This window comes from Panthera tigris, chromosome A1 (assembly GCF_018350195.1).
Source record: "Panthera tigris isolate Pti1 chromosome A1, P.tigris_Pti1_mat1.1, whole genome shotgun sequence".
Classification (NCBI taxonomy): domain Eukaryota; kingdom Metazoa; phylum Chordata; class Mammalia; order Carnivora; family Felidae; genus Panthera; species Panthera tigris.
Genome location: NC_056660.1, coordinates 121,047,288 through 121,191,466, shown reverse-complemented (window position 1 = coordinate 121,191,466; position 144,179 = coordinate 121,047,288). Strand labels below are relative to the sequence as shown.

Sequence of the window (144,179 nt, the reverse complement as noted above, 5' to 3'; positions counted from 1 at the left end):
AATTTTGCCATTTGCAACTATGTGGATGGACCTGGAGGGTATTATGCTAAGTGAAATTAGTCAGAGGAAGACAAAAATCGTATGGCTTCACTCATATGAGGACTTTAAGAGACAAACAAATGAACATAAGGGAAGGGAAACAAAAATAATATAAAAACAGGGAGGGGGACAAAACAGAAGAGACTCATAAATATGGAAAACAAACTGAGGGTTACAGGAGGGGCTGTGGGAGGGGGGACGGGCTAAAGGGGTAAGGGGCACTAAGGGATCTACTCCTGAAATCATTGTTGCACTATATGCTAACTAATTTGGATGTAAATTTAAAAAAAATTTTAATTAAATTAAAATTTAAAAAAATGGGGATGAGAGTGCTTATCTCAAAGGAGATCCTACATTTAAGAGAAGGTGACTGGTTCATGGTAAGGAATCAATCAATAAAAATGTCTTCAGGTTAAGTCTTATTCCCACATTTTACCCCAAGTAACTTGATACATCAAACCGTAGCAGTTACTGTCAGTCATACTCTTCTGTCTCCATGAGGGCAGGCACCTCACCTGTCTTTGCCCAGAACCCGGTAGGGTACCTTGCTGGCACATCGTGGATGCTCAATAAATGTAAGTTGCTAGTACCATCATTCTCGTTTTCCAGACAGGGGCCGAAGGGCCAAGTCATGGGACCTGCCCAAGTCAAGTTCAAGTTAATGGTTGGCAAAACAAGAAACTGGCAAGGTGTCTCCTGCAATGCCGCTTCCTCTATCCAGCCCACTGCCTGTTGTTGCTTTTTTTTCTTAAATATTTATTTACTTTGGTGAGAGCACAAGCAGGGGAGGGGCAAAGAGAGGGTAACAGAGGATCTGAAGTGGGCTGACAGGCTGACAGCAGCGAGCCTGAGGTGGGGCTCGAACTCATGAACCATGAGATCATGACCTGAGCCAAAGTCAGAGGCTCAATCAACTGAGCCACCCAGGTGCCCCTGGCTGCCTTTTTTTATAAACAAAGGGGTCTAAGAACACAGCCATGCTCATTTGTTTATGTATTATCTAGGGCTGCCACTGCCCTATAATGGCAGAGTTAAATAGGTGCAACAGAGACAGTATGACCACAAAACCTAAATTATTTACTTTCTGACCCATGGAGAAAAACTATGCCACATCATTTCCAAACTAGGTTCTAAGGAACACTAGCATCCCTTAAAACATGGAGGCCTGTGAGAAAAAAAAAAATGGACAGCCGACATTCCCTGGTCAATTATGTGTGAGAAATGCTACATTCTGGATTTCTGTCTTGGAGATTCACGTTCATTCCAACTTATAATAGACTCTGAAAAGTTCTGCAGCTCAGCAGCAATAACAATAACAACAAAACTCTTTGAAAATTGCCCGCATTTATTTAACTTGTCCATGGGATACTTCTGACGGTGACACGATGTGAGTGACCAGTGGTGTGTAGTCCACAATTCAGTAAATATCTATAAATCTCATTGATTGCCAAATTTCAGTCATTTGTATGACCTTTATAACTGCCATATATACTTTGTAAATGCTATTTATTAGATATGTTTACTAAAAATGACTCCTAAACATTTTTCTTAAATTCGCTCCCTTTTTAAACTCTGTCTCAGTCAGGTAACAGTAGCAATGAAATCATGGGCTGAATGTGTGTTTGTGTGTGTGTGTGTGTGTGTGTGTGTGTGTGTGTAGGGGGTGGGTGTAGCTACAAAGACATGGTTTTCTGTCTTAATTATTCACATGCAACCCATGAAGGAAGACATAACGCATGGTGGGATATAATGATCCAACTGGCACTGCCCCGTTCAGTAGCCAGGAGCCCTTTTAGATTTAAATTAAATGAAGAATTCACTTCTTCGGTTGCATTAGCCTCATTTCAAGTGCTTAGCAGCCACGTGTGGCTACTGGCTACCATATTGGACAGTGCAGATATAGAAAATATTTTCATAATTATAAAAAGTTTTATTGGACAGCATTGGACATTTCTAAAATATCTTAAAAGTACTCAGCAGTGTTGCCTACCCAACCCTCATTTCCCCCCAATTTTGTACAACTTTTTAATCAATCAAACCCTGAGAAGTATAGCTATTGGAGCCTAAGCCAACACTGTCCCTTCATCTTATCTCTTCACCAGAGTCTTCCCTTCCTTCCTCATATACTCTGCCTCCCTTTCTCTCTCTCTCTCTCTCTCTCTCATATGCACTCCAATGCCACCAATTTCCACCCTTTTATACAGGAAGGACTCACAGCCGCCCTGTGAGATCCAAAACCCAATCTCTTGGGCCCTTCTCTTGGGCAACACTGACATGGAAGCATCCTCATTCTGGGCCACGGGCTCCAAGAATGCAGAAGAAGACTGGAGCAAATGAGGTATCACAAATTGGTGGTCTGTGAGTTCAATCTGGCCTGCATATGTGTGTAGTTTAGCCTACTTGGTTGTTGTTGTTGTTTTAACTTTTATTTTAAGGAAGGAAAGGCAAGTAGGTATCATATGGTAGAAATTTAGATTTCCAGGGTCTCTTGAAAAAAAATCACAAGATTTGCTTACCTTGGTTTCATTTCCCCACACAGCAGTCACGGGTTGATGCTGGGTAACTTCTGCCCCTTTTAGGGCGACAACAGGCCCTCCGGTTCCCCGCAATTCTGCACCACTCTGCCACCGACATGTGGCTCACTGTTCTCATCTACTTGCCCTTCTGACATTTGGATCTGTTGGTCTGCAAGGATCGTCTCAAAGGTTTCATCACTTACTTTCCACCTGTAATTTCAAACACGTGAGTGCTCTCTCCTCAGGCCTGCTGCATGGTTCTTGGGCCCCAGACAAGAAAGATGTGGCACAATGAATAGGAATGAACTGGTCTTCAAGGGCTGTTCAGTCCCAGTGATTGAACCTTCATCTATTAGCAGGGCTGGAAAGTTTGGGCTGGTCTGCTATTTCCCAAATTTGAGGATCTTTAAGCTTATGCCACTTTCTTCACAATGTAACATAAACTTGGCCTCTGGAGAGACAATACTGAGATTTTGAGGACAGATCACTTTGACAATTTGATAAAACCTATAGACTTAATAATGGTGGGAATATACATAGAAAGACACTTAATTTTGCATAAAGTTTCAGGGGGGTTATACAAAGACGCCCTTCAAAGTACATCCATGACTCTTCCAGGAATTCCTCAGGCGTTCGTTCAGAATCCCCGCTCTGGAGACTTCCAATTAGAGTAGGAGACCGAACACATACATCAGCTCCCTTTCTCCCAGAACCTAATTGTAAAATGATAATTAAAGGATATTTAAAGCCTAAGCCTACAGGGACAAAGAGAATTTAAAAAAAAAAAGACAATTACCAAAAAATGTTTTTTGGAAACTGGACAGCAAGTAAGAGGTAAATGATAGTAGACACACGAAAGCTGAATCCTAAGTCAGCAGGGGGGAATGCTGAGAAGCAACCCCAAAGGCATAGCAAATTCCTGAGACTTGCAAAGTGGCAGTACCTCCTATCTCTGGAGGTTGGAGTTAAGAGGCGGCTGCAAACAGGTGACTTGGCCGAGAGCGTGTTTACAAAGTGGTTAGACCTTCAGATGAGGACTCAGACCTACCTCAACCACTTGGTGCAGGTGGGCAACTGTCTGACCCAAACTTGGCAGAACGCTGGCAGTTTATTCACTAGAAAAGTGTACGTGGGGTTTTGGGGGACACCGACCACAGTTAAGGGTGGGAAACTACATTGAAAACAGAGGAATTATATACAGTTTTACATTCTAAATGTTGAAAATCACATTCCTTTTCTGTCACTCAGAACCGTGAATGTGAACAGCCAGACATACATGCTTAAAACAGGAAACGGAGATTTTTCTCTGGGAATTAACCAATCCAAAGAGGAAAAGCAAGAAACTAGCATTAGAGAATCTTCAAGGAAGCCGCCCCTTCAATTTAGCCACCTTGCTAAATTATTTGAACTTTGAAATTATGGACACATACAGCTTTTTTTTAAAGTTTACTTATTTATTTTGAGACACGGTGAGCAAGCAAGGGAGGGGCAGAGAGAGAGAGAGGGAGACGGAGAATCCCAACCAGCCTCCACACTGTCAGCGAAGAGCCCAGTGCAGGGCTGGATCCCACGAACCGTGACAACAGCACTGCGCCAAAGTCAAGAGTCTGATGCTCAACCAACTGAGCCACGCAGGTGCCCCACATACAACTTTCATTTTAAAAAGAAGTTTGAAAGAAAAGGAATCTTGCTCTGATTCCTGGGAGTAACACAAGCATTACCTAATTTCTAACCAACCTAGTTTCTGACTATCCTAGAATGTAATCAGTGTTGCCTTGTTGCCATCAAACCTCTCCTCTCTCAGAAAAAAAAAAAAAAAAAAAGCAGCTCTTCTTATGCTCCCCCCACCCTGTGTAATCATTTTAACTGGGCTTAAACTCTGAAGAGTCCAGCTGCATAGAAATCGTTAGTTGGTCTGTTCTGGAGAAGATGTGTCCATCTCAGTGCATCACGGACATAGAGGAAGGCTATATGAAATGTGAATCCATGCAATCAGTGGCCCAGAGGGAGACAAAGGAAGCGGCTCCAACAGTGTAGTGGCCAACTGTGATTGCCAGGAACACACACCATCCTCTCCAGCCGATTGTTACTTCCTCTTGTCATTTTTTGAAAAAAAAAAATCATGGTTGAGTTCCATAATTTGGTGCCAACTGATGTTAAGTCACTAGGCTTTGGGGGTTATTGTTTATCTCTTCGTTTCAATTTCTGTGACTTTTCTCTCCAGACAGGGGTGAGAAAGGAGGAGAACAGTATTCATATATTATATACTATGTGAACGGAGATACTCAGAAAGGTTGGGACCGGCTCCCAAACACTACAGACAGGTAAAGGTCGGGTTAACTTGGTTAATACTTAACGGTTTGGTCCGGAGTCCCAGGAATGAGATATCGCTAGTCTCCAATTTGCGTGTAAGCTCCTTGAGCACAGGGAGAGAGTCCCAAGTTCCCTGCTCAGTCCCCGGCACCTTAAGCAGGACCTGTCACATAGTAATAACATAACACATATCTGTTCAATGAATCCATTATATTTCTAGACCTCAGCTATTTCTCATGAAGCCAGGCATACACACAGAAATTAGAAGACACTCTACATTTCTTCAGTTTTTTGGTCAAACTGTGCTAGGGAATGAAAAAAAAAGTCACAGTTCAGGGTATTCATAATTAGTCTTATAATTGTATTTATTTTATGTTGGGTCAAAGGAAGATCTTGAGAAGCTTTTAAACACTTAATGCTTTGTTATCCTTTCCCTGTATGAAGTTAAAATCACTACCTCAGGAAGTCTAACACAATTCTGAACTTGACCGTAAGGATGCTTTTTTAAAATATCAAAAGTTGAAGTCTTCCAAAACATTCTTTCTTATTTTGGTATGTCTTCCCTTCACATGTTCTTTTAAAATTTTTAAATGTTTACTTATTTTTGAGAGAGAGGGAGAGACAGAGACAGAACATGAGAGGTGGAGGGGCAGAGAGAGAAGGAGACACAGAATCAAAAGCAGGCTCCAGGCTCTAAGCTGTCAGCACAGAGCCTGACATAGGGCTCAAACTCACAGAACGCAAGATCATGAACTGAGCCAAAGTCAGAGGCTTAACTGACTGAGCCACCCAGGCGCCCCTTCCCTTCACATGTTTAGTCTGCCTTTTGGCAATTGAGCCCTGGCTTGGGGCATATTTAGCCTCATAGCCTGCTGCCTCTGGAACACTCAAGGGTCCAAATGAGAAACTTAAAAACAGTAACCAGTCCTCCCAAGCACTTTGACACTGTGATAGGGAAAAGAAAAGGAGACAGGGAAAGAACTGAAGGAACAAAAGAAGCTTTTTTTTTTTTAAGAAGGAAAATACGTGGGGCACCTGGGTGCCTCACTCAGTTAAGCATCCAACTCTAGACTTCAGCTCAGGTCATGATCTCATGGTTCATGAGTTCAAGCCCCTCATCAGGCTCCATGCAGGCAGTGTGAAGCCTACTTGGGATTCTCTCTCTTTTTCTCTCTCTCTCTCTGCCTCTCCCCAGCTTGTTCTCTCTCTCTCTCTGTCTCTCTCTCCTTCTCTCTCTCTGTCTCAAAGCAAATTAAAAAAAAAAAGAAGGAAAAGATGAGAGAGAAGATAAAGCGATGGCAGTGGAAAAAGGCACTCAAGGCCCCCAATCTACTCCCTACTCTACAAAAACATTTTTCAGTGACAGCTCCCATTTTCCTCAAAGACTTTAGTGAGCCTCAATAACCTGAGTTCTTCTTTTTTTTAAGTTTATTTATTTATTTTGAGAGAGAGAGCACACATGAAGAAGGGGCAGAGAGAGAGATTACAAAAAGAGAATCCCAAGCCGAGCTTGAACTCACAAACCATGAGATCATGAGATCATGACCTGAGCTGAAATCAAAAGTCGAATGCTTAAGCAACTGAGTCACCCAGGCGCCCAGACCCTAAGTTCTTCTAATATGGTAAGTTGGTCAAGGAGCCAAGTGTAATGTTTTTATTATTATTGGCTTCAAGTATATATTTTAGTATTCTAAAAGGCAAATTCAAGAATAAAAATATTAAGATAATATTTATTTTCCAAGCCTCTTTAAGGAAGTTGTACATTTTTTTAGAGGAGATAGTCCTTTATATTTTTCACCGGAGGTATCTAAGACTTAACAAACATCCAGAGCAACAGTAGCTCTCAGCTTGGAAGGGGACATGACCTCATTCAACCGAACAGCTGATGCTGAAACCCACCATCTACACCACTCCCCAGCATCACTCACTAACATCTCTGCTTGAATGCTCCAGAGCAGGGACTCACAGCACAGCCCACTCCTTCGACCATATTGACTACCAGAGCCCTCTTCTTACAAGAAACTAAATTTTTCTTACCGTGATTTTCATTTCTTATCTAATTACACCCCTTCGGGGCCCATAGAACAAGCTTCTTTCACATAAAAGTCCCTCAGATATCATCTCGAAAAATGTAAGTCCACAGGAGCAAGCATGGCATAGTGGGAAGAGTACAGCCCTAGAGGCAGACAACTCTGGATTGAACTCCTAGGTTCTATGATTTATAGTTGTATGACTTTGGACAAGTTGTTTTACCTTTCAGACACCTCATTTTTAAAATATGGGTTATGATATATGTACTTCACCTAGGTTTGTAAAACATCTTAGAGCAGTACTTTTAAGATAGGAACACTCTGTACCTTTAAATTTCCTGCTTTCCTCCCTTCACCTTTGGGGGAGGGGTATGGTTGGGAGGATAATAATAAAGAATAGCTCATTCATAGACTTAATTTCAAAATGTGTTAAATGTTGCTGTTCTAAAGTGATCATCGAAGCTGTTGCTTGTTTTACTGTTATTTTACTATATACCTACTGCTTTGCTTTTAGGTCTCGTTTTTGCCCTATAATAAAAGAGGTTGCACTAGAATTTACTGGCAATCTAAGCTCCTTGTTCTTATGAACCACCTGTAACTGTGCAGGGTGTGGTTGTACCAAAGGTTCTGGCGCTGCCCCAACTTATTCCTTAAGTAAAGTAACATTGCGATGGTGGGGAGGGCAAAACAGTCACAGATGTGTTGTGAAATGGATGGTAAATTTTATACTGTCTGTAACGAAAAATGTATTGAAAGCAATTTTGTGTTTAAGGCTATATACCCGAACTCCAGGGGTGGGGCACTTTGGCAGGGAGAAAAAGGTGTATGAAACATCTTCCTATCTGTGTAAGTAGGCAGAGGCAGAGTCCCACGGAGAGATTGTGAAAAATATAGATTCAAGAGCCCCTAGAAATACAGCATGATGTTCTCCAGCCAGAGGATCTCTATGAACTCTCTTTGCTTCACATTCTAGGATTTCATGTGTCTAACATAGATAATACAAAGCATTTAAATAGATAGTTAAAACTCTTCTCGTGATGGAAAAACCCTACTGTGACAGTCAAGAAATACAGACCCTCCCCCTGAATGACCTAATAGCACTAGAAATCATAGGGCCATCCTATCCAAAGCCATGACCAATATTACAGTACCATCAGAGATAAACTCAGGAACTAAAAACTATAGAATGTAGGAATTAGGCAAAGGTTGTCAAAAGTTTCAAAGTTCCAGTTATAAAATAAATAAGTGTTGAGAACGTAATCTCCAACTTGATGACTATAGTTAACAAAACTATATTATATATTGAAAGTAGATTAGAGTGTAGACCTTAAAAGTTCTCACCATGAGGGAAAAAATGGCAACTATGTAAAGTGATGGGTGCTAACTAATCTTACTACCGTGATCATTTTCAGTATCTACATATAAGAAATCACTTAGTTGCACACCTTAAGGTTATGCAATGTTATTTGTCAATTATTTCTCAATAAAACTGGGGCAAAACAAACTATAGGACAGGAGACACCTCATGAAGCTGGAGACAGAAGAGTGGAAGGTGGCCAATGCTCTAATCATTTTACCTGAACCATGTTACCAGTAAAACAGACCCTCAAAGGCTGAGCGAGCTCACAGCAGCAAGCATTGACCCAAGTCACGGGGGTGGGAAGAGAAAAATGAAGAGCTGAGAGCTGAGAACAGGAGCTCTAGTCAGCATTCTCTTATCTGTGGATTCCAGCCAGAGCTGGAATGGGCTTGGGGAACAGGTACTACCCTGCCCAGCCCATAACAACCCCTAGTCCTTCTACAATCTCCTGGGCTGGAGCTCCCCAGACCTGCTGTTGAACTGGCTTGGCTGAGCCAGGACTCTTTAGTCTAACAAAATGTTTTCATTTCATTCTGCCTCCTACAACCCCCCCAATCTGCCTTTAATTTTTAAACTTACAAACTGTTGGTGTTTTTATTTTTTCATTAGGAGGTGGGGTTGTGTTTCTGCCACACGGTTTTAGAAGCCTCAATGCTGGGAACCCAGCAAACATCACACTTGGTAGCCTCTCCTTCCAGTTTTACTTTGATTGTACAACTATCATTTTGAAAACAAATTAGAAAATTAAAATAAGCCAAAACAAATGTTAAATGTAAGACACACCCACGCAAGGGACACCTGGGTGGCTCAGTCATTTAAGCCTCCGACTTCGGCTCAGGTCATGATCTCACAGTTCATGAGTTCGAGCCCCATGTCGGGCTCTGTGCTGACAGCTCAGAGCTTGGAGCCTGCTTCTGACTCTGTCCCTCTCTCTCTCTCTGTCCCTCCCCTGCTCACATTCTCTCTCTCTCTCTCTCTCTCAAAAATAAATAAACATTAAAAAAAATTTTTAATGTAAGACATGCCAATGTCTACACACATAGAAGCTCATATAACGTCACAACTGGAAGCTTCAGAAATTATCTGGCCAGACTCTCTCATTTCACCCGTAAGAAAAGAGGGGGTCAGGGGCGCCTGGGTGGCGCAGTCGGTTGAGCGTCCGACTTCAGCCAGGTCACGATCTCGCAGTCCGTGAGCCCCGCGTCAGGCTCTGGGCTGATGGCTCGGAGCCTGGAGCCTGTTTCCGATTCTGTGTCTCCCTCTCTCTCTGCCCCTCCCCCGTTCATGCTCTGTCTCTCTCTGTCCCAAAAATAAATAAAAAACGTTGAAAAAAAAAATTAAAAAAAAAAAAAAAAGAAAAGAGGGGGTCAGAGCAGGGAAGTCCCCAGCTCAAAATCTCAATTCTATGTGTTGGCAAACTGATTTAAAAAAACAACAACACTAGATTTTGACCCCTAATGTGGTGCTTTTTTTTTTTTTTCACTCCACTACATTGTCTCTTGGGAGACTGATTATTGATCTGAAAAATAATTTTGCCGAAGCCATTTGGAGTCTTTATTGACAATTGGCTCATACTCTAATTGACACTTTATTTTTACCTTCAGTAAAATTCTTCCCAGTTTGATAAGCTGGTTTCAGTGCCTATGGGTATTTGAGCATACACTCAGATGGTCATATGAAGAGGAGTCTTTAGATGACCTCCTCTAGGGGGTCTTAACCTGGAACTCATAAACTCATGGGTGCTAGCAGATACATGGTTAATATTCAAGAAGTTAGCCAAAATTTTGAGTGTACAGATGTACCTTTTTCTGAGTTAAGGAAATAGACTTCCTCAGCTTCTTAAAGGAGTCCATGAATCCTCTCCAGAATTGAACTATTATCTAATTCAATTCTCTACATTAGAGTTGGAGAAACTGAGGCACTGAAAAGTGAATAGAGTTGCCAAGATCACAAAGAACAGAGTAAGGCCTGGAACTCAGACCTTTGGAAATAGACTTCCTCAGCTTCTTAAAGGAGTCCATGAATCCTCTCCAGAATTGAACTATTATCTAATTCAATTCTCTACATTAGAGTTGGAGAAACTGAGGCACTGGAAAGTGAATAGAGTTGCCAAGATCACAAAGAACAGAGTAAGGCCTGGAACTCAGACCTTTCTGTGTACATTTCAGGTTCTTTCCCACTGCACCATGTGGCCTGTATGCTGACAGAGGTGACTCTGGTTCTCCTAGTTAACTCTTTCAACCCATGGTTTTCACTACAAGAGGAATTTATTGAGAGAGTATGCAGGACTCAGTACAAATCAATCCCGCCCCCAGAACAATGTCTCCTGTATATCATCCATCAATCAGGATCATCACCTTGAATTTCTGTCAGAGACAGAATTTATGCTTTGAGGTTTGCAATTTCCTCACATACAGGGGCTCAGCTGCAATTTCTCCAGTCTGGTGTTCAATTCCCAACCCTAGGCAGATTATTCAATGATGTCACCAAGGTCTTTCCCAGTTCCATCATTGCTGTGTCCACCAAAGAAAAATTCTTCTTGATGCAAAAATGAGCTCTGATTCCATAGAAATGCCAAAAATTACTACTGATTCCATAGTAATTACAGATAGGCTGCTTTAAATTCTATTTGGAAGGAGGTGTGGTAGAATGTAAACCAATCTATAAACACTCTTTATGTTTGCAAGTAGACAGTTTTTATACATGATGGAGTCTGCATCTCCAAATTAATTTTTGGTCAAAAAAAATCAGAATTTTCAACTGCCCACTCAGTTCATATTTTTTAAATATTGATTTTGTATATTTCCTAGGTTTCTTGGTATGAAAAGATTATTCAAGATTATTATCATTTCTAGTTCTCTGATACCATAGCAAGAAATTAATGCACCATGATCAAAAACGACAAGCCAAAATATGACAGCTAATAAAACGTCTCTAGAGTGTACACAAGAAATTGATAGTTATTTGACAACAAAGGAAATTGGGTAACTTGTGTCAAGGATGGGAGAAAGACTTTTCACTGCAAATCTTCTAGTCCTTTTGAATTTGAATTGTGTATTCTTTAATCAAAACATGAAGACATAAACTCTGAATTTTAAAAAGAGAAAAATAGTATCAAAATCATACTATTTAGTCACGTAATTGGCTTCCAAAAGAAATCTCTAAACACGGCTGAGGTTGGGGATTGGTCAAATTGTCATACTGTGTTCAATTTTAAACTAAATGCATGAATTACTCTGACAAAATATAAAAATAATTTTAAAAAGAATCACCCCAACCTACTCATTGTACAGGTAAAGAAACTAAGGCCCTAAGGGTGGAAAAGACTAGTTTCTGGGGAGTGGGGGGCGGGGGGGTTGCAGAGCATAGATATATACTCAGGTTACTGTGTCTCAGACCAGACCTTTCCTTAACATGGACAGAGACTCTTGGAGTGGCTGGTGTCTAAATGCCTTCAATTGTTGTTGTTGTTGTTGTTGTTGTTGTTGTTGTTAGATTAAGACATTTTTAGAATATTTCAATAAAATTGACGTCTCCTTATTCTGATCCTCTGTGCTAATAATTGTACCCTTTTTTATTCATTCAATTACAAGCAAATTGACAGGAGACATTTATATGAGGCAGCTTAAACCCCAGCTAATGGAGTGCCTAATGACTAATTGATCAGATCCCAACCCAGAGAGCAGCCCTGAGTGGCCTAAAGGAATTTATGCAATTAGTTTAGGTTTGGTAGAAATTGAGTGCATATGAAAGTAAGCTTTTTATGGTCTTGATTTATGAGGGCTGGACATTAACTATATCTGCCAAGAGGTGAGCTGCCTAGCAAGGCCCCAGGCACTGGGAGGCTCTGTCACAGGAAGGAATGGTGAGGTTTTGGAGCTGGGCTGGTGTGTGTGTGTGTGTGTGTGTGTGTGTGTGCGCGCGCGCGCGCGCTCAGGATGGGTAGAGGGCCTGTGAGTGGAGGAAAAAGAGATATGGTAATGGAGGTGGGATTCGTCCAGAGACCTCTTGAAACTACCGTGATGCTCCCTCCCTAGATAATTCACAGTAAAAACAGTATCAATCCTAAAAATGTATAAAGAAGTCCAGCAAAATTTGATTATCCCAAGATGAACACTAGGATTTTGTGTGTGTGTGAAATCCTAAAACTCAAACTCAGAGAGAGACAGTGCTGTTTCGGTGCCAGTTTGCCTCCAGTGCCAGGCTGGGCAGTGCTGGGCTGAATGAAAAGGCAGAGAACCGACGTCTCACGGAGACAAGTCCTCCACGCGCTGGAGACAGAAAACAACGGGTGGGGAGGACTCCCCAGGAGGAGCCTGGGCCTGGCCGCCCTCCCGTCTCTTTGCAACGCCCCTCTCGCACGCCGGGGGGCTCCCCAGGCCGGAAAGCCGCGTAGAGGAAGCCCCCTCCGGAGGCGAGGGGAGGAGCGGGGCGAACCCTGACCCCGCCTGGGAGTCCTGGGAGCTGAGCGAGTGCGGAAGCGCCGTCGGGGGGTGGAGGGAAACCTGACCTGCTCGGAAAAGAGCGATCGAAGAGGCGAGGCTAAATCGTCTGCCGGGGTCCTCTCTGGCTCCTTCCGCCCGCCGGGACGGGGTTACCGCAGGAGGCTCCCGCAGCTCGGCGGAAGAGACGAAAGAGGGGAAAGGGGCTTTCTGCGCGCCGAGAGGACGCAGCCAAGTCGCTCCCGCGCTTTGGGGTCAGGCTTTGGCGCCCGCGAGGGTGAAGGGAAGCTAAGAGCGGGTTGCGGGGGAGACAGGCAAACACACGGACACCGATAGTGACCGAGACATGGGAGGCGGCGCAAAATCGCGAGGGAGAGACCCGCAGATGGAGCGCGAGTGGAGGGCTCCAAAACCCGGCGAGGACGGCGGGCTTCGTCGGCTTATGCCACGGCCCCCTCTGCTCCCTCCGCACCTTCCGCCAAACCTGACGCGCCTGCTCCACTTCTAATCCAGGCGGCCGCTCCTTCCCTGCCCCCTGACGCGGCTGGGTCTCACTAGGGGACCAGTGAAGCTAAGAAGCAGGTGTTTGGCCAGATCTCTCCACCGAATTGCCATATAACGACTTGTCCCGGGCAGGTTACATAAACACTCTGTGCCTCCAAGTTCTCATCTGTAAAATGGGGTTTAAAATGGTACCTACTTGTGTTGTTTAAGGATTAATACGTTAATGCTCATTACGAGCTTGGAACACTACCTGACATACAGGAAGCCCTTAATACATGTTAGATATTATTATTCACTTTTCCAACAAACGTTAGTGAAGCGCGCACTCTCTGGGAGGCTCTGCGCAGGGTTCCAGGAGGCGGGTTATGGAGGTGGTACTTGCCCCAAAGCTCATTTACTGTTAAATAAATAAACAGGGTGCTAACAGAGAATGATAAGGACTAAGAAAAAAATAAAACAGGGTAGTAAGATAGGGTGTCTGGGGAAAAGAACAAACTAAGGTAGAAGGAGCCTCCGCCCCAGTCTGGGCCTCAGTCTCTCCTTCGGTAAAAAAAGAGGGCGCCCTAAGGCTGACGCACTCTGACGCCTAGCCCAGAGGTGGGAGCTGGGCCCGGGAGAACGAGTCAGAGACCCCACCATCCCCCGACCCCCGCCTCCTCTGCCTACTGGAGCCCGCCCCTTGGGAGGGAGGGCTGTGCTGAGTTTCCCAACAATCAAAAGGTTGATGCATGCCAGGATTCTGCAAAGGAGTTCAAGGATTCTGCTCGAGTTCAAGCAGCCGAAGTTGGGCGTTCAAGCAGCCGAAATTGGGGTCAAGTTTCTCAGTGGGAACTCGGATTCTCAGGGTGGACTCCAGGAGAGCGAATTACATCGTGCCTTCTGTGCCTGGGACACACCGTTTGCAAAGACATTACTTCTACCCTTTCTGGTTTACCACTAACAACCACATCGGGAGCTGGTAGTCCCTGTTACTGCTCTCGTGGTATAGAGCAGTGGAGGGAAGAGCGTGGTATAGAGCAGTTTCCCTCTGTGGCGCAGAGAGGGAAAAGGTTTATCCCGGCCGATGCCAAGCCCCTATTTTGTCCCTGGAACGCCAACTCTCACTTGTCTGAGTATAAGTTATGTTTGAAAAAGATTAAATATCCCGTTAATGCCTATTATGTGTCGGGCCCTGGCCTTGTGTGATACTCATCACAGCAATCTGAAAGATAGCCTTTTTTCCTATTTTATGTATGAGGGCACTGGGGCTCAGGAAGTTAAAGGGTCTAAGAGATGGAGTAGGTATCCCACCCCAAGTCTGTCCACCCCAGCGCCACAGTTGTTACCATCTCAGCAGGAAAGTAAAATAAACCAGGCTGAAGGGCCAAGAAAGTGTCAGGCACATTCAGCAGGGCAGAGGTCACCTCCTGATCCTCCTCCCTGATTCCCCCTCTAGGTTCTGAGGGCCCATGTCACAGAGGACCCCTTCTGTACCCATGATAAACACAGAGTGAGGCAAGGCTTCTTCTAATTTAAGTATGAAGGAAACTGGCCACCTTTGAATGGACTCTGGAGATGCAGATCACCACCTTGACCCTGACCTCACTCCCTTGTCTCTACTTGATGGTCTCTGTTTTCCTCTACAGTCCCCAGAATCTAGAAAGGATTGGGCTGGAAAGGATCCTTTCAGTTTACAAAACCAAAGCCTCATTCATTCATTCATTCATCCATTCATTTGACAGATACCTATCGTCTGCCACTCTGGGCCAGATCCTGAGCTGGGCAGTGGGTATAAAACAGTGAATAAAACTGGTAAATATTAGGCACAGAGAAAGGAAGCTCCTGGCCAGAGATGACACAGCCCAGACCCAGGAGCCCAGGATTCCCACATGCATGATCTGCCCATCAAGGCTTCACCCATGTGGGCCTTTGTATGCATGGTTCATTCAGGGGTCACATCCTAATTCCAGACAGCCATGTGCCTAGAAGCCTTTCCCTAGTCCTCAGATGACTCTCAAAATCCCACCTTGAAAGACCCAGTGCACCTTTCCATACAAACAGCCCTGAACGTTGGCCTTCCTTTCTCTTGGCCTGGTGTAAAGAAACTCCCAGCTGGGCGGGCACAGTGAATGTTGCAAATTGGCAGTATTTTGCAAAGGAAAATCTGCTCCGGAGTGTTTTTCAGTTACTCTTTAAAAATTATGTTTGTGGTTTTGCAGCCATGGAGAGAGGCTTCCAGGGGTGATGTGACTTGCCCAAGGTCACACGGTTAGGAAATGGCACACCAGGATGCAAACCAGGCCTATGTGAACCCCAAACCGGCTGGTACCTACCCACCCTCCACTCTTGAGAGCACTGTGCCTCCGCCCCAGAGGAGGGGCAGAGGCGACTGCACAATTCCGGAGAAACCACAGCTCCCGTTGCTTCCTGAGAGAGCCCAAGGAGAGAGGCAGCGGCGCCGACCCGGCGCACTCAGTGGGTGGGAGAGGGTGGGGCGCGTCGTGGACCGGGCCGCAGCTCCCGCCCGCAGGTGCAAATTGGTCGAAATACCGGTACGCTTGGACAGTCCCGGCGCCTGAAGCGGACCAGGCGCAGAGGTGAGCGTGCGACTCACAACCCAGCCAGTCCAGTAATAGCGCAGATCTTATTTTCGGGCTGCTCATTCCGCCCTCTCCAAAAAAAAAAGTCTTCCAAACTTTTGAGGTTAATATATATATATATATAATCTCAGCAGGGAACTTTTCAGAAAGGAGATGGAGGCGGCGGATATCGGGTTCTTTCCCGGACCAGAAAAGCTGAAGGCTCTTACCTGCAGGAAATCTCGCAGCCCGCAAAGGCGCGTCTGTCTGGAGCGCTTCACTTCGGCACGGGACGCTCACGGCCGCCTCCTCTGCAGCCCGGCTGGGCTCCGGCCCTGTGTTTTATACCACTATAGGCAATTAATATTGCATCAGCCGTATTTTAAATTTTCAAAACCCACAATATAATGTAATGGCATAAGGGCATTTATTATTAAAGGACACCCGATGGAGAAGGAGGTGGAGGCATCGCTGGGGTTGTTGCGCTTGGTGGGGGCGAGGGACTGAGGTCCAGGGGCTGGGGGCGATCCCTAGGTTTGTTTTTGCCGCAGAGGGAGTGCACCGCGCGGAGGGGAGACCCGCTCTGCTCCGAATTTCGGCCGGGAGTCGATGACCCAGACCTCTTTGAAGACACAGAGGGGAAATGTGCAGACGACTCCCTGACTTGGAACATTAATTTTTAAATCATGAAGGTGTTCCTGTGGCTCACAAATAAAAAGGTTTCTTCCCCCTTTTAGAGGGGGTGAAAGAAAAGGGAATGGCCATCTTTTGAGCACCTACTGTGCGCAGGGCACTAGGCTAGGATCTTGACAGCAGATGTACCATTTAGCACCTCCTTCCTCATAGAGAAGATGAGATAGACCATGAATTGAGTAAGCTCTTGGGTGACAATTTTAAATGAATTTCTGAAATGACCCCGAAGGGGCCCCAACGGACTCTGTCCCAGGAAAGAGCACTTTCCTCCCTCTTTGCTTCTATCCACCCACTTCCTGCCAGGCCACTTGAATCTTTTAAAATAATGTTTCATCTTGAGCACCAAGCGCTACCAAATGCCTCAAATAAACAATCTTATTTAATCTTGACAATAACTTTGTGAGGTAAATATTAACATCTTAATCCTGCAGGCGAGCAGAGCAGTCCGAGCCTTAGAGCAGGTAAGAAACTGGCTTCAGGATCATTCAGCCAATGAGTGCAAGTACTAGGCACTCCTACTCTCATCAGTCAGGCTTCAAAGTTTGCGGTGGATCTGAGTCTAGTTGACCGAACAGAGGCTGATAGATTCACATGCAGGGAAGTGTGGAGGGAAGTGCCTTGTAACCCTGAGGTCCAGAGAAGAACGGCCAGCTCTCCCTAGAGGAGATCTGAGTGACAAGGTGCAGCTGTGTGGAAGAGGGGAGAGATGGCCAGACACTGGCCTGCCAGAAGCGAGAACCCAGCCCTTATGGGTCCTCACTTTTAAATCCTTTCCAAGACTAGTACTCCTTAGCCTCTGAGAAAGAAAAGCACTGTGATTCGGGTTGAAAAATAAAGCATTTATTTTAGGAGTTAATTCAAGGGGTAAATAGAGAAGAAAACTTAATATTTTATTTGTATCTATTTGGAGAACAAAACCAAGGTCACACAGCAACACGCGAATTACATGAAGCAACGAAAGATAAAATGTGGTGGGGCCAGAGGGATGGCGGTGAGAAGGGTCCAGGCCAGCAGTCTGGCTCCTCTTTCCGCTCCAAATCACAAGTGAACCTCCACCAGGAGACACCCATGTAAGGGGGATGGAAAGAAGCAGAGTTAAATAAATAATAGCCAATAACAATGCTAACAACAACAACAATAATAAAATCGCAATGAGGTTAGATGTGTTGGAAAGACTTGCATATGATTCAGAGAAGTTACAATTACTTTCGAAAAGCCGCCTCTATGCTGCGCTGGAAATCTGGCTGCAGGAGCGAGCTGGGGGCAGAGAGTCCTCAGTCCGACCGGAACACTACCAATCCCACCCCTCCAGCAGGCAGTAATCACCCCCTCAAACACCATCAGATCTTGGAGGATGCGCTAGAGCAGTTGCCGGCTGTTGCTTGCAACCAGCTTTGAGATCCCGGCATTTTCAGTCGCCAAAATTGAGCCCATCTTTTAGGGAGCCCGACTTACCGCAGAGAACAGCTGGGACCTCGCAACTTCACGCACACTTTCCCTGAACCTAGTCCGTGCTACCTTAGAGAACTTACAGCAAACCAAAGGATGAGATGGATAGAATTTAGGAGAGGAAAGGAGTATAAGGCTATCCTTTGGAAACATACAGTATTTTATATACTCTAAATAAATCTCCAGTACATGTTTGTGCCCCAGTTAGACTTTGTATTAGTGTTTATCACTGCCTTCCCATCCCTTCACCTTTGTCTAATCACGCTTAGCAAAGTGGCGCCTTCACCCCGGAGTAGTGTGGTCGGGGCCAGTTCACTGTCCCCTGCATTGGGGCTCCTGCCCTGTGGTTTCGCAGTCCAGCGCGCGAGGGAGATTTTTCAGCACCACGGACAGCGCCTGCCACTCGGGGCCTGCCCTTCAGGAATTTTTTTCTTAGCGCCATAACTTTTCAGGTGGGAATGGAAAGGAAAGAAGAGAAAGAGAAGTCCGGGAGGCAACCAGGTAGGATAAAGGGGAAAGTCTGTGGCTTCGGGGGAGACAGCCTGACCTGCCAGGAAACGTCTTGGAGTTCCCCATAACCGTTCCCCCCACACACACACTCTGGGGGGTGGCATACACTCCGCTCTCCCGGCCCTGGCCCCGGCCCCGGACGCCGCGCCCCGCCGAAGTCAGTGGACCGCCGAGTACTTCATTCGTTTCTGTTTCTGTCTCTGGTTGCAAAACCAGACCCTCACCACGTTCTTTTTAAGGTCCAGTTTCTCAGCAATGGCCGCGATCTTCTCGGATGAGGGCCGCGGCTGGATAGCGAAGTAGGCCTCGAGCGAGCGCTTCTCCGGCGCTGCGATGGACGTGCGTTTGCGCTTCCGCTCACTGCCGTTGAAGAGCTCTGGCTTGCTGTTTTTTTCTCGATAGGCGGCCTCGGCTTCCTCCAGCCAGGCCTGGAGCACCGGCTTGAGCGCGATCATGTTGTTGTGGGAGAGAGTGAGAGACTCGAACCTGCAAATGGTGCTCTGGCTGAGCGAGCCTACGCCGGGGATCTTGAGGTTGGCTAGAGCCGCACCCACGTCCGCCTGGGTCACTCCCAGCTTGATGCGCCGTTGCTTGAAGCGCTCGGCGAAGGCCTCGAGCTCTCGCGGGTCCGACTCCACGTCGCTGAGGCACGCGGGCATGGCGGTGTGAGGCGCCACGGCGTGTGGGTGACTCATGCCCATGGCCTGGTGCAGGTGGCCCATGGCGCCCAGGTGATGCGGGTGGATCTGCGCCGGCATCACCGAGTGCTCGGGGGCGCCCAAACCGCTCACGCTCAGCGTGGGAGAGATGTGCTCTAGCAGGTCGCCCTCGAGGCCCTGGTGCACGGCGTGGTGTGGGTGTGAGGTGAGCGCGGCCGGGTGGGATATGGGCACGGTGGACGAAGTGGACGTGCAGGGCACGCTGCTCATGGTATGATAGGTGGCGTCGGGCTTGAACGGATGGTTCTTGCCGTGGGAGACGATATCCACCGCCGCCAGAGCTTCGGCGCGTGCCAGCAGGCTCTCATCAAAGCTTCCAAATATATTACCCTGCAGCTGCAAGCGAGAAGGCGCACAGCACGGTCAGTGGGGAATACTGTCAACTCAGGATTAAAACACATTTTCAAGCAACCGAGATGCCTCTCCTCAAAGCCCAGGTCATAAAAATTAATACGGAGACAGAGGCTTTGCTGGAACAGACGTGTGGATCAGAGAGACATGAATGAGAGAGAGAGCGCGCCGGGAGAGAGCGCGGGGGAGACAAGGAGAGGGGTTCAGACAGCGGCGATTGTTCTGGGCGACATGAAAAAAACATGAAGCTAGTGCCTGTCAAAAAATGTGCCTTAGAGCGGTAATTATGCTCCAGTACGTACCTGCGGGGCTGGGAGACAGACTCGGCGCATGGCCTCGGAACCGGAGTGCAGGCTGGAGAATTTGGGTTCTTGAAGCACCGGATGCATGCCGAAAGGCTGCTTGGCGTTCATGGCCATCATCTTCGCGCGCCTGGCAGGGAGGCAGCGAGGGACATGGATCAGGCTCGTCTCGCTCGCTCGCCGCGCTCCAAGTGAGCGCCGCTCAGCGCCCGCGCTCCCCTCGCCCTCTCGCTCGCTGCCTCCCCTCTCCCCCACCTGCTTCTTCACTCATCTTACAAGCAGCCTGCCAGGAAGGGCCCGGGCGCGCGCAGGCGTGCTCACGCGCCCGGGACTCGCAGGGGCGGCCCGGGAGGCGAGGCCAGGCAGCAGCTCTAGGCGCGCGTCTGTGCGCCCGCCACAGCCGCCCCCGCCACAGCATTTATACCCCGGTCGGGCCTGGCCTCTCCGGGCCTGCCCCGCCCCGCCTGGCTCCAGGCCGGCAGACCTTCCGGACTGTTTCTTCTTGGTGGACTAGTTTCCCCCAAAGTCTCAAACCTCTCCGTCCTGTCCCAACTCGCACTGTCCAGATCGAAGGGCAGCCACGGCCTGAGTGGGTCCAGGAAACTGACCCTTCTATACACACACACACACACACACACACACACACACACACTCCTTGTCGGCCTCGCTGCCGCCAAACTGCCCATTTCCAGGGCGCTCCTGGCCCCACGCCCGAGCCGTCCACCAGAGTCCGGCCCCGCGGCTCAGCAAAGAGGCGCCTCCAAGCGCCCAGACGGGCTCCAGGGAGGGTGAGGGGCTGCCAGAATGAGCCCCAGGTGACCCCAATCGCCCGGCGGGGTGGAAATGGGGGAAATAAATGTCTGCCGGGTCTTGGAGACCAGCGGCTTCCTCCCAACGCTGGCAGTTCTGGTCTTCGCTAGAGAAAGACAACTTGGCCCCCTCTCCCTTTGCCCAACCCGTCAGTGGAAGGAAGCTTAATGAGTTCTGTTTAGAATAGTAACAGTTCAGAACTGCCCACCGGCCTTGGGAGTCAGTCAGTGCACTTCCACTGGGCTGCCAAACCTCACAAGCCCCATTCGCCAGAACAATAGCTACCATTTTTGAGCTCCTAATAGGTGGTAGGCTATTTAGAGACTTAGTTCATGGTATCCGCACACTCTGCGGAGTAGATACTGTTATTCTGCTTTCCAGGTGAGGAAAACGAGGGGGTTAAGTGACTTGCCCGAGACAACAGAGCTAGTTGGGAACAGAGCCCTTGGCTCACTCGTTCCGTTATCCATTCCACGAATATTTACGGATGGCCTACTGTGTGCCGAGCGCCACATCTGACTTCCCAGCTCTTCATCATTTCGCACTTTTCCTCCCGAAGTTTTGGGACCCGAAGTGCCCCAGGGTTAGTATTGCTCCGCCCCCGCCTCGCTCTGATCCCCTCTCCTTCCCCCTGGTGTCCTCTCCTTTGCGCGCGCTAGTAAACATCGTGAATAATGGATAGGGAATCCTGGGACCGCGCCGCAGCGCCGCCCTCCGGGCTTCGGAGCCGAGACCTGCGCGCCCAGCTGAGCCCACCTCACCTCGGACGCCGCCACCGCCGGGGAGCGACCTTCGAGTTTCAGAAGTCTCCCCAGCCAGAGGGCTGGGCCTTGCGCGCCCGCGTATGCGGGCCGGGTCTCTCAGAATGTGAACACGGCGGTTGGGTGTGGAGGGGTCACCTTTGGCCTAAGAGCAAATCCTGCCTAGATCTGGGCTCCCCACCTTCGGATCCTGCCAATCCCTCTTCTCCGCATTACAGCCAGCCCCCTTGCATGGGTCCTGTGCGTCCTGTAACCGTTCTGTAACCTGTAACCGGGGAGGAGGACTGAGCCCAGGGGCCTGAGGCCAAGGGCTGCCCTCCCACTAAACCTCTCTTGAGCCTTGGTTTCCTTGTCTGTAAAACGGCAACTGCACTCCTGTTTGCCTTCTTGGGTTCTGGTGAAGGTGTTTTCAAACTAGAATAGAAAGGAAAGCATTGAGCACCATATCTAGTGCTAGGCAAACCTCACAACCTAATGTTTGGGCGCAGCCTTGCCCTCAGATTCAACATGCATCTCTGCCTCTTGCTGACTTAGAGGCCATGAGCCACCTCAAACATTGTTGGACTGAACTTTCATCATATATGAAATAGTTTCCCCTCCACTAACTGTTGCGAGCAGTGCACTGAGATAAGCTTTCAGCATGCTGCTTGGCACAGTGAAATCATGAAATAAATGTTTGTTGCTCTCTTCTTCTTCCCTCAACACTTAAAGCTAAAGCATTTGGGAGCCGGGGTGGCTTAAATAATCTCCCTGGAGAATGACTGATCTAAAGGTGCAATCTGGTTCCCTGCTGTCCTTCCTTCGTTCAACACCTGCTTTGTGCCAGACTCCACACAGAGGGCTGGGCCACAGGTGTGAATCAGACTCCATCCCTGCCCTCACAGAGTCACCAGTCTAAAATCCACTGCAGGAAATTGACTATAAACTTGCACTGCAGTGGAGAAGATGTAGATTCACGCACAAGACACAGAGCAAGTCTGGTGGAATTCTTGAAATACGGAATACACACCAGAACTGTGGGCCTTAAGACAGCTGGCTCTTAGACAGCATTCTAATATTGGGCTTTGTGTGACCCTGGCCAGGCCTCAGTTTACCCACAAGAAGAGGGCTGGACTAGATGGTAGGAACTTCCAGCTCCAGCCAAACAGTACCATTCTGGTTAACTTAAATGAAACACATTTTAAATGAGTCAAGAGCTTCTTTCCTAGGACCTTAACTTCCCAGAAGCTGAACGCAGCATTATTTCATCACTTCACCAACGTTTAGGACCACTTATTCTCATTTTCTGCCCAATGCAGGAAGGCAAATGGAAAGCAGGGAAGGAAAAGAAGGGAGGCTGAATCCTCTAGGGAGAAGATTTTGGAACTTGCCTGACCCCATGGTGCCCTGAGACCCACAATCACCTAATCATACCCTAATTGTCTAAGAAGCTGAACCCCTAGAAACAGAAGGAAAGGCCTATCCACATCCATCCTTCTCTGCTTTGTCCCCTCAGGGGCTGGGAGACACTTGCCAGGGTCGGTCGAGGTCAGGCAAGGGTCAGAGCCAGAGCAATAGTAACTGACCTCCTTAGGCCTCCGTGCTGGCCTTCAGTTCACCAGCCTCTGTCCTAGCATCCCCAGGCATTAGGACCACAAATCAAAAGCCACTCTTGCATCAGGCAACCTGTGTTCTTTGGATTTTTCTCATCCTTCCCTTCAGTGAAGGTCCACTGACAGGTCTATGCAGCCAGCAGTAAGGTGACACCCATCCTTAGGGAGCAGTCTTTCTGAGAAGGCCCTGGAGAGAGAGGAGATGAGGTAAAGACCACAGAGAAAAGAACGAGAAGAACTATGAACACTGTATACTTTATAGGATTTTCAAGCTTCAGTTCTGTCAGGAGCAAGTCCAGTAAAGCAGATCAGTTGGGTATATAACAGGGAAGACTGGGACTGACGTAAAGCGGAGACCAAATGCCCCATCCTCACCCCTGTGGCATTAAATTACAATTAAAAAGCACATGCACATCCCTCCCCCCTCTCCATGCACACACCCCACATAAAGGCCACACGAAATCTGTCTGAGTGTCCAAGTAGGGACCACATGGGCATTTATGTGAGTGACACTAATGGGGACACTTTCTTCATTCCATGGTCATTTCAGGATACCTACTGATGGCTGGATCTTGTGATACGTTCTGTAGGCATAGAGCACACTGCTTGGAGAGCTCAGACTCTAGTGGGGACATAAAATTGCCACATGTAACTCTAAATCAGAACACAAAGCACTCTGTCCCTCCGGAAGGACTAGCCCTGTAGGGAAGCTAGGGCAGAGGGGCAGGGGCATTTTCCTATGGGCCAGTGGTTTTCAACTTTAGCATCAGCAGGAATCATGCAGGAATCTGCAGCCTCTTAAAACAAAACATCCTAAGATGACGACATGCAGAGATGCTACCCATGGGAGTGAAGTGCCTCTTTTTTTTTGGGGGGGGGAGGGGCAGAGGAAGAAAGAGAGAAGGAAAATCCCAAGCAGGTTCCCTGTACTATCAGTGCAGAGTCCCTCGGTGGGGGGGGGGGGGCGCGAGGGAGGGGGACAGGAGACTGCAGGGGAGCGGGGAGAGCAGGGCGCAGTTTCGAACCCACAAAACATAATATCATGATAAAATCAAGTCAGACACTTAGCTGACTGAGCCATCCAGGCACACCTGAGGTGCTTCTTAATAGACATTTATGATTTGCCAGCGGGTGACCTGGGACTCTCAACTTGAAAACCTTGATGTGAAAACTTGTTACTTGACATTATTTTTTTCAGACCCTAAAATAATTATTTAAGTTTAAGTTTCACTAAGACTCCAAGAGATAAATTTTCCTTCTTTGAGTCTTTTGTGTCCTCCTCTATTATGTCTTGGTAAGAACACAATGTTTCATTGCCTCAGCTCCTTGAAGGACCCTGGGACTTCTTTGAGGATGGGTCTTATTGTCCCTGTGTCTCCACTGCCTATGTCTACAGGGCAGGTACCATATAGGAGCTTAATATAACAATGTGCATTGAATGAATGAATGCAGGAATAATATCTCCCCTACGATTTTGGCAGTAGGATGATGGTAATAACAAGAAAAACCAGTTATGGACTGCCAGGCTCTGGGTTATGTGCTTTAGAAAAGAATTATAACTGAATCTCCACATCAAGACTTTGACATTATATTATTATCTCCATTTCCCAGATGAGAAAACTGAGGCACAGCGAGACTGATTTTTTTCCCCCAAGCCACACATTGAAGCATGGTAGGGTGGGCATTAGAGCCCAGGTTTTTCTAACTTCTGAACCTGCGTTTAATGAAGGTCTTGGGCTGGCACCAGAATCTCCACCCCACCCCATCCCTCAAGCCCAGAGGCTGAGACTGGGAGGAAGAGCAGGCTTTACTTCTCTCCCAGAAGGCGAGGTGGCCTCTATTCCACAGGCTCAGAGGCTGGCCCCGCTCCAGGCTTGCTTCCGGCAGAGGCCGCTTCCAGAAGCCAGTGGCTACCAGTTCCCACCTCCATCCCTGGCCAAGCTCCACTTCGGAGAGAAGGGGAGGACAGGGAGGAGGGGTGGAATGGGAGATAGCCCGATAGGACTGCCCGAACTCGAGATGCCATCGCGGGCAGGCAGCTGGCGGGGCTGCCCGGCCAGGTGTTCGCAGCCTCCCGCCTTCCTCTCCCTTTCTCTCAGCTCCTCTCACAAACTTCTCACATGTACCTGCCGCCTGCACAGCTGCTGCGGCCGCTCACCTCACATTGTCTACGTGGGGCTCTGAAGATCTGAGATGCCCAGAGGGACTCAGGAGCCCCAGGCCCACCACCCCTGAGGGGTTGTCGCCACGCGCCAGCCCTCCCCTGCCCTGGCGTCCCCTGCCGACTGAGTTCTGACTCTCCGGCAGTACGGCTGGCAGGTCTCTGACTCCTTATGGCCTCAGTTTCCTCATCTGAAAAATGAGGGGACCAAGCGAGGGATGTCCTAGAGCCCTTGTCCATCATGCATTCTTTCACCGAATACATTTATTGAGCATCTACTCTGTGGCCCTCATGATGTTAGCAGATAGGAATTCAGCTACAAACAAGGCAGACCCCACCCTCCCCAGGGCCCCTCCCCCCATGGAGCTGATACTTCAGCAGCAAGTGAGCATCAAACAAGACAGCCTGGAGTCCGGATAACTGCTGCAGAGAAGATAAACCAGAGAAAATACAGGAATAGAGACTGCCTGGACAGAAAGCAAAAGAGTCACCTTTGAGTGAAGGCTTGAAGCATGAAACGGAAGACAAGAGAAACAGCAAGTGTGAACACCTGATGTGGGAGTAAGAATGGCGTGTTCAGGAACAAGCAGACGTCGAGGGTAGTTGGAGTGTAGTAAGGAGATCGCAAAAGTGGGAAAGGACAGAGTCAAAGGCAGGCACCAGATGGTGCAGGGGAATTGGGTTTTGAACCATGGCGGGGGGGGGGGGGGGGCACTGGAGCTTTTAAGCAGGGTGGTGATAGGATTGGAGGTCTACTTCCTGCAGCCGTATAGGAATGGGGTTGCAGTGGTCCAGAATGGATGAGAGAGACCCCACATTTTCTGGGTTTAGTCTACTGCTTCAAGGAAAATCAGTCAGTAGTTTGGATTTGACACGCCATTCTCCAGGAGACTCTTCCTAACAACTTCCTACGTCAGTGCGTGACTTTTTCATACTCTACCCCCCCCCACCACCACTGCCACCAAATAGGTCCTGCTGTGTCATCATCTTTGAGCTCAAGACTTTAGAATATCTATGCCATCAGTAGCATGGCCATCTCTCTGCTTGTTGTCAAGAATCTGGACTCAATCATCACGTGGTCCTATTCCTGGCCCACAAAGACTGGTTTTGACTTTCTCTTCCCCAGTTCATAGGCATCCTAGAGTTCAAAGTCATAAAGTCAATCCCCATGTCACTCAGTTGGTTGTTAGCTCTTCTGTGGCCAAAGGATTAGGCCATTTCTCTTACCCAGTCAGCTTGATTGTGAAGAAGCAGCAAGGGGAAAGGTCTGGATTCAAACATGGATACATAGCTAACTTGCTGTGTCACCCCAGACAAGTTACTCATGGGCTCTGGGCCTCTGGTTACTCAAGACTAGATCCACAGGCCCTTTCAATGTGGATAAGTCAAGGTTCTAAGCAGGAATCTTGGAAAGAGGGTAGAGGTCAAATCCATCACCATAAATGGAAACCAAGTTCAAAGCAGAAAACACTGTTGTTTTGTGTAGCCATCACATGCTTGCCAAGCGCTTCTTCTGAGCTGGACACTTGCTAGGTCTAGGGATGCAATGATAAACAAGGTTTATGTGGTCACTGGCTCAAGAAGCTTAGAATCTGGCTGTTGTCTTTTTCATTCCTTATAATAACTCCCTCAAAGTGAATTATCTTTCCACCTTTTCTTTATAGATGAGGAAACTGAGGTTCAGAAAGGTGAAGTAACTTGTCTGCCAATGTACAGCTCATTGTCTTCCTGAGCTCCTACTCTGTCCACCTGGCTGTGTGCATCATGTCAGTTCATCCTAACATCTACCCTGTCTATGATGTAGGTGCTATTGTTACCTATGTTTTGCCTACAGGACTGCTGAGGCTCAGAGAAGTTGTGTTCCTGGTAGCACCACCGGGAGCAAGTGGCAGGGATAGGATCTGAACTCAGGTCTGCTGAGCTTTCCCACAGACACCAGGCAGCCTCCATCCAGGAAAGGGGGTGAAACTTCCTGCAACTTGTTCCCTCCCCCCACCCCGCACCCCACACAGCAAAGAAAAGCAGAGCCACTAACCAACCTCTGTAAATTAAAAGGAAGAAGAAGGGGAAGGAGGAGGAGGAGGAGAAGGAGAAGAAAAGTAGCAAAGAAAAAGAAAAAGGGAAAACAAGCAAAGGCTCTGCTCCCATCAGGGGGGAAATTGGCGTCTTGTCGCCTAGCTCCATGCCCTGATTTATGATAAAAAATTTAGAGGAAATCATTTATATTTTAAAGGATCTAAATAGCTGCATGAAAGTTTTATCTAAAGTGCCACTGTATTTATAGGCAGTTCTTCCAGGCTGGAGGTAATTAATAGATGTATAAATCGCAGGGCTCCGGGCTCCCCTGCCCGCCAGGCTGGATGGCGGCGCGGGCCTGGGCACGTGGGGCGGGCACGGGGAAGTGGGCCGCAGAGAGACTGCTCCAGACCCTCCCCACCCTCGCCCCCCACTGTCTGTGAAGCTTCTGCTGGGTCCCGAGCTCATTCATTTTGGACTAGGGTATGCAGCCCTGAAGTCTGCAGACTGCACTTCCCTACTGCCCCACTTCCAGTCCCCTACAAGAGTTGTCAAAGGGAGCTCAAGAGGCGACCCTCTTTCCCTTTTCCGGTCCCAGGTCCCAAGGCCAGCACCAGGGAATTTACTCCAGTGTCCTGGCGGGTTTATAACTCCGGGAAGTCTTGGTCTGTGAAATCCCGGGCTCCCTCCCTCCCTCACCCAGCTCTAGCCAAAGTCCCCTTTCTGCTGCGGCCCCTGTTCAAGATGCCAGGCGGTTGTTTTGTTTTGGAAAAGGAAGCCAGTTGCAAGAGGCTGACAGCTCTCGGCTTACTTTAATTAAGGCTGTGAAATATTGATGGTTTTGGCACTCTCTGTGGCCGCCACACCTTACAAGCTGGGAGAGAAGCCCAGGGATGAACAAGCTAAGGTAGGCCAGATGGTTTCCCTTCAGAAACGCCATTCAGACCTACAGAGGTGTCACTGCCTGAGATCATCACGGAGCCCTACATAATTGATGGGTCTCCTGAATTCGAAAAAGAAAAAATCCACCAAACTGGAAATAACAGTGATGACTCGTTCAGAGCTGAGGAGAGGGTGTGTCTACCTCCTGGGCTGAGGCTGGACAGGCTGAAGGACAAAGGGCAACCACCTTGGCCCTTTTCTTTCATTGGGTTCCTTCCTGCAGGGCCATATTTCTGTCGGGATGTGGGACAGACAGAACCTTCCCTACCTGAACACGCTCCTTTTTCTTCCTTGGAGGACTGACAGCAGGCACTCCTCGGTGAGGAGAAACTATCCATCTCCCTTTTTAAAATCCTGTAGTTCCCTGTGCTGTGATAAAGTACCACCAAAAGTGGGTTTAAAAGAAAAGGACACAAGTCACCTATTTACTCTACCATTAAGTTTGAGCTGGATGATAAATGCGTGTCTGTGGTTTTTTGCTGGCCAGTGATTCCAAACGGCTCTACAAGAGAGCTGCCATCTTGAGACATCAAGATATTTTGACCCAGTAGATTCTTTCATTTATGGGTTTTGAAAGGGGAGTGTATTGGTGTTGTTTGTGGTGTGGAGACGCCATCTTCCAAGACCCACTTCATCTGTGTGAACAGGGGTAAAACATTATTTTTGACATGAGATGACCTTGTCACTGACATATTTCTTTTTAATGTTTATTTATTTATTTTTGAGAGAAAGAGAACAGGAGAGGGGCAGAGGCAGACAGAGAGAGAGAGACAGAGGATCTGAAGCAGGCTGTGAAATGCCAGCACAGAGCCCAACGCGGGGCTCGAACTCACCAACCATGAGATCATGATCTGAGCCAAAGTCGGACGCTTAACCGACTAATCCACCCAGGCGCCCCAGCCATTGACATATTTTAATACGTCAGTCCAGAAAGGTTTTATAGACAGTTGCCTTCTCTTTACTAAAATTCATCACTTTGTAAACAAAACACTATAAATATATGCTATCCCATTCCATTTCTTCCCATGAATATCCATAATTTATTATCTTTCTCAAACAATTTTTTTAGTATAACAAAAAAGACAATGAAAGCCTGGCTCCATCACTGGGTTCAGCATCCAAGTTCTAGTGGGTTAGAAATATAGAGAAGCTGGAAGCTCTTGTCTCCTGTATCCCCAGACATTTTACTTTCTGTGAAAATGGCAGTTCATCCATTTCTTTTGCTCTTGCGTTCTCTTTCCTGAACAGGGGAGAAATTTTTGCATCCATTTGTAACTGAAGCTTTCAGAATTTGAAGGAAATCCGGTCTGGCGGTAAATAGAAGGTTGTGGAAGTGAATGTCATATTCCCAAGGGCTGTAAGCATCACAGTATGGTCGCTGGTACTCTGTTACATTTCACTTCACATTTATAACCTCCTTTTTCTCCAAAGAGCATATTACACACGAAGGGCCAGTTTTGGGGCAGTAGGAAATGACCACATCCTTTGTGAATAAGTGGTAAGCCTTTGATAAATTCTATCATTGTGAGGAGTGGCTGGTCAGAGGATTAGGACAGTCAGGGAAGCTTTCTCTAAGTTGCTAAGACCTGAATGAGGAGAAGGAACCAGTCATATGACAATCTCTGAGAAGAGGTTGTAGGCAAAGGACAAGGACGTCCCGAATTCCAAACTGGGAAAGGGTTTGCATGTTTATAGACCAGGAAGAAGGATGCTCTGCTGGGGCCAATGAACAAGGGAGAAGAAAGAGAGATGAGTTTGGAGGGGTGAAGGATTAAATAGGACCTTATAAGCCATGGTAAGAAACTCGTGCTTTGTTCCAAGGGCAGTGGAAAGTTTTAAGCAGGAGAGTGATAAGCATTTTGATAGAAGTCTCCTAAGAGGGAACACAGCCCAGGCCAGAGGCAGGCATGTGGAAGGGAGGTCTTCTGGAAAAAAGTGGTAGTCTTGCTGTTCCCTCTGTCTGGAAGGCTCTTCCTGCAGACAGTCACACGGCGCACTTTCACACCACCTTCAAGCATCAGCTCAAATGTCATCTTCTCAGTGAAGCCTTCCCAGATGACTCCATTTCCAATTTCAACTATCTCATCCCTCCTACTTTTATGCCCTTCTCTGCTTTGTCTCCATAGCACTCAGTATCTTATACACTTTATAGCTGTATTTGACTTTTTTTTATTAGTTTATTGCCTATTTTGCTAATACAGTGTAAGTTTGACAAAGGCAGGGACTTGGCTTTAGTCACTTCTATATTCCTAGTGTCACAAACACTGCCTAGAGCTCAATACATTTGTGTGGAATAAATAAATTAACCTGAGCTGAGTTTTGACAACATCTGGTTTTTTAAATTTTTATACAAAGAATGACACTACCTGTGCCATTGGTGAGGCCTATATTTGGGCCCCTTCCTTCAGGCCCCCATGGCTAAGGGGAGGCTACACAGTTTTTTTTGTCATCTTGGATGGTATGCAAGGTGAGCTGCCTATGTGGGCATCCACCTTCCCTCATACTGTGCTGCCCGTCAATCTGCTCATCATGCTAAGCCCATTCCCATCTCAGAACTTTTGTCTTCATGTGCCTCTATCTTATCCCCACATTTCTTCACCTGGCCAGCTCCTCTACGTCTGTCATTCAGTTCACATGTCACCTCATCAAAGACAACTTCCCTGGCCTTCCCAGACCACCCAATCAAAATTATCTCCATATACCTCCTCCCCCCTTGGTCACTCTCTGCCCCATTATTCTGTTTTTGTTTTTCAACCTGGCACTTAGCACGATCTGAAAATTACTTGTCCTTTTCCTTGTTTATGTGCTTATCACCCGTGTGTTTTCACTAGAACATAAGCTCCATGAAAGCAGACAAAGCCAACCTTGTTTTTCACAGAATCTCCAGTGCCTGGCATGCAGGAGGGGCTCCAAACGTGTGTTGAAGGAATGCATAAATGAATACATAAGTCAGACGAGCTAAGGTTGGCCTGGAGCTGCAGAGTGACTGATTGGCATTGCCCAGGAAACCCAATTCTCAGTTCCCTCCTCCCCTTCAGACCACATTGCCTTCCCGATGTATGTGGGAAAAGATAGCTGCAAAGATACACAAGCAGAGCTGAAAACTTTTCTAAGCCCAGACTGAAGGGGAAATGCTGAGCTCTTGTGGAGGAAAGAGGAAGCATGTCCCAGCTTTGGGAGGATCATTGCTTCCATTGTTCATTTGAGCCTTTGGGTCAATAAAGCAGATTTCTGACATCATAAAACCAATTAATACGAAAAAAAAAAAAAAAACCAAAAACGCACACACAAAACTCAACACTGGCTATGACATGACTGTTCCATTGTACAATCTGATCGAGGAAATGTATCTAGGATTACCCAGACAGTCAATTATTCATGAGCTAAACGTCCAGGCATCAATTACCTGGCTTGATGCTCTTATTCATTAAGGAGATTGAACAGCCCAACTTAACAAAGCAGGAGAAGGTTGCTAAGTAACAGAAGTTACCTGACCAGCCCGCAACATGGCAACTTCCACAATATGAGGCTTTTCATGGCAAGAGAGGCCCAAGGATCACCAGCACCAAAGATCAAGTTGTAAACCCCCATGGGGCTACTTTCAGCCTCGACAAAGGGATGGGGGCTAAGAGGAGATGGGTTTGATTTAGACCTCGGAAGGAATGTACAAGATACAAGCTAAGTTCCCTTTATCAAACGAAGTGGATATTTACCAGGAGAATAAGAATATTTCACAACACATTACTTAACATTTTAGGGGAAAGCCAAAGATGCCTATCTCGCATATAATCGAACAAAAGTAGACTACAAGTATAACAAAAATTCCCCCGGGTGCTACAGATTCTTAGAATATCTCTCCAGGCATCCATCTGAGAGTGAGTCTAAAAAAATCATCCTAAGGATAAAAATATTTATATATAAGATACAAAAGTTTATATAGAGGACACAGAGCTTTATATACTCAACATAATTAACCTTCTTCTTATAAAAAGTTATTCCACTACAGATAAAACTGTAGTTCCCTTGACTACTACTTCTAGTATTTGTCTGTATTACTTTTATAACCAGAAAGAAACACTCACGTATTTTCAGATTTGAACATACAGATCTTGAGGGAAGAAGCCTCCGTTTGGGGCTTCAGTGCATATAGAAGTCTCTGTTTAGGGCTTCAGGGACAAAGAGGTTTCCTAAAACTGGGGTGCGTATCACATCTAATGTATTGTTATGAGAGATAGTGTGGTGTCGGCAAGACAAATTACATAGTTTGCAGGGCCCAGTGCAAAATGAAAATGTGGATCCCCTTGTTCAAAAACGTATTAAGAATTTCAAGGTGGCAACAACACACCATTAAGCCAAGCACGGGGCCCTTCTAAGCGTAGATCCCTGTGCCACTGAACCGGTTCCACACCCATGAAACTGGCCCTGGGTTGCAGAGTTAAGAGCCCAGGCTTCCAAGTGAGACAGACTCCAGCATGAACCCTGACTTCACCTTTACTAGCTGTAAGGTCTTTTATTTTTTTTTAAGTTTATTTATTTTGAGAGAGAGACCACAAGTGGGGAAGGGGCAGAGAGAGAGAGAGAGAGAAAGAGAGAGAGAGAGAGAGAATCCCAAGCAGGCTCCACACCACCAGTACAGAGCCTGAGGCGGAGCAGGGCTCGAACTCACAAACTGTGAGATCACAACCTGAGCCAAAGTCAGACGCTTAACCAACTGAGCCACCCAGGTGCCCCTACCAGCTACAAGGTCTTGATGAGTCTCCATCCTCTGAGAGATAATAATAGGAGCAAAATGAAGACGACGTGAGACCATGCCTGGTGCATGCTGACCTCCCCGTAGGGAATAATTATCTTTAATGCCGTAGAAATATTAATGACAAGTTAGTGACAATGAGTAGGGCTGCTCCTGGCCCTGGTGGTATGTGTCTGCATGGGCTGACTTTACTCAAGCATGCAAACTCTAAAACAGGGCAAACCCTGACTGACTGACATTCTGTCTGCACTTGGGTATCACCAGCTCGGGTTCAGTGGAATTCTTTTCTTCCCACAGCTCTTAGCACCTGAGGAGGGCCTGATTTGGGTTGATGTGAATATTTCATGTGAGGTGAGGCTGTTGCAAGTTTGATAACTGAGGTTCATTCTGAGCCAACATAATCTAGCTCATTCATTCATTCATGAAATACTTTGATGGTCATTTGCTGGCACTGGGGAATCAGTTCCTATTCTGGAAAATACTGCCATAGCCTTTTGTGTGACTGACTTGCTTTCCTCTTTTTAGGCCTCAGCTCAAACATCAGCTCCTCAGACAGGCCTTCCTCCCTACCCTCCCTAAAGAAGACTGCCAGTGACTGTCTTGTCACCCCATTTAGTGCCTTCATAGATCCTGTTGACCTAGTTGTAAACAACAGAGACCCTATCTTGTCTATTCTGTATTTCTAGAACACAGAGAAATCCTGGTTTGTAGTAGGAACACAGTAAATATTTTTCTTTTTTTAAGCTTTGTTTATTTATTCTGAGACAGAGAGAGGCAAAGAAAGAGAGGGAGAGAGAGAGGGATCCTGACAGTGCAGAGCCCGATGTGGGGCTCGATCCCATGAACCGTGAGATCATGACCCGAGCTGAAATCAAGAGTCAGATGCCTAACTGACTGAGCCCCCAGGTGCCCCAGTAAATATTTTTCAATAAATTAACGAATAAAGGAGTAGAGAAATTTGATGGTGCTGTGGAAACACAGAGGAGAAGCCCTGCATTCTGCCTGAAATTGTTGCTGACAGCTTCCCAGAGGAGGTGTCGTTTCAGATGAGTCTTAAGGGATGAAAAGGAGTTTGACAGGCAAACAAAGGTGGGTAGATGTTCTAGACTGACAGGACAGCATGTGCAAAAGCAAGCAGTCCAAGAGAACTCAGGACTGCAAAGGTTTTAGGGGAGAAAAAGTAGGGTGTAGGTCATACAAGGGCAGTAATGAGGCTCAGAAGTTGAGGTGGAAACCAGATCACTAAAAATATCACACAGAATTCTAAGGAAGCTGGGTTTTATACTGGAGGCAGTCAAGCAAACTCCATTTATCTGCCTGCTCAGTGGCTGGCCCCAAGCTAAGTGTAACGGGCACAACAGTGAATAAGATATACATAGTCCCTGACCTTAGGGAGCTTACCTTCTGGAAGGGAAGACAGACATGACATAAATACGTAGTATTTATCATTTCATCATTAAACAAAACTATGAGAAGCACTATGATTAAATATTACAGAGAAGAGCAGGGTGTGATGAGAGTCCATAACAAGGATATCTAACCTTGGTTAGGGATTGGAGAAGCCTCTCCTTTTTGACTCTCAAACCAGTCCCGGAAAAATCCATTGCTTGATGTTAAAAGTTAACTTAAACTACATGTACTAATAGAAAAAAAAAACAAAAAACCTCACATACATACTGAGGAATTCAGTAAGTACATTCCCAGAAATAGACATTTGGTTTGATGCCATTTGCATATTTCTTAAAAGTTTATTTATTTTGGGGAGGGAGAGAAAAGGGGAAGGGGGAGGGGAAGGCAGGGGGCAGGGTGGGGACAGAGGATCCAAAGCACGCCCTGTGCTGACAGCAGCAACCCCAGTGCTCGAACTCATGAACCACAAGATCATGACCTGAGCCAAAGTCAGACACTCAACTGACTGAGCCACCCAAGTGACCCTATATAATATTCTGAAGCATGTGAAATATTATTATCTATCACTACAAACAAACAGCATGAAGACAGGCCTGGGAATGAGAGACACCAGAAGCAGTGTAATGGCTCCCTTGGGAGTAGGGGTAAAGGTTGGAGTAAAATATGTCGCTGGAGAGGTTGAAATGCATTTTTAATGGTGTATATCTCAGCTGGGTTTATTTTATTCTCTTTTCATATTTTTGAATTATTCCACTTAGAAAAAATAAAGTCAGGGGTGCTTAGTTGGCTCAGTCACTTTTGTCCGATTCTTGATTTTGGCTTAGGTCATGATCTCACAGTCTGGTTTGGTTCGTGAGATCGAGCTCCAGGTCAGGCTCGGTGCTGACTGTGGAGAGACTGCTTGGGATTCTCTGTCTCTCTCCTTCTCTCTCTGCCCCTTCCCCCTCAAAATAAATAAACCAACTTAAAAAAATAAAGTCAACTGAAATCTATACTATTTTTTATTAGTCATCATTGCCATAAAAAGGATTGTAACATCCATTCTCTAAGACAGTACAGGAAATGGAAGTGCATAAGGCAGCACCAATTCTACCCCATATTGCAAAGTAAATAAACAAAGACCACAAAAGTTTTTATTAGGTCAAAAACCTTCCTCAGTCCTGTAATTTCTTCCCAGAGATTCTGTACATAAAACAAGAAGTAAGTAAAGGAAAGAACTGCCTTTTTTCTTTTTACACCTGTCCTTGTAAAAGCAGCTTTTCTTACAAGCTAAGACTCTTTAGTGACTGGCTGGACTTCTTGCAAATTCAGTTGATCTTTATTTGGGAAAGAGGCAACTAAAATGAAAAGCAATCCAGAGAAGGCAGAAGGATCTGGAACCTCAAATTCTCACCAACAGTGCCAAAGTCCAGGCGCCAGTGGAACAGCATCCTGATCGATGGCTAAGTGCACGGGAATGGCTGGTCGCCTGTCCCACCGCAGATGGTTTTCTGTGATACTCTCTGAAAGGACTCCTGGACTTGCATGCATCTCTGGGCTCTGTGACCAAGGTCAAAGTTGGTATAGGGAGGAAGAGTGGGCTTCCTTGTTTCAGAATATTTTTTCATGAGTCCATGGTGGGTCTCTGCTGGCAGTTCTTAAAATAGCCAGTGAGGAGTAACGGGACTGGCAGCCAGTTATTGATCATTCAGCAGAGTGCTAGCAGCTGTCATCAGGCCAGAGTAATAGAGAGACCATGTACCTTCCCTCCCCTGGCAGAACACATTTCCCCAAATCCTTATCACCGACGCAGAACAAAAAGCTCTACCTAATGTGCTACCTCAGCAGCACAGTGTCTGATAATATCCTCTGATAAATGGAGATAGATAGTGTTTGGAAGCTGGACAGTGCTTTCTAGATTGACGGCCCACTGCTAGGAGACACGAAGGCGTGAAGTCATCATCCGAAGTGAAAGTCTATAAAACCATCGGTAGCGGAGGCTCTTTTCTACCCTAGACATGTTTCTATGGGCCTATTCAATCGCTAAGTCCATTCATCCATCCATCAAAACGTGGTTCAATGTTTCTCTCTGTCAGGCTCCATTTCAGGTTATGGGATATGACCAAGGATCTAGACTGGAGGAGCACGCAATCAATGTTGACCACATACCTGCTCAAAATAGGGCCTGGCAACAGATTTCTAAGGAAAAAATTCTCCCTCCAGCTTTGATATGCCAAGTGAATTAGTTGATGAGATCAGTGGTGAAGGCCACTGTCCAGGAATGGCCAATATGTTTGTTATATTCTCGTGTCATTTATACTCAACTGGTGATGGCTATCTGGAACACCGTGGTAAGAATGGCTCTGAGTCTAAGTTCAGGTGGTGGGAAAGAATACTGTGGTTGATTAGCAATGTCTGTTGCAAGTGATGAATGGGGGAGTGGCTGCACATATTTGCTTTCTCTGGAGCAGTGGAAAGATAATGGGCTAGAAGCCTATACACAGACACCCGGATTTTATTTCTACCAACAGCTGTGTAGCTCAGGCAAGTTCGCTGCTTTCTCTCTGTTCCCTTATCTATAGAGCAAGGATGATAATGTATTCTTTGCTCTATTTTCCTCCCAAGTTGTCAAGTAATAAGTGAATGCGATAAAATATGAGAAGGTCTCATCACCATGTAATTATATTACAAGTTAATATTGTACTGAAAGAATTGTGCTTTAATCTGGGTGGGGTGGGTATAGGGTAGAATCAACCAGTTTGTTTCCCTTCTTTGTGAATTTGATTTTGTTTTTCTATGTGCTCCATACTTGGGTAAGGTTGGTCTTTTTGATGTTAAAGAACATTCAAGATAGGAGAAAGGTAACATAAGAATTCCATTAAAATGAGGAAAAGAGTTTTCACAAGAACTCAGGATAGTGGGAGCTCACTGGTTCCCAGTTCAAGATAAGGAGGATGACTTATGGCCAAAAGTAGCCCTATGGACTTATCACTGTCCCAGCACCTGCAGTCTGATGCCTCACATCATGCTTACTCCTCTATGTGATGTTGGTGATGATAATCATGATGAAAAAGATAGTCATTAAGGATGCTGTGTCAGGCATTCAACCCAAGGCTTTGCTAAGGTATCCTCATTTAATCCTTCCAACAATCTCATGACGTATTCTTATTTTAGAGATGAGATGGATGACCTCTTAAGAGGCTAAGCAACATCAAGGTCACAGAGCTCACGAAGACCATCTGAAAGCAAAATCTGGGAAGAGTTAAGATGGCAGAGTAGTAGGGGGACCCTAATCTTGCCTTGTCTCCCAGACACAGCTTGATAAATATGAAAGCAAAAACTGTTGATGTCTTACCCACTGCACTCCACTACCACCCATCCCACAAGTCTCTGACTGAGATGATTTGGCCAGCCAACAAAGAGTAATTCATGCCCCACGCTGGGAGTTGGATTAGAATCCTGAGTTCCTCAACAGCTTGGAGTTCTGGGATTCTAGCCCCATGAACAGCGGTGGAAAGGACTATTGTTTTAAGTACAAGGGTTATTTTTCAGCAACAGGCAGCCTGATAGAGTCAAAGTGAGCATAATTAACCCAGGGATGTTGTAGTTCTACTATTCATTTTTTTTCAGTACTTTAGATTAAGTTCTAGCAAAGCAGCAAAAATTAGAATTTTCTCCCATTTCACTCCCATCAACTGTCTCTGTTCCCAGAACTCGTAAAATTTCCATTTTCTAATATCACATTTTACAAAGCCCTTGTCCATAATGTAGACCACATCCTTTTAGCATTTACATCCTAGCAGGTAAATAACATTAATTTTAAGAAGTTCCCATCACATGCTTCTTAAGAACTAGCTAAAGTCTATATATAGTGCAAGTACTTGGGCCTGTCTAGACCACCAAAAGGAACTATTCCTCCATAGAACATCGGCTAACGTTTGTTCAGTCAACAGCCTCCTTATACTCACTGGTTTCACAATATCTTGCTGAAACATCACATCTTACATTGGGTCCATTTTGCCCACGAAATGATTCCAGGAACTTATGGATGGACAGTGTAGCCAGATGGAGCTTGGCTGTTTAGTCCCAAATTCAGTTCAAGCTTATGGGCCAGAAAGTCCCACGCTTAGGCAGAAAATGTACAAAGAGCAATTTATCTGCATTCAGAGTGTAATATTTGGTATCTAATCATAAGGTTGTTTTGAGAGGAAAAAATAAATTAATGTGTCCAAAGCGTTGAGTGCCTGAAACATTTACACTCTCATTCATGGTAGCTCTAGCCATTGTTGTGGTGATGGCTGTGGTTATGACACTCATCTTGCCACATCCAAACATAAAGCTCTAGCCTTTTCATGATCACATAGCATTCCATTACGAGGACATTTCATTATTTACTAATTCGTCTGTATTTTCTGAATTTCTTAGAATGATTAAAATGTATCACATAATTAATACAAAATTTTAAAGACTGGTACTTGTAGTCACTTGTTCTTGCCACTAGGTAGATGATCATCAGGTATTGAAAGAGCTCATTAAAGACACACATTTGTGGGTGCCTGAGTGGCTCAGTAAGTTAAGTGTCTGACTCTTGGTTTCAGTTCAAGTCATGATCTCACGGTTCATGATTTTTAGCCCCACATCGGGTTCTGCACTGACAGTGTGGAGCCTGCTTGGGATTATCTTTCTTTCTGCCCCTCCTGTGTACATTCTCTCCCTCTTTCTCTTTCTCTCTCTGTCTCTCTCAAAATAAATAAATAAACTTAAAAAAAAGACACACATTTGGGTGCCTGGGTGGCTCAGTCAGTTGAGTGTCTGACTCTTGATTTTGGCTCAGGTCATGATTCCAGGGTCATGGGATCCAGCCCCATGTCAGGCTCTGCACTAAGTGTGCAGCCTCCTTAAGTTTCTTTTTCTCTCACTCTCCCTTTGCCTCTCTCTCCCACTCATGCTCTCTGGCTCTCTTTAAAATAAAATTTAAACATTTAAAGACACACTTGTGGGACGGTTAGAAAGTCTCCCCTGGCTGATCTTTAAATAACAGAGAGTTTCCCTGTATTATTACTAATGAAGCATCCCGCAGAGACCTAGCACAAGTAACAAATCTCTAAACTGAGAAAATTACATCTCTTCCGCTTATTCTTTGCAATGTTAAGTCGTATTCAGACTGCAGACTGTTATGTTTGGCTATTAACCAATGTCATTAAGAGCTTGAGTATGAATTTTAGTTCCAACCCTTGTATAAGAGTGATGTCGTCAACAGTCCTTTTACAGTGGAGTGTGCATGTGGGCTGTGTTAAAATCCACACATAGGAAGGATAACTGTGTGCCATCTTGATTTTGGGAGTTGTGGGGCACTGAAGGGAAGTTCCTTATGAAAAGGCAAACTTTTTAAAAATTTTTTTCAAGTTTATTTATTTTTGAGAGACAGAGTGTGAGTGGGGGAGGGGCAGAGAGAGAGAGGGAGACACAGAATCCAAAGTAGGCTCCAGGCTCTGAGCTGTCAGCACAGAGCCCAACGCAGGGCTCGAACTCACAACCTGTGAGACCATGACCTGAACCAAAGTCAGATGTTTAACTGACTGAGCCACCCAGGCGCCCCTGAAAATACAAACATTTAAAATACCACATAAACTTTTTTAAGGTGTATAAGAATTTCAAACCTATTATAATAGGTCTCTTCTCTCTCTCAATCATTTATACGTAATAGATAGATTGTCTTGCATAGCTGGTTCTGAAATGAAGCAGAAACCTTTATTTTTCCCTGGAGCATTTAAGGCTTTCTCCAAAATCACTGCAATGGGAGCAAGGATGCCTGTGTTTCCCTTCCAACCATGTGAATAAGTTACAGCTTTGCCCTACATTTTCTCCTGTCTTCCCCATACTTACGGTGTGATGTTTGTGTTGTTCTAATGACGTGGTTACCCCGTGGTTACCCCAAGGCTTCTGGAAGGCAGGAGTGTGGGAGAAAGGAGATTTTTCAGGAAGCCTAAGCAACTCTTTGCAAAACAGCGTTTCAGTCTGCTGAAGAGACCACGGGGCCAGGGGAAGTGCTTGTGCACGCCATTCCCCAGGGATCCCTCCCACTCTTGCGGATGAAAACCTAAGTGTTGTCCACTTCACCTGTGGCATTCTGACTTGCGAACGTGTGAGCGTGTCACGAAGCAGCAGTTACGGGTACTCGCAGTACAACGATGGCCTCCAGTGTGTTCCTTGAAGCAGAGCGGCATGAGAGAGGACTGATGTCTCCAACTTCCGGAAAAGGACTTGTAATATGATAACAACCTCCAAAAAGGCTTTAAATTCTCAGGTTTGGAACACAGAATGTTTGGATGAAACCCTCTCAGCAGTTACAGAGCTGGTCCCCCAGGGCCCCACCCCTGCTTAGCCCACAGTAGTGGCCGGTGCTGAAAACTGGAGGCGCATAGGAGACGGTGAACCTTCCGTCACACTGGCTAACAGTCTCGCGGCTGGGTGTGTTTGCAACGATCCGAGTGGCAGGTGGGTAACAGGGAACATGCTGTCCTAAACAGGGGCCCGTGGGTATACAGAACCGCACAGAGTGAAGACGAGGCACTGCACCAGCTCCCTGGAGAGAATAACTGAAGAGTGTCCGTTGTAGTATTGGACACACAGGAGTTGGAATCCAAGCTTCGCCTCTTCCCAGCTGTGTGACTTGGGGCAAATTAATTAACCACTCTGAGCTTCAGTTTCCATGTTAAAAAGTTCTATTCGCACCTACCTCCCAGGGTTAGGTGTGGGCATTCATTACGATTGGTGCAGACAAAAAAGTGAGTCCTTACACGTGGAGGATCTTCTGTCACTAGTCGTGCTCCCCCAAATCACAGATGATAAAGCCAACATTGGCACTACTAGTAACCAGCATCTACCAAGCATGTACTCTGGACAGGTATCGAACTGAGCGTTTATGGGCACTGCCGACTTTGGTCCCCACGACGGCGGGTGCCAGGTACTATTCGGATCCCTCTGTACTAGCGTGACAACAAAGTCGTAGATTGTCAAGTAACTACGGTAACGGAGACCAGGAGTGTCACAATGTGGACTTCCACCCGTGTCTGAGTGAGTGACTTCAGAGACATAACGTTGTTGTAACAGGAAGAAAAAAAATATGCATAGTTGGTAGGCTCAAATATGCGCTATGCTTAAGCAATGTGTACTTAAAAGTTCACCTTTGCCCTTCCCCTCAAAAACTATTCCTGTACCTAACATTTTCTCCCTTCCATTTCTTCTTTATTAAGCTATAGTGATCACTCCCTAGGGCTACCTCAGAGAGAATGTGTGCATTTTCAAAGGTTGCCGCACTGGTGAGGGCTGCCGGAGAACTTTGCTGGGCTTCCACAATCCCCAAGTTGTAAATGGAAAACACAACTTATCTCTGTAAAAAAAAATATATTATTGTGTGTTTAGTATAAAAACATTAGATAGTATAAAGAAGCACAAAGAAGGCAATAAAATCTCCAACATTTTAGTATATTATCCTCCTACTCTTTCTTTCCCCCAGAGCGCTCAGAGGCATTCATACAACTGTTGATTTCTCCCACATTCACCCCAGGTCTCAGTCATCTCATATCACAAAGAATAGTTCCTCTTTCACAATACTTTCCATCTTACATCAGTGGGGACGGGAGGTGGTCCCTGCCCCGGTCGCCCTCACTCGGCAAAGATGACGGACTGAATCTCTACCCCCGGACAGTTGCAAGACCAATGCAGGGAGGAAAGATTAGAGCATATTAGACTGTTCCATGCAGGCTTCTACAGGGAATTGATACATGTCGTTTCTGTGTCCTTTTCATGAACCAAAGCTAGTCAGGTGGCTACACTTAACTCCATGGAGATGACCAATGATGTGCCCAGACAGAGGGGGACCACAGTACAGGGCGTCCACAAAGTATGAAAACATAAGAGAATACATAGTGAATAGTTTGTTGATATGATAATTCATGAAGGAATTATATTTTGTCTCCAGACTTTTGGATACTCTGTATTTGGTCAACAGCACTGATGACTCCCACAGTGCTATGCAGAAAATGTCTTTCTCATCTCTGGGGATCCTGAGAACTTATACTGGGGATCTGACCCCTATTTGTGGAAACCAATGTTTGCTGAAGGATGAGTTGCTCCCAGGGAGAAGGAAGATCTTGCAGGGAAAGCGAACTTCTTGGGCGATGTGTGTGGTAGGGGGGAGTCACTGAAAGACTCAAGGGGGAGAATAGCTCGCAATGGACAAAGAGAGGCTGGCAGGACCAGGACTCTGTGTGCGTTTGTATGAGGGTAAGGGTATGTATGTATGTAGTGTTTTTACAAAATGGACATCAAACTCATTGTTTCATCGCCTGTTGTTTGTAACTTAACATTATATCATAAACAACTTCCCTTGTCATTTATAAGCATTAATACAGCTTATTTTTAATGACAGCACAGAGCCATTATATAACCAAATCATCATTCATCTAACCAATCTCCTATTCAGTTTTAAAATGGCTTCAATTTTTTCACCACTGTAAACGATGCTACAGAGAAGATCCTTGTAATTTAGACTTTGTCTCTTCCACTATTATTCACTTTGGATGAATTACGCAAAGCACAATTGCTGGGTAAATGAGCACACACATTTTTTAAGTTTTTCTTAAAAAAATTGTTTAAATGTTTTTATTTTAGTTTTTGAGAGACAAAGGGAGACAAAGCATGAGCAGGAGAGGGGCAGAGAGAGAGGGAGACACAGAACCTGAAGCCGGCTCCAGGCTCCAAGCCATCAGCACAGAGCCCAACATGGGGCTCGAGCCCACAGACGCAGGATCATGACCTGATTCAAGTTGGATGCTCAACCGACTGAGCCACCCAGGCACCGCTAAGCTTTTCTTAATAAACTGAAAAATTCATCCTCTGGACAGCTTCTGCCCCTCTCTACTCACACAAGTGCGACTTTCCTTTAAATGTTAAGACATTTGTAAATTATCTTATTTCACTTTTTCTAGCCCCACAGGTTACACCAGAGCTGAAGGAAGGAGTAGTGAGGAGGGAGATCTCCAAGTGTGCAGGGATACTTCATTGAGACAAAACAGCAAAACTCATATATCAGGCAATAGTTTCCAGTAAGTACCATCATCTCATCCACGGTATAGATCTCTCCGGCAGCAAACATTTAGGGGCCCTATTATTCAGGAGTCGTTGTTGAAACAGATCAATGGGTCCTGCACATGATAACAAGCTTTCACCCGCAATTGAGAGCTGGGGAGTTTGCATCTCTCCTGACAGAGCAACCTGGCCTGTGAATGGCAAATCACCATTCAGCCCTCCCAGGGAGACAGCCCTTTCCTTTCCAAGCCCAGCCCTGAAGCAGCGGAAAGGGAAGCAGTGTGGCTTTGTGGTTTGATTACAGGGCTGGGCCATTAGAACTTCTCTTTTGGGCTCTGCCACTGACTTCTCCCGTGGCCTCAAAACTGTCTCCTTTTTCCTAGTGGTAAAATAGACAGCAGTGCTCGCCAGCTTCTTCCACATGAAGACTATATCCAAGCGCTTAAGGACTTTTAACACCTCTGCACGTCCATAAGGAAACTTGGTCGCCCAGGGCAATTAATTTTTTTTTAACCACCATGGTGTCAACAGATTGTGTTGTAGCACTTCAGAAAAATATAGGTTTCAGGGCACCTGGGTGGCTCAGTGGGTTGAGCGTCCAACTTCAGCTCAGGTCATGATTTCACACTCTGTGAGTTCGAACCCCATGTTGGGCCCTGTGCTGGCAGCTCAGAGCCTGGAGCCTGCTTTGGATTCCCTCTCTCTGCCCACCCCCACACCCCGCTTGCACTCTGTTTCTCTCTCTCTCTCTCAAAAATAAATAAACATAAAAAAAAGAAAAATCTAGGTTTCATAGTCTCATAAAGAGGGCAAATCAAAATGAAGGCACCAATGAGAAGTAAGAAACGTGGCAAATTGTCTTGTCCTTGTCTCTGCAATGAACCAGTAAAATAACATGATACTAATATATGAAGCTTGTTGGAAATATGAAAACAATGTAGAGGAAATACTTTTATAATTATGAAAAGGTAGTAACTTATTATTGAATGAAAAAGATCATGAAAGCAATGTAATCAACATGATTCCATGTTTTGAAAATTGTGAGCCTTGAGTGAAAGAAGTCAGTGAGAGGAAGACAGGTATCATGTGTTTTCACTCATATGTGGATCTTGAGAAACTAAACAGAAGACCATGGGGGAAGGGAAGGGGAAAAAATAGTTACAAACACAGAGGGAGGGAGGCAAACCATAAGAGACTTTAAACACAGAGAAAAAACTGAGAGTTGATGTGGGGTTGGGGAGAGGGGAAAATGGGTGATGGGCATTGAGGAGGGCACTTGTTTGGATGAGCACTGGGTGTTGTATGGAAGCAATGAATCATGGGAAGCTACTCCCCAAACCAAGAGCACACTGTATACACTGTATGTTAGCCAATTTGACAATAAATTATATTAAAAAATAATAATAAAATAAAAGCTTTATAAATTTTTTGTGAGCATAAATATATGTAAATACATCATCACAGACAAAAAAGTCTAGGGGTATACACACAAAAATGTATCTAGTGGTTGTCTGTGGGTTTTCATTTTTATTCCTTTGGCCAGTCTCTATTTTCTGATTTTTCTACAATGAACATAAATTACTTGAGCTCTAAAAATTACTTTAAAGTAAGTAATGAATATTTTAGAGGACAATGATCTTTGTGAATCTAAATAGAGAATAAACCGGGAAGCTTTCATATCATATATATGGACATGATCCAAAACTGAGTAATATGAAATATTTGTTTTCAGTGGAAAGAAGTAAGTAAATCAAGGGGAGAGAGCATTTTCTGAATTGAAGTAAACATATTTGGGGACCTGATTAGGAATACTTATTGACTTTTGTGTCACCATTTAGAAAATTCTGTCTCTGAATGTTGTTACAGATCAGATTCTCCTTCTCTGCACATGATGTAGATTTTAGTTCCATAGAACCTATTATCTCTTCAAATTACACTAACAGTCACCAGCCTAACACCCAGCACCGTGCAGTCTCATGTAAGTCTGGAGGGATCTCATGGCACATCACCCGTGTCCAGATGTACCAAGTAACAGAGCTAAGTGGGGTCTATCCATGACTATGATGATAACAAGCCTATCTATATATGGCAGCTCTTCTTAGAGACTCCTTGCTCATATCACCCCACCCTTGGGGAGGGATCAGATGAACTGTTGAAAGTATCTAATGTTACTCTGACCATCATCCCTTCCCCCTTCTACTAGTATACACTCCAATTTTGCCTTGGGGAACGAGCCCTTCTTGAATGGATACCATCTTGGTGGGACTGGCAATCAACAGTCCTACCCTCCTGTGGCTGATGGTTTGGTATATGACTCAGGGTTGGCCAGGCAAGTGTTCTCATCAGGGACACTGAATGCTGAGTGGGCTGACAAGGGTTGTGGGAGCTCATGCAACACCTGAAAGTTGGGTCCTTTCAGTTCTACTGCCTCAGAACTGCCTGGCTCCAGCCATTCCCTGAGCTCTTCAGTCTTTTCTTCAATTCTGTGTGTTACTCTATATTTTCAGTAAATTTCTTTTTTACATGAGCTAGATTATTTTTTGTTGCTCACAACCAAGGAACTCAAAAAGAGACAAAGACCCTTTATCATGGAAGAGCCCTCCGCAAAGTCACAGGATGATGCTGGATAATTATACATGTGTGCCTGGAGTCTGGTGACAAGAGGTCAGAAAATTTCTATTATTCCCTGGAAATGAAATGAAATGAAATTAGACACACACACACACACATATACATATATACATATATGTGTATGTATATGACATAAATATATCATAGAATGTATAATATTCATATATATAAATATATAAAAAATATATATTTAGTAATACGAGACTCTGAAAATAGCACACTTTTGAGATTAAATGAATCCCCACCACCACTGCCATAAGAAGAAAAATATTCTGAAGTATAACTAGTGCAAAATAAACTAAACTTCTGGAAAACATAACCCAAAGTGGTGATGATGTAGCGGCAGAAGTTTTAACAGTCTCTGTGTACAGAGTTCTGAGAAGGGAGAGCAGAATAAAAGAAGCAATGTTGGGACAACGTAACACAGACTGCTCTAGGCTGGGACTCAAAAAGGCTGGTCTTTAGGATGTAATTAGGAAGCTGATGACTCCAGGCATTTCTTTCTTTTTTTTTTTTTTTAATGTGTATTCATTTTTGAGAAAGAAATACAGAGACAGAGCGTGAGAGGGGGAGGGGCAGAGAGAGGGAGACACAGAATCCGAAGCAGGCTCCAGGCTCTGAGCTGTCAGCACAGAACCGAATGTGGGGCTCGACCTCAGGAACCACGAGATCATGACCGGAGCCGAAGTCAGATGCTTAACCCACTGAGCCACCCAGGCACCCCGACTCCAGGCATTTCTAAACAACATCACTCAGATCTAGGAAGGAGACAGCATTATTTCTCAACCCTCTCTTTCTTTGCCCAAATTCCCAGGGGACAGTCTGGCTGATTCTGTCCACCAATGACTGCTTTCCCCTAGGTCAGGTGTCCATCTAAACTCAGGAGAGTTTAATCTCCTGAGGTCACAGAAGGGCAAGGTCATGTCATAGAAAAAAAGAATGCGGGAGCCCAGCCCTGGGGGAGTTCAGGACAGTTATAAAAGTCAGGGGCAAGAGCTGGCAAAGGCGTGTCTGGTAGAGCAGGACAATTTTAGAATAAGATGGGGGATTAGAAAACAGGTCCCCAGTGCCCAGACTGATGTTCCAGCTACCAGACCACATTATTACCTGGAATACAAGCTTTCTGAGAGAGAGGGTCACATTAGATAATTTCCAAAGCCCTGCCAGCAACAGAGCCCTGTGGTAAAGTTTCAGTAGTTTGAGGATGGCTCTGTGAGTAAATAAAGAACATTTCTTTGCATATTTGTGTCAGTAGGGGTAGGTATACTGCATGGCGATCCAGTGGAAGTTTTGGAGTCAGACTCCCTGGGCTCAGTCCTGGCTGTCCAGTGTACCTCCCACTTCACACAAGCTCTCCAAGCCACCTCGTGTGTTTTTTTATGACAGACACACACAACAGCCGACGCAGACAACTCATTGCGATTCCTGGCCTTTTCCTTTTATGAGATATACAAATACCACTGTTGTTATAGCAGAAAAGGATGGATGAAGAAAAGCTTTTCTCTTTCCAAGCCTGATGCCAGTTTTTTGTCCATAACACATTTATAATCTGGTATCAACGTTTTGTGATATCCACCTGATCTCAGAAATAATTCTTTATCAGGATGACCTTTTAGGATACAGTCAGACGAATAAAACACAAATCACTATTTCATCATATGAACATTGATAATTGATTTTTTTAAGTGGTGAGGGAAAAGGCACTTCTCAGTAAACCCCAGTTCACGCAGCGAATATTAACATAGCCTCCCCCCTCCCCCCTCCCCCCAGCCTTCCCCCACCCCAACTTTCTCCCTTCATCCTTCCTGTGAGCATCTCCCTCACATTGTCCTAGCTCCTGTGATGTACCCTCCCAGGACTATCTTCAATAGCAGGAAAAAATACACTTTTTATTGATTTCATTTCATATACATTTATGCTGTTGGTTGCCTGCTTTTATGTTACATCCAACCTTCAGAATTCAGGTTGAATATGTCATGCCATGATGTGCAGGAGACCTGCAGAGAGAGCGCCCCTGGACTTTAATGGGAGCCGAGTACATTCAAAGGAAGAATTTTGCTTTCAGTGTATTTAACACTGTTTGCCTAGAGTTCTATCTCCACAGGGGCTAACATCTGTGTAAAACAGCACGGAGGAGAGCTCCTGGCCTAGGCCCTGCTGAGAACAAAGCCAGGACACCTGAGAATTAAAAGGCTCCCATCCTTCAAAGCTTTCCAGAGACTTCTCATCCCCCTGCACATCTTGACACTTTCACTACCTACGTGTGCACCGCGAAACAATGAGTACACAGCATCTCTGTGCAAGTTAATAAACTTGAGGTAAATGGCATCCCATCGTATTCATCCTATTGCCACTCACTCTTGTGGACCAGAATTATGTTTCTGAGATTTAACCACCTCGCTCTAGTTCATTCATTTTAATAGCTGTATTGCATTTTATTGTTCAGAATGTTTTATCTCTTAAGCTGAGCAGTGGGTACTCTTGGTGTTTGTCATATTCTTTTCTAAACTTTGCAGGAAGGCTGAAATATTTCATGATTTAAAAAATGAAGTGAGCGTTGCCTTTCAGGTCTCCTGAAAGGAGAATTCTGACACGGAATGCTTCTTGTGGCAACGTGTGGGTGTCCCGCTAGGTTGCAGACTGCAGCTCCCCATTCGTCTGCGTGCCTGGTTCTGTAGACTTGAGCCCAGCATCTAATAGTCTTACAGTGATGCTAGTTGTGTTTCCTGAACATCGATGCTGTGCCCGGCACTGTGCCACGTGGTTTGAGAGGGTGATCCCATCGAGTCCTCGTAACAATACTACAGGGTGGGGGTGTCATGATTATCCTGCATTTATAGCTGAGAGAGATGACGCTCAGAAGTTTGGTGTCATGGCCAAGGCCGGATGGCTAGGAAGGTGAGAGCCAGTGTTTGCAAGCAGGCCTCTCTGACTGCCAGATTCATGTTGATCCATAGTCTCGCCACCCTACCATATTTCTCCATAGTTGGGGAGGGAGGGATGCCTTTGGCTCCGTCTGGATGCTGTCGGTTTGCCTGTCCCCTCCTCAGAACACGTTCATCCAGATATCCATGGTAGGATGGAAAGACGAAAGCAGCATTAGGATTGGGACCTCCACTCAACTCCTTCTTCACACATTCAGATGGTTTCACCTGCAGGCTAAAATGGTTCAAAGGACTAGACACTACCCCACACCCACTGCCACACTCCACACAGGCATTTGCCCAGTGGTTGTCTTCCCACACTAAGGCTTGGATTTACCCCACGGGTTGGCCAAGGGGCTCTTTTGGGAAAGGCCTTATTCAGACCTTTGAAATTTTTCTCCAAACGAGGGTATGCTTGAAGTCTGTAATTTTTCTTCTCTATTTTTTTATCCTTTCTGCCCTTTCCTTCTTCCTCTTCCTTGAATACGAAAAGCATTTACATTATTTAATGTGGAGGATTTTAAACATGCCAATTTCATATTCTCATTTAAGTACAACAGGAACCTTTAAAACATGGCAGTGGCTGGACTGCCGAGAAGCTCTCTGGGGCTCTGTTGGGGGGGACCGGGGGGGTCAGGGTCTTGCAGATCAAACCCCCCACCCCACCCCGTGTGCCGGGAATGCCCTCTGCTACCCTGGAGAACTCTCGGAGTTGCAACAGCCGTGCAAAATGAAGCCTCTTATATGGATCTGCATTCACTCTCTGGAGAAGACCTAAAATAAAGTAACATGAAAGATATCAGGAGTTGTTTTTTGCTTGTTTTTACCATATTTTCAATCCAAATTGGCACCGGCTGTGGATGAATAACTTTTGAAGATGAGGGGTGGCAGGACCGTGCTGACAGGTGGTAGCTCTCGACCACAAACTTCCCCCAAGCCTTCTCCAACAGCCCCCCAGCAGCGGTGAATTCTATTCTGCGGCTGTGCCACCAAAATCCAAACCAACAGGTGAAAAACAAGAAATCAACTGCGTGCCTCTGAAAGAATCAGCACTTTATTCATCAATGCTAGCCAGGAAGCTGCTCCACTGTTTTAATAATTCCAACAGCTTCCAAGGGGGACAGCTGCTCCCAGGAAAAGACTGCCATAACTTCAGGCACTTGTGACAAAACCTAGGTGAATTACTAGACAACTTCATGCTGGTTCGCAGAGTGATGAAAACAAGTGGCCTTGAATGATAGCACATGTTATAAAGAAATGGAGCCTTTCAGTTATAAAAGATGTATCAATCGGGGGAAAGCAAATACAAATTAAAGTTTGATGAGCAATTGGATATTAATTGGTACTAACTCTGCTTTTTATGTCACTTTGATGTGGAGTGGATCATAAACATGGTGAGCGATACTAATAATGTACATTCACTTCAATACAACTTTATGGTGCCATTTATTAAAGAAACCAATATTGAGATTGAGTGGTTCGTTCACTGGCGTGCACTTTTCCTACTGTGTACCTTCACCTCACTCTTGTCACGCAGGCTCTCAGCCCCAGCCTGCGGGGGGCACCGTGCAGTTGCTTAGACACGGAAGAACCATTGCCTGGTGTTTGCTTTATGCACCGATTCTAAATTATAGTGGAAACAGATTTAACAGCAACCTAGGGCCTTATCCTTTTTTCCTGCTCTTTTCTGAATTTAGACAGCAAGTTCAAGAAAAGGAATGTCATCTTATGTTTATTAAGTAAACACTAAATAGACATCGTAGCGTACTTCTGTAAATAGCCATCATGTTTTACGTCAAGTATAATTCAACATACTTTATTTCAAATATAAAAGAAATTTTTCCAAGTCACAAAATGCAAAAGTGATGCATGATTACTAAGAAAAGAAGAAAATAAAAATTGTCTTCTTAAAAATTAAAATGGGAGAATAGTGGATAAGTTTCATCATGTCCTTTGTCCCTTTAATAATCAATTTGCACAATGTTTTAATTTTATTTTACCTGGATTCATAGCCCAGTTCTGCCATGTCTTCACTGTATGACCCAGGGCAAGTAACTTAATCTCTCTGTGCTTTCTCATCTGAAAAATGGAAATAATCATATACACCTTAAGCAGTATTGTAAAGGTGCAGGGCGCCTGGGTGGTTCAGTCAGTGAAGCATCCGACTTCAGCTCAGGTCATGATCTCGCAGTTTGTGAGTTTGAGTCCCGTGTCAGGCTCTGTGCTGACAGCTCGGAGCCTGGAGCCTGCCTCAGATTCTGTGTCTCCCTCTCTCTCTAAAAAATAAAGATTTTTTAAAAAATAAAAAAAAGTAAAGGTGAATGAGACATTTTTAAACACATCCTTTAAAACTATTATTTAGCACTTAGCACTATGCCTAGCATGTTTCAAAAGTTAGCTATTTTGGGGGCACCTGGGTGGCTTGGCTGAGCTTCTGACTTCAGCTCAGGTCATGATCTCGCGGTTTGTGAGTTCGAGCCCCTCGTAGGGCTGTCTGCTGTCAGCACAGAGCCTGCTTCGGATCCTCTATCCTCCACTCCCTCCCCCACTCCCCTGCTCACACTCTCCGTCTCAAAAATAAATAAAACATTTTTTAAAAAGTTAGCTATTTTTATTATGGCAATATTGCTTATAACGGATGGGGTCTAATCAGCAGCATTGCCAAATGCAATCAACGAATAATGCTGGTCTTCAGGCTGACACCAACATTTCATTAATGCCTGGAATTATTACCTTGGAATAAATATTCAGGAGCCCACATGGCTAAGAAAACAGCTAAGAAATATGTCCTCCCTTTGCTGCAGTGGTTGCCATTACTTAGAATTTTAGCACAGCATATAGGCACAGCATGATATTTTATGATTACTTTTGAGGCACTTCTGTATTACAAAGTTACTCTACTAATTCTGTTGGGTTTTTTTTTTTAGTTTATTTATTTATTTTGAGAGGGGTGAGGGGTAGAGAGGCTCCACGTCAGTTTAGAGCCCCATGCGGGGCTTGAACCCATGAACCCTGGGATCATGACCTGAGCCGAAATCAAGAGTCTGACACTGGGGGTGCCTGGGTGGCTCAGTTGGTTGAGCGTTGACTTCAGCTCAGGTCATGATCTCACGGTTTGTGAGTTCAAGCCCTGCATTGGGCTCTGTGCTGACAGCTCCGAGCCTGAAGCCTGCTTCAAATTCTGTGTCTCCCTCTCTCTCTGCTCCTCCCCCTCTCACACTCTGTCTCACAAAAAAATGAGTAAATGTTAAAAAAAAAAACTGACACTGAACCAACTGAGCGATCCAGGGACCCCTGTTGTTTTGTTTTTAAATCAACCACAATTTCCCTTTGGTTGGGTGAAGGGCAGGCCAACTTAGAACTAGGCTGAATAATTGTTTGAGATCCTTAGGAAGTCTAGGAAGTTATTTTGTTGATACTTGGGGTGATAAGCTTTGCCTACTCTGGGGGTCAGAAGCAGGCAAACACTGATGTGCATTTGATTTTTTCATAGGAGGAAATCTAACTTTTAATTAGGCTAACGCTCTGAGGGAAGTGTTTTACTGAGCTATATTTTTATTTTCTGCCTATTAATTTGAACAGATTATTCAAAGGCTGTGTATTAATAGATAGCAAGGGAGGGAATTAAAGCTAATGTGGGGCAAGGCTTCCACCGTGTGTACATGAACTTAGAGAAATCCCCAGCAAGTAGTGAAATGGGCTGTTGTACAAAGAAAAAGAGTAAGGGAGGCAAGGGCAGACATAGAAGGGATCCTTCTGTTTTACATTTGCTTGATTAAAAGGCAGGTTGACTGTCATATTTTGTAAATATGTCAATACAATAATTACCACTTGCACTAAATGGGGAGAAAAGGCAGCTTTGTGTGAAAACTAGAGAAACAGATCACAGAACGGGCACCTTGTAATAGAAGGCTCTCAGCAAACAAAAGACATGTGTTACACCTCATTAAAAGAGGATTTCCTTTCGTTGCCATTGAGAGACTGAGATGCCATATTTTCCCTCAAAAGTAAATGGTCTATTTTCGAAATAGAGAGTCCCTACTCCTTGTATGTGCTCTTAATTCAAGAAATATATCTAACAGTCGTCTAACAAGAGTCAGTTTCAGAAGAAATTAATGAGGAACATCCATTAATTATTTATGCTCTGAAACAGTAGGTCTGCTAATGTTTCTGCTAATCACCAAAGCTAAACAGATGTATCTTCATAAAGACAACCTTGAAGAATAGAATGAGTATAAAGAGGTGCAAATAGGAAAAATATGTCTATGTATAGCGATGACAGGAAACAATAATAGTGATGCATCAGTGCCCCCGAGACAGTATTTGTTTAAACAGCAAGGCACAGTGAAATCATCAGAACACGTTGTTGTCACATTGCCCAATGTGTAAGTATTGTATTAAGCAGGAATAATAGAAGTTGAAGGTATGGGTAGAGGACAAAAAATGAGACCACTACTCTTTGAAACAGCCTCGAAAGCTGCCCCCTTTGCATAAGGATTCCGGAAGCAGCTTCTTCCACGGCTGCTAAGGAGTGGTAAGGCTGTGAATTTTGAAATCATCGCATAAATCTCAATGATTCAAACCTTCATTTTTGCTTTCACACGGACCAGGTCAGAATATACCCGGTCGGTTCCTTTCCTGGGTTGTAAAAGTCGTGTCAGAAGAGCCCCCCTGCAGAATGGAGAAGCAGTTACAGTAGGGCCATATCTGAGGGCTGGGCCATCTGGATGTAAACCCTGGCTTTCCCACATACCAACTTCATAATTTGGGCAAATTAACCTCTCAGTACTTCACTGAGTTTCCTCAGTTTCCTCACTGGCAACATCCACCTCAAAAAGCTGTAAAATGAGGGGCACCTGGGTGGTTCCATTGGTTTGAGCATTTGACTCTTGGCTTAGACTCAGGTCATGATCTCACATTTTGAGTTCGAACTCTGTGTCAAGCTCTGTGCTGACAGCAGGGAGCCTGCTTGGGATTCTCTCTCCCTCTCTCCCTGCTCATGTGCTCTCTTTCTCTCTCTCTCAGAATAAATAAACATTTTTAAAAAATTGTTGTAAAGTGAGTTCTTAGGACACCCAAATATATGTACTCAGTTTTTGTGAGTTATTATTATTATATATTATTGAATATTATTATCATTATCATTATTTTCAACACAGCTTTCTTGAGTTCAGTTTATGAGTATGACAATGGTGGGGATCTCACAGACACCTGACATTCTGTAGAGCTACCGCTTTCAAGATGGAATGATAGTGACAGATTCCACCTCGCCTCCTAACTCACATTCTCTGTCGTGATGATTTCTCAGGATCCTTTGAGGAGAGCCCAGTTCCCTCCATGTTCCAAGAAAGATGTGCAGGATAGTTGGTATCAACTAAGGGACAAAAATGGCGGCCACAGGAGACTGGTGTTCTAAGCCCATGCTTTCTCCAGCACTCCTCTTACCACCTCCGCTGGAGACTGAGGAGGAAGGAGTTCCCTTCAAAGGCACTGGTAGTCCTCAGAACTTGTATCCAAAGGGTCACAGGGAATGACCCCTCTTTGGGAAGGTCATCTCTGTCCTGCCTGTTGAATCATGTGTCATCAACGTATGGAGTGAGACTAGGAAGCATTTCTCACACCGCACACAGAATCACTCGGGAAAGTTTAAAAAACATATATGTATATTTATGTATGTATTTATTCATATTGAGTGTGTGGTGTGTGACTGCGTGTGTGTACGTTGTATGAGTGCACATGAGTGTGTGTGTGGTGTGTGCATGTGGGGCGGTGTGAGGTGAGTGTGTGTGTGTGTCTGTCTACTATAAAGCCTTTCTCTAGAACTACAGACTTAGAATCTTCCCTGCTGGGGCCTAATAACCTGTACTTTCTAAACTATTTTTAAAATTTATTTATTTTGAGAGTGGGGGAGGGGCAGAGAGAGAGACAGAGAGGGAGAATCCCTAGCAGGCCCCATGCGAAAGGAGGCTCTATCTCACAAACCATGAGACCATGATATGAGTTGAAATCAAGAGCTGGAGGCCAACTGACTGAGCCACCCAAGCGCCCCAATAATATGTACTTTCTAAAGTTCACTAGGAACTGTCTGGTGTGCTGTCGGATTTTGGAGTTACTATTCAAAGGCAGGGATACTCTATGTCCAGTGTTACAGTGCATTTGCGTGCCTTATATACCTTGCTATGATGTAAAGAGTATCAACATTTGGTGCAGTCGCTTCAACTCATGTCATGATCTCGTGGTTTGTGAGTTCAAGCCCTGTGTCAAGCTCTGTGCTGATAGCTTAGAACCTGGAGCCTGCTTCAGATTCTGTGTCTCCCTCTCTCTCTGCCCCTCCTCCGCTCTCACTTTGTCTCTCTTTCTCTCTCTGTCTCTCTGTCAACATTAAAAAAGAATTTTTTTTAAAGCGTATCAACCTTTATGAAAGACCCACTGTCATAAATCAGGGTGGATTTGAGCTTAACGCGGTCACTATTCCTCCCCTCTGTGCTCACTTTCTGCACAGAAAGAAGAGGAAGTTAAGCCATGAGTGCAGAAACCAGCTTCCTGTTTCCTCTCTGCAGGAGTCTGTAGTGAGCGAGGGCCACTGATGGGCCGTTAGTACATGCGGTTGAAATAATGCTTTACTTATCAGGAAAAGCTGGGGGGTGAGGGAAGAACTATTTTCAGTAGCTAGCACAATACAGTCCTGGGAGTGCATTGCTCAGGGGATTATGCATTGCCCACCAAACTGCTCTACAACAGACCAACAGTGTGCTCTCGCCTGGCAGAAGGACTCTCACCTCTCCAACAAGAACCTGCCCCTGGCATGGGTCCACTCTCCTTCCACAGGCAACCTCTTGTATTGCCTGTGAACATTTTCTGCTCTGTCCCTACTCAGCTGGGATGGCTTCGGCCAAGGACCCACAAGAGACTCTCTAGATGAGAGAGTCATGAACCAAGACAAAAACAATAGATTCCTTTAGTATCCATCCTCCCCCTGCTTCCCACCATCCCCTGTGCATATTCCCTTAGCATCAAGAATCCCTGGACCAGTCATTAGGTTGTGAAATTAAAACAGAAAAGCCACAAAGAGAGGAGAGCCTATTACCTAAAACCAAGCTCTCCGGAAGTGGCACATTAGCTCATTTCCCCAAATGTGGGGGACGTGTGCAGGGGCTGGGCAAAGTGTGCGCGTCATTAGCCGCTCTAACAAAATCAGACCCAACGTGCAGCCAAAGCTCTCCATGTCACTTCTGTGTTTTATTAAACAACACAACCTGTCAGGTCATGTAAATGGCACTGCTTCCTATACACAGACCAAATGAATTAGAAGAGGCATTCAGGTGTATGGCAATATTATATTCCACACTGGTCACATTTCTTCTTCTCTTTCTCTGTTTTTAATGTTTATTTAATCTTTTTTTTTTTTTTTTTTTTTTTTTTTTTTTTTTTTTTTTTTTTACAGATGGCAAGTGAGGGAGGGGCAGAGAGAAAGGGAGAATCCCAAGCAGGCTCCACACTGTCAGTGCAAAGCCCGACGCGGGGCTTGAACTCACGAATCATGAGATCATGACCTGAGGCGAAATCAAGGAGTCAAGACATTTAACCGACTGAGCCACCCAGGCACCCCCACCACTCACATTTCTATTTCCTCTCCACATATTTCTAACCCGAAGGACATGCTTATTTGCTACATGACCTGTAAAAACACATAAACTCTCACAGAGCAGAATGGAATTAATCTGAAGTAGAATCACAAACACCTTATAAACCATAAAATGAAAAAAGGTGTGTGTGGCGCGGGGTGGGGAGCGAGGAGGAGTGAAGAGATGAATAGGTTGATTACCAGACTGACAATTCTCACGTGTTTTGTGCCACATTTCAACAAACAAATTTAATTTGCCTACGAAGGTATCGACAATTACAATTTCCAGACCAATCTTTTGTTTAGCTGCCCTACACACACTTCTGCTCAGATATTTTTACTTTAGGACAGGTGCCACTACCTTTAAAAAGAAACACCTGAATTAGTACCCAGTACTAAAATACCTGCAGAGTGCATTGTAATCACAATTAAACCAAAGGAAAGGAAAGGAAGATAATTGGTCATTCCAGAATTTCTCTTCTTCCCAGTGTCACCAGCCTCTTACTGCTCAGGAGGAAATAATCCTTAGAAAGATCTGAGCTAATAAGGCTATACAAAACCAACTTGTATGGGGGGAAAGGGCAAGGATGTTTCCTCTGTGTTTATTATATAATTTAATATACTTCTGAGACAAAAGGGGGGTGACACTCATTTGTTTCCAATGCAATGCAGTAAATGAGTTCTTCAAAAACTCCCCCGGTCGCTTTTCCACATTACTACCAATGCAGAGAGTGACAATAGCAAATGATCTTTTCCTACAGGAAAGCTCAAAACTCTCCTGTAATCTGTGATTCCCACGGTGTAACGTACTATAACATTGTAAAGGTTTGAATAATTACATAATCCTTAAGTTTGCTGCCTGAAGAAAGCACCTTGTTGGTTATAAGACAGGTTCATTTTTTTCCCTGCAGGTGCTTATTCTTTTGGATTACAGCCTAGCGTTGGGACGGAATCCACAAGTTATATTCATTACTAGTGGAAAAGCCCCCTGCACCTATAATGTTCCAGATCTAGTCCACATAAAGCCGTTATCAAAAATTTTGCACCTGCTGTCTATCCTCTGTTTTGGTTTTAAATTTGAAGTGCAGCTTCGCCTCTGGCTTCTGGGTAGTCACATTAAGTTAATAATCCCAACAATAAGAGAGAATAAGGCAGAAAAGAATGAAGGCCAAGGCAAGCATACTACCCCTCGCGATCCCTGAGGGAATTCGGTTGTCAAGACCTCCTTTCTTCCTAAAGTAAAATCCTTTGCTACAGGAAACGGGTTTAAAAAAAAAATCTTGCCATTTTATGAATAAAGAGATGATGTCCTGAGGAAGTATAAAATAGAGATATAAAAGTCTCAAAGAAGACAAAGTCTCCCACTGGTTAATAGTGTGGTTAAGTTAGACATGAGGAGGGGACGCCAGCAAGGGGAAGATTCCATCCTTTCCAGACAAAACGTGTCTGTGTATTTTCAACTTGAGTGTTTAAAACATTTTTTATCTTCCAGAATGTTCAATAATTCAATACATTTGCTTAAATGGTTACAAGAGAACCCACTAAAAACAGAAATGTTCCATAGTTTTAATAACATGATTCCTTTCAGTGTGTACCATCGCAATGATCATTTTATGAAAAGATGAAGAAACTGACAGCTGCTTTTAAATATCTTTCTGCCTTTCATCAAGAAACACAAAGGGAACAACCGGGAAGTTACCACGAGGTACTTCTTCAAAAGCTGATTCTTGTGTCCCCAAAGGATTCCATATGCAACATAATGTAAACAATTTTCTATTTTAATTGTTTTCCTTTGGTCACACCCTGAAGCATAATTCACTCACCACCTTGTCACACGTGGGTATGTGCAGTATACACACATGGGAAAGCAAAGAAAAGTCTCATTTTCCACAACTAAGAAATTCACGCGAAAGGATTTACTGGGGCCCGAGCAAAGTCACGTGGCAAATACCACAGCAGCCAGGGAGCACCCTCGCTGGAGTACGCCTGTTAAATCAATTCCCAGATCAAAGGACTTGAGACTTTGGGGTGATACGTGTGCTCTTCTGTGACAGATTCTGTAAGCATACAAAAAATACCTAATTTCTGCAGGGGAGGCTGCTAGGGGGTCCTCGTCTGGAAAGTGAGCCCCTTCAATCTGAAGTAAGTGACTTGCACAAAGCCAAAACCTACCGTATCTGACGCACCTCACAGCTACATGTAATGTGCATTTACAACTGCTCAGACACCAGGAAACATCCTGACCTCGAGTCTAGTTGTCGCTATCGAGGTGATGAGCGTGGCCTATTAAAGAAATACACAAGTGCCAACTCGGGTATGAAGTTTTCCCTTGTCTCCAACGTGGCAGGACACATTTACTTAGGTGATGCCAGAAGATTTAATGTCCAAAGTAGGAAATTCCATTGTAGTTGAAAATAACTCTGTTCAGACAATGTGATGAAGCTCGGAAGATGTGTTAATAATAGCGGCTCACATTTCGCAGAGGCTTTCGGAAATTTTATCCAGTTAATGCTTATTGCAAGCGTGTGAACACTAAATCAGTGCTGATAGTGAAAGGCCCATTCTATAGGAATGAGTTGAGCATTTAAGACTAATTAATCTTAGCCTGCACAGGTAGCAGGCATTGGGACATGAATACCGCATCAAGCGATGTTTGAAAGTCTTACTGTGAAGTCAGTTATAACGTGACTTTAAATCTTAACTTTGCTTTGAGACTCTGGGTGACACAGCCCGTCTGTGGCTCACTTTTCCCTTGCACACACAGAGAAAAATCATAGTATATTTTCCCGTGTTATTGAAAGGACTAAATGAGAATGTTTGAAAACATGCCGCATAGCAAGTCATGTTAGGAGCCTTGAAACGACAGCCAGTATTATTTTGACCTAAGGCTGGGGCTCTCTTGCCCACCCTATGGCAAGGAATGCTCCAGTTGTGGGAGAGGACCTGTGGGTCCTCAGAGCTCTGCTTGTCGTGTCTCTTCACACAGGGAACACTGACATTAAAAGCACTATATGAGGGGCAAATCGCCGGCTCAGTTTATGGGGCGTGCAACTCCTGATCTTGGGGCTGTACGTTTGAGCCCCATATTGGGTGTAGATATAACTTAAAAATGAAATCTTTAAAAATTTAAAAATCTTTTAAAAAATGGTACCATGCTTAAAGAAACCAGTATTTAAATTAAAAAAAAATAATTCACAGGAAATATGCTGGGAGGTAACAATAGTCTTCACAATTCCTTTTCCAAGTTTATAATCAGTTCTTAACACCATTAAAATTGTGGTGAAGCGAAATGAAAATGAACCAAATAAAGAGCACAGATAGATCGTTATTATCTCTTCTAGTTCTCCTAATTTTTTACTCAACAGTTACTATAGGGCTTCTGTGTGCAGAATATTCACCCTGTCTGATCAAACATGTTTTCTGAATTCCTTATTTATGGCACACACACAAAACTGCATCATGTTTCTGGGCCAGAATGATCAAGGAGCCCCAATTGACATGTTGAAGAGAATCAGGGTGCCAGGGTGGCTGTCTGTGAAGTGCCCAACTGTTGATTTCAGCTCAGGTCACGATATCACTGCTCCTGAGCCCAAGCCCCGTGTCGGGCTCTGCACCGACAGTGCAGAGGCTGCTTGGGATTCTGTCTCTCCCTCCCTCTCTCAAAATAAATAAATAAATAAAACTAAATGTCAACGAGAATCGAACTTGTACATCTCTCCTTTTATTTTAGAGAGAGGGAGTGAGCAGGGTAGGGAGAGAGAGAGAGAGAGAGAGAGAGAGAGAGTCTTAAGCAGACTCCACACTCAGTGTGGAGCCCGACTCAGGGCTCAATCCCATGACCCTGGAATCATGACCTAAGCTGAAATTAAGAATTGGACGCTCAAGTGGCTGAGCCACCCAGGCACCCCACTCTTCTCCTACTTTAAGTGTGCAAATTTTCTTGGGAGTCTGACTCATGAAGTCCACAAAGAAAGAAGAAAACAAATGAAACCATCTACTGTAACCAGTTCTGCCACCCAAAGTCTATGAAGTAGAAAACCCCTGCCAGTGACGATCACTGAAACCAAAATGAATGAAAACACAATCCTCCTGGGCTGCAAGACAGGAGATGCAAAATATGCTCTGTGCTTTGTTTGCAGACAACGTTCAGAGTCTTCTGAATGTGTCATAATGTACCTGTTAGGGTTTTTTTCTAGATATGGCCATTTCTGAAAAATTGATAGGTGTCCACAACTCAGGTAGCTTTGAAAAATATTAAGAGCTCAGCACAGAAGCTTGCCATAAAGAGTCCTTACATACGGGAATGCAAGCTGGTGCAGCCACTCTGGGAAACAGTATGGAGGTTCCTCAAAAAAACTAAAAATAGAACTACCCTACGACCCAGCAATTGCACTACTAGGCATTTATCCATGGGATACAGGTGTGCTGTTTCGAAGGGACACATTCACACCCATGTTTAAAGCAGCACTATCCACAATAGCCAAAGTATGGAAAGAGCCCAAATGTCCATTGATGAATGAATGGATAAAGAAGATGTGGTATATGTATATATACAACGGAGTATGACTCGGCAATGAAAAAGAATGAAATCTTGCCATTTGCAACTACATGGATGGACCTGGAGGGTATTATGCTAAGTGAAATTAGTCAGAGAAAGACAAAAATCATATGACTTCACTCATATGAGGACTTTAAGAGACAAAACAGATGAACATAAGGGAAGGGAAACAAAAATAATATAAAAACAGGGAGGGGGACAAAACAGAAGAGACTCATAAATATGGAGAACAAACTGAGGGTTTACTGGAGGGGTTGTGGGAGGGGGGATGGGCTAAATGGGTAAGGGGCACTAAGGAATCTAATTAAAAAGAGTCCTTGCTTAAGCAAGTCCTTGCTTCTAGTAGATTTTAATCATATACTTCAATCTTTAAAGCCTTCTCTTTAGCTTTATCTCATTTATCAATGATAGTCACCAAAAATATAAAACTAAGAGTGGATCAAACTTCTCTGACATATTTGGGGCCTCAGGAGACCACACAGCACCATTCTATTAAGAGTACTCCAAATAATTCTCACATGAGTGGCTGAAGTGCAGAAATGTATAATTTATTAGGATTTAAATAAATCACAGGGAAAGAAGTGCTTTAAAGTTATTGGTAGAAAATTTTCAATAAGTAAAAAAATCATAGTTCTAAGAAATTAGGTTCTGTGTATAAAATTTTTGCCCATCTTTATATATTTCAAAGCAAAATATGCTGATGAAAACAGCACATATGCATTGTGTGACCATGGAATATTTGTCAAGAATGAAAAACTTTTTCTGTTATATCTATGAGAACGTGCCTAGTTTTCTCATGGGCTGCCAAAGGGAAAAAAAATTCCCTTTTCTCCCAACGGTGCTTACATCTGGGGTGTGTGTGTGTGTGCGCGTGCGCGCGTATTTGTGTTTTCCTGCAGGTGACAATTAATCACCATGCCATTAGTAGTCAATAAACATTTCATAGTTGCCAAAAGAGCTAAAATCAGAAATTCCCCAAGGATCTAGAAAGACATTACTAAAATAAGAAATCCAAACATGTAAAAAATCAAATAATTCTATGAACAATAGAACAAAGACATGAACATCAGTTTTATTCACTGAGAATATATTCTTTAAAAAAAAAACTATGGCATAAACATAACTGTAAACGAACACTGCTATTCTCAGCACTTTTTGCCTAGAAAATTCAGTATACTATATGAAAACATCATTAAATTAAAGCATGTAAACTTATTTATGTACAACATGATTTTTTTAATGCCAAGGTTAAAAGGAAGAAGGCACCAGAAATATTGAAAAACACAAAGAGGCAAGGTAGAAATACTGCAAGATTATCATAATTCAGTTTGCCATGGGGAAAATATTTAAGATAAAATTGAAAATAAAATAAACATAGGTTATGAAATAGCCAAATTAGTGTGAAATGTATCAAATTGGCTGGCTGTACATCATGGAGGTCACAGAAAATTACTTTAAAATGTTTCCCCACAAATTAGCATATATAAACACTGTTCTCCATGGTTTCCAATATGCTACCTAAAAACACAGTGTTGCTCCCCAAGGGAGCTTGGTTCCAATCCAAGGCAGATGAGCTAGATGGAGCCAGAATGGCAGTGTTTGACAGACACTGATAAAAAAGGCCAGTGACATTCTACAGACTTGCAATATTCCATTTTATTAGAAGCAGCAGAGCACAGAGGTTAAGGATGTCAGCTCTGGAGGCCGACCCGTGTTCAAATCCTGATCCCACCACTAAAGGCTGTGTGACCTCCAGGAAGCCACTTGACCACTCCAAAACTCAGTTCTCACAGGTGAAGAGAGGAGGTTAGAGCACTCTCTTCAAAGGGCAGCCACAAGCACAGAATGCAGGCAAACTTCCTGTTACCCGGTACACAGCCTGCATTCAATATTTGCCGGATATTATGTTTAAAAAGTGAACAGTTTGAAATGATCAACCAGTTTAACTGAAAATATTTACTTGGGACTATTGGTATCACAGGAAACCACACTTTATTGCTTAAGGACTCCCACAAGGAATGTACAGAGAGACGAGAGAATAAGAATACTGAAATGTACCAATAGCTTATACTTGCATGATTAGTACCCTTTTACTTTGCAGACTTAATGGGTTTTCTTCTGGGGCTTTCTGAAAATATGGCAAGTCTCATCCACATGCTTCCAGTCTTTCTCTTTACATTTTAGGAAATGAAAAATCTCAGGCATGTAAAGATATAAATGACACACTTGCCCAGAATTAAGAAAAGTGGCAAGGATTCGGTAGTAACATTTTTTACAGGGGTTTATCAACATCTGTTACAAACCTGGAGGGCAATGTGTTTGAAAGGGTAAAATTCAATGGCGCAATGTCAGACTTCATACAGTGTTCTCACAGAGATAGCATACTCGATTGTTTTGAATGCTTAATAGCTAAGGCAAACTCTAAATGCAAAACAAAATTCGAAGTCAAATAATTTTTATTGATTCACAGACACTAAGTAGTTGCAGTTGTATGGACTTCACAGGCAGGGCCTACCCCACCCCACTTTTTAAAAAATAAATGTCTGCAAAGTGACTTGAATTTTGTAAAAAGTAGCACCAGTATAACAGTATTCCACTCCCTTCCCAGGAGAAATAATAACAAAAATATAAAACACTGCAGGTATGTTTAAAAAGTTGCTCACAGTTGTCTATTTTAAAAAATTGAAAATTATAAAACACCTTCATGTTCAAGAGCATTCACTCATCAATAAAGATGTTGATGCATACATTCCTTCCACCTTTATTTTTAGGCTAATGGTCAACTTCACATTCCAGACTACTTACTTTTCCAAGCAAAACACAGAAAATTGATACCATTTAATACTCAAAATAGTAGTGATGATGTGATAGCAAGGGAGAGAGTGGTTTAAAAATGCAATTCTCCCTGCAATTCAAAAGGCTTGTTTTCCAAACTGCAGTTCTGAAAGCAAATACTGGGTCCTGACAAGAATTTGTAATAAAAAGTATCAGGTCATACTGGGTAGTAAAGGTACATATTGTTGGTAACCTTTTTTCTAATATGTGCGTGTGTGTGTGTGTGTGTGTGTGTGCGCGCGCGTGCGTGCGTGTGTGCACGCGCGTTCTGGGTCACAACGCAAAATGTGTTTTTCACTGTGAGTTGCTGTGAAAGATTTAGTCACTGCTCTAAGGCCAACTAAATTTTGCCTTCTGGAGCCCCCTACAGGCTCTACATGTTTAAAACTTCAACCCTACAGTAAATAAATCATCTTTCTGTTGCAGGGTGGTTCAGAAACTACAACTCAATAGCTTGCACAGGAACACATAGTTGGGCAGTGTTTGATCCAAAAGACGTAAAAACTGAACATGTGCACAGCCTCATCCTTGAAGCCAAATCCTCAAGAAACCAAATGAATTTAGCAAGGTCTGTATTAGCTCTTAGCATCTAATTTAAAATTGGAAGGGCACCTAAGTGGCTCAGTCAGTTAGGCGTCTGGCTCTTGATTTCAGCTCAGGTCATGATCTCACGGTTTGAGATTGAGTCCGGCATAGGGTTACACGCTGAGAGGGCAGAGCCTGCTTGGGATTCTCTCCCCCACTTCCCCTGTTTACAGTCTCTCAAAATAAATTTTAAAAAATGAACTTTAAAAAAATATTTAAAATTAGAGGAGACATTATCCATATTTCACAATAACAGCTGTCTGAGGGCAAACTAAGAGATGAAATCACAAGGAATGTTCACCATTCACTTTTATGAAGTTTTTCCAAAGCAATGTTAAGAAAATCAACAGGAAGATGGCTAGGGTCCCTGAAAGGCTTTTCACAACTCCATTCCCCAACAAAGGATTGAGTAAAGAACAATTCTGAAATATCAAGTACTAGTAACTCTTAAGAATAGATCTGTATACCAAAGTAGAACTTTATGAAGGGGTTAGAAACCTGAGGTGATGTGGGAAACCCAGGCTGATTTTCATTGGAAATTAGCTAATAGGCTATTAGATTAGGGCCTTCTTCCCTTGCTCCTCTATCATAAAAGGAAAGATAACAAAAGTTACAGCAATGTTTTCTCATGCTTAATCACCACTACCAAAAAAACAAAAACAAAAACAAAAAAAACAAGTTTGCAGAAGCCCAAGGAAAGAGTAGACTCAAACTACAAATACCTTGGCAAACAATCATCCAACACTATTCTGACCTTAATTTCAACTGTATCAAGTTGCCTGTATCAGAATGCTGGGATGGTTTAGTTAACCTAAGGTCGAATGCAGAACCAGGTTAAGAGGCCAAATGGTAGATGATCTGGTAGAAATGAGATCACTTGGCAATAAGATCAATTTATAAAGTATAAAGGATGATTTGAAATACAAGCAATAGCAGTGTAGTCTTTTTTTTTTTTTTTTAACTCTTTGTTAGTCCCTCAAATAGATCTTTGAGACCACAATTGAAAAAAAGTGCCCTGCCCAAGGTTGGCTCACGTGTCTACGGCAATCCTGACTCATCTAAAGTGATCCCACACGCTGACATACGCACTCACAACGTGTGTTTACAGTAACACTATTAGATCCAGACTAGATAGTACACTGGACTCATGATTCAAAAATGTATCCTTGGCTTTAGGAAATTTACATCAAAATCAGTAAAAACATCACATGAAACCAGTAATTTCTGTTGAGAGTTCCACTTGAGCACAATATTTGATTTGCCACCATTAAGCAGAACTATGTTTAGAAGTATGCTGGCTATTCCAAACGTCCCAGAACTAATGTTTAATATAAACATAATGTAGGTTACATGAAACAAATGGTCACACAGACCTCACTTTACCTAATTCATAAAATACAGATAAAGTATATTTGAAGAGAATGAAAACAAAATGTTCCCATTCTTTAGTATTTTCCTGTACAAGTTGAGAACTAAAGAATGACTCTTCTTAGACAATGCCTAATCATTTGAAGGGGAATTTAGAAGAAAAGCGATTTTTAAAATGAGAAAATAAGCCCAAGTGATACACCTCTCTTTCTCGTCACCATCCAGGACGTGGTGTGTAATGTCACTTCCTTCTCCTGTTATTCCTTACAAGCATTCATCACAGTTAGAGCTGACCGATCTTTAGGTCACCTCTTCAAGGTGTTCTTTCCCTTCTCTGTACTCCACTTAAAGAAAATGTCCTTCCTCATCACTGGCAGGCATACTCAATCATCTCAAGCTAACATTAAAATAATTGTTTTCATAACATTGTTTGTGCTTTGTTATCTGAAATACCAAGACCCATCCATGAACAAAGGAATAGGGCTTTCCAAGGTTATTCACGACTAACACTTCAATACCCTTCTCATTCATTTTTAAGACCACCCTGTTCATGAAATATTCTCCTGAATATTTAATACCCAGTGACTTCAGTACCCAAATTCATATTGAGTGCATTCTCTCATGTACATGAACCCAACATGAAACACATGCATATCCACTGCCCACTCATTCTCACATACAAGCAAACATACACACACATTTTCTTTCTTTCCAGAACAAGCCAGAATTACAGCTCTTTTGGTGATTGTTAGAATTTTTGGAATGGTTCATAAATTTTCCAAATTATTTTGAATTTGTAATACTTTTATCTTTTTTCTTTTTTTTTCCAATTGTGAACCATTCCATATTGCATCTTTATTGCAAAAGTCAACATGCTTCTTAGAAATTCAGATTGTAATTGATAAAACAAACATTACATATATGAATTTAAATGTATAAACAGTTAGAAATTCAACAATATCTCCTATTATACTATTACACAAGTTCACAATTTTGTAAAAACTATAATACAGGCATACTATACATCAAGAGGAACCACTATTCCTTTTCACATGATTTTTTTCTTTTTCAAATAATGATCCATCACCATGGACCTACCTATAGCAAGAATGTTGCCCAATTTATCATCTTAGCTGCTGACAGTGTTTTCCCAATGTTACAACATGAAGAAATTGAGGGAAATTCTGCCTTCCCTAGGGTCACCTTTTTAAGCCTGGGCAGCAATCCACTAGTAAACCAGGCTAACCCAGCCAGACTGGTGGCTGTTACCGCTCTTCGGCTACTTAGATGGCATCCACATTAAACAGGACAAAATTCGCCTCAGATGCTGTATGTTGTTTCTGTAAGTGAAGATGCCAAGAAAACAAGTCATGGTAGTAACTTACTTTTTAGGGCAATTCTAATGCTTGGGGATTTGAAGGTGGAGGTAAAAACTCCTAAAGGAAAAAAATACACTCAACTATTTTATGCTGACCTTAACTAAATTTCCCAATATTATATTTTACCCATATTTTGAATTCATTTTGGAGAGTCAGACATGTTTTAGAATTCGTAGGACATTTAAAAAGTATATCAGTCCTATTTTAAGGTGTATCTGAAAACTACCTTTTATAGAAGGGCCTCCAATCTCCCTGGGACAAGGGTCTGCCTATTCTTTACTTGAATGCCCTTCTCTTCCATCCCCTCTCCCCCAGTAACTAAAAAAAGTCAAATCAATCTCCAACTCTCTCTACACCGAGAGTATAATACGATGTCAATTCTGAAGTTTAAAAATCATATGAAAAGGAATCTCATTCTGCTGAACTGTCAGTCTACTGAAAATTTTCTTACAGCTCCATTAATTTACTGTAATTTTCAGTTTCCAAATACAAAAATACAACAATTCTTATTGAAATCTATACGCTGGTAGTTTTAGTACACAAAAAAACCAAACAAATTATTTACAAAATTATACAGTTTAAGAAAAAACTTTGTACAAAAAATATATAAATCCTTTGTTCCCTCTATCACGTTTAAACTGTCAGGACTCAAAATATTCACCACAATGAATCTTTCAAAATATATACCGACTGAGCCACAGACATCAAAATTTCATTAGAGATGATGGAGGAGGAAGGAGCAAGATTGCTTATTCTAAGTACCCCATTGTAAGGTTTTCCTTCTTTTATAAGCTTATTTTTTAGCTTCAGTGTTATCAGAAAATATAATAATAACCTAGAAAAAGGAGGTCCTTATTATAGTGAAGGGAAAATTACATGAACTTAAAAATGATCCTGGTTTGATACATCATTCCAGGAAAATACGGAGAAGAGAAAAGGTAATCAGAACATGGGATTTAACTTCTTAGAGCTAAGTAAATCTAGAATCCTGATGGTTTTAGGTTTCTTAGTGAATAGTTTCTATTTTGAGAAACAGCCTTTACCTCAGGATACAATATCCTTGATATAGTGATCACCAAGAACCTTCTGAAGCCAACAGGAAGTTTCAAATTTTCACACCACACATATATAAAAACATAGATGTGCATATCCTTGAAAAAGTGACATCCTATGTACATTAATCACTTTATTTTCCCAGGGGTCAATACAGTGTAGTGTTGCTCCTCTGCTTTTCCATCTAACATTCAGAACACAAGGACATAAATTTACATATATATTTTACTTAACAGATACTCTACTCTATACAGTGTACAGTAAAAATGCACACAGTGAAGGAAACTGTCTATTGAAGGATGCATATGTTCATGGATAGCAACAAGCTACAAAATTATGAAAATATAAAGTCATCTGATCAAAGTCAAGTTATGACTCCCATTTATTACTAGCATACCCATCACCCTACCCCACCCCACCCCCACCCTATCCCCAGTCACCTCACCATCATAGTTTAAATTTAGGAAAAGAATTTCAGACACTTTGTAACCCTCTTTTGTAACTACTAACTAAACTGAAGCTTCAAAAAAGAAAAAGGAAAAGCTGGTGACTCTCCCCCCACCCCCCCACCCCCCACCAATCCTTCCATTATTCTCATCAAAACATCACTTATTTATCAAGGTGCTGGTTCAAACTTTTTATTGGGGACTGACTTTTTGGTGGCCCAAAAGAATCACTTATCTCAACAGTGGGTAAGTCAGGCCTATTAATAAGAAGGCAAGAAAAAGAAAATGGGGACAAGAAATGGGCAACAGATTAAAGACTTTTACACTCTGGGAATATTTTTAAAAAGGACCAACTGAACCCATTCTCACTAATTTCAAAGCAAACTAAGGATCAGTAGCACGAGTCCAGGAGAATTAATGATGACAGAATGAAAATACCATGAAACTAGCTACCGTTGCCTTACAGCATTTAAGAATACAGAGTTTGTTATGATTTACGCTAAAATAGTACTTGTACTGCACATCAACACCCCCCACCCCCAAAATTTAGAATGAATACAAACTGGGCTCCTCCATAGTAAAAAAATTAAAATAAATCTACTTTTCTTCCAAGACAACTCTTGAAAGCAAAAGGGTATTTTCATTACAAATATCTCCTTCTGTCTGACGACCCATCCATAATAGCTGAGAGTTATGAGATTCCAGGCGATTTTGACATTTAATGAAATTTTATCAGCAGATTATAATCCAAAATAAAATTTCTGAACACCCTGTCATTTACATCATAATCCAACACCAATAGCAACAAAACAGGTGGTGTGGAAAATAAGGCTCTAGAGATTATCCATATCATCCCTGTGGATCTTCACAACTGTGTAAAAGTCACTAGGCCTTTGGTGCTTTAATATCATGAACAGTTATGAGATGTGTTTAAATAGCAAACTTGCTGTCCTTAAACCTACTGTGTTGAAAAGAAAAATAAAAAAAATTTTTGGCTCATTGACTTCTTTAAATAATTTTAAAAAGTTGTTCTTTTCTAAACAATATTCCTAAAAATTATACAGCTCGAATCAGATTTCATCTTCGCCATGAACGAGACTCATATTCATCTTCATCCTCATCATCATCATCATGCAAAAACAAATCTGAGGTTTCCGTTTCCTGAGGAGAGAGAGAGTAAAATCTGCTTAGTGGTATAAGAAAGTTAAGTAAAATACTTAAAAAAATTTTTTTTCAATGTTTTATTTATTTTTAAGACACAGAGACAGAGCACGAGTGAGGAGGGGCAGAGAGCGAGGGAGACACAGAATCTGAAGCAGGCTCCAGGCTCTGAGCTGTCAGCACAGAGCCCGACATGGGGCTCGAACTCACAAGCCACGAGATCAGGACTTGAGCCGAAGTTGGACCCTTAACCAACTGAGCCACCCAGGCGCCCCTAAGTAAAGTACTTTTTAGGCCAAAGGACACAAAGACTAGTATACAAAACCTAGGACAGATTTACAAGTGACACACTCAGAGAGTAGCCGGCAGGGCAAAAACACCCACAACGGTCTTTCAATGTATACATATTTTCCTCCCCTGCTAATTTTGCGTTTTAACAGACTTCCATTCTAATATCATCAGGAAAATAAAATGTGACTGCTAAGTAGGAGGAGTAGAAGAAAAAATATCTATAAAATGTTTCTGATAAAATTAATCTATTCATAAAAATAAATAAGTTTTATTTTATGCCATTAACTTAAAATGAAAATATATGACCAAACTCCTAAACCTTTCTTTTAATATCAAATAATCTGTGATGGAGAGTATACTAACTTCCCCATGACACCAACATTCCCAACCTTATACAAAAATCTAAAATCTTACATAAAATACAGATTTCTACAAACATTCTCAAAATATCAAGATTTTTTTTTTTAACATGGGAAATGTTTCTGCTTTTGTTTTATAAAATTATCCACATGATCACAAAACTGTTGATCAATCATGAATGCTAACATCTATAAAACCAAAATTATGGTGAATCAGGAATAACTTGCAATGTTGGCTAAAGGTCCCTTTTAATAAACAAATTAGAAATAGGAGTTAAAGAGTGAAATTATTTTTCATATATTTTAAGAGTTTCCTTGGTTTAAATCCTTGTTTCCTATTTCTTCCCTTTTATGTCCCACTTCCGTAACTCTCATTTTAACCAACTGTACACAGAAGGAAAATAAGAAACTTAAATCTATTACCTATGGAACGTGAATAAATGAAAAGCTACAACAACCAGCTAAAATGTATTTTGTCCATGTAATCCATGTCCTCACTTACCAGAATAAAAATTTCTAGAGCCCAAAGAAAGCCAAAATAAATGCAAAGAAAAAAAAAGTGTCTCCTCTACCAGAAAATACCCCCCAAAGAGCTTTTTTTTTATGTGTCTGCACCTGTTCTCATTCTTTAATAAACTTCTAGTCTTTGATTACTGTGTGCATGAAAGAACCATATTTATTTTAAAATTTATTTTATTTACTTTAATGTCAAGAAAAATACTACTTGAGAAACAATCTAATTCAGTGCTTATTTTCAATCGTTAAATTTACCTCCTCCTTGACATCTTCTTCCTCAGTCTCAGTGGATACAGAAGGCACCTTGGCCTTGTGCCATGATATTTGTAGCCGACGGTCTTTGAATTTTGACCCTTGGTTTGCAGTCTAAAATAGATTTCAGAAAAACAGAAAAGTTTATATTCAAATTGTATGCTATTTAAAAGTGTAATGACTTGGGGGGGGGATGTTAAAATGGATCTAAACACAATCTCTATTAAGAGCTAGAAAAAGTGAAGTCCCTTTTAATTAAAGAACCATATGTACTGTTTTGCCCAGATAGTCCATGACTTGTATCTATGTCATGTTAACTTTAGGATATGTTTTGGTTTAGATGATAAATTAATTATATAGTCACCCTACTTACAAAAGTCATGATGAAAACAACAAATGCTATCTTAATACAATTACTGGCCGATGGCTCAGTCAGTTAAGCATCCAACTCCTGATTTTGGCTCCAGTCATGATCTCATAGTTCATGAGATCGAGCCCTGTTTAGGACTCTGTGCTGACTCGGCAGAGTCTACTTGCGATTCTCTCTCCCCCTCTCTCGCTCCCCCACCCTCAAAATAAATAAAGATTAAAAAAAACAATTATTAACCTTTAGCTTTCATAATCTACATACTTAGACTGAAAACTTAAGAGTGATTTTTTAATGCCTAATGATCTCACAGCATCTCTCACAGCCCCAGTGATAAAGCTCTTCCCACTTCATCTTCTGAAATGCCAAACGACAAGTACCCACCCATTCTATATATTCAATAAATGTTAATCAAACACCTCCTATCCTAACTCAACATAAAACTGTTCAGTTTCAAATGTATTTCTTGGTACTACCATCCAATTTCTTCCTCCCCAACAAATTTCATTAAGAGAAAACAAAAATTTTAAATACAAAGCAAGAGAGACAAAAGAATATAGACCCAAAGTTTCATTAAAGTGAAGTTCAGTCTTTCCTATTAATGGTGCCAGATTGTAGAACATCCCCAATTCTGGGTTCAATCCTGAAAAATGTAATAGAAGGCATTCTTTTAAATATGGGGCTTCACTCTAGTTTTTCTAGGAAAAATGTTGATAAATGTCAGTAAGCATTTGCCAAATGTTTCCACAGAACACTCAGATGACTGCATGTTAAGACTGTACCAGATCCAGAACCAGTATGACCAGAAATCAGCATGTGATCTAAGGAAAAATTCTTATTATCCTTGTGGAGGCTGAATGTTTATAACGTGATACCAAACATTTTAACTCATGAGACATATTACACTATGTATCAAAATGGCCCCATCTTGTAAAACTCAGGTAGTTGCTAATAGAACAGATCTCATCACAAGGAAAAAAAGAATTCTAACTATGTGAGGTGATGGGGGTTAACTAAATTTATATTAGTAATCATTTCACTATATGTATATGTATTCAACCATTATGTTGTATATCTTAAACTAATAGGATGTTGTATGTCAAGTAGATCTCAATAAACCTGGGGGAAAAATCTGGTAATGTGTATAGGAGACCTCCTGTGCCCTTACTCTTTTAACATACACAGCCCAATTAAAGAGTGCCTTTTTCAGTATTTTGTTCACCTCTGTATTACTTGAATTCTTCTTTCTAGCATTACTGAGATGTAACTGACAAACCGTTAAGACATTTATAAGTGTAAAACATGATGATCTAATATACATATGCACTGTGAAAAGATTCTCTATATCAAATTCATTAACCCATTCATCGCCTCACATATTTACCCTTTTCTTGGGGTATAAATATTTAAGTTCTACTCTCTTGGCAAATTTCAATTATACAATACAGTGCTATCAACTATAGTCACCATGTAACACATTGGATCCTTAGGCTTTATTTGTTATTCGAATTTGTAAAAAAAGATGTTACTTTTATAATCACAGAAGGCAATATAGATTTTTTTAGTCTATATTTACTGGGTTGCCCTCCAAAGAGGATAGCAGTTCTGTCCTCCAAAGGGAATTTTAGGCCATTAAATGTAGTGCATATAAAATACTGAAAGAAAATGAGAAATAGAATTTGTATGCAGTCAGGAACTAACAATATGTAATTCTCACAGTCTAACCTACAACAATAAGTAAGATTAGTGATTAGAATAAAGATGTATTTTAATAATACCAAGTCAAGAATTCCCACACACTACTGGTATCTAAACTAGTAAAACTGATGTAGTCTGCTCAACAATTCCATGTATATCAAACATATATGTGTATACACATATACTGAAAGATCTATGAGAATGCTATCAGTGGTGTTCATAAAAATCATGTGAAAATAACCCAAATACCTATCAACAAGAGAACAGAAAAATAAACTGTGGTATATTTATACAACTGAAAATCATATAGCAATAAAAATGGTGAATTACTGTTACATGTAACAACATGAATGAATCTTACAAACATAACGTTAAGGGAAAAAAACAGACACTTAAGAATATAGACTGTGTGGTTCCATTTATATAAATTTTTTAAATAGGCAGACTAATACTGTAATATTAAGGAACACACATTTAGGTGATAAAACTACAGATGATTCTCATTATTTGCACTAGTTGTATGAAGTTCACTGCAAGTACTGAATTAGCAAATACTGAACCACTGCTCCTAGGGCAAACAGAGTAAGGCCAGGTTCCTATGAGCTTCTGGTCAAAACATTTTCTTCAACTAATCAATACATAACCTTGTTTTATGCTTTAAAGACTCTTTATTTAAAATATACTGTTGGGGCGCCTGGGTGGCTCAGTCGGTTAAGCGTCTGACTTCGGCTCAGGTCATGATCTCACAGCTCATGAGTTCGAAACCCGTGTCGGGCTCTGTGCTGACAGCTCAGAGCCTGGAGCCTGCTTCACATTCTGTGTCTCCCTCTCTCTCTGCCCCTTCCCTGCTCATGCTGTGTCTCTCTCTGTCTCACAAATAAATAAACATTAAAAAATTTAAACATAAAATATACTGTTGGGGTGCCTGGGTGGCTCAGTCAATTAAGTGTCCAGCTTCGGCTCAGGTCATAATCTTGCAGTCCTTGAGTTCGAGCCCATGTAGGGCTCTGGTAACAGCTCAGAGCCTGGAGTCTGTTTTGGATTGTGTCTCCCTCTCGCTCTGCCCCTCCCCTGCTCACATTCTGTCTCTGTCTCTCAAAATAATAAATAAACGTTAAAAAATATTTTTAAAAATATATATTGTTGAAATCACTGACACTGAACTCATGGCCAAAAGCACTCACGCCTGAACAAAGCTCACCTAACATATGTGTCTTCACCATAAGGTATATCACAGCCTCCCTGAACTTTCGACATAGCACTTGAGAACTATACTTGGCGGGGGGCATTTCAAATAGGAAAATTAACAATGAAAACCACAAAAATGAGAAAAACGTGGTACTAAATCAACTGCAAAAAGGACACTTGTTTACAGTTTGAGATCTGAAACAGTAAGACAGAGTGTCACCTTATTTGAACTTAGCTGGGAATGTGTGCATCAGGTAACTGCCAATGTCTGCAAATGACCACAAGAGCACCTTGAGTACTGATTTTTGATCTTACAAATAATTTTACTAGGCAGGTTAATGTGCAAGTCCAAAATCCATGAATAATGAGGATTAACTATAGAACAAAAGCAAGGAGGTGATTATCAGAAAGTGAGGGTATAGGGTCACTTTTCTGAGGAGGAGAGAAAACAGTGACTGGAAGGGGGCAAGGAGGAGGCTGGGAATATACTTTTTCCTTACCTGAGGAGTAGGTATATGGAAGTTTACCTTCTGATAAATCACTGAACTATATACGTTTCTAGTTGGTATAGTTTGTTTCAGAGTAAGTATTTTAAATTGAATATTATCCTTATAATTAAAAAAATATATCAAACAGCTAAGATATTTATGTTTAAAAAGCAAGGTGTGAAATACAGCTCTATATTTATACTCTGGTAAATTTTTTCAACTGAGAGACTGTGTATGTATTCTTATATTCAGAATTTTTTTCTATAAAGATATCTAAGAATAGTGACTACCTTTTAAGAGTAGGCAGAGATGAAGGAAAAGTGAAGATTTTTTACTTTTTATTAACCATATTTTTAACCATTTGTGTGTATTCTTTTTTTATTAAAGAATACTTTAATAACTTTAAGACTGGCCTCTAAAATGTGACGTATCTATTAAAATACGTAATTTTTCAATATGCACATATATTTTACCTAACACATATATCCATAATATAGCTTGAAACAATGAAATACTAGGGAAAAGTTAGATGTCCGTCACTACAGGATTCTTTAAAGTTTACTTATTAATTTGGAGAGAGACGGAGAAAAAGAATCCCAAGCAGGCTCCACGCCCAGTGCGAAGCCCAACTCGGGCTTATCTCATGACAGTGAGATCACGACTTGAGCTGATATCAAAAGTCAGATGCTTAACCAGCTGAGTCACCCAGGAGGCCCACTAGAGGACTGCTTAAATCCAGTGTGGTACATCTATGCAATGATATACCATGCAGCCATTAAAAAGAAGACAGCAACACATGCACTAGTACAGAATAATCTCCAATAACAATTTAATACATACCAAATACAAAGTGTATATGCAAAAGAGTATTGTATAGCACACCACCATTTTTGTTAAAGAGAGATAAAATAATGCATAAATACAGAAAAATATCTTCAAGAAGATATGTGAGAAACAGATAACAGTAATTGCCTACAGAGAGTGAAACAGTGACTGGATATAGAAGGAAACCTTCTGTACACTGCATATACTTTTGTTTCTTTATATTTTTTTAAGTTAATTTATTTAGAGAGAAAGAGAGAGAGAGAGAAACATAGGGGAGGGTCAGAAAGAGAGAGAGAGAGAGAGAGAGAGAGAGAGAGAGAGATCCCAAGCAGGCTTTGCACTGTCAGCACAGAGGCCAATGCAGGGTTTGAAATATGAGATCATGACCTGAGCTGAAATCAAGAGTTGCATACTCAACCGACTAAGCCATCCAGGCACCCCTACACTTTTATTTCTTTTATACTTTGTACATGTGTGCTGCCCCTCAAAATATAAGGTAATTCAAATAAAGTAACATTCTTATATATGAATATAAGAAAATCAATTATATACCATCAATGAAAAGTTATATGCAGTAACTTAGAGGTACTTGGAACCTTAGAGGCAGAAGTTACTAGAAATTCATCTAACTTGACCATTTTCCAAGATCAGAAACTGATGCCAATTCTGTCAGTCATCACTTATCAATTACCTGACCAGCAAATATGATCAAACAAAACTGAAGTGCTACTGAGGACATAGGCAAATAGGTACTCTTATCCAATGTCACTATAAGTAAAACTTATTACAACATTCCTGGAGGGTTATTTGGCAAGCTGTCCTAAAATTTTAAATATGCATGCCTTTTGGGGCGCCTGGGTGGCTCAGTCAGTTGGGCCTCTGACTTCGGCTCAGGTCATGATCTTGCACCCTATGAGTTCGAGCCCCACATCGGGCTCTGTGCTGACAGCTCAGAGCCTGGAGCCTGCTTTGGATTCTGTGTCTCCCTCTCTCTGCCCCTCCCCTGCTCTCTCTCTCTCTCTCTCTCTCAAAAATAAATAAACATTAAAAAACTTAAAAAAAAAATATGCATGCCTTTCATCTAGTCCTCTCACTCCTACGAACAAATGTAAAACAGGGTTCGCAACTGAGACAACATTACTCTGGGGGGCATTTTGGGTGTCACACTGACTGAAGAGCACTTACTGGCATTTAGTAGGCGGGAGCCAGGAGTGCTAAAGGTCTTAACATGTACAGGACTGTCCTATATAACAAACTGTTCCACTCACAAACGCAAAATCCAGTAAGATGTCTGTAACATTGTTCACAGCAAAATGGGAAATACTCTAGCCATCAAAGGCAGTATCAGTAGTTCATGAAAGATCTACCATTACTAAGAGATTTTTTACAAGGTCTGAAGAATGGCAATACTGAAGTGCTATTCAGAAAACTTTCCCTGAATACTAAATCCAGAGAAAGGGGAACTTTTGTTCTAGTAAACACAAAGGAAAATTATCTTTCAAATGATAAGGTATCAATCACTTCCATATACAATAAAACTCTCAAATATATTTCCACACACTTGAAACATGGGAAAGGGTAAAATCCCTACCTAGAGAGGCTACAGGGAAAAGTTAACCATACATGATAAGTCTTTAGTAATTACAGCAGAAGTATTCCATTGTCTTACTTGAAGGTCCAGGAATGAAGGAGTGATCAATTAGAGACTCTTGCCAATAAGAACACAAAAAGTTGAATGAATTACACAAATATTTTGGAGGGGTACAGAAACTTAGACTTCTAAACCTGTTACTTTCTTAAGATTTAAAATACTCTCTGGCTACAGATGGAAGATGAACACGATAGTATGCAATGATACTAAAATGATTTATTTTTAGAGGCATAAATCCATTTAGAAAAAAACAGAGAATACAACAAAGCTAAAAAAAAACATGGGGAGCTTAGAAGCAGAAGGATTAAATATATAATGCCTACAATTTTAAAATCAGGAAATAGTAGCAAAAATGTTTCAGGAATGAAAAAAATACCCAAAAAATCAGCTAAAAGATTTAAAAGTAGACATCCTTTAAGAATAGAAATTGGGGAGAAATAGAGTAATAAAATGATTAACAACCTTGTGGCTGTTAAGTTCATCTGACTCTTCAAATGATGTACACATATAACTTTTAAGAAAATAAAAACTAAAAAATTCCTATCAAACGCACCTAAGGTTTTTGAAGTTGTTTTCTTTCCCCTCTCTCTCTCTTTTTTTATGCTTATTTTGTTTTTGAGAGAAAGAGACACAGAATCCGAAGCAGGCTCCAGGCTTTGAGCTGTCAGCACAGAGCCTGACGCAGGACTCAAACCCACGAACCGTGAGATCATGACTGAAGTTGGATATTTAACTAACTGAGCCACCCAGGCGCCCGTTTTCTTTTTTCTATAACCGAGTGCTTTCCAAGTTTTCTTCAATGAACATCATGGAAGACACTGTCTTGCAAAAGAGTGAAACTGGACCATTCTCTTTCACCATACACAAAAATACACTCAAAATGAACTAAAGACCTAAATGTGAGACCAGAAACCATAAAAGTCCTTGAAGAAAACACAGGCAGTAATTTCTCTGTTATTGCTTATACCAACATTTTTCTAAATGGGTCTCCTGAAGCAAGGGAAACAAAAACAAAAATAAACTATTGGGACAATATCAAAATAAAAAGCTTCTGCACAGCAAATGAAACAATCAACAAAACCAAAAAGCCACCTACGGAAAAGGAGAAGATATTTGTAAAGGACATATCTGATAAAGGGTTAGTATCCAAAATATATAAAGTACTTATAAAACTCACCCCACCAACCAAACAATCCAATTAAAATGGGCATAAAACACGAACAGACATTTTTCCAAAGACATCCAGATGGCAAACAGACACACTGAAACGATGCTCAACATCACTCAGCAGCAGGGAAATATAAATCAAAACTACAATGAGATGTGTTACCTCACACCTGTGAGAATGGCTAAAATCAACAAAAGAAGAAAGAACAAGTCTTGGCAAGGATGTGATAAAGGGGGAACATCTTGCACTGCTGGTGGGAATGCAAACTGGAGCAGTCACTGTGGAAAACAGTATGGAGGTTCCTCAAAAAGTTAAAAATAAAACTACCACCCCTCCCCCCAAAATACAACTAACCTACGATCCAGCAATCACACCACTGGGTATTTACACAAAGAATACAAAAATACTAATTCAAAGGGATACATGTACTCCAAAATTTATAGCAGTATTACAATAGCCAAATTATGGAAACAGCCCAAGTGTCCATCGGCTGATGAATGGATAAAGAATATTCCAATGGAATATTAATGGATTATTCAGTTATAATAAAGAATGAAATCTTGCCATCTGCAACAACATGGAGAGACCCAGAGTTGGGCGGCTCAGCTGTGCTGAGCAAAGGAAGGCAGCAAAAAGACAAATGCCGTATGACTTCACTCATAAGTGGAATTTAAGAAACAAGAGAGCAAAGGAAGAGAGAGAGAGAGAGAGAGAGAGAGAGAGAGAGAGAGAGAGAGAGAGGGGCAAACTGAGAGACAGACTCTTAACTGCAGAGAACGGATGGTTACCAGAGGGGAATGGTTTAACTCGGTGATGTGGATTAAGGAGCGCACTTGGTGTGACAAGCACTCGGTGATACACGGCAAGTGCTGAATCCCTATACTATACACCAGAAACTAATACTACACTGTATGTTAACTAACTGAAATTTAAATAAAAACTTTAAAAAAGACATTGTCTTAGTTGTTTAAACCAACAACTACTTGATCTCCTTCCATTCTACTGGACCCTGATTTTCATCACTGGTCAAGTGGCATATGGAACCATGACAGGTTTAATTCAATCATGGTAACCGTTTTCCTCAACGAGGATTAGTTTACAAACGGGTAAGGGACAATTCTGGCTAAAACACATGAGGGCACATCTGCTAAGTAAGAGTGGTATATGTCAGGGGTGGGGTGAGGGTGGAGGAGGGTGAGGGTTGAAACAGGGACACTTTCTGGGAAGGTTACCTCCCATGATTTTTTAAAATGTCATGAGAAAGGTACTGTTACCTTAAGCCTTTGGACGTTCTTTTTAGAGGCCATGATGTTTGTGGTTGCTATCACACCATGAAGAAAAATGCCTAAGAACAAAGCCAACATACTAGGCAGAGGAGACCTATGAAAAGAACCTGTGTGGCTGAGTTTCTGAATTAATTAAACCTAAAACCTCCCTAACTCTGAATTTCATGAAAGGAAAGAAAATAAATCTTCCTATTTCCCAAGTTATCTTTTACTTCAAGCCAAACACATCCTGAGATGTGTGTATTACCTCCATAATCAGAAAGAAGAAAAAAAAAAAAAAAATCAAGTTCCACCCTGTATCATGGAGTACAACGGCTAAACCATACACCACAGTTCAAAAATCTTACAGTTAACTGATGCATGCTACTTGAAAATGTCTAAGCGCAGCTCAAGTATTCTAAACATTTAGTATAAGTTCCTGTTTTGGATCCTGTCTCCCTTTCTCTCCATCCCTCCCCCACTCACGTGGATGCGTTTTCCTCTCTCTCAAAAATATTTAAAATAAGTAAATACATAAAGCTGGTTTCCCACTTTACAAAAAGTGTGTGTGTGTGTAGGTCAAACTGGTGAATGAAACTGCCTCAAGTGAACAGAGTACTGCCAGCACAGTTCTCAAATCTGGACACTATATAACAACCCACCATTCTCTAAAGTCAGGGAGAAAAAGGACCAAGGGGTGTCAAACTCAGAGTGAAGTCTTGCTCTTTAAGATTTCCTTCACCATCGGGGCTCCTGGGTGGCTCAGTTGGTTAAGCATCCGACTTTGGCTCAGGTCATGATATTGGTGGCTCATGAGTTTGAGCCCCATGTCGGTCTCTATGCTGATAGCTCAGAGCCTAGAGCCTGCTTTAGATTCTGTCTCCCTCTCTCTGCCCCTCCCTCGCTCACACACAGTCTCTCTCTCAAATATAAATAAACAGTAAAAAACAAGTAAAAATATTTCCTTCATCATCTTTAATACTTAATAGGGCTGAAAGTGTTTTCTCTCAAAGAAGTTGTTTGAGTCGGGGCGCCTGGGTGGCTCAGTCAGTTTAGTGTCCGACTTCAGCTCAGGCCATGATCTCACGGTTCACGGGTTCAAGCCCAGCGTTGGGCTCTGAGCCTAGAGCCTGCTTCAAATTCTGTGTCTCTCTCTCTCTGCCCCTTCTCCACTCGCACTCTGTCTCTTTCTCTCTCTCCAAAATAAAATAAAAACATTAAAATAAAAATTCAAATAAATAAAATAAGTAAAATAAAAATTTAAAACAAAAGTTGTTTGAGGAATAGGGATCCCAGATATTAAGAGTCAACTGTATTTTTATCTTGGTTCTGACACTTACTTAACGATCTTTTTATATGTATGACTCACTTTTAAGTTTTAAACATGAGTTTTCCCTGTCTGTACACATGGGATTTCACATGCACTTTATACAGTTATTTAAGATTAAATGAGATCATGTATGAAAACGCTCTAGCACAAGTAACACTCAATATTTAATTGGATGAATGAGTGACTGGAGAGAAGATATACTCTGTTTATGAAGCAAATTAAAGACAGTTACCTGTAGCAAATCTCTACTTGCATGTTTATCTAAAAGTGGTTGCCCTTGTATACAGAACATAACTATACATGTCTCTTATCCTAATAAATTCTTCCTTTGAATTCTGCCTTCGTCCCAGATCATTTTCACTTATTGACTATGAACACCTGCTAAACCATGTAATAACCCTAAAACAAAAATCAAATATTTGCTTTGGAACAACTTGTCACTACAAATGCATTTATGTGGGCTATTATGGAATTATAAAGCATGACCTGCTTCTTGACCTTCAAATATATTAATAAGAGTTTGCTAATACCCATTTTTTACAACTTGATTTTCTAATCTATAAAACATTTGACACTTACACAGAATGCAAGAAAATGCTGAATACAGTGCTTTTAGAGTTGATATCTGCCAACTTTAAAAACTTACTGAGAAATGTTGAAGCAATTCATCTTTTTCCTCCTCAATGAATCCTCCTACTGTTAGTGCTTTGGGGCGGTGGTCCACCACCATGTGATTCAGCGAGCCCCTTCCTCTTCCTCCACGGCCTCGGCCTCTTCCTCGACCTTGAGAGGACATAGTCTTTCCTCGACCCACAGGTAAAATGCCTAATCGTGCAGCCTGAATAACAACAAAAGGCAGAATATAATATACATTCTAGGAAGAACCGTGGAAGAACCTCTTAAGAACCTCTTAAATCTCACCTCAACCTGTAACTGACTGAGTTTTTTCCGTAACTCTGTTGTGTCTTCTCCTGAGGATAGCCTCTTATGAAGGTCCAGTTCAGTATCTAATAGTTCTTTCTGAGCCTTTGGAAAATTAAGAGTAAAAATGTATTTGTTAGATAACTTCCAAGATCTTATTCAGAATATCATACTTAAAGAATGACATAACATCTCTTTTGGCAAAAGGAGAATGAGAGGATGCAATAAACTGGAGTGTTTAAAGGAAGGTTCACTGTATGAAAACATACAGAGAATATACTGAACTCAGTAAAAATAAGCAGTATTACTGCTTAAGATGGCTTAAAAATCAGACTCTAGAAACAAATGAAAAAAGGGAGCTGAGAATAATTTTCTAATAATAAAGAGCCATAAATCAAACTCAATGGAAGCAAAATATATGCATAGGAAAAATTAATAATAAAAACATAAATAACATCTACATAACTGCTTTCAGATTTGAATTCTACAATACTGCACTCTTTTTGTGTGTGTGAGGGACAAACTATCTGTCTTTAGATGGTGTGACTGTGAGACTAATTTTTACTCCCATATTGTCTTAAAATTTTTTTAATTTATTTATTTTGTGAGTGGGGGGTGGGGGTGGGGGGAGAGAATATCCCAAGCAAGCCCCATGCTGCCAGTGCAGACCCCGACAAAGGGCTCCGTCTCACTAAGTGAGCCATGAGATCATGACCTGAGCCAAAATTGACAGTCAGACATCCAGCCAACTGGGCGACCCAGGCGTCCCTCTCTTCAATTTTTAAAATGTTCGTTATGTCCCTTCTATAATTGGGGGAAATTTCACTAAAAATATTTTTTATTAAACTTTTCCAATGCAATCTTGAAGAAATACTTTATATCCCTCTAGTAATACAGAACCACAACTTCAAAAGTATTATAATATTGGATATAAAAATTTGCACTCTATATATCTGACAAATTTATTATTTTGAGTTCTCGAAGGACTAGAAATTAAAATTCCACTACAGAGGGGTGCTTGGCTGACTCAGTCAAGAAGGGCATGTGACTCTTGATCTCGGGGTGTGAGTTTGAGCCCCATGTTGGATGTCAAGATTACTTAAAAGTAAAATCTTTTAAAAAAAAATTTTTAAATTCCATGACAGAGCTGTGGTATAATGTAATCACTGTGTAAAGTAACTATTCTCCTAGGTAAGGAGACAAATGACAATTAATAAAATGAGACGTAGGGCGCCTGGGTGGCTCAGTCGGTTGAGTGTCCAACTTTGGCTCGGGTAGTGATCTCGCAGTTCGTGGGTTTGAGCCCCGCACTGGGCTCCATGCTGACATCTCAGAGACTGGAGCCTCCTGGAGATTCTGAGTCTCCCTCTCTCTACCCCTTGCCCGCTCACATTCTGTCTTTCTCTCTCTCTCTCTCAAAAATAAACATTAAAGAAAGTATTTTTAAAAAAAGAGACTTAAGTGGATTTGGAACTTTAAGTGGATTATCCTTTTCAATAGAGTATCACATTTTTACCCGTATTAAAGCCAATGATACCTTTTGAATATTAAAAGGAATGGTTTCACTGTATTATAGATTAGAAAAACAACTGCTGAAATAGGAAATATCACTTTTTTTGCCATCACTCTAGCAATTTCATATTTAGGAAAGGAAACCATAAATTCAGTTAATAAACATAATAATAATAAACATATCTTTGTTCAAACAAAGACAAGACACAGCATCTATAGGAACATTTAAAATTTTTACTGTCTCCCTGTTATACTATTAGTTACCTAGGGGTTCCACTGTACTTCAAAGCACCAAACATATAACAGATGTTCAACAACCCTATGCTGAATGGAAAATGAAAATACATACCTCTGTTTTTGTCTTAACTTTAGATGGTGTGGAGACTGCAGAAGATGTTTTTAATTCATCTTTCAATTGCGAGATCTTTTCTCCAAGCTCTTTCAAAGTCTTCATTATATTTGCTCTTTCTTCTGGTTTCATGTTTTTGTTCTTTTCTAGCTTAGATATTAGCATCTACAAAATAAACAGAAAAAAGTAAAAACTATGCCTAGTAACTTTTACTATAACTAACCCTTATCAACTTTACTAAGAGGAATAGCTATAAAATCCGTTGTAGAAAACAATTCCAGCAGGCAAATGAGCTCTTGTCTTACCTTTTGGCATTCTATTTGTTTTTCTAGCATTTCTTGCCTCTTTTTCCTCATATCTTGCTGTAGTTTCATTGCTTCCTATATGAATACATTTAAAAAATTAGTAAGAGATAAAAATATTTGCCAATGATATACTTGCAAACATTTGATACATGAACAACTCATTTTCTTCTGGATCATCCCTATGCTATACAAGACAAATTTCACTCCCAATCAAAAAACAGATGAAACCAGAAATGAAACCTTTAATTACATTTTCTATGGAAGAGTTAAAATTTCTAAGTGTACTTTTAAAAATATTTAAAAGGCTAACTCCTAATTAGCTGTATCTATGACATTTATTCTTGAGTGACCTGAATGTACGTATGAGGAAAAACAAGGGCTGTTTCCACTTGCCAATGTAGTAAGCCATCCCTGATTTTTCAAGCTTAAAGTTTAATAAATGTGAGATGCAGGCTAGAAGACAGAAATGATGGCAAATTCTATGGATTTTTGCCAGGAAAATATTGCCTCCCACCCCTCTGCTAATCAAATCTCCAATTATATGGAAATAATACCTATAAATATCTATTTGATTTAAAATCGTCTATATGAGTTTATATCTAAGATAACAATGAAACTCAGAAGTCATATGAATACCAATTACATAAACATTATACTTTATACAAAACACTAACTTACAAAAGCAAGAGAGGAATTAAGAGAAGAAATAATGAAATAAAACTGGTTCTTCACCTTGGAGAAAAAAAACAGGACAACTCAGTGCTATTTATTTTTACATGGAAAAAAATCCTTCCTTGTTCTTGATGTAGCCTCTGCAAGGCAACTGCAAAATACTTTTTTGTCTGTTCACCTTTTTTTTTTTTCAAATGTACACTCCATCAAGAAGCAGCTAAATAAACATAATGTAGTTCTAGAACATGAACTATTCAAATGTGTTAATAAAATTGCTTAAGAATTCAATGGGTCCTTCCCTCTTTAAGGAAATTAGAATCAAGGCTGTTACCTGTTTCTTTTTAAGAACTTCTTGAACATCATGAGATTTAGACCCTGAACAAAGTTTTGAAGGCGTCTTTAAGTTTGAGGAGCTGTAAATCATTTTTGGATGGCCTGGAGCTGAAAATATCTATGAAACACAAGTATAATTAAATATTAGAAACGCTTTAAGGTAATTTTTTAGAAAGACTGCATGTATTTCTTTTTGTTCAGGAGTTAAAGTTTACTTTAAAAACTTCATTTATATAACTGGTTTTTATATATACATAAATTCAACTGTAATTCAAATACAAAAACAAAATTTTAGCAATAATGTTTCTGAATGCAATCACATCCTTCTTCTATTTTCTTAATTGAGAAAAAGGAACCACAGCCACTTTTATCTAGGAGCAGGCCTGTACTCATAGCGAAGCCTTACTGTCCTCTCGTTCAACAATTTCACAGATTAAGAACCTCCAACAAACCAACTCTTGTGACCGCGATGAATCAAGACAAAAACAAAAACAAATCCACAATTCAGAATCATGACTGAACACAGAAAAAAACAGGAATACTATTCAAACAGTTAAAATGACAAGTCCCTTTCTAACCTAACAGCAATGACTGCAGCCTCTTTACCAATTACACCTTTAGTCTCATTCTAGTTTTCCCTCCTTCTTAGTTAAGACTAATTAAGACATCTGGTCATAGAATTATTCCTATTTCTTTAAACCCTGATCCAAGTCACCTAACACAGGATTAAAGTACTTCCTCATCAGAATCTATTTAAATCAAATGCTATATGAGTTTATAATCAAACATAAAACAAGTAGTTAGTTCACAGGTCTGACTTTGCAAGCAAAGCGGTGGCCATTTTTACTGTGGTTGTTTTGGTATTTAGATTCCTTTCCCGTTCTGAACAGACCACTCTCCAGTTAATCTTCCCTTTTTTAAGGCATAGCAGAGCTACATGGCACAGTATAATCTCTCTGGTTCAAGTCTTTCCTAACACAAATGGCAACACCTACAATTTACTGAGCACTTAGTATGTACTTAACACTCCCCTTCCATGCTTTACTAACATGAAATTTTTTTAATCCCCAGAGCAACTTATTGAAAAGGAAACCAATGCTCCCAAGTTATCTAATACAGCTAGTAAGAGGCAGGTCAAGTCAAATAGGGCTGTCTGACTTCCAAATCTGTAACTATCTTTGTTTTGCTACCTTTTCATAATGGAATTTTTGAAACAACAGAGTTATACTACAAAGGTGATGTACCCATCACTAAGCACCAACAATTATCAGGACATAAAATAGAGTAGTTCCCCCTTATCCAGTTTGGCTTTCCACGGTTTGTTACCCAAGGTCAACTGTGGTCCAGAAACAGATGACCCTCCTTCTGACTCATCAGGAGGTCATTAGAAGCCTAACAATACATCACAATGCCTATATTATTCACCTCACTTCACCTCATCTGGAGGCATTTATTTTATCATCTCACATCATCACAAGAAGGATGAATATGGTACAGTATTTTCAGTGACTTCTCCTTTATTAAAGTATATTGTTATAACTATTCCATTTTAGTATTATCATTGTGCATCTCTTATTGTGCCTAATTTATAAATTAAACTTTATTATGGGTATGTACCCATATTATGGGTATGTACAAGAAAAAACATAATATATACGGGATTTAGTACTATCTATGGTGTCGCACATCTAATGGGAGTCTTAGAAAGTATCCTCACAGATAAGGGGAGACTACTATACTTTTGTTTTACCTAAATCCCTAACTCCACATTCATATCAAACACTGTTTCTATGTTTTACATGTAAATATTCAGTTGTATCTCTAAAAAATAAGGACTCCATTCTTTTTAAAACATAACCACAATACCATCATCACACTTATAACAACTCCTTACTATCATTAGACAATCACATCTCATGATTGTGTTATTTTTTTTTTATTTTTTTTAGTGTTTATTTTTGAGACAGAGAGACAGAGGGTGAGTGGGGGAGGGGCAGAGAGAGAGGGGGACACAGAATTCGAAGCAGGCTCCAGGCTCCGAGCTCTCAGTACAGAGCCAGGTGCGGGGCTCAAACCCACGAACTGTGAGATCATGACCTGAGCTGAAGTCAGACACTTAACGACTGAGCTACCCAGGGTGCCCCAAGATTGTATTATAATTTTCTAAACATTTTCTGCCATTTGAATTGGGCTCTATGAAGGTTCTTCTACAGGAACTGGTTATATCTCTTTAAAATCTATTTTGATACCATTTCCTTTCTCATCTCTTTTCCTTGCAAACTGCTTTTTGAAGAAATCAGGTCATTTATCCTGTGAATTTGTATTCACCACAAAATTCTATGATACCCCATAACATGTTTCTGTGTCCTCTGAATTTCCTTCAAATTAGTAGATCTAGAGCCTTTATGACATCTTCTCAATCTTTTGACAGGATTCCAGAAATTGTTGACGACTTTGTTTTCTGGTTGAACAAAGTAATTCTAGGGTCATCTGGAATACTGCCAGCCCCAGATCTGCAGACAGCCATTTCTTCAAAAAACCCTTGGTTCCTCTGAGTGCCTGGGAGGGGGCAGGGGGTAATTACCCTTGGACTGATTATTATTTCTCAACCTTTTCAGTAAATAGAATTAAGAAATGTTTTGGAGCTTTTTACTGCTTATTATTTTTTATGATAAAACAGTATGTGAATGTGTATCAATACAGCTGATCCTTGAATAACTCAGGGGTTAAGGGGCACAGACCCCAAGAATCAAAAATCCACGTATTTAACTTCTGACTTCCCCAAAACTTAATTGCCTACTGCTAACCAAAAGCCTTACCGATAACATAAACAGTCAATTAACACGTCCTTTTTATGTTACATGTTTTATATACTGTATTCTTCTAAGATGCTACAGAAAAGAAAATGTTAAGCAAATCCTGAGAGAAAATACATTTACAGTCCTGTGCTGTATTTATTTTAAAAATCCATGTTTAGGTGATCTGCACAATTCAAACCCATGTTGTTCAAGGATCTACCATACTTTCAATTCAAACATAGGACTACAGTGTTTTCACTTAATCTACCATACACATCTTTTCAACCACATTGAAAATCGCCACTTGTCAGTGACACCAATATAATTTTTCATTTGATTTATCCTACAATGCTCACAAACTGTTTCAGAATAACATTATTGCTGAAAAATACTTTTTAAAATTGTTTTTTTTGAACTCAGGGTTCATCTCATTAGGAATATATATTCAAATAGCTGTATTTTAAAGTACTCTCTAGGGGCACCTGGGTGGCACAGTCGGTTAAGTATCTGACTCTTCATTTTGGCTCAGGTCATGATCTCGTGGTTCATGAGGTCAAGTCAGGGTCTGCGCAATAAGTGTGGGATTCATTCTCTCCCTCTCTGCCTCTCCCCTGCTCACAATGTCTCTCTCAAATAAATAAACTGTAAAAAATGAAAAAGGTACTCTCTATGCAAACATATTACTTCATTTGTTTCATTTTTCAATTCTTAGACATTACTTTTTTCATTTTATGACTGAACGCAGCATTTACATGGTTCCAAGACAAATCTACAAAATAAGACATAGTCAAAGTTGTCTAGTTTTTTCCATCCTTGCCGTAACCACCAAGATTTAAATTTTAGGAACTAAAAGAAATTTTTTTTAATTAATTTTAGGATTTTTTGTTTCTGCTATTAATCATATACTTAGGTGTTCAATGGCCCTACTTGCTTACATTAACAGTGGCTGCCTATATATGTTTTGTACCCTTGTACTTTTTTTTTTTTTTTTTTACCTAATACAGCCTCATGATCACCTCATAGTACATATGAAGATATTCCTCATTCTGTTGTAAAGTTGCACTTTTGCTACTGTACTGCATTTTAAGTTAACTAGTTCCCTACTGATGGACATCTGGATTGTTTCCAGTCTTTTGCTATTATAGTCTACACTTACTAGCCTGGTACGTATATTTTTTCGTAGTTTGACAAATGTACTTTTGGAATACATTCTGAAAAGGAGGGTTACTGATTTAGAATAAATGCATACATAATTTTGCCAGACACTGCCAAATTTGCTTTCATGGGGGTTGTAACATTTAGCATTTCCATCAGCATCTAAATTCTCAGATCTTTTTGGAAATTATCCTAGTTTATTATGTAATTTGAAAAATGGATCTAGTTTTATCTTTTCTACACGGCTATTCAGTTATCCAAATGCATTTATCAAAAAGTCCATATTCTCCCCACTGACCTGAGATACTCTTTGACATCTAATAAATTCCTATTTGCAAATGAGTCTATTTCTCGTCTTTTACTCTATTTCACTGGTCTATCTCTTCATGTGCCAGTACTAACTGACTTAGTTACATAGACTTCATAATATTCTTATTATGGCTAGTAGGGTTAAGCACTCCCCCCACCGGCCTTGATCGTTTTCAGAATTTTCCAAGCCCTCTTTGAAATAATCACCATTGTGCAAAGTCACTGTACAGATATATTCCTAAAAGCAAAAGAAACTACTTAAGATACATTTCAAAGTTTTGATTAGGATAGAATCTTCTTCACTATATTCTTCTAAAATTCTCAAACTCCTACTTAGCTTTGAATAGAAAAAAAAATTTAGCCAATTTCTGGCTGTATCATGGAAATTAGGCAAGTATACCTTCCACATTAAGGTTAGCTGTCACGTTTACCTCAAGTGAAGAAACAAGACATTACAAATCTGGATGAAAGTTGTTAATTTCTCTGTGTCACTAAACAATTTTAAATATATTTGAGGATCGGGGCACCTGGGTGGCTCAGCTGGTTAAGCATCCAGCTTTGGCTCAGGTCATGATCTCACTGTTCGTGAGTTGGAGCCCTGTGTTGGGCTCTGCGCTGACAGCTCAGAGCCTAGAGCCTACTTCAGATTCAGGGTCTCCCTCTCTCTCTCTGCCCCTCCCCTGCTCACTTCGTCTCTCTCTGTTTCTCGAAAATAAACATTAAAAATTATAAATAGGTAGGCATATTGAGTAATTAATGAATCAGAGGGTCACAGAAATACATACCTGGCAATCCTCTCCAGCACCACCTGACTGATTCAACACGTGTGATGCATCACTCTGGTTACCACTTGCGTGTCCAAGGCGATGTTTAACAGGAACTTTGTTAAGAACATATGCGCCGGATGTCTGTGGTTTACTCATCATCTGCATACACAAAATAAACACATAAGTGGTAAAAGTTTTAAAAATGGCCAGAAATGATACAAATTCAGGCTAGTGATTACCCTGGAGAAGAAAATAAAGAAATGAGAAGGGAGAGTGCTTCTATCATCTCTAAGTTTTTAAGTGGTAGATATTCAAATGATTGCTATTATCTATTCTATGGATGTCTGAAATATGTCATAACAAAATGCATGCATATGGATATAAACTCATACAGAAAACAAGTTCTACTAATTTTTAAAATGTTCCCTTTAATATGTAATGCTCTGAAGGATCTGGGGCTTCTAAATGATAGTAGCTTAATATCAATAACAGTGTGATATGGACACCCCAAGAACACAGTGCAATCTTGGGCTGCATTAACAGAACATAGTCTAATGGATCACAAACATGACCGTATCACTCTTGTACACCATTCAGCCTACATCCAGGGGAAGCACCTGCCTCTGGGCTCTAACATGAAGTGGGACCTAGACAAAAGAAATGGAGGCTGAGGTGCACATAAAAAGGATAATGACTGGACTTAAGATTACATATGGTAATACTTTAAAAAAAAACACCTGAATGCATTTAATTCGAACAAGAGAACACCTAGGAAAAGATCAGCATTACCATCAATATTGGAATGGCACTAATGCATAGTGGTTTCTTCTTTACTTCCTTCATCTGTTCATTCAAGTATAGTTTGAGCAACATGTGCCAAGCCTTGTTTTAGACACAAGAGACAGAAGGAATAAAACAGGCAAAATCCTATTTTCTTGGAGCTTACATTTCAATTTTTAAAGCTTTTAAAGAGTTTTCTACATGGAAAAAAGTCAGACAAAAGAGTGGGTACAAGGATGACTGAGTCTAACACAAAACAAAGAAGAAGTTCTAGATTCAGAGTTGTCTGGTAGTGGACAGTTATTATACTTTAGTGTTGAGAAGAATCACTAAGAGTATTCCTTTAAACATGTAGATTTATGGGCCCCATTTCTACAGACTGACTGTAACTTCTGGGTGCTAAGATCCAAGAATTTGTATTCAGGCAAGTAATTCTGGTAGAAGCAGAATTGCACTTGTCAAACTTTACGGTTTGTAAGAATCAAGTGGAGAGCTTGTTAAAACACAGATGCTTAAGCCCCAACCCTAGTGATTCTAAGTTGAGGTGAGGTCCAAAAAACTGCATGTCTAATAAGTTCTCAGGAGATAAGATGCTGCTGGTCTGCAGATCAAACTGAGAAGTTTTAAAGTAGAAGACCTAACGACCGCAAATTGACAATGATCTAGAGGGTGGGACCAGAGGACTTTTCCTTGTCTATGAACCAGTAGATTACCTTCTGGATACCCCCATGTACCGTTGAGGGAGGGGACTGGGCCACCAGCACTTGTTGCTGATGAAGGTGCTGTGGCAAATGGTGGTGCTGCTGTGACAGGTGACTAAGTGTTTGCTGTTGCTGCAGGAGTAGCTGTGTTGGAGACTGCAATGCAGGCTGCTCATTATTTTCCCTATGCCACAGAACTCGAATGAACCGGTTATTTAGAACTGCTTCAGTGCTGGAAATGGCTTTCCTGGCCTCCTCATTGGTAAGATATTGGATGAGGGCTGCTTCTGGATCTCCCTTAAAAGCAACCTGTAAGAAAAAAACAAAAGCAACAAAAAAAAGCAAACAAATTAATAAGCAGTTAAATGCAGATAAATTATTGATAAAGACTTCAGAATAGAAAAGAACCTGCTGAAATCCATTCCGAAAGCTTTGTAAGTACAGTTCTCCATCACGCTAAAAGATAATATGCATATTTTTCAAATTATATACAAAAAAGACTATTCAATAAAGAATCCTAGTAATGTTACGTAACCAGTTAGGGAAAAGTTGTTAGATCCCTCCCTGATATCCTACATCCAAATAAACTCCAGAGAAAGAAAATATTTTACCATAACAAAAAAAAAAAAAAAAAAACAATAAAAACACAGAAGAAAAAAAGGTGAATATCTGTACAATCTGAGTGTTTGGAAAATCTTTTTATGCATACCTATAAAAACAGGATCCATAAAGACAAACAGTAGCAAATTCTACCACATAAAAATTTAAAATCTGTCAGTCCAAATATACCCTAAACTAAATGATGAATAGAAGAACTATTTTTGATATACATGACAAGCAATGGCTTGGAAAAGCACTATTATAAATGGCTTCATAAAAAATGGGCGAAGACAATCAATAGGCATATCCAAAAAAACCTGCAAATGATCTATATAAATCAGAATCTACCTAGTAATTTAAAAAAGCAAATGGGGCGCCTGGGTGGCTCAGCGGGTTAAGTGTCTGACTCTTGATTTTGACTCATGTCATAATCTCATAGTTTGGGAGTACGAGCCCAATGTCCGGCTCTGTGCTGACTGCAAAGCCTGCTTGGGATTTCCCCCACCCCACCCCCTCTGCCCCTCCCAGCTCACACTCTAAATAAATAAACAAATAAATAAATAAATAAAATTTATTTTAAAAAAAGAAAAGCAAAGTAAAACAAGTATAATTTTTCACTTACGAAACTGGTTCAAAACATTTTGATGGATCCACATTACAATGTTGACAGGCTTTAACACAGTGCATGCGGGAGTACCAACTGGCACAACCCTTTTGGCAAACAATTTGGCAGAGCACAAATAAAAAGTCTTAAAATTCCCTTTAATTCAGCAACGCATCATAAAAAGAGAACGAAAGGTTTAGCAACAAGGAGGCTCACCACAGCATTGTTTTTATAGAAGATAAGAGAAACAATAGAAATCCTCAACCACAAGGAAGAGTAAGTAAATTATGGCCTATTGCTACAGACTGATTTATGCCCCCACTCCCAAATTCTTATGTTGAAACTCTAACTCACTGTGTGACTACATTTGGAGACAGGGCTTTTAGGAGGTAATTAAAGTTAAATGAGGTCATAAGCGTGGGGCCCTAATCAGATGGTACTGGAGGTCTTATAGGAAAAGGAAGAGATCTTTCTCCCCTTCCAAAATTTGAGGACACAGCAAGAAAGTGGCCATCATAAAGAGAATCCTCACCAGGAACCAAAATGGCCATCACCTTGATTTCGGACTTCCCCCAAAATAAATGTTGTTTAAGCCACCTAGTCTCTGATACGTATTTGTTATGGCAATCCAACAAGACTAATATACCAAATTACATTAAGCCATCTAATTTTCCTAAATGCCATAAACCATAATGACCTAGAAAACATGTAAGAGAAAAAAGGCAGAGACATCTGATACGATTTTGTATTCTTGAAGTGTGTAAAGTAAGTATTTTTAAAAAGAAAACATGTCTATGTGTGTGCATATATGTGTTCTTCCATATAAATACAGTATGTTCATCAAAAGATTAATAATTATTGTTGCAATGTGGTGAGATTCAGGTGATTTGTTTTTTCACTTTTGTTTAATGGATTTCCAATTATCTATAAAATTAAACATGTACTATACTCAGGAAAACACAGTGCTTAAAAATCTTTCAAAAAGAGTACCTTGGTTCAATTCTTTGAAATATAAAATTTCCTCATACTACTTTTTTTTAAAGTTTATTTTTTTGAGAGAGAGAGAGAGAGAGAGAGAGAGAGAGAGAGAGAGAGAGAGAGAGAGAGAGAGGGAGAACGGATGAGCACAAGTGGGAGAAGGGCGGAGAGGGAGAGGGAGAGACAGAGGATCCCAAGCAGGCTCTGCAAAGTCAGTATGGAGCCTGATGCCGGGTTCAAACTCAGGAACCGTGAGATCACCCAGGCACCCCCTCATACTACTTTCTTCAGGTCTCAGCTTAAATGTCACCTCTCAGAGTGCTTTTTCTTGAGTTCCCTTCCCCCTCTATCACTTAATTACCTTACTATATCTATCTTTATAGCACTTAACCTGTTTTACTTGTTTATTCTCTCTGCTCTCTGAGAAGGTCAGCTGCATGAAGGCCAGGACCCTGATCATCATGCTCATTTTTAGCCAGTGTTTTCAACAGTGCTGGTCCAGTATAGCACACCTCCACATTTTGGATGAGTACAGAGATTGGAGGGTGAAGGGAACAGGGATTTATTGCAGTGACCTAAGGGTGGTGCCTTTTTTCATATAATTTTTTAAAAATTTTTAATGTTATATTTATTTTTGAGAGAAAGAGACAGAGTGTGAGTGGGGGAAGGACAGAGAGAGGGAGACAGAATCTGAAGTAGGCTCCAGGCTCTGAGCTGTCAGCACAGAGCCCAGCGCAGGGCTCAAACCCACGAACCGTGAGATTATGACCTGAGCCTAAGTCAGACACTTAACCGACTATGCCACCCAGGCACCCCCTCATAATACTTTCTTAAATTGTTACATAAATCATATTTTGGTTTCATGACCAACATTAACCATCAGGGGTAACTGAGTGAAATGGCAAATTAATAAGGACTTCAAGTACTCTCAATTACACTGGAACACCCAACCACAAATGCATAAATTGGAGTATGTGTCAAGTAGACAGCAAAATACAGAAACTACAAATCACATGATGTTAGATAACATGTCACGCTGCCTAAATTGTCAAGATTACAACCATCCTTAACCAATTACTTTTTCACTACAATATAAAAGTCACTCAGTAGACAAAATTACCTTAGAAATTACCAAAAATCTTACCTATCTAGTTAGAATACTAAAGCAGATTAAAAAGTCTTTTGTCCAGAGATAGCACCATGAATAAAAATATACTAACCATCCTCAATGTCTTTCAGGAAGAGGTTACAGATAAGAAACAAATTAAAAAAAAAAAAAAAGCAAAAAACAAATTCAGCTTAATTTCATCATAAAGTTGGGTATAGAGCTATACAGTGGAGCTTAAAACACTTAGCAGAGATTATAAGATTAATTACTGGCTCATTTAAGCAAAGTGAACTGCTATGTTCAAAGATGCATAAAAGCACATTCATTTGTCAGCAACCTAGTCACATTTACCTGGATGTTCACAATAGTTCCAAACTTGCTGAAGTGTTCATTGAGTTTAGTAATGTTGTTTAATTCCTGAGGGATCTTCTTGACTTCTAATTTGGTGTTTGTATACTGATTCTTTCTCAAAAATCCTGGTTTACTCTGACTGTTATTCCCTTGCCTGAAAGGAATATTAATAGATCTTGATTAATTCCCCCACCTTATGCCTAGCCATCAGACAGGTCCACAAAAACTTTAAGTTTATATGTATTAAAGTGTCATTTGTAAGACATTCTTACATTCTTCAGAAATTACTAAGTAATTTTCACATCGACCTTGTTACATGGGAACAGAACAGGTATAGAAAAAGAAGACTGAAGAGCAAAAGATCACAAAAAGAGAGGCCCAAATGAGATTAAAACTAATAGGCTAAAAAGATCCACCACAATTACCAAGGAGTCTAACTTTAAAGCAAGGAAAGAACATCATTTTTTTCAATGGTGGGTTTTTCAACTTCTGTAAAAGTACCGAATACAAGTTACTAATACCTATTATATTAGTTACTAATACAAGTTACTAATATCTATTATATTCTGCTCGCTCTTCCCATTTTTAAGATGTTCTAATGATGCCTTGGGGAACCCTAATTTTGAGACACAAAGTTTTAAAATCACTGATTAATGACAACTGTGAATTTTACAAATTTACTAACGCAAACAAAAACAACAAATACACCAATTAGAACTACTAAGTAGCAAATTGTCTTACTTTCCCAGCCAAGGTTTCTTTGTGAGCGGCCCTTCCAAACCACTTATAGCTCTTTTTCGGCTATCTGGTTCAAGAACTACTCTGGTTATGTTGCTATTAATTGAAACAGGAACTGGTGGTTCAGTCTGGATGACAATGTTAGCAGCTGTTGGAAACAAAAATTAACATTACTAACAATGCATGGTATCTGAGGAATTTCAAATGATTACAATATATAGCCTAAAAGCTAAAAAGCAGAGTAAATAGCACCCAGCTACCATTTCCTTTTCAGAAATGCTTATTTACTAACTGCCTCCTCCTTTTTCTCCTTTGTTAAAAATACAATATTGAAGTTTAAAAAGTCATAGGCAGCTCCAATGTAAAAATTGATTCAGACAAGGATCATCAATGGTTGGAAAACAATATTCATCAGTAAACGTTGTTAGAGAACAAGATATTTATCTGGTGCCAAAGTACACCCCACAAATGATGACTTTACAATGGAGAGATCTACCAATTATCATCTCAGACAAGCAATCAAACTTAGCACCATAAACAGAGTGAAATTATTTGTACTGTTTGATGTGATTTAAAAAAAGTTCACCTGGACAGGATATTAAGGAATTATGATTTTCTTATGTGTAGCAATGATATTGTGCTTATGAAGGACGTCATATTCTTGGAAGTAAAATAAAGTATCTACAGGGCACAATCTCTGCAATATACTTTCAAGTAACTCAGGGAAAAAAAACCTGAAGGGAGAAGGAAAGAAGGGATAAAGAAGAATGTGCATTGCGCATACATAAGCAAGCACTTAGGCCCACAGGTGACAAAACTTTAATAAAGGTGAATCTAAGTAAAGGTATTCAGATGTTTATTGTATTTCTTTTGATTTCCTGTGCGTTTAAAATTTTTCAAACTCAAAAGTTGGGAGGAAAACCCAAAGCCCGTATTATAAATTGCTATATTTCATTCATAACAATTAAAACTAAAATACTTAAAGAAACTGACATTACAATGGCTTATCTGTGAGTGGGAAGAGGTGTGAATAAAAAAATAAATAACAACACAAAACTATGCCTGATACACTGTGAATATTCTCCTTAACTTCAAGTGACTGTACCAAAAGTAAAATCAGCAGCCAAAAATGACATGTAGGGCTAGATGCTGGGGTAGGGATGAGAGTGGGGGGTAATATGTGTGACAATCGGGGAAATAATGATGCAGATTTAACATGTATTTCTTTAGCAGCTGCTAGAGCTCAACAATCATATTAGACATACGTGTAAATCAGTGAATAAAATAACTTTGATCTCTGCTCTATTAGGGCCTTTATTTTCAGAAGGCAAATGGAGGAGATAGCAATTGTGATGGTATAATGCATTCTAGAATCTGAGATGCCATTAGATCTTCCCTAAAATAGCTTGATTACCTCCTGACATTGCCTACTGCTTTCCTTTACTGAAGTGCTTTATAAAAAAAGAAAGAGATACAGAGCTAGAGGCTGGATGACTTTGCCAAGGTGACAAACCACGTCTGCTGCACAAAAACCACATTTCTTTTTTTTTTAATTTTTAAAATAATTTTTTTAAATGTTTATTTCAGAGACAGAGACAATGTGAGTGGAGAAGGGACAGAAAGAGAGAGGGAAACAGAGAATCATAGCAGGCTCAAGGCTCTAAGCCATTAGCACAGAGCCCGACACGGGGCTCGAACCCATGAACTTTGAGATCATGACCTGGGCTGAAGTCAGACACTTAACCAACTGTGCCACCCAGGGTCCCCCAAAGACCTCATTTCTATCTGAGTGAGATTATCCACGAATTACTGTATATGAATGCAGAGAAAGACCAGACTAGCGACAAAGGAAAAACTTGAATTTTTAAGACTCTGATCTTTCCACTAATTTCAAGTAATTTGGTAATAATATATGCATTATAGCATAGAAGGTAATAGTATACTCTTCAGAATTGGAATGACCTGGGTTCAAATTCTAGTTCAGCCACTAAAAGCTGTGTGACTTTGGGCAAATTTCTTTAACCTCTCTAATCCTCAGTGTCTTTATCTGTAAAAAGAGAATTAAAATAGTACCTCTTTTAAGGAGTTGTAGGAAAGGAAAATAAGAGATAATAATACATATACAAAAGCATTTGGTTTCATCTTGACACAAAACTGTTAGCTTGCAGTAGTAACAATGATATTAATGGCAGTAAATAAAAGTTAATAAAATCAAGACAGGAAAGAAGGCAAGAACACGAAAATAGTCACCATATAACTAAATCAGAAAAACATTGTCAGGGGGGGTGCCCGGGTGGCTCAGTTAAGCATCCAACTATTGATCAGCTCATGACCTTGCTGTTTGTGGGATCAAGCTATGAGCCCAGCTCCATGCAGAGCCTGCTTGGGAATCTCTTTCTCTGCCCCTCCCTGACGGGTGCACATGCACACACTCCCTCAAAATAAATAAATAACCTTTTAAAAAATGTTTAAAAAAAAGATAAATACTGTCAGGATGTCCCATGGACAGTCATTCAAATTAAAATTAAATATCAGAAAACCAACTATAGTAAGAAAAACTGGAACCTCATCAAACTTTTTACCCCAACTTGTTTTCAGATGTTTTTATATTTATTTTTGAGAGAGAGAGAGAGAGAGAGCACGAGCGACCAGAGTACACGGGGAAGGGACAGAGAAAGAGGGAGACACAGGCTCCAGGCTCTGAGCTGTCAGCACAAACCCCAATGTGGGGCTCAAACCCACAAACCATGAGATCGCAACCTGGGCCAAAGTCGAATGCTCAACCGACTGAGCCACCTGGTGCCCCTAAACCAACTTTTTTAAGGGAGGAGAAAGGAGGACATCAACCCATATTAAAGGTAAATGCTTGCATTTAATTTTTAAAGGTTTATGACTATGCTCTGTAAAGATCCTGACATATGGTTGTAATCATAAATATTTAAAAAGGTCAAATAATCATCTTATTGCAGTATTTTAGATTCTCAGTTATTAGTGTGCAACACAGCTCTTACGATACAAAGTAGGCCCTGAAGTGATCAAATTCTTTGAAGGCAAGGGACCATGTCATTTCATCTTTCTTTACCTAATATCTAGTGCAGTGCCCAGTAAACAGCTAAAACAGGCTAAAGGTATACAAAAAAAGCAATTAAAAAAAAGTATTTTTATTTTAAAATAAATATATTACAATTATAGCTTTATTAATTTTTTTTTTTTTTTTTTTTTTTTTTTGAGAGAGACAGCCCAAGTTGGGGAAAGACAGACAGAAGGGGAGAGAGAGAATCCTAAGCAGACTCCACACTGCCAGTGCAGAGCTTGACTAAGGGCTCAAATTCATGAAACCATGAGATCATGACCTAACCAAGGGTTGGACGCTTAACCGACTGAGCCACCCAGGTGCCCCTCTAATTATAGTTTTAAAATAAAATGTGGAGACAAAGTTATTAAAAAATATTTATTTGAGATGATTATAGAGCACTCTTCAAAAGGACAGTGTGTAAATAATTTTGGACCCTAGTGAGGTCTGAAATGCTGTACTGAACTCCTGTATAACAGCAACAAACAAAGGCTGAGGCATTCTCACCTCTTGGATTTGCATCCATATCTCCAGATGTTAGGCCAATCAGGTTTGGGCGCTGTGTCTGTGTTCTGGAAAAGAATTGTCTGTACTGAGATCTACCAGAACTGGTAATACTAGGAGCTTCTGGATTATAACCATCTGGTTCATATGTATCTGGGGGAAAACAAAACAACAAAACACATAACAAATAAGAGAGTAGTTAAGTAATTTTTCATTACTATAAACAACTGCAAAAAATGAATTTTTCTTTGACAAATATATCAACCTATACATACATACAAATACACACACACACACACACACAATCTGAATTACAATATATATTAATATACCTGTTAGAAGTGAAAGAAATAAAAACGCTCCTGTCTCAAAACACAGATACACGTATCTGTTCTTGATTACAGAGATATTTCCAAATTCATTTACCTTAGCTAGCCATTTTTATCCTATATATTAATCACTTAATCCAAACATCTCTTAAATATTTTAAGAGAAATATGCACATATATGAATACTATATATAAAGGACTGGTTGAGTTTCCTCTGTTATCATGTTTCACCAATTTCTAGGTACTCTTTTTTTTTTAATTTACATCCAAGTTAGTATATAGTGCAATAATGACTTTACGAGTAGATTCATCCCCCAGGGTAGAACACCCAGTGCTCATCCCAACAAGTGTCTTCCTTAATGCCCCTTGCCCATTTAGCCATCCCCCCCACCCTAGGTACTCTTTTAAGTAGGGAAAAAAAATAGAGAAAAAAATCAATCTACTAATTTGCTTACCTACATTTTAAAATGGAGATATAATAGCTGCTTTCATACATAAAACATTTCAAATGTTTTATTTCAAACAGCTAAAAAAATTTTACATTTACAAATATAATCATTATGTTACTACCAACCACCCCATCAATGCCACTTTTATCACATTCCCTTTGTTTTCTCTACAACTAAATATTTAATTCTTAAAATTATAATGCTAAATGGCTATTTTGTTAGTATTACAAAAATTCTGAATATGTTCATCTCTAAGTGGTATATATCCTCTTCATCCTACATAAAATGAAACAAGGGTTAAGATTAAGTGAAGACACTGGTTTTCACAACTGTGATTTAGAAGACCTTGCGTCTCTCTTTCTTCCTTGGTGGAAAAATGCTCTATGGCGTTCATATTAAGTTTCAGCTACAAAGTAAGAGACATTCAGATCCTTACTAATGGCCAATCAATATGATTCAAAGTATAAGATCAGCAAATTATGATAAAAAAGTTTTCAGTTACCACTTGGTAGTCTTGAAAGAAAATCTCCTATAGCTGTAGGTTTTAAAGCAGTTACATAATCAAATGACCTTGTTCTATAATTCCTGAGAATACACAGAACCCCTAGAAACTCAAAAGTCCTTTAGACAGTTATGATGGACTCAGATCTAAAGGGAAAGCAAGAAATGTTAAAAACCTCATGAAACACCCACAAAGCACTCCACAGGTCTTCCAAAGGTACACATAAGTAGGAGGGAAGAGTTTTCCAGAAATTACTACATTATACACAGCCAGGTCATACATGGATCAGAGAGGGAAAAAAAGATATGCTCATCCATGATCAGCAAGAAAAACAGATGTTTTTGGTTTGCTTTTTAAAAAATTATCCTAGTTTTTCTTGTAATGTGTAACTGATTAGAAAATATCCAAGTAGATATTCTCTTCCTATTTACTGTATTAGAAATCAGTTCAAGGAACTACCATGACTTTGTTACTGAGGCACTAAAAGTCAACATAGAGGACACCAGAGATGACAGACACACAGGAGGCCTAATCTAGCAACCACTAGGGACAAATCAAAGAGGCAGAGGAACAGAAGAGAAAACTACCTAAGAGGTTCGGTGGGAATTTGTGATGGCAGATCAGGATGCCAGTCACCACGCAGGCTGGCAAGCTATGGTACAAAAAGATCAGAGGGTGGATGGCCGGCCATCTGTAGCAAAGCTTACCTGGGACCAGAGGGGTGGGGCTGGAGACTGAGGTATGGTACCCAATGGAGGATCCCATGAGGTTTCGAGGTGGCACCAAACGAGCTGCCAACAGAGGAGGCGGTGTCCCCAACTGAAGTCGCTCAGATGCAGCAGCACCATGTTCACGAGAGTACATGGGCTGTCCTACAGAGGAAAGAATAGGAGGGCAGCTGGGAATGAGAGTCACAAGCTTCTCAGGGAATGATGTACTTCCTGAGACTTTAGCCAAGAACAGAGAGAGTACACCAAAATGCCAGTCGAGAAAGGTATTACTGATATTCTTCCTAACTCAAGAAACAGGCACATAACCAGTTAGGATGCACTGAGGTATAAAGAAAGAGTGAGAATTAGGCAGTATGATTGCATAATCTCCATTTTTCACAATCTTAAGTGGAACAACGATATGCTAATTGTACCCAAAACTGAACAGTCAACCATATCACACTATCAGGTAAAGGTGCCCTGAGCTATTACTTGTGTACAGTTTTGTATCCAGCAAGACATGTAGTTTTTTGAAGACTATCACATCCATTAAAAACAAAAACTCTTCTCTCCTCAAAACCACATAGTTTAAGGTTGACACAAAACATATTCCCATATCTGGGAGCAGAAAAAACAATAAAAAAATTAAAAACAAAAAACACCACAAGCATATCCTCACAGAAAATGAGAAACGTTCAAAAGGAAAACACTAAACAAGACAGTGAAAACTTGTTATCCCATGAACAGGTAGATAACAAGTACAAAGAAAAAAAGGACAAAACCCGAGATAAACAGACCAACTACTGTACGTATGAAATTACCTCAGATACTAAGAATGACTTTTGAAAAAAAGCACATTTAGAGCTTACATATATTAACACAAGAATCTCTGACACAATGAAGTCAAATTTGGTAGAAAAAGATTTAAAAAGAAGTACCAAGGAGTAGGCTTTTTTCTTTCATTGGACGCTTAATAGTATCTGTTTTACTGACTACCCCATGAGACCTATTTATAATGTTTACTCAACACTTTATATTTAAAGTCAGATGTTCACTATGTGGCACAAGATAAGTGAATTTAGAATTTCTTTTACACCTGATAAATTTCCTTAACAGTTATAAAATTCCAAAGATTTTAACTTTTTTTTTTAACGTTTATTATTGAGAGACAGAGAGACACAGAGCATGAGCATGGGAGGGGCAAAGAGAGGAGACACAGAATCCGAAGCAGGCTCCAGGCCCTGAGCTGCCGGCACAGAGCGCGAAGCAGGGCTCGAACTCACAGACCGCAAGATCATGACCTGAGCCGAAGTCAAGCGCTTAACTGACTGAGCCACCCATGTGCCCCTCCAAAAGATTTTTAATACACTTTTAACAGAACAAACCACAATACAGCCACTTGATTTTATAGTAAACGTACAAGAGAAACAGATGTACTAAATTTTACTACCCTTCTCTTCCTACGTATGAAGCTAAGGAGGTGACAAATCATACTGTACAGCAGACCACAAAACTGTGTGCTTAGCACCAATTCTTTCAAAATTTGCATTAAAAAAGAATCTTTTGATCACTACATTGCAAAAACAACCTAACATATCATCAACGATCTGAAAATAGTTGTAAGAACGACCTACTGGGCAGAATTTCCTGCTGAATGAAGGGGTGTGCTAAAGAGAAAAATGGGGAAGTACATTCTCAGTCCATACAACTAGTTTAAATTTTTGACACAGCACTCAATGTACCAAGTATACTTAACTAATAACTGTCTTAAAGTGAAATGAAAAGTTAAAGGCTAATCTGCACAATGTCTTCTTGTCAACGTGAATGACAAAGAACATGCATTTAATTTTAGAAAGATGGTTGTTTATTCAAATGCAGTCTGATGTTCTTCAACAACCCTTAATGAAACAACAGGTCTAAGCAGTGATTACAAATGGCTGCTGAAACCATGAACTACTTTCAAAATGGATCAATCAGGATGAAAATACCTGTACACATTGATCAGCATTTACAATACAGAAAGGAAATATTATGTATATCATAAAATACTGTAGTAGGAAGTACATCAATAAAATATTCATGACAAAAACAAAAAACAAACAAATGTGAATCCAATGCCTCAAAATTTAGCCCCCAATTTATAGAAAACCCAGAAGATAGAAGAATGTGTTAAATGACACAAGGGGATGTAATGTGCCAAGTCCAGAATGTGAAAACATTCTTCAGGACAAATGATCAGTTTCTTTAACAAATAAAGGTCAAGAAAAAACAAAACAGAGGTACGAGAAACTGTTATAGGTGTAAAGACTTAAGAAATACATCTTCTAAATATAATATGTAACCTTGTTTGGATCCAGCTTCAAATGTACCAGCTGTAAAAGGACACCTACGATACAATTTGGAAATATGAACACTGATGGCATATTTGACAACAGTAAACTTACAAATATTTTGGGAGTGTAATCAAGTACTGTGATTGTGTGTTCAATCCTTATCTTTCAAAGATATACAATGAAGTTTTTACAGATGAAATGTTATGTTTGGGGCTTGTTCTAAAATAATCAAGTCAGGGATGAGCTATACATGAAGCAAGATTAACTCCATATGTTGAGAAGCATTGAAGGCCATGAGTACCTGAAGATTCCTGCAGTATTTGCTTTCCTTCTTTGTATATTTGAAATTTTCCATAAGTTTTCTTTTTTTTTTTTTAATTTTTTTTTTTCAACGTTTATTTATTTTTGAGACAGAGAGAGACAGAGCATGAACAGGGGAGGGGCAGAGACAGAGGGAGACACAGAATCTGAAACAGGCTCCAGGCTCTGAGCTGTCAGCACAGAGCCCGACGCGCGGCTCGAACTCATGGGCCGTGAGATCACAACCTGAGCCGAAGTCGGACGCTTAACCGACCAAGCCACCCAGGCGACCCTCCATAAGTTTTCTTAAATGAAGTATGTTACAATAACTGTGAAGGTGAGCTGATCACAACTTATATTCATTAATTTTAGTTCTGATCAGCACAGAGTGAATGGAGAATTTCAAAGTGCAAACACTCCCAAGTTCATGTCCTAAGTTTTTCATATATCTTATATGCCTGACAGAAAAATTTTCAGTTTTTAAAAATAAAGTTTAGTTATTTATTTTTAGAGAGAAAGAGTGAACAGGGGAGGAGCAGAGAGAAAGAAAAAGAATCCCAAGTAGGTTCTGTGCTATCAGTGCAGAGCCCAAAACAGGGCTTGAACCCACGAACCATGAGATCATGATCTGAGCCGAAATCAAGAATCAGACACAACCAACTGAACTCCCCAGGCACCCCCCAAATTTTCACCTTCTTAATGTTAACTCTAGTCAGCTGAAGATAGTCTTTATTCAAATAGAATTTTTAGCTTTGTAATTTCCTGATTTTGTCTTTAAAAGTTTTCCAAGGGAAAAAAAATCTTAAGCTTTAAACTAAAAGCTCAATTAGAAAACAAAAAAGCTACACCTTCCAATTATTGGCCATATTGATCATGTATCTTCAGTATTAGAATCCAAGGTCCCTGGCACACCATCTAAAGTTCCAGGGTCTAAATGATGGCTGGTACATAGTAGGAACTCAATAAAGAGTGACTTAAAGAAGCGATGAAAGTTTATTTATTAAAAGTATCCCAATGACAAGTATTTTGGATGAAAATCTGTATGCTGAAATGGACAGTAAGATAATGAATGCAAGACAAAACAAAGTAAAACACAAGGGGAGAGATGCCCCAGACAACATTCAATGACTCTATCGGATACGAATAAATTTTCTAGACCTCAAAACCCAAGATTCTGCACAAAGAAACATTATTTATGCATTCCACAGAATTAAGTGCAGAATCTCAAGTTTAGGTGTACAGGGCTTTAAATAATTTTACACAGTCGGTAACAGGAAATGTATTTTAAGAGATAATTTACATGAATTCATTTGGAGACTGACAACTACCTTCAACCCAAAACATCAGTCTGTAGAATATAGGATGTTATATTCTACTATTACTCTCGCACACACTCGTTACACTGAGCTTAGCGATGATAAAATAGATCTACCACATCTTCTTCAGAGAAACATAAAAAAGAGACCAAATTTAAAGGAGAAAGGGGAATATACTTAAAACTGGTCCTGAAAACCAAAAAATTATACACTGAATTGGTTATTTCAAATTTGGATAAAATGTCTTGAGTACCGCAGAGGACAGAGGTGATTTTAATGTTGTTATGATATTGTTCTCTTTCCATGCAATTCCATCTATATTCCTTAAGTCATTTTCAGAGTATCTGTGACATTTTTAATGCAACAAAACATTTCAGAATTTCTTCTAAACTGTATCTATTTGACAACACCTTTTAAATAGCATTACCAGAGGCCATATATACCCTACCCAGTTATACAGTGAAGATAATTCCTTTTCTTTTAATATTCAATTGTCCTATTCCAAAACAAGTAATAACCACAGGCTGGATGTTTTATTTTTGACAGAATTAGTTTCTTCGTCACCTGTATTTCTGAGCCACTCTGTTCATCTAGTTACAATGGCAAAATATGCTATATTTTAAAAAACACATTTCTTTTCCACTATTAGATTTTTAACTTGTTACAAGAATCATTTCTTACTCATCTGTATATTCCCAGTACCTAGCATTAGGGAAACTCCTCTATTTTTCCTTCCAAAACCCCAGATTTCATTTTTCTCTGTATATCCTGGGTTTCTACAGACATAATTTTCAAAAGTAAATACCATTTGATATGCTGTATTCCACTTATAAACATCTTCTGTGTTGTGAATTTTAACGACAACAAAATATCCATAATTTATACCTTCCCAACTTGTTAAACTTTGAGAGCTCAAGTTCTCTAATACGTTTTTTTACTTTGTTTGAAGTGAAGTTCTAATTTTTTGGGAAATTACTCATTACACTATTAAGAAAAATATACCTGAACAATTTGAAGGATTCAACTTATATCTAAAAGGAAATTTAAAAAAAAAAAAAGCTATTTTTAAAACAACTAAATAAAAAGATATAAAAAATTTATGCCTAACAAACTACACCAAAAAAATGTTTAACTGTTTACATTGTAATCAGAAACTTTCTCCTATGTTTTCAAATTTCCCTATGAATTTTAGAATCAAATTTTAACTTTTAAAAAAGGAAGAGAGTAGTTTGCATAGCACAAAGAGTTTTAAATTGTCTGATACGAATAATTCTGTAACTTTCAAGACATTTGTCTGCCAACCAAATCTCTTCAAGACACTGGCGCGTATATGGGACTATCCTCTAAAGCAGTAATTCACAAACGCCAAAAGGAAGCTATCACCTTTTACTGGTCTGAGACAAAATGAAGGGAAAAATTAATATTTCATAAAATGAAATATAAAAGGATTATCCTTTATTCTGGTACTGTCTTTTTTTTATAAATAAAAATGTAGTTTTTAAACAGAAATATTAAATTTTTTCACATATAGTTTCTTAATGGGGGCAAACAAGAAGTTGCTAACTATACTGCTCCTCCAAATTTTCTTAAAAATGTTACCAGCTTCTGAAAAGCAGTTACTAATATATTAACAAAATATTCTTGCTTTTAAAAACAGAAAAATGGGGGCATCTGGGTGGCTCAATTGGTTAAGCATCCAACCTCAGCTCAGGTCATGATCTCACAGTTCGTGGGTTCGAGCCCCACATCGGGCTCTGTGCTAACAGCTCGGAACCTGGAACCTGGAACCTGGAACCTGGCACCTGCTTCAGATTCTGTGTCTCCTCTCTCTCTCTGCCCCTCCCCTGCTCACTCTGTCTCTCAAAAATAAATCAATATTAAAAAAAATTTTTTAATAGAAAAATGGGGGTGCCTGGGTGGCTTAGTTGGTTAAGTATCCAACTCTTGATTTTGGCTCTGGTCATAATCTCATGGTTACGAGATCAAGCCCTGCATCAGGCTCTGTGCTGACCCTGAAGCCTGCTAAAGATTATCTCCTTCTCTCTGTCCTTCTCTCCCCTTCACACTGTCTCTCAAAAAAACAAACAAAAAAAAAACCACACAAAAACTTAAAAATAAAAAATGGTGTTCAAGTAAAATGAGGTTAGATACCTTGTTCAACTTTGCTCTCAAGCATGTAGCACAATACCTGGCACATAGCAGGCATTCACCAAATACTTGCTCAATTAACAAACATCTAAGTCACTAAAATAAATGGTAACAGTCAGATTTTTATAAATTAAAATCAAAGTGGAATTTTTACAGTCACTATGTTAAATTTAACAATATTAAATGGTAATTGCCAGACTTAGAAAAAAAATCAAAAACAAAGAATTTTTATTGTGAGTCACAACACTAAATTTAACACTAAGAAAACGTGCCATCTGCAATACACTCTCAGATAAATAATCTGGTTTTTGTACTTGTAAGTCCAAAAGCATTAACTAATAATGTTAAGAACTCAATTGGGGGAAATAAATGATACAGGACTGATAAATGCTGAAGCCAGGTAACAGATGTATATGGCAGTACATTATACTATCTTCTTTATTTTTACATTTAAAATTTGTCTAATTGAAAAATAAAAGAAGCAGTAGAACAAAGATGCACTAATTAGAAGACTATGAGAGGCTAAGCTGTTGTTCTGAAAAAGCTCAGCTGAACATAAACTTAATATACATGAAAAGAAATCTAACAGGAGGCCTATGGACAATTATACGTCATTATGTAAGAAATGCTTTTTGGTCTTGTCGGAGTTTACAACAGACCAATAATGTTCCCCATGTACTTAGAAGATGTGGGGTTTGAAAGAAGAGAAGAGAGAGAGCACATTACTAGGAATGAAGACAGGAAAAGAAAGTTGAGTCAAGACAGGGACACAAGACAAGATATTAATTGCTTAACCAGAAGATGTATGTGAGAGCACAGTGAGATTACCTATTATATAAAAGAGAAGCTACAGGGAAGGGTTCATCTATACTTTAGGAGAAAACTGTGGCCACTACAGAGTTCTCATGTCGTGAATGGCTTTCTTAGGAAAACTAGCAGCACTATGCAGTGTGACTTAGGGGGAGTGAAACATAATGGGAGTCAAAAGGAGTACAGCAATAATCCAAATGTGAGGTGATTCAAGTGTGGATGAGGGCAAAAGCCACAGGAGGAATAGAGAGAAACGGATACTTCAAAGAAAAAGAGAAAGGATTTTTTTACTAACTAGATATAAAAAAGCAAAGCAATGAGTCAATCATGTCAAGGTTTCAATTCTAGGTGACTAGATGGCTGTTATTTCAATTTATAAAGACAGGGATAGTGGAGGTAGAGACTTAAAGAGAAGATAATTATGTTTGATTTCAGAAAAGTTAAAATTTAAGCAGACAATAATAACTACAGTATAAAAACTAACCACTACATCTAGCTTACTAGATGCCAGGTACTATTTTAGATACTTTACATACATATATTCCTTTATTCCTCAAACACTCTTAATGAGGTGAGTAATGTTATTATTCCCATTTTACAGAAGAGAAAATTAAGATACAAAGAAGTAACTTGTCCAAGGTCACAATGACAGAAAGTAATGGAACCAGGATTTAAACCTGGGTTTATTAATTACTTTAAATTGTCTCACCATGGTATGATAAAGACAAAAAAATGCCTGACAAACAGAACTGCATAAAAGATGAATTTATCGATAAAGTGACATAGCTCTGTAAAAATTAAAAACTCACAACCTGACATTTTTAACAACTAATTACGTCACTTTTATGCTATTAGGGAAATTTTTTAAAAAACTTTAAATCAACTATAAACAACAAAGCCACCTAAGAAAAAAGAAAGAATTAGGACTGAAGAACAACATATTATAAACATAAATGTTATAAATATCCTAGCCATTAAATATTACAGTTTAAATGATGTTCACTATCTTCACTCCAGCATACAAGTTAAATAATTAACAGGCATATTTTATCTGACCTTTTGTATATTCTTAGAAGATAAGCCTTGTGCTTTGGAAATTCAATCAGAGGTACAATTTTTTAACAGAAGCTTCAAATAAATTTCCTTTAGACGAGAATAAAGCTTCAAAAGAAATGTCCTTTAAGAGATATAAATGTTGCTACCTCCTCTACAGGAAACTTCTCCAGTACAGAAGGCCTTGCCCTTCTCCTCCATGAACACGCAAGTTAATACACAACTAAAGAGCATAACCACATAGTAAACTTCCTTGTGAATACAAATATAATTTTTATATGGCACAGTCCATAAGAAGAGAAACAAATTGTATTTTTTAAAAGGATAACACTGAAACTTAAGCTTTTCTAGACCCTAGCAGTTTTAAGTCAAGCAGTATTTACTTACGTTCTGATACTGTATAAAGGAGGTTCTGGGGTAAAGGAGGAGGTAGTCTTGCTCCCACTGGCGCAAGATTGGGCACTGCACTTGTCCCAGGCTGGTCACGGTTGTTTATCAAGCTTGACTGTGTTATGGGTGGTCCTAAGAATTAAAGAAAAGAAAAGAGAAGAGAAGAGAAGAGAAGAGAAGAGAAGAGAAGAGAAGAGAAGAGAAAAGGGAAAGAAAAGGAAAGAAAAAGTTAGAACACTAATGTTTCCTAACTAATAAAAATACTATGCTAGTACTAATTTGGGTAGTCATTATTAAACTACCTACTTTAGCTTAGAACAGAATAAAGGAATTCGATAAACACATGCTTCAACACACTGAGTTGCAGTATTAATTAAGATGACATTTCAGTTCTAAAACAGACAAAACAACTCCAGGGTACAAAAAAAACAGAATAGTTAGCTCTGGAGAATGGGAGTGAAAAATGGCTGAGAAGTAACTTGAACAAAGTTTCGGGGATGATGATAAAGTTCTACAGAACTCAAGTTCCACAACATCATGAACATGTTTAAATATACTGATTGTCTGCAACACAACAGGAAATGCATCAAAAATAATAATGGGCTGGGGCGCCTGGGTGGCTCACTCAGGCGTCCCGACTCTTGATTTCAGCTCAGGTAATGATCCCATGGTTTGTGAGATCAAGCCATGCTTGGGATTCTCTCTCCTTTTCTTTCTGCCCCTTCCCCAAGTGTGCACATGCATGCTCTAAGGAACATATAAAAATAATGGAAAAGATAGAAAGATACATGACAAGAGAAATATAGTAAAATATTCATCAGGAACCTAGATGGTGAGTATATAGGTATTCAGTGTATACTTCTTTCAACTTTTCAGTTTGCTTGAAATTTTTCATAGCAACATGGAAAAAATGACATTCTTGGATTTCACTATTAAACAGAAATGTTCCCACATATCACATCTTTTATTGTGAGAATTTCTATGTATGAAGATGTCTTTATATCTGGGGAATAAAATCTCAACTTGAGCTTCACAATTATGCCATATAATTGACAATACTAAATCTGTGTATTAAATGTCTCCAAATCTTTATCAACATTAATGAAATGTGTTCTTTTTTAATTTTTTTTTTTTAATGTTTATTTTTGAAAGAGAGAGTGCAAGTGGGTGAGAGGCAGAGAGAGAGGGAGACAAAGGATCCAAAGCAGGCTCTGCATTGACAGCAGTGAGCCCAATGTCAGGTCAAACTCATAAACTGTGAGATTGTGACCTGAGTTGAAGTTGGACACTCAACTTACGGAGCCACCCAGGTGCCCCATGAAATGTGTTCTATAAAGAATACTACTGCAGGAAAGCTAGGTGATTGGTACATGGGTTCATGCTAAACTATTTTTGTCACTTCCTTGTGAGTCTACAATATTTTCAAAAATAAAGAGTTTAAAAAAAGAAAGCTGAAAAAGTACTGCTTAATAAATTGAATGGCAATCATTTTTTAAAATAACAATTTGCGGGGCGCCTGGGTGGCTCAGTCGGGCGTCTGACTTCGGTTCAGGTCATGATCTCGCGGTTTGTGGGTTCAAGCCCCGCACTGGGCTCTGTGCTGTCAGTTCAGAGCCTGGAGCTTGCTTTGGATTGTGTCTCCCTCTCTCTCTGCCCCTCCCCCACTCACTCTCTGTCTCTCAAAATGAATAAACATTAAAAAAAAATTTTTTAAATAACAATTTGCCATCTCTTAACAATTGTTAATGTCTCCACATAGATATTTTGTTCTATCTTTGCACACATGTAAACTATTCACCAGTTTTTTCTAATTACAAAAAAAAAAAAAAAAAGGGACTTTAGTCTTGCTTCTCTTTTTGCTAAACTATCAACTGTTACGAATTTTTAAATGATCATTTAAAAAAATTTTGTACGTGGGGTGCCTGGGTGGCTCAGTCAGTTAAGTATCCCACTTCAGCTCATTTCATGATCTCACAGTTCTCAGGTTCGAGCCCCACATTGGCCTCTGCGCTGACAGCTCAGAGCCCAGAGCCTGCTTCGTATTCTGTGTCTCCCTCTCTCTACCCCTCCCCGCTTGTGCCTGCTCTTTCTCAAATAAACGTTAACATAAATAAAAACATTTCGTACTCCATTTTGGTGGATGTGATAAGAGCATACAGTTCACTAAAAAATAAAGTAAAATAAACAATAAACAATCCTTATCAGTAAAGAGACTCATACTAAAGTACATGCTAGTGAAATGATAAGACTTTTGGAATTTTACTCCAGCAAAAATGAGCCAAAAAGCGCACACACTTAGGGTGGGGCAGCGGCGGGGGAGTGGGAGCAAGGTGGAGGAAATAAGACAAAAACAGGTGAATACTGATAATCACTGAAGTTGGATGATCGTGCATGTGGTACACATATTATTATTCTACCATATTTGAAAATTTCCATAAAAGACTTTAAAAATTATTTTAATATTCTAGAACAGATTTTAAGACTAGGAAATTTCATTAACCAAGTGGCATGTTCTTTTTTCTGACATCTTCAAAACACTGGAATTTCTCAAGATGTTGTCAACTAAGCAAGATTTTGACTCCTAAGATTTTTTGAAGGTATCTATTCTTAATCTATCTTTCAAAAACTTTAAATCTAGTGTCAAGTTAGCTAAGAGATGGGTTCTTCTAAATACAATTCTTTGCTAAAGAAAGAAATATTCAACGAACATATACTTACTTGGTATGGGAAGCACAACAGATGGTGGAGGCTGGCCATGTCCCTGGGGAACAGGAAGTCTCATGCTATGTCCAGGACCTGGACCTGGACCCGGGCCGGGGCCGGGGCCTGGTCCTGGGCCTGGTCCTGGCATCGGAGGCATTAACATTCCAGGAGGTGGTGGAGGAGGAAGCCCAGGGGGAGGTGGAGGGAAAGGAATCATGCTTGGCAGAGCGACTTCATCAACAACCAGGGGATCGTTTCCATGATCAAACTGACAAAGGTCACCAAGTACACAAAATCCTCTTTCTGTAAGAACAGAAGAACAATCTTATTACAATCTATTTAGAGTTCAGAAAACAAATAAAACAAGACCCTGAAAAGCCTACCTATCTGATTTACAAAGTATTTTTTCTCCAAGGAATTTAAAGCCTTCTTAGTGTTACTCTGTTAATCATCCCATATCACTGAGGTAGGGCCAGATGTACTCTCTACTTTCTGAGACTACACTTTGTTGAGATAGCAAGTAACAGGGTCCAAAACAGGCTACTAGCCACTATCAGATTAACCTATTCGCCATTAAGTTTTTGTAATAAAAATTCAGACTCGGGGTGCCTGGCTGGCTCAGTCCATAGAGCATGCTACTCTTGATCTTGGGGTCATGAGTTTGAGTCTCACACTGGTTGTAGAGATTACTTTAAGGAAATAAAAAAAAATTCAGATTCAAAATAGCAAAGGCAGGGTACAGCAGGTAAAGGACCTAACTAGACAATCTAATTTCAACTATCTATTTTCATGGTATTATTCTAAATTCTACATTCTTGCTATATGTACAGTTTGAAACTTTAGCTTAAAATATTAAAGTGGAAGGGGTGCCTGGCTGACTCAGTTGGTGGAGCATGTGACTCTTGATCTCAGGGTTGTAAGTACAATCCCCATGTTGGGTGAAGAAATTACTTTAAAATAAATGTAAAAAGAAAAAAAAAAAAAGGAAGAAAAAAAACATTCAATTTACTAGGTTATTCACTGCAGCATTGTTCATAATAACAAAACGTTAAGAAACACCCCAAAAGCACATTAACATCAAATTAAGTTAAACATGTTTTTCTACTTATAGAATACTAAAACACCTCAAAAAAGCATTAAGGAAGCTCTAATATAGGACAACTGCCAGCAAATACTACTCTGTGCAAAAAAATACATGCAGAAGAGTGTGAATAGTATACTAGCATTTATGTAAAATAGAAAATGGGAGAACGTACATATTTATGTACACATATTCAGACTATGTTTGGAAAGATATATAAGAAATTAATAGCACTGGGATGCCTGGGTGGCTTGGTCAGTTAAACACCTGACTCTGGATTTCGGCTCAGATCATGATCTCACAGTTCATGAATTCAAGCCCTTCATCGGGCTCTGCACCAACGGCTTGGGATTCTCTCTCTTCTTCTATCTCTGTCCTCCCCTGCCTACTCTCTCTCTCTCTCTCTCAAAATAAACAAACTTGAAAAATAAATATATAAGTAAATAAATAAATAAATAAATAACATTAAATTGGCCTTAAGAGAACTCTGTGGCTGGGAGACCAGGGTGAGAATGAGATAATGCCTGAATTATTATTTGATTCTATTTCCCACTTAAAAATAAATAAAATGTTGGGGCGCCTGGGTGGCTCAGTTGGTTGAGCCTCCGACTTTGGCTCAGGTCATGATCTCATAGTTCGTGAGTTCGAGCCCTGTGCTGGGCTCTGTGCTGACAGCTCAGAGACTGGAGCCTGCTTCGGATTCTGTATCTCGCTCTCTCTCTGACCCTCCCCCGTTTGTGCTCTGTCTCTGTCTCAAAAACAAATAAACATTAAAAACAATAATAAAAAAAACAAAATGTAAAAATATATATTCTATATTTAAAGGAAACATGTTAATAATGCCTGTGATTTGCTTCAAATAATACAGGTCCAGAAGAAGCAGTAGAAAAGCACAGATGAAAACAAAATTGCCCAGGAGCTACTAACTGCTGATGTGAGATCACGGATACACTAGGGTTAATTACATTGTTCTGTCAACATTAATATTTAAATATTTCCATAATAAAAAATTAAAATACATACACACCTAAATACATACATTCAAATGGAAAGTCAGCATATTAAAATTTTAACTAAGTTATAATGCTTAACAAATTCCCACCACCAAACACTACACAAATAAATTACAATTCCTAGTGCCTACCAAATTTTGTGGTATACTGTCTGAAGTAACAACAACAGACAAATGAATGGATGACATGTGAACACCCTCTTAACCAGAACCAAACTATTAAATCAAAAAAGCAAATAAGCATATACCAAAAGAGATTTTCCTCCTCATCCATCCCTTTTAACAAAAATCTGGATTAAAATGAAAAGGTCTGCAATATTCACATTTGCTTTACTAGCACTTTGGGGTACAATCGAAAGGACAATTTTTACCATCATAATCTCTGCATCGCCTCTTTGGTGGTGGGTTTCGACCAAAAGAATTGGAAGAGCTATGATTGTTATAGTAATTAGACCAACTCTCCGTTGTGTTTTCAGAGTGGTGCGCAGGTGCAATCACAGTAACAGTGCTGGGAATAGACTGTGCCCCAGAGGAGTACTGCTCAGAAGAGCTCGGAGGTGGTGCAGACACAGGCACATAGGAACTCTCCAAGTCGTTCCTTTCACTCTTGAACTTTGATCTTTCCCTGTGCTCTGCTTTAGAGACAAAGTAAAAACAAGAAACAACCGAGATTAGACATTTATGTTCTCAACCTACGATTCCTTTTTTCACAGAACAGGGAAAAAGAGAACATTGCAGTAAACTTACTGAGCTATCCGTATTTCAAAGTGTTCTCATTATTAATGTATCCTAAAAGCAGGAGCATCAACAACGTGATGTATCTTAACAAGAGCTTATGTAAAATCATCTTTTATAACATCAACATCAGTACATAATGAAGAAAGACCAGCTTCACCACTGAGAGTTAATAAGAAAGCTACCTAAGAAGTGACTTCCAAGAACTGACTTCATCCTGGTAATGAGTGGTTGGGATCCCAGTTAGTTATCTACCTACATTTTTTATTTTTAATTTTAGAAACTCTAGGCAATCTTAAAGCAAATCAATTATTTTTAGTCAGAGGGTGGGGGAAGGAGCAGGTAATCCTCTTCCTCCAATGATAGCCTTGTTGATGAAATGACATTAGTTTCAATTATACAAAATGACTTTAAGCTTAGACATGTACCATGATATACTTATCAACAGCTTCTTTTTAGTCAAACTCAGCCCTGTCTCTGTAACAAAATCAGTATTAGATTTTTTGAGACATTTCTAGATTTTATATCGCTCAGACACGTTAAAGGTAATGTGCCTTGAAGGGAAGTTCTGATACAGTTATGATAAAGGAAAATAAGCAATATAGAGTTTTTAGGGGGAAGCCTCATCTACTCACCAACATTCCTACTTGGATCCCGGTCTTTGCTGCGCCCTCTACTTCGGCTTCGGCTTCGACTCAGGCCTCGGCTCTTACTCCGGCTCTTACTCCTGCCTCTTCTCCAGTCATATTTCTCACGGTACAATTCATTCCGCTCGTAGTACCGGTCATAGTCTCTCCACTTGCCATCTTCCCTTTTTTTCTCACGTGTCCTATAATGCACAGATATAAAAGCCATATATACACTAGAGAAACCAAGTAAGCAAACGAATCAGGAGTATGAAATACCCTCCCTGATTCATCAAAACTCGTAACGTCTTGCTTTTTTAGAAAGCCATAAAGCCACAGCACAACTCCTCTGATCCATTATATAAAAAGAAAAAACATTCCCTCAAGTATACTGGGTGGGGAGAAACGAAAGAGGTGAATCCAAAGTATGGGGAGGGGGAGGGGAAAAAAAGAAATTTACAAGTAGGAAAGAAAAAAAGGCTGAAATAAAGTTTTCCTAAACAAAAGACTAATTTCTGGATGGCAGGCTGATGATTCAACATATAAACTGAACTATTTGTAATATAAAATACTATGGATGATTTTAATAGTGAGCACCCCTAACCAAATGGAACATTTCATTAATATCCTCTAAGGAGACTACTCCCACCCTTGTGCTCTTGGGGAAAGCACATAATGATGACTGTTTATAAAAGGAAGAGAAAGTATGACAAAGACAAAAAACAGAATGGAAGGAAGGGAACATTCACTTTCTTTAATCAGCTTAGAGAGAGAGGGATCAGTACATATGTTAAAAATCCCGTTAATGCCCCTACAAGGTAACTGAAAAGTGAATTATGAGTGTCTTCCTAATTAAATACAAACACAAACCTTCGTTCACTAGATTCTGAACGAGTCTTCTGGGGACTAGGATACTTCTTTTTTCTGCCATCTCGTTCTTCCTCTGCCGGCTCCTGAAATACCTACATGAAAGCATTCATTAGAAAGATCAGTCCTTCTACTAATTACGAAATACATCCACCTGATAATCTTTCTAACGAAAGAGAGGGCACAAATACACTGAAATACTGAAGTCAAGAGGCTCCTGGGCGGCTCAGTCAGTTGAGTGTCCAACTCTTGATTTCAGCTCAGGTCATGGTCTCAAGGTTTGTGGGTTCAAGCCATGCATCAGCGTGGAGACTTGTTGGGATTCTCTCCCTCTCTCCCTCTTCCCCTCCCCTGCTCGCTGTCTCAAGCTCTCTCTCAAAATAAATAAACTTTTTAAAAAAAGATGAAAGAAAGAAATATTGGAGGCAAATCACATCTAAAAAAGTTAGGCAACGGGGGGAGTAAAAAAGATGCTGAAATTATTTTAACAGTAATACACTAATTTTTAAATGTTAGTTTAAGGTAGAGAATGGAAGTGCAGGAGGAAAACAGCAATTAGTCCCTCACAATTAAACCGCAGAAACAGCAATTCTGCATTTCTAAGTATCATATGCAAAATGGTTCCTGTTTTCCTAATTATAAAATATACTCATAATTTGAGGGCTGTAGATTTCATAGAAAATGTTTCAAGAAAAAATGGTAAAGTAAATAAGTGCCATAAACGACACATTTCACGAGATTTACAGGAAAATGATATTGGAATTAATGGAAATATGGTCTTCTTTTATTTTTTAATGTTTATTTTTGAGACAGAGACAGAGACAGAGAGAGAGAGAGTGAGTGAGCAGGGGAGGGGCAGAGAGAGAGGGAGACAAAGAATGTGAAGGAGGGTCTAGGATGTGAGCTGTCAGCACAGAGTCCAGTGTGGGGCTCAAACCCATGAGCTGTGAGATCATGACCTGAGCCAATGTCAGGCATTTAAATGACTGAGCCACCAGGGGCCCCAAGAAATACTGTCTTCTTTTTAAAGCCTAACAGTTAAGACTGACCAGAAGTAACTTGTGATTTTATTTTATTTTTTAAGATTAATCTCAAAACAAATATATAGCCTTTACTAGAGAAAGGTGAAATAAAGTCATTTGCCTTAGAGCTAAAACAAAGGTCCATCTAATAGAGAAGCTCACTTAACAAATAGGAGGTCAGTGAATGGAACAGATGAGAACAATTTAGTAAAACTCAGGCAACATAAAATGGTAGCCACAATATGGCAACCATATGGCACTGGCTAAAATACCACACATTTGTTAAGACTATATTTAAAAATCATTCTCTTTACCTATTTACAGGAAATACAGACTATATATATTACTCCCCTGGGATGCAATCAGCAAATCCAGATGGCAAAAACTCTACAGAGCAAAAGACTGAGTTCCTTCAACAAAATAAAATTTAGGGAGAAAAAAGTGGGGAGGAAAAGAAGAATGAGAGAGACATACAGGTAGGTATAAAGGGGGGATTTAAAGATTAAAATAAACTTAAAAGACATCAACTTGGAAGATCTTTTTCCTTTTCTGTATTTTGCAATAATTTTCTTGATGAACATGTATTAATTCCTAATGGAAAAAACTATTATTAAAGAGTTGAAAGATCCAAGAGAAATAAAAACATAAGGCCACCCAAAAACTTGGGACATGAATGTTCAGCACAACATTATTCAGAACAACAAAAAAGCATTAACAACTTGTCTATCAACCCAAATATCCATCAACTCGTAAGTGGATAAAGAAAATGTGGTACATTCCAAAAATGGAATATTATTCAGCCATAAAAAATGAATACATGATAAAACCTACATGAACCCTGAAAGCATCATGCTAAATGAATGTTAGTCACAGAAGACTACAAATTACATAATTCTATTTATATGAAATATTCAGAACAGCCAAATCCATAGAGAAATAAGTAGATTAGTGGCTGCCTAAAAGAGGGGTGGGGATTGGGAAAGAAGGGCCGGCGGGTGATAGATTAATGAGTACAGGGTTTCATTTTTGGATAATGAAAATGATTTAAAATGGAGCATACTAGTGATGGCTGCACAATTCTGAATACGATAAAAACCATCACATTTGTACACTGTGAGTAGGGGAATTGTATGGTAGGGGAGTTGTATTTCAATAAAGCTATTTTAAAAAAGTCAGAGGGTGGGGTGCCTAGGTGGCTCAGTCGGTTAAGCGTCCAACTTCGGCTCAGGTCATGATCTCACGGTCCGTGAGTTCGACCCCCGCATCAGGCTCTGTGCTGACAGTTCAGAGCCTGGAGCCTGCTTCAGATTCTGTGTATCCCTCTCTCTCTGCCCCTCCCCTGCTCATGCTCTGTCTCTGTCTCAAAAATAAATAAAACATTAAAAAAAATTTTTTTAATAAATAAATAAATAAGTCAGAGGGCATACACAATGCCCTTTTCCTTTAAAGAAAAAAGTTAAAATGGCCAGTCCTTAGATGGATTTGCAACTCTCTACACTGCTCAGAGAAAGTGCATCAACCTAGCACAGACCAGAAGTATGTGCTATCTCAAACCCCTTCCTTTCCACATCGTGTAGAAGAGTTAGGATAAACTACTTTACTTATACACTAGCTCAATAAGCTGTTATTTATGTCAGTGATGACAATTAAGTTGTGTATAAAATCTTAGAATACAAGAGAAATACCACATGATGTTATCTGTGAGGTTAACAGTTATCTGTTGTTAACTGTTATCTGTTGTATAACAGATACAACAGTTATCTGTTGTATAACAACTGGTAAGTTGTTACATGCAGAAGCTGATACCCATTTTTCACAATTTTCGAAATTAGAACTTAGTATGATACAAAATGAAACCGTGCAACAATTTGTTTTTTTTTAAACTGTTCTTTAATAACTCAAAATAATGCAATTTTTCACTTATGTTCAAACCTGCTATCTTTCAAACAGATACTTCTAGTCCACTGAACTTCAAAGACTGTAGAAAAGGACAAATGGTGCAAAAATTGTAACTTATTTTAAAAGATTTAACCTGTACACATAGACCAAAATTTATACACAATCAAGTACAGCAGAAAAGTTTCTTCCTATTTCCATTACTTGAAGTAACATACTGAGAGTGTCTCCTATTTTAAAAAGATTTTATGAAACAATTATAGTGCATGAGCCAAAAACGAAAATGGGACAGTGGTTTCAACTGATTGTAAGTATAGCCACGTTTTGTTGTTGTTGTTGTTTTTTAAGTTTGTTTATTTATTTATTTTGAAAGAGAGAGAGAGAGAGAGAGAGAGCGCACGTGCACACGAGCAGGGGAGGGGGAGAGACAAGGGGAGAGAGAGAGAATCCAACCAGGCTCCGCACTGTCAGCACAGAGCCTGATGAGGGGCTCAAACCCACAAACTGTGAGATCATGACCTGAGCCAGTCAAGAGCTGGATGGACGTTCAACCAACTAAGCCACCCAGGAGCCCCTTGTTTTCTTTTAATGATGGATTGATTCAATCAGCCTAGCATTTAAAAATGGAGCGGAGAGGACAACTAAATGCAATACTTGCTTCTTAGATTGAATCATGTACTGAAAGAGAAAAAAACTGTTAAAAAAAGGCAGGGGAGGACATTGAAAAAAAAGAGGGGTGGTGGTACAGTGTTGGGACAATGCATAAAATTGAAATACAAACAGGATTAAAGTATTTTGTCAAAATTAAATTTACTGAAAATGAGAATAACGAACATCGTTATTCTTATGAAGTACACAGACTGCCATGAGATCATGAGGTATCTAACTTACTCCTAGATTCAGAGCATGATAGTTCTGGGTGTGGATATATAAAGAGAGCATATGGGACAAATCTTCAATAGGTGAATAAAGATAGATGGTATACAGATGTTTTAGGTACTATTCTTATAATTTTTATGTAAACTTAAAATTATTCCCAAATAAAAAGTTTATTAAACAATTATAATAAAAACAAAAGTTGATAAATATTTCTGGATCATAACCAACGTTCATGTGCCAGGTAGCTAAGATGTGTGTATATATAAAAATCTCATTTAATCCTCAATGAGATAAGTATTACTATGATCATTCTCCTGATGTGAAAATGAAGCAAGTAATTTATTTTAGAGCTATCATTTTAACTCATGCAGCCTGATTCTAGAATCCATAATCTTATAATACTGTGTTATCTGTACATAAAAAGAATCACAAATGGGGGCCCCTGACAGGTTCATTCGATAGAAGACATGACTCTTAATCTCAGGGTTGTGAGTTCAAGCCCCACACTGGGTTTTTGAAAGAAAAGAAAAGAAAAGAAAAGAAAAGAAAAGAAAAGAAAAGAAAAGAAAAGAAAAGAAAAGAAAAGAAAAGAGAAAAGAAAAAGAGAGGAAGGAAGGAAGGAAGGAAGGAAGGAAGGAAGGAAGGAAGGAAGGAAGAAAATGGAAAAGAAAGGAGGAATTACAAATCAACTCTGTAAAAAGTTTCCCCTTAGTTCAAACAAGAACATTACCTTATATAATCATGCTTTTAAACTCCAACCGTTGTAAAAACGTTTTTTTCTTTCATATATTAACATTATAACTATTTATTTGTAACTACCTTAACCATAAAAAATATTCTGTGGTTAAAAAAGAGAAAATGGTTGGTCTATAATATGAAAATGTGTCACTTAATCATTTTTCTTGAGCTTTCATCTCACTTTTAGTCAAACCTCTATATGTAACCAAGTTTTGTCTTTCTAAAATCACTAAGATTTCTCTGAATTTCTCAATATTCCTAAAATATTTCTTGGAACACTAAATAACATTTCCAGTGCAAAAAACTAAGAAGTTAACTAAGAAGCCCTGATAAAGAATCTGTAACATGCCAAACACAGAAAAGTCAATCAAGAGATAATTATTTTTAAAGAGGTCAACTTCCAACTAAGAATGATACTAGGAATAAGATCTAAAAAGCCCCCAAAAGCAAAAGAAAACTTTACATTACCTCTTCTTTAATTTCTTCTTTTTCTTGGACTGGTGGTTTTGGCTCAGGCTTAACTGGTTCCAAAGGTGGAAGGTAGTTCTTGGTATAGAGACTTTCAAACAGTTTATCCACAAAACCTGAAGTTTCTAAGGAGAAGAAACAGTATTTAAATATTGCACAAACAATAATTGAAGACTGACAACACGCTCCTCGGCAAAGCTGAGGAAAACAGAACACCTTCCACACTGGCAGTGGAATCAAAACTAAGTCTGTCTATACTTTATGAGGGAGATTCCCATGTCTGGGTTTTTAAATCCTTTGTACATTCTTGCTTATGCACAAAATGATGTATATGCAACACTGAGTACAAAATAGTAAAATGCTGGAAAAAGAACAATTTTCATGAATAAGAGACTAAAGTATGTCACAACCATACAACAGAATACACAGAGCTCTAAAGAGAATGAATATGGATAACATCACATCTCAAAGACACAAACTAAATATTTGTATCTGTTTATATGTGCATAAAAAAACTCTGAAAGGACACAGACAAAAAATGACAAGGTTGTCAACTGGAAGTGGGAAGGGAACAAACAAAAAACAAGTGAGACAGACTTTTCATGATATTTTTCAAGATACGTACCTTTAATTGTTGGATTAAATGTACTGTCTATTCAAAAATTTCATTATAAACATTTTAAAATCACTTGGAAAAATAAAGTTTGGTACGAGAATGATATAAAAATATCTTTTTGTGTTTTACTTAAAAGCTACTGTATTTTGTAACTTTTTCAGATTAACTGAATGGGGGAAACATGAATGTATTAAAAACTACAGGGTGTATTAAAAATATAGCACAGAATCTACTTACACTGTAATTATACATTTTATATAAATAGCTATTTCTAAAATGTAAAATGAGTTTTTCTTCAGAAAAGTATGTTTTCAAAAAACTTTATGGTATTAATTTGTGTAGTAAGCATTTTCTGTGATTATAGAACTGTTAGGCCTTGTTAACTGTTACACCTAACTTTAAAACAATAAATTGATCAGACCCTCCAAAACCCTTTATGATCAAGACTCTCTTCATATGCTTCTGTACTTCTAAAACATTTTTTAAAACATGTATCACTTTTGTAATTTAAAAGACCTATAATACAAGGTGCATAGGTGGCTCAGTCAGTTAAGTGTCCAACTCTTGATTTTGGTTCAGGTCATGATCCCATGGTCCTGGGATCAAGACCCGTGTCAAGCTCTGCAATGAGCGTGGAGTCTGCTTGAGTGTATGTGTGTCTGTCTGTCTGTCTGTCTCTCTCTCTCCCCCCCCCACCCCGGTCCTACCCCATTTGCATCTTCTCTCTCACTCTCTCTCTCTCTCTCAAAAAATTGAAAAAATAAAAGACCTATAACCCAATGAAGAACTGTGGGGTGCCTGACTGGCTGTGTCAGAAGAATATGTAGCTCTTGATCTCAAGGTCATGAGTTCCAGCCCCACATTGGGTACAGAGATTTCTTAAATAAACAAACTTACAAAGAAAAAGAGGGTCACCTGGGTGGCTCAGTCAGTTAAGTGCCAACTCTTGAATTCGGCTCAAGTCATGAACTCACAGTTTGTGAGACAGAGATATAGAACCCCGCATCAGGCTCTGTGTCAAGTGCACAGGGTCTGCTTGTGATTCTCTCTCTACCACACTCTCTGCCCCTACCCCGCCCATGCATACACACATGCCTCGCTCTCTGTCTCAAAAAACAAACATCTAAAACATAATTATAGGGGTGCCTGGGTGGCTCAGTTGGTTGGGCGTCCAACTTCAGCTCAGGTCATGATCTCGCAGTCCATGAGTTCGAGCCCCATGTCAGGCTCTATGCTGACAGCTCTGAGCCTGGAGCCTGCTTTGGATTCTGTGTCTCACTCTCTCTGCCCCTCTCCCACTAGCACTGTCTCTCTCTCTAAAATAAACTTAAAAAAAAATTCTTTTTAATATTTATAAAAAAGAAACAAAAGCATAGCTAAATACCTAACATAATATTCAAGATAAACTATTAAGTTTTTTTTTTTTTAAGATTACAAGGGCATATATTCATTTAAAACTACTTTGACATGTAATACAAATATATATATATATATATATATATATAAGTTCAGAGCCATGCAGTCCAATACAGAAGCCACGAAACACATGTAGGTGTTTAAATTAATTTAAATCTAAAAATCAGTTCCTAGGGCGCAGAGGTACCTCGGTACGTTAAGCAGCTGACTTAGGCTCAGATCATGTTCTCCCAGTTCGTGGGTTCGAGCCCTGCATCAGGCTCTGTGCTGACAGCTCAGAGCCTAGAGCCTGCTTTAGATTCTGTGTCTCCCTCCCTCTGCCCCTTACCTGCTCACACTCTGTCTCTCTGTCTCAAAAGTAAATAAACATACATACATAAATAAAAATTAAAAACATAAAAATCAGTTCCTAAGTCACATTAGCCCCATTTCAAGCGCTCAAAATCTGCTAGGAGCTACTGAATTAGAAAAGGAAGATACAGACTATACTCATCAGTGTACAAAGTTCTACTAGACCATGCTAGTCTACAAAGACATATACGAAGGTAACTGATTTTATCTCTGGTGGCAAATTTATGGCTATTAATTTTCTTCTCTTTTAAAGAATGTTTTATAAGGGCTCCTGGGTGGCTCAGTTGGTTGGGCATCTAACTCCTGATTTCAGCCCAGGTCATTATCTGACAGTTTGTGGCCTCGAGCCTCTCCTCAGCTCTGCACTGATAGAATGGAGCTTGCTTAAGATTCTCTCTCTCTCTCTCTCTCTCTCTCTCTCTCTCTCTCTCTCTCTCTCTCTCTCTCTCTCCCTGTCCCTCTCCAGCTCACATGCATGTTCTCTGTCTCTCTCTCTCCCTCTTTCAAGATAAATAAACTTAAAAAAAAAAAGTTTTTAGGGGCACCTGAGTGGCTCAGGTGGTTAAGGGTCTGACTTCAGCTGAGGTCATGATCTCACAGTTCGTGGGTTCAAGCCTGTTTCCGATTCTGTCTCCCTCTCTCTGCTCTTTCCCCATTTGTGCACATGCACTCGCACTCTCTCTCTCAAAAATAAATATTAAAAAAAAAGTTTTTATGATTCTTCTTGTGTACTGTCTTTTTTAAAAAGTTACTAAAAATCTTTAAAGCTTTTACAACAAATTCTTAAATGTATATTTAAATATACATTTGCCTCTTACCCCAATGTCTTCACTACATTTATTTTTTTACTATTCTCATGGCTCTGTGTTTCACGACTCTTCTAGTTTCATCACATGTAAACTAAGTAAAACAAATGAATACATTTAGAAAATACTCCTTTACAAAAAAAGAAAACAAATACTCACCTGTACTGGGGAGGAATTCTAGAAGTATTATGTTTTTTGTGTATTAAAAAAAAAAAAGCCTTAAAATCCACCAAAAAAATATGTAATCCTGTTTTCCAAGTGAGAAGCCATATTTACTATCTTTTATTTCTCTGTAGACATTTCAGTTGAAGGTTATCTTCTCACAGCAATAGCTAGATCAACCAATGTGTGCATTATCCACATTCCTTTCATCCATTCAACAACATTTACTGAATGCCTTCTATGTGCCAAGCATTATAGGTTCCAAGTCACCACTCTCAACAAAGGGAAAGACAAAAAGTAGGGGGAGGGGAAAAGACACACACACATATAAACATGCAAATAAACATATAACATGACAAAAAGTGACAAGTACCAGGATAAACAAAATGAAGCAAGGCTGGGAAAAGGAAAGGGTGATTAGGGGCGTGAGGTAGAATATACTATACATAGAACACTCAGGGGAAACATTTGAGGAGAAACCAGAAACCATAGAGAAGAAACCATTTCAAGCAAGGGTAAAACAAGTTCAAAATCCCTGATGTGGGAACATGTTTGCCATACTGAAAAAAAAAGGCAAGGGGGTCAAGGTGGCTAGACTGGAACAAGTGAGAGGGAGTGGTAGGAGATGAGGTCAGAGAATAAGCAGGGGAGCACTCCAGGACGCTATGCAGGTCATGGAAAGGACTTTGGTAAGATAGGAAGCTGGAGGCACAAAGTAAAGAGGATCATGCCCATCTCTTCCTGGACAGCAAAAAGCTCCAGCCAAGAGGGAAAAAAACATAGCTTCATAGTCCTAATAAACAGTAAGCATAAATAGTTTCATCTTCCTTAAACTGTTATCCCCAACCATCAACTAGATTCTGTCACAAGCCAAAGAGGATCCATTCACCGAAAAAGCAAATGCTCCAATATAGGAAAGAAGCAGAGAAAGAAAATGGGGTAAAAACAGTTCTTCCAAAATACATGATAAATAATTAACAGGAATCGGTATATTCAAATGTTTAAAGGGCAATGACTGATGTCTTTCCTTCCAAGCTTTTATCTCCAAGATTTTATCAGAAAGTTTTAAATTTAAATTCTTAAATATGTGGCTGAAAGGCCATAATAATTACCTTTTTGTAAAAACACGTCAAGTTGATCAGCACAAAAGGCTTTCAATTCTTTCTCAGGTTTGTCCTTCTTGACCAGTGCTACAACATAGTTGGCTAAGGCTGAAGGGTCAGCATCACATCTAGTTAGACAAAGAGAAAACAAAAATGTTTTAACTTTTTTTTTTAAACAGCAATGTCATTAATGAAGTCACCCCTATTTTGGAAAGCTAAAGGTCAACAACTTTATTTCAAATAAAGTGCGAATAAGTTAAATAAATAAATAAATAAATAAATAGTGACTGCAAAGACAATTTTTATAACAAACAGCATACACACAGTGCAAGCAAGATTTTCCTTTTATGCTTATTTTTATAAAATTGTCTATTTTCAATGTTCTAATTATACCCAGAATTTTGGACCAAATCTACATTGATTTGCATCTCTCAATGGAAACAAGGAAAGGATGGGAACCAACCCGAGTTGCAGTGCTGTAGAAGCACTGTTCATATCTTCAGGAACTATCTGTTCCATGTGACCGTGAGGAAGAACCAGGGGAAGTGATGGGACACCTTTCCTCATTCCCTATAACCCCAGGCACCAGCATCCAAAAATAGCAATCAATTCCACTGATAATCTTCTTGGTCTCTTGAAGATCTATTTTTTTTTAAATGTTTTCTAACATTTATTCATTTTTGAGATACAGAGAGAACAGAGCGTGAGCTGGGGAGGTGCAGAGAGAGAGGGAGACAGAATCCAAAGCAGGCTCCAGGCTCCCAGCTGTCAGCACAGAGCCCGACATGGGGCTGGAACCCACTGACTGCGAGATCATGACCTCAGCGGAAGTCAGATGCCGAACCGACTGAACCACCCAGGCACCCCAAAAGATCTCTTTAAAAAACGAGAACACAAGAAGGTTGACACCATAAATATTACTGGCAAACACTCTAGCAGCTCTAAGCAAGAAAGAAAAGATGTGGGAGCTAAAACAGAAAGGATGAGAGAAGTAGTAGAAGGGCAGCAGAAAGGATCTTTAGCTACTTCCCTTTTTTGTTTTGTCCTCCCAACCCCAACCCCCAACCTCCAACCCCCCCCCCCCCCCGTCAGTAGTAACTTGTCTTTTGACATTCAAAATCATCTCGTCTGCCAGGGCAGTACATGTTCCCTGAGTTTCCAACATGTAGTACTCTCCAGACCTAACATTTTATCTACACTATAGGAAATGAAAGTTTTTGTGTTATAAATATATACATATATGGGAAAAATATATTTTTTAAGTAAATAAAAAAAATTTTACAAAAAGAAAAGCCAAGCACTTCCTTCTATTCTCTTTTTTTTAAAGTTCATAATTCAATAAAATAGAATTTTTTTCACTGCCAATACTGCTGTGGGAAAGGCTGTTTCTTTAAACACCCGCACATTTATGCACCAAATCTAAGAGAGCGAGTTTCAATGTCAATTTTACAAAACTGAGAGCTAATAAAAAAATAATTATGGATAAGGGTCAAAGTGCACTGGGAAAGAATATAAGTGTCCACGATGATGAGCTATATATTAATAAAAATATGCAACTTAAAAGAAAGCCAGGATTTTTCTTAAGTAAAAAATGTAAATTACATTTTAGAGAATTATTAATAGACTACCTGGATAAACCCAATTGCTAAATTCTAAAATGGATATACAGATCAAAATCAGAAAAAAAAAGCCTGGGGGCACCTGGGTGTCTCAGTCGGTTAAGCGCCCAACTTCAGTTCAGGTCATGATCTAACAGTCTGTGGGTTCGAGCCCCGCGTTGGGCTCTGTGCTGACAGCTGGGAGCCTGGAGCCTGCTTCATATTCTATGTCTCCCGCTCTCTCTGCCCCTCCCCTGCTCATGCTCTGTCTTTCTCTCAAAAATAAATAAACATTAAAAAAATTAATTAAAAAAAAGAAAATGAAAACACTAATTTGGAAAGTCATATGCACCCCTATGTTCATCATGGCATAATTTACAACAGCTAAGAAGATATAGAAGCAACCTAAATGTCCATTGTCAGAAGAATGGATAAAGAAGATAAAGATGACGTCGTATACATACAATGTATTATCACTCAGCCATAAAAAAAGAAGAATGAAATCTTGCCATTTGCCAACAACATGGATGGGCCTAGAAAGTGTATGTTGAGGGCAGTAAGTCAGAGGAAGACAAACACAGTAAGATTTCATTCACATGTGGAATCTAAAACATAAAACAAAGCAGAAACAGACTCACAGATACAGGAAACAAACTAATGGTTGTCAGAGAGAAGGGCAGTTGGAGGGGACAGGTGAAATAGGTGAAGGGGATTAAGAGTTGTAATCTTTCAGTTTTAAATAAATAAGACATAGGGGATATAATGTATAGCATAGGGAATATAGTCAATAATATTTTAATAACTTTGTATGGTGACAGATTGTAACTCGACTGATTGTGGTGAGCACTTCATAATGTATAAATCAAATCACTATATTGTATACCTAGAAATAATATAACATTGTATGTCAATTACCCAACCTAAAAAACAGCAATAATAAATAAATAATAAAATGAATATATAGCATTTGCACCTTCAAAAATGTTACACAGACCATGCTCACCTTGGCTAATCCATAAATACTTCACTCCTGAGAATAGTAAGGTAAGGTATTTGATCAATCAGTTCTAAACAACATTCAAATGGAGGGGAGAGGATTAAAAAAAATATCACATCTCTACCTTGACTTACAAAGTTCAGATCGTGGATAAGGAAGATATTCTAAACATAGAAAAGACAAGAATTTTTAAAAATACGTACAAATGGTAGAAAGAGGCAATGTTGTTTTTTCTCCTGTTATAAGAAGCTTTAAAGGAGTCTCATGACCTAACAGGTAGAAAGTTGGTAAGGATATGCCATTTCTAGTGAGAAGCAGGCAAAACATTCACATTACTGAATAGGAGTTAAACGAACCCGTATTTCTTTTTAGGTTTACTTATTTTGAGAGAGAGTGAGATGGGAGGAGGGGTGGAAAGAGAGGGAGAGAGAATCAACCCCAAGCAAGCTCTGCACCGTCAGCGCCGAGCCCCATTCAGGGCTCCAACTCGCAAATGGTTGAGATCATGACATGAGCCAAAATCAAGAGGTGGACACTTAACCAACTAAGCCACCCAGGTTCCCCAATCCCACATATCTTATACATGTATTTAGTATACAGACTCTGAAAAAACAACTGCGGAGTTAGGTTGCTTCTGATAAAACACATGATGAGAGGACAATGTGAAAACACAAGACGAATAATTACAAGAAGGTAAAAGATCAGGAAAAAAACTAGACACCAAGAGAGCGATCACAAATTTTAAGTATTTGTGCAACATGAGTAAACAACTGATTGTTAAGAACTGAGAGTTAGAATTCTGTACCCAATTCAAAAGCATGTTTACAACCAAACGAATGGGACCATTTAAATTGAACAGCTCCTAATATGTACCCATCAAGTACTATGACGGAAATTACCAATCTGAAATAATCAAGTCACACCAAGTGAATGGTGAAACTTAAATACACCGGAGAGTTTTATGCTGTAATTTTCTGTACCTTTATGACTGTTCTTATATATTCTTTTATCACTTCTTACTATATAATCTTTAAAAGTTAACAATTACAATACTGTAGTAGCTTTGACACCAACAAGACTTCCAAAAGCGTGTCCCAAAAATCGGGGCATGACTAAGATTCTTGGTAATTTATGAGACAAATGCAGGACAACTTCTTATTCTCTTATTCCAGAGTATTTTAAATCTTTTAGCTATTTATTTGTAACCAAAGCTTATGGAAACTAATTTCTCCTTAACTATAGGGACAAGCATGTTTGAGAATAAAAAAGATTTTAAAATCTTGGATCCATGGATGTGTTAAGTACACACATTTCTAGACAGAAAGAGGCTTCTATTGTAAGAAAGATTAGAAAACATAATGATACCCATCTGAATTACTATTCTACTATAGTCTTTAAAAGGCCTTAATAGCACAATGAATTAGTATTCATTTTATAGATATCTAAATTTGTAAATATGTAAAGACAAATTAAGGAATCCACCTAAGATCATGTAGAAAGCATACTTGTGGAAGTAAAACTCAGTTGGAATTCCAGGGAGTAAAATTATTTTATAGCATATTTTATGGCATATGCTTTCCTACTGTAAATCTGCATGACAAATTAATGTATCTGAAGTCTCGACCAATAGTTACCTTCCAGTTAAAATCAAGAACAAAATAAATTTCCTTAAGTTTAATGGAAATTAGAAACATGAGGACTCCTTAAAATTTACATCTTGCATAATAATATTCTAAGAACATGTTTCAATTATCTTTTATTTTAAAGAATCAACTATAATGAATTTTCATCAGGGGAAGTTAACAGAAATACTGCCCTAAAAATATCTGTAAAATCCTCAAATTTGTCCTTTCCTCCTTAATGAAATCTCCACTACAGGTTTATGACCCATCTGCTTTGGTGGCATATCAGCTTTACAGATCTCAGACATATGTCCAATCCCAAGACCAAAGAATAAAGGTCTTTGCTTGCCTTAGGCCCTAGCCAAGAAACACTACTTAAAAGTTAGAGAAGTCTAATTTTTTTTAAGGAAAAAACCAACACTATTTAAACCTCTTCCACTTTCAGAAAAATCTACATGTTCCTGAATAAGAAGGGCCCAAGTTTAAGTTATACCTTAGTGTGATATTTGTTTCAGAAGTGAGACAATGAATACGTTACTGAGCCATAGGGGAAAGAACCTCCTGATCTTAATGTGTATCAACAGCCATTAAAAATATTCATATTCTCTGACTAGTAGTTGTAGTTATGAGAAATTAGCCTCAGGAAATAAAGCCAAACATAGAGAACACTATACCTAATTAGTGCTAAATATATATATATATATATATATATATATATATATATATATATATAAATATATACATGATATAAAAACAGCATTATTTTTAACAAAAAGTCAAGATACCCATTCTTATTGTTGTTTATTTTTATTATTTATGTTTATATAAATAATATACATTTATTATTGTTTATTTTTCAGAGAAAGAGAGCGAGTGCGCTTGCGAGAGCACAGGAGGGGCAGAGAGGGGTACAGAGAATCCAAAGCGGCCTCCTTGCTGACAGCAGAAAGTCTGATGAAGGACTCAAAATCAAGAACGGTGAGATCATGACCTGAGCCAAAGTTGGATGTTCAATGGACTGAGCCACCCAGGTACCCACCCATTCTTATTGTAAATGTTTATGAAACATAAGGGATCCAAAGTGATAGTTATAAAAATACACAGATATGAAAAACATTTCTGATGTAAGGTAAAATGGAGAAATCAAGATAAGAAATTTTACATTTGGGGGCACCTGGGTGGCCCAGTTGGTTCAGCACACAACTCTTGGTTTTGGCTCAGGTCACAGAGCCTGCTTGGGATTCCGTCTCCCTCTCTCTCACTGCCCTCCCCCTGCTCGCTCTCTATCTCAAAAATAAATAAGTAAACATTGATGTTTATGTTTACTTTTGAGAGAGAGAGCACAAACGGGGGAGGGCAGAGACTGAAGGAGACAGAAGCGGGCTCCAGGCTCTGAGTTGTCAGCACAGAGCCCAATGTGGGGCTCAAATCCATGAACTGTGAGATCATGACCTGAGCTGAAGTTGCACCCTTAACCAAATGAGCCACCCAGGTCCTCCAATAAGTAAACATTAGGTTTTTTTTTTTAATTTTACATTTGATTCTTATTATAGCTACATGAAGTTCAAACACACAAGAGAAACTAGAAATTAATACACACAATTTTATTATTTTTTCTTTCTATATTTTGTATAATATAATAATGCTTTTATTTTTACTTTGTAAGAAAAAAAAAACCTAAATAAAACACCAAAATGTCTGATCCTGAGATCTGTGTTCAGATTATTCCGTTGATAAAACAACACTGGAAAAACAAGTAAACGGGGCACCTGGCTGGCTCAGTTGGTGAAGCATGTGACTCTCAATCTCAGGGTTGTTAAATTCGAGCCTCATGTTGGGTGTAGAGATTACTTAAAAATATAATGTTAGGGGTGCCTGGGTGGCTCCATCAGTTGAGTGTCCCAACTCTTGTTTTTGGCTCAGGTCATAATCTCACACTATGGTCCTAAGGTCGAGCCCAGGTGGGGCTCTGCACTGGTCATGGAGCCTACTTGGGATTCCCTCTCACTCTCCCTCTGCCTCTGCCCCTCCCCAGCTTGTACACACACTCTTCTCTCTCTCTCAAAATAAATGAATATTTAAAAATAAAATAAAATAAAATCTGAGGCACCTGGCTGGCTCAGTTAGTTAAGCATCCAACTCTTGATTTCAGGTCAGGTCATAATCTCTCAGTCATGAGTTCAGGCCCTGCCTCCGAGTCCAGGCTAGGCAAGGAGCCTGAGCTTGCTTGGGATTCTCTCTCTCTCTCTGCCCCCTCCCTTATCTCTTTTTATTAAAAAAAATAAAGAAGAAGAAGAAGAAAAGGAAGTAAAACTTGAACTGACTTTATTAAAAGAGTTAATGTGGGGCGCCTGGGTGGCTCAGGTGGTTAAGCGTCCAACTTCAGCTCAGGTCATGATCTCATGGTTTGTGAGTTTGAGTCCCACGTCGGGCTCTGTGCTGACAGCTCAGAGCCTACAGCCTGCTCCGAAATCCACATGTTGCTCCCTCTCTCTCTGCCCTTCCCCTGCTCCTGCTCTGTCTCTCTCTCTCTCAAAAATAAACATTTAAAAAAAAATTTTTTTAGAAGAGTTAATATGAATAACATTAAGTTGTAAGAACCTGTTAACACATATTAAAAAGATAGAAATAATGGCACTTCTACTTCTTTTCGAATGAAAGCTTTCATCTTCCCCTTAATTAATTAGAGGCTTTCATGAATGGAAGAAAATACCTAGATTTACCTTGGAGAAAAAAAATACATATATATACCTGTCAGCTGCAAACACTGTTTTGATATTCAGACTATGGCCTACAAATCAATAGTCACCAGCTAAGTATACCCTAAAAATTAGGCTATTAAAAAAATATGGGGCACCTGGGTGGCTCAGTCAGTCAAGCGTCTGACTTTGGCTGAGATCATGATCTTGCAGTCCCTGAGTTCCAGTCCCGCATCGGGCTCTGTGCTGACAGACTGGAGCCTGAAGCCTGCTTCAGATTCTGTCTCTCTCTCTCCTTGCCCCTCCCCTCCACACGCACATTCTCTCTCTCTCTCAAAAAATAATCAACATTTAAAAAAAATTTTTTAAATAGTACTTTTCAAAATTGTCAACCAATGTGTACATACACATATAAGGACACTGATTCATTTAAACATTTACTGAATGTTTACTAAGTACCAAGCATCTTGCTTGGTAATGGAATTAGTCTAATCTAAGTAAGACAGACCTTGCCTTGCAGTCTAGTGGCCAAGGGCTGAAAATGAAAACAAATAATTACAGTACAAAATAACAGATGGTTAAAAAACAGATTCACAAGAAAGTAAGTAATAACCCTATCAGAGGATGAGACAAGACAGTGATAGGAAACAGGGGGCTATAAAAGCAACTTCTGACTTCTAGCCTATAGCAATTGGGCCAAGAAAAAAGTCAGACATATTTAGGAGGCAAACCAAAGGACATAAGAACAAGTATGTCCTTACACTTAGTGTATTTGCCAAGGGGTGCCTGGGTGGCTCAGTTGGTTAAGCGTCTGGCTTCAGCTCAGGTCATGATCTTGTGGGTTGTAGATTCGAGCCCCATGTCGGGCTCTGTACTGACAGCTCAGAGCCTGGAGCCTGCTTCGGAGTGTCTTTCCCTCTATCTCTGTCCCTCCCCTACTTGTGCCCTCGTTCTCTCTCAAAAATAAATAAACACTCAAAAATTTTTTGTAGGGTGCCTGGGTGGCTCAGTTGGTTAAGTGTCCAGCTTTGTTCAGGTCATGGTCTCATGGTCCATGAGTTCAAGCCTCACGTCAGGTTCTGTGATGACAGCTTGGAGCCTAGAGCCTGTTTCAGAATCTGTATCACCCTCTCTCCCTCTCTGCCCTTCCCCTGCTCAAGCTCTGTCTCTCTCTCAAAAATAAATAAAAACATTAAAAAAAAATTGGGGGGGGGGGAACTTGCCAAGAAGTCTTCTGGTCAAAATAAGTCCTTTTCTGTGAAATAGTTAAGGGTCAGTCTCCTTAAACGAGTCCAATGACAGCACTTTAGAGGCAGAATAATTCCTTGAGGCCACTAAGCACATTATCAGAACTTCTCAATCTTTTAAGAACATACCTTCAAAATACTCATTTCACCCTCGTAGTTTATTTATGTAAGAGGTCATGTGTCATAGCTACTAGGTGATGATTTTTCCTCCTATTTGAGCAGCTGAAGACATTACTAATCAGAACTTAATGTGATAAGGATTGCAAATCTATGGTGGCATGTAAAACTCTATAGAGTTCAAAGTATACTCCCTCCTTGAACACTGAACCAATACAGTGATCTGTCTATGAAGCTTACTGCTGCCTTTTCCATCATACTCCAAGATGACAACATATTCAATCTCCTAGTGCACTAAAAAAGATGTTGCTATGGGCTGAAGTCACAGAAACTACACATCAAAGTCACGGCTTTCACCAATTCCCAGTCCTACCTACAGGCCCGCAGTGAGACTCTAGCTGCTCTCTAGTAAGTGGCAGTAATGCTTAACAATATTAAGTAAAATATTTTTGCAAAAAGAGTTTAACATATTTTCACATTTCAAAAACCACAAAATTACATTTATATTTAATGATTCTAAGGTACACAGGCACTTTTTATAGTCTATACATTAATATTCATACCATATTTGAAAGATAGATGGCTAATATTATTAACTGTTTAGAGAAAATTTAAAGAATTTCTCCAAAGTCACACAGTAAATCAGACATAGATACAGAACTAGAAACTAAATGCCCTGATTCACATAATGGTGTTTACTACAATAGATAGATGCAACTGTACAAAAAAGTATTACAAACCCCATCACTCATTTTAAAACATATACCAAGGAGGGCGCCTGGATGGCTCAGTCAGTTAAGCGTCCAACTTCGGCTCAGGTCATGATCTCACAGTTCATGAGTTGGAGCACCATTGTTAGGCTCTGTGCTACCAGCTCAAAGCCTGGAGGCTGCTTCAGATTCTGTCTCTCCCTCTCTCTCTGCCCCTCCCCCGCTCTGTCTCTCTTTCTCAAAACAGACATTGGGAAAAAAAGTTTTAAACATATACCAAGGGGACTCCTGGGTGGCTCAGATGGTTAAGCCTCCGACTCTTGGTTTTGGCTCAGGTGATGATCTCACAGGTTCCTGAGTTTGAGCCCCACATCAGGCTCCACACTGAGCCTGCTTGGGATATTCTCTCTCACAATAAGTAAACTTTAAAAAATAAAAATAAAGAAAAAAATAAAACACATACCAAGACAGATTTTTATAGTAAGCTAAACAGCTTTGAATTATGTTTATATATATATATTATATATAACGTAAATAACTTAAAACACTTAAAGACTTTTGGGGGAGGTGTCTGGGTGGCTAAGTCAGTTGAGTGTCCAACTCTTGATTTCCGCTCAGGTCTTGATCCCAGGGTTGTATGATGGAGCCCCATATTTGGCTCCCTACTGAGCATGGAGCCTGCTTAATATTCTCTCTCTCCCTGGCTTGTACTCTTTCTCTCAAATAAAAAATAAATACATAAAGACATTTTCAGGTAGAAATGCATGTTTGTTACTAAAAAATGCTTGCCTGGGGGTACCCAGATGGCTCGGTGGATTGAGTGTCTGACTCTTGATTTGAGTTCATGAGTTCAAGCCCTGGTGGGGGCTCTGCGCTGGCAACGTGGAGATTGCTTGGGATTTTCTCTCTTCCCCTCCCCCACTTGCTCTCTACCTATCTCTCAAAATAAATAAATATATTTTTTAATTTTTTTAATGTTTATTTATTCTTTAGAGACATAGAGACAGAGTACTAGCAGGACAGAGACAAAGGGAGACACAATCTGAAGCAGGCTCCAGGCTCTGAGCACAGAACTTGAACACACAAGATCATGACCTGAGCCCAAGTGGAACACTTAACTGACTGAAACACCCAGGCACCCCAAAAAATAAATATTTTCTTAAAAAGAAAAATGCTTGCCTGAACTTTTTTTTTACGTATTTATTTTTGAGAGAGCACTAGCACAAACAGGGGAAAGGCAGAGACAGAGAGAGAGAGAGAGAGAGAGAGAGAATCCCAAGCAAAGCTCTACTGCCTGAACTTTTTCTAAACTTGTAACTTCATCAGTTTTTAATTTATCCCTTGGATTTTAGTTAGACTTTACTCTTAAAGGGCCCACCTACTGAAAATGAGACGTTATTTCTAATAGATACCATGACATCTCCCAATTGTACATAATCCCTACATAGTCTCTCTGACTGACATCTAGGATATTTTGAAAGTGAGCAAAGATAAAGACCTTAAACAAGGGGCGCCTGGGTGGCTCAATCAGTTGAATGTTCAACTCTTGATTTCAGCTCAGTTAAGGAGTTTCTGCTATTGAGCCCCGCGTCCAGCTCTGTGCTGACAGCAAGGAGCCTGCTTGAGATTCTCTCTCTCCCCACCCCCACCTCCAGATCGTGCTCTCTCTCAAAATAAATAAATAAACTTAGGAAAAAAAAAAAAAGACCTCAAACAAGACTTGTGAATTCAGTCTGTTCATGTAGCAGTAGGAAAAGAGATATAAATTTCTTGACTGAGATGGTTTCACTCCCTTGACTGCACTGCCAATGAAAATGGTACTAGGTTTTCCAAGCCAGTTAAGGAGTCATTTCTTCCAGGCACTGTCCTTTTGTCTTTCCTCTAGTAAAAGTAATTGACATGGGGCACCTGGGTGGCTCAGTCGGTTAAGCGTCCAACTTCGGCTCACGTCATGATCTGGGCTAACAGCTCAGAGCCCGGAGCCTGGTTCAGATTCTGTGTCTCCCCCTCTCTCTGCCCCTCCCATGCTCATGCTCTGTCTCTGTCTCTGAATAATAAGTAAACGTTAAAAAATAATTTTTTAAAGTAAAAGATAGGTCCCCAATCTACAAAAGAAGTGGAAGGTAACAGATAAGCTCTAGTATATGATATTTCTAATTTGTCTATAAGAAATAATTAAATGTAAAATGCCTTGGTTTAGAAACACCCCATTACATGCAACACAACATACTTAAAAACCCCTAAAAATTAAAATCTTTTATAAATTTACTTAACCATAAACTAAGCTAAGAAAACACAATAGAAGATCATGTGCATGGACATAGTATGATTCCAACATATCCACTTCAACTCCATTATCTGAAACCCTAACAACTGCTCTGAAACGCTAGGTCATAACAACATGCCAATCTGCCATGAAAATTTTCTACAATCTGTAATACGCAAAAAGTAAATTACAAATACAACCCATTTTAGCATATCATTTATTATATTTTAGGATGTCTAAAAAAAAAATCCCGTGACAACTAATGAAAATACATATATCTGCATTTATTTCTTTCCTTTTTGCATTTGCTGTCTCTTATTAATGGTTCCATCTGAAACCACACTTCTATGAGTTAAAAATTAGTATTTTTTTATTTGTACTTCTAGGAAAGCCTGAGTAGTGATTTTGGCTCTTTTTAGCCCCAAAAAAGTAACAATTTTTTAGTAATTAAAAAAGCATTTTGGGTGTTTTCAGTTGAACAAGTAAAAACAAATGGGGAAACTAAAATAATCACTTTCAAAAATAATTTTTACCCATAAAAATTACAGAATACTTATAAACTTATTAGTATAAAAAGCCAAGGGAAAAAACACGATTAGGTTTAAGTTTGTACCCAAACTAAATTTTCACATTAAAGAAAAAACAAAAACAAAAACAAAAACAAAAACAGGGGCGCCTGGGTGCCTCAGTCGGTTAAGCAACCGACTTCAGCCCAAGTCATGATCTCACAGTCTGTGAGTTCGAGCCCAGCGTCGGCTCTGTGCTGTCAGTTCACAGCCTAGAGCCTGCTTCAGATTCTGTGTCTCCCTCTCTCTCTGCCCCTCCCCCGCTCACTCTCTGTCTCTCAAAAAATGAATAAACGTTAAAAAAAAAATTGTTTAAAACAAAAACAAAAACCACTACCCAGAATAAAACATTTTAGGGAGGACTAAAAAAAAAAAAAAAAAAAAAAGGCAATTAACATTAAAGTAACATTAAAACTAGTCACCTTCTACCAAAGACATATACATATAATTCTTATAGAATCTCTACCTACAAACAAAATCAGAGCCTATACGCAAAACTGTCACACACGCACACAAGGTTTGTTTTTTGATGTCAACATGAAGGTAAACAATTTTTTAAACATGACCTTTTTTTCAGCCTTTTCCATATATGGTCAATTTCACTAAATCTATTTCATTTATGTTCTACCTTCATCACAATCCATCTCCATCTCTGTGCTCCCAAACTTTACTGCAGAAAAAGACAGCAGACTCAAGACACCCATACTCTTCTACAAAACTTTCAAGTAGATCAACACTAATATAAAACCCAGAAGCCCTTAGTGTACTTTCATTCACACCTGTACTCTCACATACTCCTCATCCTCAGAATGTAAATAGCATGTCAGACATCAAAATTCTAATGCTGCCTCCTTCAACCATCCTACCTTTATAAGACTGACACATTGGACTAAAGATGACTCTCTTCTTAGGTGTTCACGTCCAAGAAATCAAAGTAGCAAAACAACAACAAAGTTATTTAACAAGATTTCTCAGGAGGACCAGGACATAAACTGGGAAGTAGCTGTCTCCCAACAGCCCCAGCTTTACCACACCTCCACGCCTCTCAAACTACCCCTTATTTACACTTCTGAAAAACTCAATGTTTCCACTAAAATGGTCTAATCTAATGAATCCTATAGCCTGCCCATCTCTTCCTCTACCCCTTTTCTTTCACCAGCAAGTCCTCACCTCTAACAGGAGAATAAGCACTACAAATGAAGAGGGGGCAGGAAATGATCCCTTCCCTTCTCTTTCCAAGCCTTCTTTCCCAAGAGAGTTCGATATCATCTCTCTCCAACTCTCCCTTCAGCATTCCTTCTCTTCCCTCTTTGGGATGTTTCAGAAACTACCTATATCCCCATATCTCAAATAAACTCACCACAATCCTAAGCTCTTAAAATGGTTACAAAACAAAACAAAAAGCTGATACCTCTGCTCTCTCTCTCAAGTGTCCCAGTAATTCCATAACTAATACTACCCAAATATTTTTCAAAAACAAGCCCTTCTGATTCTTCAGCCCGTCAACAATAATCCTACACCCCAATATCCTCAGTTGCCCTCACAATCCTTCAACAATATTTACAAAACTCGTAGTCTTTCTTCTACCCCTTTTATTGCTCCTATGGCTGTACCTAAAAATCCCTACATGTTGCAGGTATACCCCCTTTCAACTACTCCTCCAAAAATATTAAATACCAGGGTAGCCCTTTCAACCCTCAAACTTTAAAATCTCAGTTATTTTCTAACCCTTAATGGTATTTAAAAGTTATTAGTTCTCCTAGTACTAACAACTCCCAGATAATATTTTAAAATCCCTTCATATCCTTGTTATCCTATTTAACAGCTTTCCAGTAATTCCCAAAAACACTTGAATGCTCACATATCCCTTTCAACTACCTCATGTTTCTCAAATCCTTCAAAATTCTTGAACCCTTAGAGCTCATCAATAATCGCTATAAAACCCTCAGTATCCCTACTATTCCTTTCTGTCTTCATGTTTTTAAAAGGCCCTCGATACTCTGCTTCTGGATCTTTTAGCCCCGTACTAATATTGTTAATAAAGCCCTCGACAGGCTGCTACACCCTTAATATTCACATTCAAAAATCCCTCGATAGCCTTGCGATCTACCGCTGTTCTCAAAGAGTAAAATTTTAAATTCCCTCACTATTCCTGCTACCCCTTCCAACACCCCAATATTTATATTTAAAAAGCCCTCGCTGTCCTTGCCGCCCCCCACCCCCACCCTCCGGTCCCACAGCCACACCGCCTCTACGCCCCTGCCTCTCGTCGCCCCCCCCCCCCCGCCACCGCCCCCCCCACAATGGTGATAGTACTACAGAGAAGACGTCGCCGGGACCTCCGGACCGCGGCTCCTCCGCTCCGCCCTCCCCCACGCCGCCTCCCCTCCCCCCACGCCCCCGCGGGCCCCCAACGCCCACGTTCGCCGGCCCTGGCCCAGCCTGGCTCACTCACATCGGCTCCAGTAACTTGGCCAGCCAGGACTTGAGGGCATCCACATCCTCTATAAGCATGGTGCAGGGAAGGCGGGCTTGGCCGCCGGTCTTGTTCAGGCCTGCCGCGGGTCTCCCCTCGCCGCTTCCTCACCCTCTCTTCACAGCTCCGGGTGCCCCAGCCCACCGGGCATCTTAGGAGACTTCAACCTACTCCCCCGGCCGGGGCCTAACAGGAACTAACCCAAGAGCCCTCACTCAACCTAGCTTGACGGCTCAGGAGGGCAGGAGATAGCGTCAAGTGGCGGGCGCAAGAACCAATAGAAATAAGAGGGCCGTGCGCGCAGAGCCAATGAAAAAGCTCGCTCGCCCCGCCGGCAGGCCGTACCCAGTTAAGGAGGAGGGATATAGCAAGGTAGGTGGAGAGCTTACGTGAACTCCTGGTGCAAGATGGTATCTTGGAGAAGGTGCTGTGAGTCTTAAAGGGGCCGCGGCGCCTTTTTGACCACGCCGTCGCCCGCCGCGCAATACCGGTGTCTGCTACTGGGAGTGCCTGGGGGAACCCGGCAAGCCCCTCAGCCTGGTTCCTTCCTCTCGTTTTTTCCTGGAAACACACTTGTGTCCCGAAATGACTCAGCTGTAGTAAATCTGCAACACAACGTGCAATACATTCACGTTCGACACATTGCACAGAATGCAAAATTTTACTTTTTTTTTTCCTTGCACAATCATTTTGCTCAGCACCCATGCTTGTATTTTTCGCCGCTATGCTTAAGTTACGCAGAATGTTTCTGACAACCATTCCTTGGACTCCAGTAATCGTCATTTTTAAAACGTGGCGCACAGTTGTAAAAGGCTGAGGCCATTTCAGTTTTACCAGTATTTTTAATACATGCTTTATTTAGGAAAAAAAAGATTCTAATCTTTTTTTAAATTCTCTGTTCACTGGATATCTAAAATTCAGTAGGGTTTTTTTATTTTTTTTTATTTTTTTGCAGGGAGAATTTTGGTCAGCAAAAAAGTTTTTAAAAATATTTTTTTTAAAACCGAAATTACCAAAATAGGCAACTTAGTTTGTATTGGATAAAAAAAATTCCTTTTGAAGTTTTGAAATTACTAGCTTGGCACTGGTCTTAGAATGCTTACTCAACAACAAATACTGAGCACCTGCTCTATGCTAGCACTGTGTAAGTCACCAGGATTCCAATGGTTAGCAAAACAGTCTCTCAGAAAGCTGAACGGTTTGTGGGATTGTGCAATATAATAATATTTTGAAAAATACCTGATGAGCACAAACCTCATATAAAAGAGATGGGTCAGCCCAAAATAAGCAAGTATACTTATCCACATAGAGCAGAAAAAAGCCAACTTTTTCTTAAAAGGAATAGATACTAAATATCCCTTGTTTTGTGGGCCATATGGTTTCTGGCAACTACTCAATTCTGCCCTCTTGGCATGAAACTGGCCATAGGTAATACATAAACAAATGATTCTGACTATGTCCAAATAAAACGTACTCAATTTTAGATAATTTTCAAATGTCACAACATACTTTCTTGATTTTCTAAAAAAACATTTAAAAGTGGAAAAGCCATTGTTACCTTACAGATATACAGAAGAGCCAAGAGCCAACAGGGTTTGGCTTACTGGCCCTTACATAGAGTAATAAAAGCAAAATGCACTTAGAAATCATCTAACGAACCCCCTTCACTGACACCTTCTCCTTAACTTTGCAAATAAGGATAAAAGGCCAGAGACTGAGTGGTTTATTGAGAATCACACATCTGTAGATGGATCAGAATTTGCATCTGGATCTTCTTACAGCAAGTCCAGAGTTTTCTCATATCCAACTGTTGCCTCTTCTTCCCTCTCTCCTCCCCTTCTTTATGCTTATCCACAGGTTTCCTTCACTTTTCTTCCTAGTACATAGATGAAGTATTATCCAAAAATGACAGAAAAAAAATTTTTAAGTGTAAAAGTGATATGATTAGGCCTAAGGCTAGGAAAGAACCTGATAGTGTGATAGAAATGTAACAGGAATTGCTTTCATCACAAAACTTTGAAAAGTTATATCCATTTATATGGATCCAGACTTTTGGGAGCTCACATTCTGGTAGGCTAACAGTCAGGTATTGTAAATAATCATCTGTAGCCACGGTTGTTGAATACATACTCTATGCTGGCTCTGTGCTAAATATTTCCATGTGTTACTGCTTCCCATCTTCACAGTATCCCTGTATAGTAAACACTATTCACAGATGAGAAAATTGCATCCCAGAAAGATCATGAAACTAATGAATGGAAAGACCCCGTCTTGACCATGTGTATTTGACCACAAAGCCCACACCTATAACCTTCACTTAAATATCTCACTAGCAAACACTGAAATATTCACCATGTGGTTCATTCAAAATTCATTCAACAAATATGTATTGAGCCTTTTACCACCATTAGGCACTGTTCTTGGGATAATAGAGAGTAAGACTAATATTAAATAAACGTTTTTTCCTTAGTTAAGGTGGATGCTAAAATGGATACTTAACAAAGATTGACTTTTCTCTCAGTTTTATCTTCACAGGAGGAGAAAGAGATGCCAATTTAAGAAATATTATTGATATAAGACATTGAAAAGAAAGTGACTACAGGAAGAATACACATGTAAACCATCCTTATTCAAATCAAGTTTGCTTTCTTCGCTTGAGGGTAACTGGGCCTCAACCAGGAAGAACTGTTAACTATGCAGTTTCACATAAGTGTTGACAGAGGGAGATGGGCCTTCCATAATCGAGTAGATTTGTCCACAATTTTTTTTTTGTCTTATTCCCTACCCTGTGGTTAAGTGCTGTCCCAGATGTATGATAACAGAGGTTGAGAGTAATTTTTCAGATTTAAATTTCTGTGAAATTTACAATCATGATGTTTCCCTTAAATGCAATCAGACAAAGCTTTGGTAGAATTTCAAACAAGGAAGTTCATAGTTACAGACAGACTCTCTCATTTCTATACATTTATGGTGATCATCTGATTAAACAACACACCCATCAAAATATCAGCGCCTCCTGAGTCTGGATCCCCATTTGCAGTCCATCTGGCTCAGAGAAAAGTCCCTTCAATAAAAGTCACTTGGGGGCACCTGGCTGGCTCAGTAGGTGGAGCATGCAACTCTTGATCTTGGGGTCATGAGTTTGAGCCCCACGTTGTTCAGGTTGTAGAACCTACCTAAAAGTAAGTAAGTAAGTAAGTAAATAAATAAATAAATAAATAAATAAATAAATATCATTTG

At 40.3% G+C, this 144,179-nt stretch overlaps 2 protein-coding genes across 5 annotated transcripts; both read right to left on the bottom strand.

The window, feature by feature from the left end:
- Positions 1–17,279: 17,279 nt before the first annotated feature.
- Positions 17,280–19,906, bottom strand: POU4F3 (POU class 4 homeobox 3). Its single transcript, XM_007079960.2, has 2 exons — positions 19,787–19,906; positions 17,280–19,469 (listed from the first exon to the last, which is right to left on the bottom strand). Exons 1-2 carry the CDS (start codon positions 19,904–19,906, stop codon positions 18,573–18,575), a joined length of 1,017 nt encoding a protein of 338 aa, XP_007080022.1. The 3' UTR covers positions 17,280–18,572.
- Positions 19,907–68,879: 48,973 nt separating this feature from the next.
- On the bottom strand, positions 68,880–141,148 carry RBM27 (RNA binding motif protein 27). Of its 4 annotated transcripts, none has more exons than XM_007079961.3 (21): positions 140,919–141,148; positions 126,651–126,769; positions 122,188–122,312; positions 117,188–117,279; positions 116,327–116,520; positions 115,328–115,591; positions 112,879–113,166; positions 110,158–110,292; positions 101,808–101,972; positions 99,824–99,973; positions 96,247–96,391; positions 95,506–95,659; positions 91,877–92,173; positions 90,402–90,542; positions 85,353–85,472; positions 84,350–84,424; positions 84,045–84,209; positions 82,184–82,288; positions 81,909–82,100; positions 71,286–71,396; positions 68,880–69,864 (listed from the first exon to the last, which is right to left on the bottom strand). In XM_007079961.3, exons 1-21 carry the CDS (start codon positions 140,975–140,977, stop codon positions 69,781–69,783), a joined length of 3,180 nt encoding a protein of 1,059 aa, XP_007080023.1. In that variant the 5' UTR covers positions 140,978–141,148; the 3' UTR covers positions 68,880–69,780. The 4 variants fall into 4 exon arrangements, with proteins under 4 accessions (XP_007080023.1, XP_007080024.1, XP_015392079.1 ...); XM_007079962.3 differs by having other exon boundaries at positions 115,328–115,588; XM_015536593.2 differs by lacking the exon at positions 101,808–101,972.
- Positions 141,149–144,179: the final 3,031 nt, after the last annotated feature.

Coding starts and splice junctions, on each gene's coding strand:
- POU4F3 (XM_007079960.2), bottom strand. CDS start 19,906: ATGATGGCCATGAACGCCAAGCAGCCTTTCGGCATGCATCCGGTGCTT. Junction 19,470..19,786: donor TCTGTCTCCCAGCCCCGCAG/GTACGTACTGGA, acceptor TCTCGCTTGCAG/CTGCAGGGTAATATATTTGG.
- RBM27 (XM_007079961.3), bottom strand. CDS start 140,977: ATGCTTATAGAGGATGTGGATGCCCTCAAGTCCTGGCTGGCCAAGTTA. Junction 84,210..84,349: donor AACAAATAGAATGCCAAAAG/GTAAGACAAGAG, acceptor TTTATTTTGTAG/ATGCTAATATCTAAGCTAGA. Junction 82,101..82,183: donor TCAGTCAGTTACAGGTTGAG/GTGAGATTTAAG, acceptor GTTGTTATTCAG/GCTGCACGATTAGGCATTTT.